The sequence below is a fragment of the Lissotriton helveticus genome, chromosome 1_1 (assembly GCF_964261635.1).
Source record: "Lissotriton helveticus chromosome 1_1, aLisHel1.1, whole genome shotgun sequence".
Lineage (NCBI taxonomy): Eukaryota > Metazoa > Chordata > Amphibia > Caudata > Salamandridae > Lissotriton > Lissotriton helveticus.
In genome coordinates, this window is record NC_136057.1 from 1,530,640,691 (window position 1) to 1,530,784,869 (window position 144,179).

The window sequence follows — 144,179 nt, forward strand, 5'->3', positions numbered from 1 at the left end:
TGGTGTCCATTTGGAGTGTTTGCACTTTCTTTCTGTATGCATGGACAAATGCTTTACACACTACCTCTGAGATGAGCCTGTCTGCTCCTGCAAAGCTACCAAAGGGGTGAGCAGGGGTTATTTTAGAAGTGAAACCACCTTACCCTGACTAGGAAGAAGGGTCCTTACTTGGACAATCGTGCAAATCTCTGTAAACTAGAGACCCCCATTTCTAACAGACCTTATAAGTGGCTTAACGCTGAGTTATAAATATGGAGAAGGACATATCGCCAACAGAACGTCGGTAATAGGGACATTCTGGTGGTGATCCCGTTGTAAATAGGCCCCGGGTTTCTCTTGCCACCGTGTGGGTGGCCCTATGTCCCTTGCAAAGTGATTGACAGTGCCAAGGTGTATAAAGCACTAAACCACCTTGTGGCTTGAGCTACATGGTGCAGGGCCGCCCTTAGGCATGTGCAAGCTGTGCACCTGCACAGGGCCACCAAACCCCAGGGGCCACCACGCCAATATATATCCTTAATATAATAATCCTCTGAGGATGGATACATATTTGCGTGGCGGCCCCTGGCAGGGATTTGGTGGCCTCCGGCTCTGTTCCACTTCCAAACACCCTGACCCTACCCCCTCTTCACTGGCCTCGGCGCTCCGCCCCGCCCGGACCCCCTCTTCCGGGGCCCCCACCTACGCTTCCTGCCCAGGGCCACCTTGAACCTAGAGCCAGCCCTGCATGTTGCTTGATTGTTTAATCACATTGTAAGTGTGATGCAGGGCCTGTAATTTGCTTTCAATCACTGGCATACAGAAAGCTGCAGGCTATGTTTTTAGGCCACAGATCACTAAGAGATTGCAAGTGTGTCAGCAATCTATACAACACAAAAAGTGCTTGTGTGATAGGCTGAGCATAGCCTGCCGATCATTCAAACAGGCAGTTTTTTTTTTCATGTCACTATGTGTGTCTGGTACTGTGGTGCTAAAGCAGTTCTGCACAACTTTGGACTATTATAGTAAAATTGGAGCAAGTCTAAATAATTCACTTCATGAACCCCTATGATGTGAGCCATCTCTGTTTCAGAGCTTGTGGCTGGAGTATCTCAACAAGGTCAGTATGGAAATATATGCTTTGTAAAGTGCACAACGACTCCCAGAGTGATCTCTTAATACTGATGGCAATGTGTGTTGGTAAGTAACTCAGGGGTCCTCACTTTATCATTTTGGGTAAAAGGTAGGCATGGGTAAAATTTAGTTTGCAGTGGCATAATCTCACAAATGTTCCTGCATTTCTATACACAAAATGCCATGATTATAGTATTGCACCATGTTGCATATTCAGTTTTCATTTATTCAAAAATGTGATTGTGGGAGCATGGTGACAATGTGAAATAATGGAACATCAGTGGCTGTTCATGTGACATGAATTATACACTTTTTTACTGTCAAATGGGCCCTAAAATGAATGTAAGGAAGCATTTCATGCTAAAATAACACAAAATGCCGGATCAGCATTTTGCATCATTTCTGAAAAGCAAATGGTTGGGACAGAAAAGTCCTCTACATGGTAATTGTCTTGTACCCCTACTCTGAGTGCCCAACTGTACTGTTGTCTGAATCCCATCTGCTGATTTTTGCTGTCATAGGAAAACACGGATCACACATGCATGCCATGACATAAGCCTGTCTCATGGATGGTGGTCTTATTGGACTTGGGGTTCCCACAGCGCTACCCTCATAGTGGTGGAAGGCTACCACCTTCACCAGGAGGTAAGTAACCCATACAATAGTGGCAGTATACTGTGTAGTGATCAGAAGTAGTGAACAGGTACCTTTTACCCTGTCACTGGAGTGAGGCCTACGGGTTCACTCACCTTTTTAAAACTCACCCTTACCCTATATCCGGTAGATGTGGAAGTGCTACGCAGCACAAGAGTTGTCACTCGGCTCTGGGTGTATGTGTGCCTGGGAAGGGTACAATACAGGGATTGGGCAGCTCTGAGAAATGCATGCATGGTGAGTGTATGTGCTGGGTGTGTGTGTACCTGCGAGGAGAACATGAAGATGGAGTGCTGTGCAGTGCATGCATGGTGAATGCATGTACTGAGTGTATGTGTGCCCACAAGAAATACAGTACATGAAAAAATAGTGTTTTGCAGTGTATACATTGTGAATGTGTGTTCTGGGTATATGCGTCCCTGTGGAGGCACGATACATATAGGTAACAGTGCTGGACAGTGAGTACAGGTTTGTCTGTAATTGAGGACCTTAGGTTCCCTTTTGGAATACCCGGGCATGTATGGTAAAGACATGAGGTGGTAGAGGAATCTTCCCAGACAGATTTGTGTATTGCTGCATTTATGTGAGCTGGGTGGGACACACTTATGAGAAGAGCGCTAGGCCCCACCTAAACACTTCAAAGGGTGCTCTTTGATTCAGTGAGACAGTGACTTTGTACAGGGGTACATTATTTAGGGTTTGGTAGAGGAGTAAAGAGAGAGTGATGAGATAGAAGAGGTGGTATGATGATCGAAAGAGAGACATAGGATAGAAAGTGTATTCATTAACTTAATGACCACAAATTACCTGGGAGCATGAGGGTTAGATGGGGTAGTTAGGCATGTGGTTTAAGATTCACTGAAGCGTGCATGCTCATCAGACAAACACAAATCTGTCCTTCTGGCTATCTTGATCACTTTACCAAGGGCCCTTTGGATGCTGGAGGTCTTGTGCAATCAGCCAATTTGCCCATGCCCTAAAATGACCCTGCAAAAAGCACCAGAAATACAAGAAAGATCAGACTGGTGCAATTTCTCACATAATGATATGGAAGAACATGAGTGCACTCAAGAGCAAGGGGCAAACACTATGTGTATCAGGGAAGCATAGTGTGGTGTGCAACAAAGCCTCAAAGATGCTATGCAGCAGGTTGTGGTCAACAATAGGAAATCCGGGGTATTTGCTCTCGGTTGTGGGACCCGCCAGGACTGTCCGCTTTCGCCCTTACTCTTCTCTCCCTTCCTAGAGCTGGTAGCGGCATGGATCCGTAGGGACCCAATGATTAGGGGACTCAGGTGGACGGAGGGATGGGAAGACCCCATCTCATTATACAATATTCTTATTTACCTCGCCTTCCCAGAACAATTGCTTCATATAGTGCTCCATATCTTCACAAACTTTGGGTAAAACTCATGGTACACAATTAACTGGAGCAAGTCCCTGCTGTATGTTCTTCATGTGGACCCTCCCTCTCCACCCAGGGATTGTCCTATTCAAATAACAAAAGTGGATTTCAAGAATCTGGGAGTCTTCATTACCTCAGATGCCAAACTTCGATACGAGCGCAATCTACTTCCCCCTTTGCAGAGACTGAAGCGAGATGTCGTGAACTGGAAGGCACTGACACTTTCATTGCTGGGAAGAGCAGCACTTTTTAAAATGATGTCGTTACCATGCTTCCTCTATGACTTGCAGAACTCCCCAGATCTGGTCCCAGCAAAATATTTCAAGGAAATAGAGAGCCTGCAGAGAGAACTGCTGTGGGACGGTAGACCCCCAATAGCTTAGCACAAACCTGTACTTGGCTGGTATGACGGGGGACTTGGGCTTCTGGACATTAAAAAGTACTATTGGGCCGCCCACCTGGCCGCCATCAATCATTGTACCTATCGCCTCGGGGACGACCCACAGAATGGATAAATGGCTCCTCCCTGGCGGAAACCACTACAGGGCGATTTATTCTAGACCCTGACGGTATCCCCTAACAGGACCAACAAAGCACTCAGTTCAGGTCTGGCATGAAGAGAACCAAAGCCTGGGGTGAGTCCAGGAACGCACGCTAACAACTCCCCTATGGGACTCAGAACAGCTGGGCACACTGGGGACTTCAAGGGGGTTTGACAAATGGAACCTCATTGGGATTTCGAAGTTTGGGGACCTATGGGAAAAGGGTGAGGTGGTGTCATTCGCATCACTCCGGCACGATCATGAGCTAGCCGACACCAAGTATTTTAGATAACTACAGGTCTGGCATGCCCTCCAGTCAACTTCAAGAGGTGACCTCCCCCCTGGAATCCTCTCCATTGGAGGACAGACTATTAGATGGCTACCTTCCAGAAAAAGCAATAGCCCTGACTTACAAAAAATTAATTAATACCACTGCTGATCCCCTAGGACTGATAGGAGAGCACTGGGAGGGATATGGGCTGGATCTGGATGACGAGGAGTGGCAGGAAGTGGTGGCCTCCCCACAGGAAGTTGCGATCTTGTCTAGGTTATGTCTGGTCCAACTCAAAATTTTACATTGAGTATATGTCTCTGGATCCAGACTAGTGCAAATAGGAAGGGTGACTGAGGGACAATGCAAATACAGTGTAGCCAAGTGGGTACCTTTATGCACATAATATGGGAATGTGGGGTGTTCAGAAATACTGGAAGAAGATACATGACTGTATGGGTGAGGTACGTAATTAGGCCCGAAGCAAAATGATGCCTCTTAAATGTGTTGGAACCCATGGACCTCAACAGGAAAGACAAATTATGGGTCACTCTGGGTCTAATGGTGGCCAACAGAAATATAGTGCAGTTGTGGGGGGCAGCAGTGTTGCCAAAACTTGAGCGCTTGGAAAGCGGATATGGGCTGGTGTATGGTCAGAGTAAAAACAGTGTATGTTGAATGTGATTGCCCCCAAATTATGGTCCATGTTAGATTTGGGGGTCTCTAGTTGGCAAAGGAAGGTACTTGTGACAAATAGGGACCCTTGCCTCTAGTCAGGGTAAGGAGGTATACTCCTAAAATAACCCCTGCTCATCCCCTTGGTAGCTTGGCACGAGCAGACAGGCTTATCCCAGAGGCAGTGTGTAAAGCATGTGTGACCACATACAGTAACCCAGTGACAACACTACAGATGGACACCACACAGATGTATAATAAAAATAAGTATCCTTTATATTGACTTAACACAAGACCACAAACGACACAAATCCACAATACTATACCTAAAATGGTAGTTTTAGCTTAGTTCAGTTCAGGTCATAGGATGCATCACTTTAAGTCAATGTACCTTTCGATGCGGGACGCTTCCACAACAAACAATGTTGCAGCGATGGAAATGCGGCAAAGTTCCGGTGCAAAGAAATAAAGAAGTGAAAATCTTCCAGATGCGGCACGCTTCTCCGATGATGCGAGAAGTCTCGGTTCGATGCGTCAACTGCAGCGGCGACACCCTTGTTCAGCGATGCTACGGCAACAACCTCAGCTGCGACACTCTTCTCCGACACTGCGAGAAGCTTCCGCACAATGGGACAACTACAGCGGCAACATCCAAGATGCAGCAGCAGCAGCTCCGACGGCGGCACGCTTCTCCGTGGATGCGAGGCTCTTTTATTGATGCGGTGCAACACGACAGCTACACCGGAGACATTCACGAAGCGGCAGCAACATCAGCGATGGCGACACGCTTCTTTGTCGTTGCGTGACACTTTTCTCGATGCGGTGCAATGCATCAGCTACAGCGGCGACACCCTCCTTTGGAGTTGCGACGGCAGCAGCTGTGATGGCGACACGCTTCCTCTTCATTGCAAGACTCTTCTCTCGATGCGGTGCAATGCGTCAGCTACAGCGGCGACACCCTTCTTCGGAGTTGCAACAGCAGCGGCTGTGACGCTGACACTCTTCTTCCTCTTGAGTCTTGCTTCCAGCTCCTTGCGACACACAGTCCCTCAGAAGGCCCAAAAACAGCAGCAGGCCCTTCCAAAGAACTTTGGGAGCTGGGGTTTGAAGTCTGTTGTCCCTGAGACATTAGCAGGAGGCAAGCTCGGTTCCAAGCCCTTGGAGATCCTTCACAAGTTGAAAATAAATCACACAAAGTTCTTTCTCCTTAATTTGGCAGTCCGGCAACCACTGCAGGCCAATCCCCCAAGCAGCACTTCAACTTAGTGATAGTCAATCCTCAGGTTCTTCTGGTTCCACTACTCAGCAAAGGTTTCTTCTTGTTGTCCAAAAGTGATCTCATTTCTTGGGATCAGGGACCCAATATTTATACCCCAAAATCCTTTGTCCTCTGAAGGCAGAGGGGTCTTTGCCTAGTTCAAACCAGTTCTGGAGCACTCTGTTTACATGACTCCTTCTTTCCTTTCACAGTGCACGGCAGAAACATCAGACGCAACACAGGGGTGGAGCAACCACTGTGGGGGGCAGGCACAGTCCTATTCAGGTCCCAGGTGCAACTCCTCCCTCCCATCTAGATGCAGATCTCTCTATTCACCACTGGGCTGACTCATCCTGTCTCTTGGAATCCCCCTGCCCTGTCACTCAAACTCCACACAGAAATACACAACCTAGCAGAGGCAGGCTTGGATAGTTAGGCAAGACAATACCTACTTTCTAAAAGTGGTATTTTCAAACACAGAATGTTAAAATCAACTTCACTAAAAGATGTATTTTATCTTTCTGAGTTCAGACATAATAAACTGGAATTTCTACCATGTTCCCTGAGTCAGGAAGGATTATAAAATGTAATAATATTACTGCCCATTCTGGCCTATAGAGAACAGGTAGCCTTGCAATAGTGAGAAACGAATATGGCTGTAAGTCACTACTAGGACATACTACACACACCAGGGCACGTCCTACCTTATACTTACAATGCACCCTGCCCTTGGGCCTACCATAGGGGTGTCTGATATGAAGAAAAGGGAAGGTTTAGGGACTGGCAAGTGTGTGCACTTGTCCAGTCGAATCACTGAGTAAATATCGACGGACACAATATAGACTACCCAAAATATCGAAGCCAAAATATCGAGGGACAAAATATCGAATTCCTATCTACAAACAGGTAAGTACCAAAATATCGACTCCAAAATATCGTTTATATATATATACATTGTATAAATATCGAATTTGTTAAAAATAATGTAAAATAAAAAAATTATTAAAAATAAATAGCTAAAATATACTTAAAATACTTAAATTACCTTAAAATTATTAAATAACTAATTTTACTTATACAAAAAAATACTATCATATCTGTTAAAACATATATATATATATATTAATATAATATTAATACAAAATACACAATATTATGACCGTAGGATAGCGGAGGTGTAAAAATTACTATTCCCACTCCTGGAAGTGCAACAGTAGGGAAAGCGTTGGATAGCGTAGGGGTAAAAATTACTATTCCCACTCCAAAGAGTGCAACAGTAGGGAAAGCGTTGGATAGCGTAAGGGTAAAAATTACTATTCCCACTCCAGAGAGTGCAACAGTAGGGAAAGCGTTGGATAGCGTAGGGGTAAAAAGTACTATTCCCACTCCAGAGAGTGCAACAGTAGGGAAAGCGTTGGATAGCGTAGGGGTAAAAATTACTATTCCCACTCCAGAGAGTGCAACAGTAGGGAAAGCGTTGAATAGCGTAGGGGTAAAAATACTATTCCCTCTCCAGAGAGTGCAACAGTAGGGAAAGCGTTGGATAGCGCAGGGGTAAAAATACTATTCCCACTCCAGAGAGTGCAACAGTAGGGAAAGCGTTGGATAGCGCTGGGGTAAAAATTCTATTCCCACTCCAGAGAGTGCAACAGTAGGGAAAGCGTTGGATAGCGTAGGGGTAAAAATTACTATTCCCACTCCAGAGAGTGCAACAGTAGGGAAAGCGTTGGATAGCGTAGGGGTTAAAATTACTATTCCCACTCCAGAGAGTGCAACAGTAGGGAAAGCGTTGGATAGCGTAGGGGTAAAAATTACTATTCCCACTCCAGAGAGTGCAACAGTAGGGAAAGCGTTGGATAGCGCAGGGGTAAAAATTACTATTCCCACTCCAGAGAGTGCAACAGTAGGGAAAGCGTTGGATAGCGCAGGAGTAAACATTACTATTCCCACTCCAGAGAGTGCAACAGTAGGGAAAGCGTTGGATAGCGCAGGGGTAAAAATTACTATTCCCACTCCAGAGAGTGCAACAGTAGGGAAAGCGTTGGATAGCGCAGGGGTAAAAATTACTATTCCCACTCCAGAGAGTGCAACAGTAGGGAAAGCGTTGGATAGCGTAGGGGTAAAAAATACTATTCCCACTCCAGAGAGTGCAACAGTAGGGAAAATGTTGGGTAGCGTAGGGGTAAAAATTACTATTCCCACTCCAGAGAGTGCAACAGTAGGGAAAGCGTTGGATAGCGTAGGGGTAAAAATTACTATTCCCACTCCAGAGAGTGCAACAGTAGGGAAAGCGTTGGATAGCGTAGGGGTAAAAATTACTATTCCCACTCCAGAGAGTGCAACAGAAGGGAAAGCATTGGATAGCGTAGGGGTAAAAATTTCTATTCCTACTCCAGAGAGTGCAACAGGAGGGAAAGCGTTGGATAGCATAGGGGTAAATTTTACTATTCTCACTCTAGTGAAAATAAATTAATATAATTCACATAATCGTCAATTAATCAATTACTACAAATTAATTATCAATTAAGAATTAATTAATTACCAATTAAAAATTATTTAACAATTTATTTAAAATTATTACCAATTAATTAATTAACATATTTAATTAATTATAATTAAATTACTTCCCACCCTATTCCCCTATAAACCCACAACCCGCTACAGTAAATAAATCAATTTAATTCACATAATTATAAATTAATCAATTAATAAAAAATAATTATCAATTAAGAAATAATTAATTACCAATTAAAATCAATTAACAATTTATTCTAAATAAATACCAATTAATTAATTAACATATTTAATTAATTATAATTAAATTACTTCCCACCCTATTCCCCTATAAACCCACAACCCGCTACAGAATTAAATTACACAATAATTAAATAACATAAAATTAATTACTTAAAATATATTAAAAATTCATTATTTTTAATAAATTATATTATGTACTTCGATATTTTGACTGTCTATATTTTTAAAATCGATATTACATTACTTACCTTCAAAACGATATTTTTGATGTCTATATTCTGTCCATTCGATATTTTGTCCATTCTACATTTTGGACTCGATATTTTGGTTTGTCTATATTTTGGATTCGATATTTTGACCGTTTACCGTCCAGTCAGCATGACAGTACCAGACTGCACACAGGTTCTGCAATGGCAGGCCTTAGACACACTTTTACAGGCTGCTTCTGTGGGTGGCACAACCAGTGCTGCAAGCCCACTAACAGTATTTGGTTCACAAGCCCTGGGCACACTCAGTGCACTGTACTAGGGTCTGATAAGTAAACCAAACCAGCCAATCATGGAATCACTAATCCATACACCAATGTTCAATAGGGAGAGCATATGCACTTCAGCACTGATCAGCAGTGGTAAAGTGCCCAGAGTCATAATTCCAATAAAAACAGGTCAGACAAAATACAGGAGGAAGGCAAAAAGTTCAGGGATGACCCTGCAAAAAGGGCCAAGTCCAACAGTCCGCCATATGGGGCAAATGGAATGCCTATCGGGGAAATATCTGTGTTGCACCTGCTCTCCCCCCCCCCCCATGATGAACCAACATCACCGTAAATACTGTAACTTGCCTTGTCTCTTTGAAAGGTGCTCTGTAACTAACTGTTGTCAGCTCTTTGTTGTCATACAACTCTCATATATGTAAAACTCAATGTCAAACTCATTAATGGTTAATAAAAATATATTTTTTTTTAAATGATAATATGCAGCAAAAGAGTAACCGGTATTCTGCAAGATGGAAGTGAAGGATAGCGCGCTTCATCCCAGGAAAGTGAAAGCCGATGTACATTGGGAGCAAGGAATGGTGTGCATTTAGGAGGACAGGGTGATTGACAGTAAGGGGCACAGACTGGTATACATTGCAGACATAGCATGATGTGGGGAAGTGAGCACAGGCTGATGTGCATATGATTAATGTCCATTGGTAGATGTGCACATGGTGTTATCAGAGCCTTCAGCAGAACAAAATAGTATATATGGGTGTTGGCCTGTGCACATGGAGCCTGTGTGTCTGCGTGCTTGTGAGCATGAGTGTCTATATATTTGTTGATCAGCAGCAAGCATAAATACCTTATCTCATTGACAGGAATGACTGCACCCCCATCCATGACATTTATTAGATTTTAACAAAGAAGAGATTGCAGCTCTAGGTGTTTGTAAGATCGAAATGTTTAGACGAACAGATGGATCTCTAACTTTAAACCAACACTCCCCTTTATCAGTAGTGTATTCTTTCAAAACAATGGCTTCATCCTTCAGAAACAATAACTATTGAAGGTTTTTAAATATCACTTCCAGTTCCACAAGAAATTGCTACCAGGGGCATTCTACATAGCCACATGCTCACACATTGATCAGACTGTTGGCAGATATGCATAGGACCTGAATCTGTTAGTCCGTCTGCATAGATGGTGTTTATGACTATATATACTGCATGTTGGTCTGTGTGATCGGATACCTTTATGTTTGTGGTTCTCTTCTCTCTACACAGGTGGCTTTATGTATATTGTATAGCTGTCCATATTTTTCTGTCTAAGTGTCTATATCTGATGTCTCTAGAGAAAGTTGTACTGAGGTTCTGTGCAAGATAGGTAAGTAAATTTAAAAGATGTCAAGCGTGGCTCTTGCTCAAGCTGGTATAACAAATTGAGCTGATGCTCAGACCCCCAACCCACCAGCCTGACTAGGATCCTACTGCTGTCAAAGTTGCGTGCCTAACTGTTTTATGGCAGAGATGGTTGAAGTATACTATTTATGTGAGATCAGCAGAGTGAGTGAGGGTTTCATAAGGCAAGTGTACATGTACACTGTTCTTCCACTGCAGTCTTGTAGTTTTGGCTCTTTGATGAGCCTGTCTACAGACTGAAACACAATGTGCACATGTCTTGCACCTTTCATGGATACATAGTGCACATAGGCAGCCCAACATCTTAACCCTTACAATGGCTTTACAACAGAGGGTCAGTGACAGTATTTTATTGTATCTGTTTTGTTTTAGATGTGCGGTTAAAAAAACACAGCTGTTACATAGAAAACTAATGCCATGGGACTGTCCCGACCACATATCAGGTGACCCCCTGTGTGGGCTCTGGGCAATTGCCCATTTTGACCATGCTTTAAAACATGATGACTCCTCTACCATCTTTGCTGGATGAATAACGGAGGCCGCCCAGAAGCAGTGTGTTCATGCTGCATGTCAACCTGCTGCATGCATTAAGTGCCCTCACTGATTGTAGTGAAGCTTCAGGAGAGGCATTTCTTATGATTCATACATCATATTAGTATCATTCATTGCACCAGGGTGTGCATGACAGCCTGTGCCCAGCCCCCTTCCCTCTGCCTGCCTCCTTACCTCACTCTTACTCTAGAGACAGGAAATGTTTTTTCAGTTTCAGTATTAGTAATGCAGGCAGAGTTGAGGCCGCAGATCATGTGCACTGTCACAAATATCAAGCGTAACCAAATTATTATCAAATAACAGATACAGAAAGGTGTGGGTTTTCAGTTGGGGGGCAGAGCACATCATGGTCTGGCCGGGCCCTGCTCGTAATCTCATCCATGGCTACGACTCTGAAGCTTCATTTTGGATCCTGCACATCCATGCAAAACTGACGCTGCCTGCGCTGAAGCCATGGACAATGCTCACTGAGTGCACAACGCAATGACCTTGACCTTGCCTTTCAACACAGCCCCGACTTTGCCGTAGCACCTCTGAAGAACTGCTTTTGCATGAGTCTCAGACACCACATCACCGACATCCGTGGTGCACCGTCCCGGCTCTGATGCATTACTGGCCCGGTGTGGCTGTCGACCAGAGTATGGCCCTCAGCCCAGTAGTTCGACTACAACACCACAAATTCAACTCCCTGCACTTTTAACATTGACACATCACTGGCACTGCACTGACGTTGCTAACCAAAGCCTCGAACCCGCAACTGTGGCATCACCTACTTTGCAGAGTGCATCACCCCGAGAGCCAACGCCTCAACAACCTTGCACTTCCTGCAAGACTGACAAATCACCTGCACCTGAAATACATCCTCTCCATTGAGCATTGCATTGTCCCAAGCATCGACGTATCCAAGGTACTGTCAGAGGGTCTGCATGACTCTGTCTCTAGGCCCGTTCTCGATCACGTTCTGACTGAACTTTTGGGTTTGCCCCAGTCAAGGACTACTAAATGGCCCAGTTGGAGTTATTTCCCCGGTTACTTACTGGTAATCTTTATTACTCTGCGTATAGTCTTCCTCACTACATGGGTTACACAGTGAGCTTCAGCACCACAACAGAACCCTTCTAGCAATTTTGCGTTCCAGTCCTCCCATCCCTCCCCAACATGGCCAATCACCTTCACCCTTGCCCCAGTACAAGAGGAGGCATGACCAACCCCACTTCCTGTACAACTACCAATGCACCAAGCAACCACATGAAACCGATGGTCAAACAGGGAGGGAGGGATGGGAACTCATGTGGTGAGGAAGACTATACTCAGAGTAATAAAGATTACTGGTAAGTAACTGGGGCATTACCTCCTTGTAAGTCTTCCTCGCTGCCTGAGTTACAAAGTGAGCATATCCCAAAGCCAAGCAGCTTCATGGTCACCAACAAGAAACCATATGCCAAAAGCTGAGGCAAACACCACGATTTAATCCAAACAGCAACACAGAGGAAAAGATACAAACAGACACCCAACAGAAAGAGCGGCAGTCAAGTGCAGGCAGAGCTAGCCTGTAGAACAGCCTCAGCAAAACCCCCAGAAGCAGGACCACCCAACACCACACAATAGTGGTACATGAACATGTGTGGGGAGGCCAACGTAGAGGTCCTACAGATATTCACAATCAATACCCCCTTGAAAGAGGCCCAGGAGACAGAAATACCCCAGGTAGACCAACCCTGGATCCAGGCCGGCACCTCCGACCACTGAGAACTACAGGCCAGAAGGATTGTCTGCTTAATCCATCTACTCAGGGTAGAAAGAGAAGGCTTATGACCCAATCTAACCGGGCCAAAAGTGACAGGCTATCACACTTGCAAAAAGTCAAAGTCAGCTCCAGATAAACCAACACTGCCGGCCGGACTTCCAGAAGATCAGCTTCCACCCCAGACTCAGGCACCGGGGAGAAAGTCAGCAGAATGACCTCCCTGGAATGGTTGGCAACTGAGGGAACCCTGGGCAAGAACTTAGGGTTGGGCAAAGCACAGCACAAAGCAAGACACGCAAGAAAGGAGAAGACGGCAAAACGACCCCAACTCGCTAATCTGAGCAGCTGACACAATGGCCATCAAAATCACCACCTTCATGGTCAAGAATTTAATGTCCACAGAACCCAAGGGCTTAAAATGAGCCACCTGAAGGGCCTGTAACACCAATGGGAGATCCCAGGCTGGGGCAGGACAAATCACTCTAGGACGTTGAAGAAAACAACTGCGTATCAACCAGGCCACCAATGGATCCAGCCAATCCAAATGAGGACTGCAGAACGCCTACAAAGCCGTCAACTGAGTCCGAAATATAGGAAGAGCCAGGCCCAATGTAAAGCCATCCAGCAGAAAATCCAGCACCCAGAACGGGTCCACTGAACCAGACTCTAGGCCTTTAGAAACACACCACCTAGAAAAGGACCCCCAATGTTGGGAATAAGACTGAAGAGTCGCCAGATGTCTGGAACCCTGAAGAAAATCAACCATTTCCTCATCTAGCCACGGAACAAGAGGCTCACCCTCTCAAGATCCAGGCCTGAAGATGGAGCCAACCCTGAACCCCCGCAGGAAGACACAAACCCCTCAGCGTATAAGGAAGATTAGGAATCACCCAACACTGGCCAGCTCCCTCAGAAGATTATACCATAAGCAGTGAGCTTAGCCCAGCATAATCAGGGGGAAAATGCCTTGCTCAGAACCTGGGCAATCAAATGCATCAGAGGAAATGCGTAAAGCAGGATGTCTGGCCACTTGAATGACATCGCATCCACCCGCCATGCCTTTGGAAAGGGAATAATCGTGCTGAAGCGGGGCAGCTGAGCATTGCCCTTGGCCGCAAGCAAGTCCACTGTCGGACACCCAAACTGCGTTTGCAATACACAGAACACCTCCCCAGACAGTGAAATCGAAGACATAGGGGGAAAACCCTGCTCAGGTGATCTGCCACACAATTCTCTCTCTCTGGGAGATACAATGCCAGCCGAGACAGCACTGTGCTTTCCGCCCAGGTTAGAATTTCCTGAACCAGGAGCCACAGGGACTGAACCCTGGTGATTGAGGTAACCCATCACAACCTGATTGTCCATTCGGACCAGAACATGATGCCCCTGAACAGCTGATGCAAACTCCAGACAAGCCATCTGAACTGCCTTCATCTCCTCCGTGAAGTTGGATGAGCAATCAGCCTGCAGGCGATCCCAGAGACCCTGCACGGACCAGAAATCTAATGACAACCCCCAGCCCAACTGTCTGGCATCGGTCATCACCACCTGGGAGGAGGACACCAGAAAAGGAAGACCCCTGGTCAGAGTGGATTCCACCATCCACCAACCCAGGGCGATCTGAATCTGAGGGGACACTACCACTGGCTGATCGTAAGCAGCGGAACAAGGTGACCAATGGGACAGGAGATGGTTTACCAACTGGTACAGATGCAAATGAGCCCACAGCAGTACACTTATTGCTGCTGACATCAAACCCTGCAACCTCAACCACTCATGCACCGGGGCAGAATACAAGGACAGCAGACAACCCAGGTCCCTCCTCGAGGTTGCCCTCCTCATGGGGCAAAAACACCAGCCCCTTGACCATGTCCAGGTGACCCCTAATAAACACTAACTCCTGGGTGGGAACCAGATGCAACTCTTTGTGGTTGATTAGAAAGCTGTGCCTTTCCATAATCTCAAAGACACTCTGGACTTGAAGAGTCCAAGTGGAAAAAGAAGAGGCAGAAATCAGCCATTCATCAAGGTACGGGAATACCCAAATTCCCTCCCAACCAAGGGAGACAGGATTTTAATGAAGACCATCAGGGCAGAAAACAAACTAAATGGCAGTGCCTGCAATTGAAAATGCTCTAGTCCCACACAAAACCTGAGGAACTGCTGGAATGCAGGGTGAAGGGGCACTTGGAGGTAGGCATCAAGCAGATCCAAGGAAGATACCATGTTGTGTATTGATTTAAATTCTGTATGAAATTCCCGATTCATGCCCTTATATAGGTACATTTCACATTGCCCTTAAATAGGCATAGAAATCCAGTCCTTATTTAGGCATAGTCCATGCTACCCAAATACAGGCATGGCTACCAACATCCGTTCATCTACGTCACAACGATTTCTTGATTTCTTGGCAAACCAGACTCTTAAGCTTTAGGGACTTCCCCTTGCCTGGATATTGATTTCTCCAAGAACTCATTTATTATGCATGAACATCTATTCCTTAGCAGTTCATTCATGATGTCCATAGGCCAGAATTTTACGTCAATACCAGCATTCCTAAACACCTTCAAGGTATAAATATACCTTCACTTGCTATGGCAAAGCACGGTGTAGTTCGGTGCAGTTCGACTATCTACTGGCATGACGCAGCTCGCCATAGCAAGTATCGAAGAAAGCCAACTCCCCAGCTGACGCACAGACTAGACGCTGTCATCCTCCTGCTGAGAATCCAGCTCCAGTGTTTCTGACTCCCCTTGCAGGGTGTTGGGAATTCGAGTTCCAGGAAAGAGATACCAACCTCTCTCATTCTATGGTATGGAGCTGATTAGAACCTAAAAAAACCTTTGGCAATTCTTGGCAAAACTAAATGTATGATAAACTACCACCTACTTCTTCCCCGTACTAGACCTTGGTTAGGTACACTGTTGTAGGCGTATTTTAGAAGCACCAGTTGAGTATTTTAGCCTGTGTTATTTATGTATGTATGTTTATATATGTCATAGCAACAGACAATGCTATTACAGTATTATTTTATATTACTGTTTACGCTGTACGCATTATACTTTGCACTTTGTCTAACGATTGTAGCAGTTCATATCTCTTGCATGAGAAATAAGACTGTTCAATAAACCTCTTATTGAAACGTACGTCTCTCTATTTCTATGCAACTCGAAGCATGCACGATTGACTTAGTGAAGTAGTTATCTATTGTTTCCACAACTCCGAAGATATTATTCCAGCTCTCAGGGAAACAAAGTTGTCATGTTTATGCGGTTGTCAGAGACTAATCTCTTCTTGTTCATTCGAGAAAGTATCTAGTGACCTCTGAGTTAGCTGGCACACACAACACACAATTAAGTTGAATGTACTCGATAGAGACACACTGACCTCAGTCCAATGTCAAATCTCTAGTGTATATTATTCCAGTACGCAGAGCCTATTCGGGATATAGGAACTACACTACAACCACATCCCCTGAACCAGTAAGGGAAGGATCTCCTCCATAGACAGCATCTTAAACTTAACATGAAGGACAAACAAGTTTACCCAGCACATGACGGAAGTCCCCGGAAACCTTCCTTACCAGAAAAATAATGGAGTAGGCCCCCTGACCCCTTTTACAGGCCGGAGCAGGATGAATAGCCCCTTTCTCAAGAAGATCTCCAACACCCACCAAAAGTGCCTCCCGCTTTGGCGGAGGTGATGGTGTGACATTGTGGACAAAGAATTCTGGGGGTGGAGAGTGCAAGACAATCGAGTAACCCTCCCTGACAATACACAGGATCCAGTGGTCGGAGACAGACCTTCCCAAGTCTCCACGAAAGTCAACAATTGCAGGCCCCCTCGGATAGTCTGGACTTTTCTGTGAAAAAAAGGGGCGGGTTTTGGGGCAGTGCCACAACCACCAGCTGCAATGCATTTCCCACACACCTCAGAATTAGCCCGCTGTAGCATGGCTTCCAATCCCCACGATGAGATTGCTCTGCCGAGCCTTCACCAAAAAGCCCAGTAGAATAAGGTAAAAAAAAGGGGGTATAACAAGAGCCCGCTTCACAGGGCCTCCATTCCGGGCGTTAGGGCCAGCTAAGGCATAACCTCACCCCAATTGCCAGAAAATCGTGCTCAGAAAGTCTGCAGGCCAGAACGAAAAAAACAGGAAGTGGGGTGAGTCGTTCTTCCTCTTGTACGTGGGTCAAGGGTGAACGTGGCCGGCCATGTTGGGGAGGGATGGGAGGACTGGTGCATAAAATTACTTTGAGGGTTCTGTTGCGGAGCTGAAGATCATTGTGTAACTCAGGTGGCGAGGAAAACTTACGAGGAGGTAATGGCTTCTAAGCACTGCATTTTGAGTTAATCTTGGAAAATTCATATCTTGACTTAGTCTTGTTTTACCCTGATAAATATTGGCTATTCGTCTAAACTGGTGTGGAGTACTTTTGTGACGTTTATGCTGTGTTACTGTATGTGTGCGCATGTAATTTACACATTGCCTCTTTAGTTTAGCCTAAGCTACCAGGGGGGGAGTATAGGTAAACTTTAAGTATGTACTACCCTTACCCTGACTGGGACTGTGGTTCCTGCTTGGACAGGGTGCAACCCTATATCTAACAGTGTGGAGGAAGCATATTGGCTTCAAGCTGTAATGAAGAACATATTTTAGCATAAGGTCATCACCCTGCTTCTTTAGTAGCAGAGTAGAATGTCTGTTTAAAATACTGAGTTACAATACTGTAGGAAATAGGGTTATTGTTTGAGTTGGATATAATGCTACTCATGCAACAACCAGAATCATTGTCAGCATGAACCACAAAAGTCACTGAATTGACCTGTGCTTAGCCATCTGGAAGCTTGGTGCAAAAGCTTTAAAACTTAGAGTCACTGTGTGAAGTGCAGCAAACAGTAATAAAGTGAAAACACAACACAAGAAAAATCCCAACCCAATTTTGAAAAACGAGATACATTTTAATAAATAAAATAACACCAAAACAAAATGAAATCCTATCGGGGTGTGGCTTGGCAAGCCAGCATGGCTGATGTGAGCTGAGTGCCTCTGTCCAGCCTCACATTGATCCTTACTATATCCTGCCTCTTCGGCTTTCAACTTGGTCCTTGGGCTGCCCACGTAACATCTCCCGCTGAGGACTACCCTCAGAGCTGATTTTTGGAGCCGCCGGAAGTTCGCAGGCGGAGGTGCAGTGATCGGCGGCGGCCTGCGTGCGACGCGGCCGTATCCTCAGCCGCTGCGTTGCTTTGATATCCTTGCCGCGTTGCCCTGGGTGTGCGAGGGTTGCGGTGCGGGGCTCTCCCTGCAACATTGGTGGTCCTTCAGTTCCCAGCCTGGGGAGTGGATTCTGTCGGCAGCCTGCTCCGGTCGCAGTGCTGAGTGGTGGAGACATTGGGAGTGTGGGATGTGCCTGGCCGGCTGCCATCTTGGTGCCTCAGCTCCAGCCTGGGCTGCTCCTGGTGGAGAGGGGGCCTCCTGGGACAGCCGGGGTTTCTACTAATCAGGCACCCAGCGCATGAGTACCACCTCACTGCCTGGGAGGGTGGCCCGGCAGCAGCGGGTGCCCCCTGCTCTTTCATCTCCCCCCTCCTCTCATTCCCTTCCTTTTGTGATCTCTTCGGGGGTAGCACTGCCAGGGGTTCGGCGGCTGTGACGGGCGGAAGGGTGGGTACCACATTCCGGGGGTGCCTCTGGGGTGTTCAGCAGGGCCGGCAAGATGAAAGGCCGTTTGGGGAGTGGCCTGCCTCCACCTAGACGACACCAGGAGTCGGACCCGACCTCCATCGGAATGGCTACATAGTCACCTCCTGGAGGTTTTCCGGGCGGGGTCGATGGCAGTGATTGGGCCACTATGACCAGAGACAAGCCCGGCGGTGGCTCAACTAAACAGAGTACCATGGATAAATTCACAGACCAGGGGTTCCGGCAGCGCTGCCCAGGGGTCTCAAAATGCTATACCAGATAATGCAGCCCTCATGGCCGCCATTATGCAATCCAGAGATGCCTTGGAAGCCAAGATCGGGGCGGTCGGCTCTGATGTAATGCTCCTACGCCAGAACCTGAGGACTGCAGGTAGCCCGCATTTCAGAGACAGAGACAAGTATCTCAGGTATGAAAGATGTGGTCGCCACTCTGCCGCAGAAAGTATCGTCACAAGAGACTACCCAACGGGGCCTAGCACTGAGAGTGAAAGACGTGGAGGGTAGGGCGCAACTCAACAACCTGCGCTTCGTTGGTTTTCCGCAGGACAGCGAAAAGGGGAATATGGAGTGGTTTCCAACGGACTGGCTCATGGGCTGGCTCCCTTTTGGGGAACCCTCGATTTGCTTTGTGGTGGAACGTGCACACAAGGCTCTGATGCAGAAGCCCCCCACCACGGGGCCCGCGGCCTGTCATCGCCAAGCTTCTCAATTACCACAACAGGTACACCATCCTGAAACAGGCCCTGGTTAAGGAGCTATTGCTGTTCAATAACTCACGTATCTTAATTTTTCCGGACTATTCTAAGTTGGTGCAGCAGCGGCAGCAGTCGTTCCTAGCAGCCAAGGCCCGTGTCCATGAATTCAAGCTCCCTTATGCTCTACTTTATCCGGCAAGGCTGTGTGTTGTATACCTGTCCCGCACCCACTTCTTTGACACACAGGAGGAGGTATTTCACTGGACAGATGAAACTGTGCAGCTGCATCCTCATTCTCCCCTGTGAAGAGAATCCGACTGCTCTTCAGTTGGGCCTGCCTGGAATCAGCACGGGGCGAGGGGAAGAAAGGTAGACGCTCCAAATCCAGGTGCCGCTCACAGTCTGCAGGTCTCACGGCCCGGGAGGGGTCTGTTTATAGGCCACGTGTCTCATCGGACTGATACCAGGATGACCATGCTACTTTCTGAATTTGAGTATTGTTTATAGGCCGAAGGGGCATGTAGGTTTGCCAGTCTCTCTGTGGGGCTCCACAGAAGGAGAGGATCCCATTAGACAATGGGCTGTGACTTGGGGATCAGTTGGTGGGTGAGGGGTAGGACCTCCTGTTGGGGTCAGCTGCTCTGCCTGCAGTGACAGGTACTTCATTATTATGGAGGTACAGGGTGGGGGGAGTTGTGGGGTGTGTTTTGGGGGGGGGGGTTTGTGGCATTGCTGCACTGTCTACTTGTGTTCTGGACTCTGTTACGTCTTGTGGAAAATTCTTGCTGCTGCCATGGTACTGTATAGGATCTACACGAAGTAGGAATGTCTGTTAGTATACAGGAGGCCCCTGGTCTTGTTCGGGTTCTTAGCTGAATGTTAGAGGGGCACTAGACAAGATCAATTGGGGGCTATTATTAAGTCAGCCAAGCGAGCCTGCGCAAATGTATTATTGTTGCAGGAGACCCACCTCATGGGGACCAAGTCAGCATGCTTTCAGCGCTTTGGATTTACACAGATCTTTCATCCCGGGTTTGTGAGGAGTTCCAGAGGGGTTTCTATTTTAATACACCGGGGGATTGCATACACATATGTGAAGACTTGGGGAGATCTGCAGGGCAGATACTTGTTTGTACAGGGCATGGTAGGGGGTGACATTTTAGTACTGAGTCTATGCCCCCACCTCTTTCCTGGGGGTTGGCGGTAAAGATTCTGACCCTGTGGACAGATATAACCGAGGGACGTGTGGTGGTGGGAGGGGATTGGAATGGTGTGATGGATGTGGCCAGAGATAGATGGAGGTCGATGTTTATCTGAGACCCGACATCCTACTAAATCATACTCCTTAGTGACGACTCTTGATTGGGTCAACCCCTGGTGCAGGATGCATGGTAATACACAGGGCTATACATACCTTTCTGCATTCCATGGTACCTTTTCCCGCCTAGATTATCTGTTCATCCCATGGGCCTTTGACAGCAGAGTGGTGGCGGCGGCGGACATTCTGCCGCGGGGATTTTCTGAACCCTCTCCAGAGGCACTTACTATATGAGCCGGGGGGAGCCTGTGGGTCATTCCAATGGTGCTTATCAGTCTGGAAACTTCAGAAGGAGGACTACAAGGAATGAATGGAAGATGCCCTTGATCAATATTTGGCCATTAACTTGGGCTCGGTCTCGGGGTCTGAGACTCTTTGGGAGGCCTTGAAGCCCACCTTTCGGGGGGTAGATATCTCATTTTGCGCCGCGGGCCAAAGACTGAATAAAGAGGAGCTGGTTCGAGCGGAAGCTCCTATTCTTCAGTTGGAGGCGAACGGCAGGGAGGAGGGTGGGCGGCTGACTCGACATCGGTTACTACTAGCGCAGCAGTAATATTCTTATATCCGCTCGACAGGCCTGGTTTACTACCCGTAGTAGGATCTACCAATGGGGTGACAAATCTAGTAAAATGCTGCACCGATTGTGTCAGGGTTCGATTTGCCCCCAGGCCCTTCCGGGTGTCGTGGGGTCGGATGGGCTACCTGTGTCAGGCACGTCGGCTATTGCATGCAGTTTTGCAGAGTATTATGCTCAGTTATATGCCCCTACGGAATGCCTCCAGCGGAAGTCATTGATCATTTCTTGGATGATCTCCCACCGAAGGCACTCTCAGATGCGGTGAGGGAAAAATTGGAATGCCCGCTTACTGAAAAAGAACTGGGGTGGACTTGGGTGATCTTAATTCTGGCAAAGCCCCAGGCCCTAAAGGCTTTCCCTGCGAATTAAAAAAAAAATGTGCAGCTGGGACCCCTCTACCGCAGCGTGGTGGAGGAGGCCAGGGACTGGGGGTGTCTGCCCAGCCACTGAACATATGCAGAGTTTTTCATAAACCTGGTAGACCGCTGGAGCACCATGCCTCGTATCGCCCTATTTCCCTCCTGAACGTGGAGGCCAAGATATTAGCTAAAGCTTTGGCAAAAGGCCTCTGCCTTCACATAGCCTTACTGGTACAACCAGACCAAGCTGGGTTTATGTCCCAGCGTGCAGCACGCCTTAATATTAGGAAGGCTCATGTGTCAGTCTTGACAATCCAGGGACTGGGGAAATGGGCTGCGCTTCTGTTGGCGGATATGGACCAGGCATTTAACTCCTTGAGTTGGGTCTATTTATTTGCGCTACTGCGGTGGCTGAATTTCGGACCGCGTTTTTTGTCCTACCTCACCCTCTTGTATACTGACTTAACGGCTCGGTGCGAGTGGCAGGATTCATTTCTTCTGCATTCCCTATTGGGAGGGGCACCAGGCAGGGGTGTCCATTAGCCCCACATATTTTTGCTTTAGCAATGGAACCCTTGGCTGCTTGGGTTCGGATGGACGTTCAGGTGTCCACGTTTGAATGGGCGCATGGACTGTCCGATCGAATTGCCTTTTATGCTGACAATGTTTTGTTATTTCTTATCTACCTGGAACGAACGGGCCCTCGGCCGTTGCGTATAATGCAGATCCTTGGGGAAACGTCTGGTTTATATATGAACTCTCGGAAGTCTACCCTGTAGGTGTTGGGAGGTTGGGTGAGCTTGGTTCTTGGGCGTCGTCTGTACAGGTGGTACAGGCGGGCATAAAATATTTGGGGGTGTATTTGTCCGATTCTCCCTCCACGGCCTGGGAACATAATCTTGCACCTGTATGAAAGTGGGTACGTGAGGACACTAAGACCAAGTCCCACATGCCCCTGTCCATCTACGGCTGGTCAGCCATCTTTAAGATGGTGTCACTCCCGCGATTAGTGTATCGATTACAAAATCATCCCTATCCGATTCCCCCATGGTGGTTCCGGCAGGTGAATTCAGTTCTGGGACAGTTCCCTTGGGAGTGTGGGGTGGTGAGGGTCGGGGTCCGGACGTGCTTCCTATCTAAATATAACGGGGGACTGGCAACCTCCGATAGTTGGTCCTATTATGTTGCATTGCATCTACTTGTCTTACACAAGTGGTGGTATGGAGACATGGCAGACCCAGAGTACGCTGTGGAGTGGCGCTGCATGGGGGACTGTTAGAATTTTGGGTCTCTGATTGGCACAAGTAAGTACTTGTGACAAGCAGGGGCCCTCTCCTCTAGTCAGGGCAAGGGACTTACTCTTTAAAATAACCCCTGCTCACCCTCTAGTTTGCGTGGCGCGAGCACACAAGGCTAAACTTCAGAGCATTATGGGTTAGCATTTATGACCATATACAGTAATTGAATGATACACCACAAATGGAGACCAGTCTAGGTTTATATCAAAAATAGGTTGTCTTTAGATAGGCTTAACACAAGATCCAAATAACGTTTCTAATGAGGCCATAATACTATTAAAAAGGCAAGGTTTTACTTCACAAATGCGTGTCCTAATGGTCTCTGCGTGTCACGCTGTCTGCGTGGTTGTCTCGTGTCTTAAGAGAGTAAAAAAATGTTGCAAACTCGCTGGTCCGATGCGCACACAGTCAGGGGCGACTCTTACAGTACCTTGAAGTTCATAGGGGTCAATGCGGATGATGCGGCAGGTGAAGGTGTCCCAGGAGCGTGTGTTGGCTTTCCTCCGGTGCGGGCCCGGCTCGGGTAGATGCCTCGGTTTGGGGCATCTGGGTGGGGCTGCAGGGTGAAGCAGACGGTCCGGGTCGTAGCGGCTTCACAATGCGTCACGGGATGCGCGTCGTGCCTTGGAGCGGGGATGCCAATCCGAACCCAGCGGCGCAGTACGGGGTGGCCGGTACGTCTCGAGCATACGAGCCGTACTTTTCAGTGCGCGGGTTCGGGTTCTGGAGTGCAGCGCCAGGGGAGCCGGTACGCTTTGGCGCACAGGGCGGATTCTCCTTGCGGGGCGCTCCGGTCTTTAACTGCCAGCGGCAGGGGCGGTGAGACGAGCAGTGCGGCTCATGGGGAGAGGGTGCAGCGGGGTGTAGTCGGCCCGGCAGTGGACAGTGCGGTTTACGGCTCGTACAGAGCGGAGCCACACGGTGTGGGCGGCCACAGACACAGCTGCAGAGCAAACAGTGTTTCGAGTCGCACTTCGATTGCGGCTCCAGCGGCAGGGCAAGTTTTTGGCAATGTCCAGCGGCTCTTGAGGCAGGAGGAGTCCAATATTCCTGGGACTCAGTTCAGGGGGCAAGCTCACCCCCAAGCCCTTGGATATTAGGTTCAAAGACAAATTCTGCAAAGCCTCTTTCAGTCTTTTCCTCTCCTTTCTCAGCAAGGCACCCACTGCAGGCCAATCCCCCAGGTCAGGGACAGTACTCCTCCTTCAGCTTTTCCAGGTCCTTCTAGTCGGGCAGTGGTTCTTCGTGGTTCAAGCAGGATCTGATTTCTTAGGAGCAGGGCTCCTATATTTATACTGCATTTCTTTTGTTCTTTCAGGCCAGGGGGATTTTGCCTTGTTCAGTTCAGCTCCTGAGCTCTTTGTTGACATGATGCAGGCTTCTGCTTTCAGGGTGCAGGGCAGAGACATCAGACGCTCCACAGGAGGTGGAGCCAGCATTGTGGTGGCAGAGCACAGCCCTATTCAGAGTCAAGGGGCGCTCCTCCCACCCATCCTGGTGTAATCTTTCTATTCACCACCTGGCTGCCCAGCCTGTCTCCTGGAAATCCCCAGCACTGTCACATACAGAAACCAGACAGCAGATACACATCCTAGCAGAGGCGGGCTGCAAAGGTTAGGCAAGCAAATACCAACTTTCTAAAAGTGGTATTTGCAAACACAGAACATTAAAATAAACTTTACTAAAATATGTATTTTATTATTCTGAGTTCAGGCATACTAAACTCGAATTTCTACCATGTTCCCTGAGTCTGTTAGGAATGTAGAATGTATTAATTCCAACAGCCCAGTCTGGCCTATGAGAACAGGTAGCTGACAATAGTGAAAAACGAAAATGGCTGTAATTCACTATTAGGACATGCCACACACACCAGGGCTTGTCCTACCTTATAGTTACAATTCACCTTGTCTTTGGGCCTATCATAGGGGTGACTAATATGAAGTTAAGGGAAGGTTTAGGGACTGGCAAGAAGGTGCACTTGCGCAGTCAGCATGACAGTACCAGACTGCACGCAGGTTCTGCAATGCAAACCTTAGACACATTTTACCAGGCCACTTCTGTGGGTGGCACAACCGGTGCTGCAAGCCCACCAGCAGAATTTGTATTTACAAGCCCTGGCACTCCTGGTGCACTTTACTGGGGTCTGACAGTAAACCAAATAAGCCAATCATGGAAACCAATCAATGTATACATTTTATACAGGGAGCACTTGCACTGTGGCACTGATTGGCAGTGGCACAGTGCTCTGAGCAGCTAACACCAGCAAAACACATTAGGCACAGTAACCAAAAGGTGGAAGGGAGACCCACGCCAAGGTGCCAACTCCTACCCCAAGCAAGACTTTAGCGGCTGAAGTGGAGTCTGGTTGTCTGCATTAGTTGTTTCAGGACTCTTTATGAGCCTTGTGTTGTGGCCTTTGGCTAAAGGAACCACATGTATTTAATTTTTGAATTGTGAATAATATCTGTCACTGAATGATTTAGGTTATCCCTTTATCCTACCCTATCCTTGACACTTTCCCTCACTTCACCCCTTCCCCGTTGTGTATGTGGGCACATAAAAAATCTTGCTACTTAGAGAAAAATTTGTTATGTTTTCTAACCAATGAAAGGTAACATGTGCAAATCTGAATTAAACTTTTTTGCATCTAATAACTTTGCTTCTTGAAACAATTGTCTTTTTTCAATTAAGTCATATTTTGAATTATCTGTTTTCTGTCTGGGACCCCTTCCTTTTGTACTGCACGCCAAGGTGCCAGGTCTAACACGGACCATTCCCTACACACTTGTCTTTACTCTGCTCAGTTGAGGCATCTCCTTCTGCCTGTCATGCAGATTGTTTTTCTGATGTGGAGGCAGGCATTGCGGAAGATGGGCTGGTGGAATAGATTAACTAGGGAGACCCCATATGGCACAACTGCCGTTTTCCGCAGTTGCTGAGTCTCTCCGGGTTTCGCGATTGGGATAACATCAGGATATCTACTCTGGGGGACCTTATGCATGGCATGGTATTGAAATCCTTTCAAGACATCCAAGACATCCAGACGGCTTTCAGTTCTTTAAATATTAAAAATGTCGGCATGCTTTTGCTCCCAGCTTGGTGGGTCGTGACTTGCTGCTGAAGTTTAGCCCGGCTAAGGTTTTTATGGGGGACCTCCTACACCATAAGATCTCCAAAGTCTATCAGTCCCTGGTTACACACAGTTCCCCCTCTTTGCAGCGCCTGTGGGAGGCCTGGGAGGGTGATATGGGCCAGATGGTAGAAGAGGACTGCTCAGAATCTTTAGCTTCCCCTGTGTGGGGCGGCTATTGCAGTGCGCCTACAGCTTTAGGAATTTAAATACCTCTACTGGGTTTATTTTTTCAGGGTTAGGCCCTGGAGGACGGGCTTGGTGGCTTCCCCGGTATGTCTCTGCTGCGGGCATGAAGAGGGGACCTTGATACATACTATATGTCACTGCACAGTGCAAGCACGCTTCTGGAGGGGGGTACTTGCCTGCCTCTCTGAAGTTCTGGGGTGGAGCTTCCTCACTCACCGAAGCTTGTTCTCCATCATTTGATGGAAGGGATCGGGGGCAACATCTAAAAGCAACATCTCATGCTCCTGGGCTTTACCTTAGTGAAGAGAGATATAGCTAGAGCCTGGAAGGCGGTTGTTGCCCCCTCAATCTCAATTTGGAAAAATGCTCTGGACTTTTGTGTGGGCCTCAAGCACCCCATTTCTTAAGCTATAGGGTGCCCTAGGAAGCACTATAAGATCTGGAGGCGCTGGGAAGATTATCAAGGCCTGGAGCTGGAGCTGCCACGGGGGGGCAGAGTCGAGATCTAGAGTAACCAGTTGGCCTCTCCCGTTCCTTGCACTCCCTTATGTGTGGTTTGTGATTCCTCAGTAGAAAATGGTATTGTGGATGTTGAGCTATTGTGTAGATTGATGGCAGCCTGGGTCAGTAATATGTCTTTCTGGAATATGGAGACTGTGCACTGGGGGGTGGGGAAGTAGGTTGTTTGCAGGAATTGATTGTATTTGTTTTTTAAAAAATATTTTTATTTTCATTGCAAGAGAAAGACAAAGAAAAAACAGAAAAAATCATTCAATCTAAACATAGAATTGATTGTATTTGTATTGCCTTTCATGTTTTCCTGTCCTAAAATATGCAAAAGGTCAAGTCAATTTTTTGTATTTTACATGTGGCAGCTGTCTCTGGGATTCAGAGGTCTGCATTACCTGTGCTATTTTAACAACTAAAATCTGTTTAAAATAAAAAAAATCCTATCAATACAACCAGATCCTTTTTAAGATTTCAATGAAATCTAGCACCCTAAAAGACCAACATGCCAACCACGCTTATCTTGTTGCGTGAGACCGGGACAAAGTCAAAAGTTAAAGTTGACCACAATGGAGCACATGTCAGATACTCAAGGTGGTTTAGGCCTGGTTTTGGCTGAACTTCAGACTGAGATTACATTTTGAAGAAAAAGTCCAGGTGAAGGTAGAGTTCCCCGGGGCAAGGCAGCAGGCTGCATCCAAAGAGGAGTTCTCAACACCAGGGAGCACTGGACAACGTCTTGGTAAAGCCATTGACAATGGGAGGAAAAAGATCTGAGCAGAAGAAGCAGGATGTTTGTCATTGTAGGAAAGTGCCCTCTTTTTGCATGGTTGCCCCCCTTTTTTTGCCAATTTTGATGTGCTTTGACCGAGTGTGCTCTGGGTTCCTACCACCAGATTATTATTATTATTATACTCATTTGTAGGGTGCAGTGAATCATCCCCAGGGGAATCTCTCTCGGCGCCAGAGAAGAGAACACCAATGAGCAGAATAATCTTAAAACAGCTAGGTCTTGAGCATTTTCTTAAATTGGAACAGGCCCGGATCTCCTCAGTGAGACTGTTCCAGTGGCTGGGGGCTAGATAAGAAAAACCTTGACCACCCATTCTAAACTCGTTTATTCTCCATGTGCAAAGCAGATAGCTATTACTGGATCTTAACTGATGCACGGGTCCATACAGGGCCAGTTTCTTTTTCAAATAGGCTGGGCCATTCTCCTGCAGAGACATGAAGACCATACATAGCAGCTTGAAAATGGCTAATTTCCAAATAGGAAGCCAATGTAGTTGGCGCATAAGAGGTAAAGAAGGGGTGTGCGCCAGTTTGTTGAGGGCGAGGCGGGCTGCTGTGTTTTGCACCACCTGTAGTTTTGATAATAAGCCTTCCCTTATTCCATCCAGCAGAGAGTTGTAATAATTCAATCGACTAACCAAGAGCGACTGAATGAGGGTTTTTCTTGCCGAAAGTGGGATCCAAGAGAAGATCTTTCTAAGCATCCGCATTGTTTCGAAACAGGTGCCTGACAACATCTTCACCTGTTCCTCCATTGATAACTTATACAGATACCCAGGACCTATGTTCTTTCCCTAAAATATAATGTCACCAAACCCAGTTGACAACTCTCTTGCCACATGTGGGTCTCTTGTAAAAGGCACTCAAGGTACCAAGGGCACTGTGATCAGGGAAAGCCTCTGAGGGCTGCAGCACTTATTGTGTCATCTTTAGAGGCCCTGTGCCTTTACACTCTGACACTGCCATTGCAGGCTGCATGTTTTGGTGCAGAGCAAAAGTGAAGAGTTGGCATTGCCCACATCCCTATGAGCCATGCCTACAAACCACGGCCCAGGCAAGCCACCCCTCTAGCTGGGTGCACTGTGCAAGTGGTAAGTGTACATGTTCATGAGCCTTGTACCCCTACAGTGTCCAAGTCCATTCTTGGGCAATGTAAGTGCAGTAATGCCATCAAGTGTATATGGTATGGGAGGTCGTCATTACAAACTCCACAGTGCCATAATGGCCTTACCGAAAATTGGGAAGTTGGGTATCAAACTTCTCAGCACATTAAACCCATACTGATGCCAGTGTAGGATTTAATGAGAAATGCACTCACAAGGCATCTTAGAGGTGGCCCCTAAAAACAACCTAACTCTAGTGTCCCAGCTGAGTGTCTGCTTGCCAGCTGCCACCACCAGACATGTTTCTGGACCCCTGGGTCAAAAGCCTGCGACTCTCTGGGTCCTGAAACAAAGCCATCCTAGGGCGAGGTGCCAAGCCTAATACCCCAAGGAATGGCTGGGTCCACGAAGGGGAATCGTCAAAGGCCTGCCACCTTTGGTGGGCTACCCCAGCCATTTGCTGCTTTCAGCAAATGGCCTCCATCAGTTCTGACCCCCACTCAGTGCGGGAGAGTTGGTGGGAAAACTAAGACAGGACAGAGGTGGGACACCTTTGCCAATGCCACCCCTCGGGGGGGGAGGCGAGATGAAGCACAACTTTCAGTCCCTGCCATCTTGCAGATGGGGGGGACCCCACCAACCAGAAAGAGGCCTGGGTCCCCTCCCACTGGAGGGTGGCACAATAGGGGTTATACCCACCCCAAGGAAGGGGCCCATTGGCCCTGACCTGTCCCTACCAGTAACACCCCAAAATGTAGTATTTAGGGGCAACCCCAAACTTTGCCTCCTCAGACCAGAGCCGAATAGGAGAAAAGAAGAAGAAGGACCGAAAAGCCTTGCGACGAGGAGGGCAACTGCTTACTTGGCCCCAGCCCTACCGGCCTTTTCCAACCTCAGACTCCTCCAAAAGAACTCCGGTGCATCCTGCAGTCGGCAGTCCTCAAAAACCCAGAGAAATCACCCTGCCTTCAAATCCTAAAAGGACTTTTGTCAGCTGTGAGCATCGAACTTGCTCAAGCCAAACCAACATTGACTCTGGCCGAGTCCGTGGGTCACCTCCACTCTGTACCTGACAACCCGAGCCTGAGCAGGAGTGAATCAAACTCTCAAGGAGGTCCTACCAGTGATCCAAGCCTGGATCATAGTGACGCCCGACAAGAAAGCTCCTAAAAACCAACATGCAGTCTTCAACTGAAGATCTCCCCTGAACCGCAACCGAAGGCAAACACACCAAATGACTCAGAGTCAAAGCAGTCCAGAGGAACCAACCACAACTGTCCAACTGATTCCGTCATCGACCGGAGCAGGCCCAAAAGCAGCAACTCCTAAAGATCCCATTCACCTACAGCCACTGACCGATTCAGAGGAATCCTTGACCGATGACTGCAACCACAGCCAGGATTGCATCCTACACCCAGCCACCTCTGTGCCACTGGTGGTGTACTTCTTGAGTGGGCCATTTTGCCTCTGTGTTGTCCCTAACCCCAGGAGTCCTTGTTTATCCAACTTGGTGGCCTGCTTGTCGCGGCCCACCACTCCCACAGCCATGCTAGCCCATTGGCTAACATATGGACCGGGCACCTGGTCGCCTCGGTGCCACTGGTGGTGCAAGTTGCTGCCACACTGTGAACCTACTCTTACCCATGGACCCGTAAACCCCAGTTCTGCTTTCATAGAACTAAATATTTGCTCATGAGTACATTATAAAAACTGAAACACATTTGCAGAAACATTGACCATGTTCTTCCTTCCCACAGGAAATGTGCCAGTCTGGTATCTTGCCATAACTGACTGAGCAGCAAAAGTAATTACAAAGTAATCCAACTGTATATTGATTCACTGCATTTGAACTGTCATTTGATTGCATATATTTCTACAAAGTATTGCTATACATTCCTGTACCAGGCCTGGCTTGGTTCTACAAAAATAAACTACAACTAAATAATATTTTTAAACAAGCAAATTGGTCTGAGTTCAGTCCTTGAGTGTGTGAAATAATTCCTTGCCTGAGTGTGTACAATAAATGCTTAGCACTACCCTCTGATAAGGCCTTACTACTCGACAACACAACTACAAATAGAGAGTAAGGTACTATCTACTTTTACATCTGCCTACCTCTGGGGATCAACTGGACTCTGTGCACACTATACCTCACTTTGGTATAATATTTATAGAGCCAGCTTCCTACAGTTGTCATCAATTGGAAGCTGGTCACCATCGAGCCCAGTGAAAATGTTTACCTTCAGACTTAGACAACATTTTGGAAGACCGAAACCTCCAGCGTGACAGAGCTACAATCTGTAGCAGAAGAGGGCTCCATGGATCTGTGGATCCACTGTCAGGTAGCCCCTAGTCTTCTGTCAGTTCTTCTAGTACTTTCAGTGAAACTTTTAGAAGTCCCACATTTAGGGCTAGGCAGGAGCAGGACCTATAATACGACTTCCAAGAGTGCAAGACCTGGAAGACACCTTTTGGTGGGGTGGGAATTAACACTCAGTCCAGCAGAGATGAGGTGTAGATTTCAAGGTCTCTGGAGCTTGGTATGCCCCTGTAGCTCACACGGAAGGCTAGCCAACTATCCCTTGCACTCACGTTTGGTGTTCCTGTGTTCATGGAGATTGTCCAGTTCTCCTTCAAGCATCAATGTAGGCCTCTAGCAGCAGGGAAGTCCTTTGGGAAGCATGGTCCTCAAGCAGCAGAGCAGTCCTCTAGTAGCAGCAGTGCAGACCTCCGGAACCAAGACAGGCCTAAAGCAACAGGGTGGTCAACTAGGTGTCCAGGAAGTCCTTCTGAAGTCCTCCACAAGGTCAGAAATGTCCTAAAGAGGTATTCTGGGAGTGCAATATTTATACTTAGTGCCAGCCTTTGAAGTGGGGAAATTTCCCAAGCGACCCCCACATCTGGCGCTGGAACGTTCTTCCCCTAACCTACCAAGGCTCCCAGAAGTCTGGGGTGAAAAAAGGCCAGTTCCAGGTTCCTTAGTGTGTGTGTGCTGGAGACGGCCCTTTGAACTGTAGGTGGGCAGGGGACAGCTCTGACCCCAGCCATCCTGGCAGGCTAGCCAAGTCTGCCAACACCTAATGCCCTTTTTTCTCACTGAGAGGAACACACAAAGACCAACAGCAAGTAAATCACAGTCATGTGACCAGCCCAGCCAAGTACCACGCATAAGGCAGTAGATTAAGGCATTTCAGTGTGGTGGTCCACATCTCCGCACTAAAATGCATTGTCATGCATTTATAGTGCCTCCTTATGTTTTGTTATGTTAAATGGGTCCTTATAACCGCACAGCTACTCAATAGAGTGTCACAGCTCTGAGGCGTGAGAATAAACAGTTTTCTATGCAGTTTGAGAACCATGGTTGTTGCTGGAATAGCCACGTTTTCAGTGATTTCCTAAACGCTAGGAGATCTTGTGTCAGACGTATTTCCACCGGTAGATTGTTCCACAGTTGCGCTGCCTGAAGCTGGAAGGAGCGCCCCCCCCCTATCCGCGGGGGATGTTATTGGGAAAGGTGTGGGGCCACGGCCAGGGCGACTGACGCTGGAATCCGGGGATCACGGTTCGATTCCCGGCGCCGGTGGCTGATTAGCCCAGCACCATGTGCCTCCGGGCAATAGCTTGCTTAATCTTCCCGACGGCCCCCAGCGCCTAGAGACCCTTACAGGTCATTGTTCGTGTTTTACAAATGTGGATTATTATTATTATGATTATTGGGAAGGTCTCCTGAATATTTGTAATCTTGTCATGGAAATAGGTGGCCAAACTGTCCGTCCATGCCTTAGTATGGATGAATGACTTGGCCACCGCTATAGGAGAAGAGAATTTACGGCCAATTCTGAAAATTTTGCTAGGTCTTATTTAGGAGAAAAACAGTTTTTCTCCTCAAGGACTTGTTTATAGTGGGTCTTCAGCACCGGAGCTGAGCGCTGCTAATTAAACCACACTGATAGAGTAAAGCCTATTAGCTGGCAGCAGCATGTCTGCACTGCTTTTGGCAGGCTTGTGGTCTGAGTCAACTCGCTCAGCTGCCTACAAAGTATAACATGATATTCACCTGACACTCCGGCGCAGCACCTCTGGTTAACTCAGGATATCATGAGTGCCATTGCCCAATCGCTACTGCTGAGAAAGCCTTGTAGGGTACACTTTGTGATACCCAGACCTGTAGGCCACAAGTGCAGCATAGTTTAGCTTTGGAAGCCTGCCAGCACAGTGTAACGGGGTCCCCCTGGCGCACCCCGCCATAGGGCGCGAACTGATCAAATGTGCCCCCCCCCTTTTCTTTCCACAGCCCACGCAGTATTCCGAGTGGAACAGCCCGGACACCTACAGCTGTGATGAGGAAGACGCCTGGCCCTTTAACCAGTCCGGAGGTGGAGAAGAGGCGGAGCCCAGCAGGTGGTTAAATACGGAGAACGCCCAGCACCAGGTGTGTCTATACACCGGAGGAGCGGTCAGAGCGGAGAGGTGCGGAGAGGCGGGAAGCAGCGAGGAAGAGCGGAGAGAAGAAGGACGGGAGAGCAGAGAAGAGGAGCGGAGGAGAGGAGGAAACCGAGAAAGCGAGGACAAGCTGAGCGGCGGTGTCAAGAGGAGCGGCGAGACACGTCTCACGGAAGGAGAACAGCCGGATTGGGAGCGGAGCTGGGAGCAGATCTCCGAGGGCTGCGGGGACCGCGCACTGACAGAGGGAGAAGACGCCGAGAGAGCGGAGAAGGAAAGGGGAACGCCTGGAGGCCAACAACACGCGCCGCCCAGCCGTACGCCAGGAGGGGTACGGCTCACTGAGGTGCGTGATCGCTTCCTGGGGTGGTTCAGCAATAAGGCCAGGAGATTAACTGAAAGGGGGGGGAGGAATCTGAGGGAAGACTCACGGGAGACTCGCACGAGCACACGCCCTCCTCCTTGAGGTAACATAACGGGATAGGCGCTTTGCACTGGGTGTTTCCCCTCACTACCCTTTCCTGGGGTTGCTAACTGCCGCCCTGTCATACCATTCTGACACGTGCCTCTCTTTTCTTTTCTTTCCCTGCGGCGTCGGCGTGGGTGGCCAGCACGGAGCCTCCAGAGCCCCCTAGACGGAGGAGCCTGATTCTGAGGAAAGAAGAGGGTGCTCGCAGAAAAACCCGCAAGGAGAGAAGCCGATCTCCACGGAGGACAGTAGTACGAAAAACCTGTACAGATACACTATATGACCAATTAAAAGCACGAGTAACAAAAACACGTCTCCTGCCCTTTTCTGGTCCCGCGGTTACAGTGGTGGAGAATGCGGGCACTGTAGCCATCTGCGACCAGAAGATGGAAGGTGTGGTACAAGCCCTGGTGCAAGGGCAGGAGAGACTGGAAAGGCTGGCAGAGCAACAGCTCAGGGCAGCAGAAGCCGACCGGGAGCTGATAAAAACCGCCGTGACGGCCAGGGCCCTGGACCCCCCTCTCGCATCCGGGCCTGTGTCTGTAAGCAACATACCCCATACCATTGGAGGGGTCTCTCTGCAAAAGTACCAACCAGGAGAGGATCCGGATGCCTTTTTGCTTAACTTTGAGCGGGCGGCCCGCGCCTGTGGCTGGCCTGGGGCCAAATGGCCTTTCTTTTTGGCCCCACTGTTGGTGGGGGAAGCACAAGCCGCTTACCAGGTGGCTAATCCAAGGGGTGACACCCCGTATACAGAAATCAAACGTATCATCCTGGACCATCTGGGTTTGGACAGGGAAGCCTACCGCCTGCGGTTTCGGCGGGAAAGAGGGCTTACCGGAGAAACGCCCAAGACTCTGTTTGTCAGACTAAAGATGGCCGCCGACAAGTGGCTCAGCCCAAACGAGAGTACGAAGGAGGAGATCATGGACAGGATCTACCTGGAACAGTTCGTAGAGGCGTTGCCTTTTGCCACACAGAGGTGGCTAAAACAACACCATGACCTGACGACCGCTCAGGCCGTAGAGATGGCAAACATGTACTCACGGGTACAACAGAGGCCCTTGCAGGCCCCGGAGTCCGACAAAGCAAAGACCCCCTTCCGACCAGAGAAAAAGATCCTGAGGGTTCCAGAAGCACCAAAACCCCGTCCCTGGAAGAGTGAACCCCTTCCGCACACAGGACCCCAGTGCTTTGAGTGCGGGACCTGGGGACATATAGCAAGACACTGCCCCAGGAGACGACCGGCAGACGAACCTATGGAGGTGGGATATATGCCCCGCACCGTCCTCTACTCGGCGGAGATGGGTCACGCATACCGCGTAAGTATGAGGATAAACGGCAACCCTGTACAGGCGCTCTTGGATTCAGGCTGTCGCCAGTCAGTGGTACAGGCCCACCATGTACTGCCCCACCAGCTCATCCCCCAGGAACAAGTATTCATCCGATGCGTCCACGGGGATGTAAAGCCCTATCCCGTCGCTGTTTTGCCCCTAGAACCCCGGGTTGGACCAGCCACAAGGGTTCGGGTAGGGGTGTTGTCTACGCTTCCTGAAGACCTGATAATCGGTACGGATAACCCGGCCTTTATGTCCATGTTCGAACAAAGCATGGCCCAAACGAAAAGGAAACGGGATCCAAGGGACCAAAAAGAGGAGGCAATGGCTTTTGCGTCCTCGGATCCCTGGACCTTGGACCGTAGTTTTCAATTCGCACAGTCCAATGATGCCACGTTGTTTAATGCCTGGGAGAATGCCCATCACACACAGGACGAAGAACCCTTGCATTATCCGAGGTTGTATATCAAAAACGGATTGTTGTATCGTCAGGGAAGAAAAGAGGACCCAGAGCAGTTGTTGGTTCCAGTGTCATTTCGAGAACAAGCCCTGTTCTTTTCACATTCCCATTTGGTGGCCGGTCACACGGGGGCAGAGAAAACCACACAGAACCTCCTAAAGTGTTTTTATTGGCCCGGGATCTACAAAGACGCCTTGACCTACTGTCAGGAGTGCGACATATGCCAAACCAGAAACATGACGAGGCCCCCTGCGGTGCCCTTACAACCCCTCCCCATCATCGGGGTTCCCTTTGAACGGATTGGGATGGACATCATTGGGCCGCTCCCAAAAACAAAGAAAGGATACTCGTACGTCCTAGTCATTGTTGACTATGCCACGCGGTTCCCGGAGGCTTTTCCCCTAACCTCTACCACCTCCAAAAATGTGGCGGACAAGATGCTTGAACTGTTCTCCCGGGTCGGTTTCCCTAAGGAGATACTGACCGACCAGGGGACCCCCTTTGTGTCCCGCCTCATGGGGGATGTGTGTAAAGCCCTTCACATACACCAGATCAGGACCGCAGTATACCATCCGCAAACCGACGGATTAGTAGAAAGGTATAACCGCACGCTGAAAACCACATTGCGAAAGATGCTGGAGGTCAACAGCAACAAATGGGACCAAGTCCTTCCCATTGCGTTATACGTCATCCGAGGACAGACCCAAAGCAGTTTAGGGGTCTCGGCTTTCGAGATGCTATACGGGCGAAAGCCCCGATCACTCCTGGACATGACCAAAGAGGCGTGGGAAAAAGAAACCCCGGAAGAAACCGCAAAAACCCTCGAATATGCTCGGAACCTCCGCTCCAAACTCGGAAAACTACGGGACTTGGCGTTCGCCAATCTAGAGAAACACCAAAACAAACAGAAGACCCTGTACGATAAAGGAAAGAAATGGAGGACTCTGGAAAAAGGAGAGTGGGCCCTGGTGTTGTTGCCCTCCTCCTCGCAAAAATTCAAAGCGGAGTGGAGCGGACCGTTTCAGGTTGTGGAGAGGATCGGGAAGACCAGTTACCGGCTACAGATGAACGCAAGGAAAAGACAGGTCTATCACATCAACATGCTAAAGAGGTGGTTGGGGAAACCACCTACCACCGTTCACCTAGTAGAACCGGAGAACACCTCTAGCCAATCCACGATACCCCTGCTAGTACTCAACGAAGACTTGAGACAGGAAGAAAAACAAGAGTTGCTGGACGTACTGTGGAAACAAGAACAAGTGTTTTCCGATCTCCCGGGGAAAACCACTCTGGCGGAACACCGGATCGACACCGACCCAGGGAAGACCATAAAGATACGCCCTTATCGGATCCCAGAGGCCCGGAGACAAGACATCCGACGAGAGGTGACAGATATGTTACAGCTCGGGGTCATACGCCCCTCGCATAGCAACTGGTCAAGCCCGATCGTCCTCATACCCAAACCGGACGGCTCACGCCGGTTTTGTATGGACTTCCGGGCCCTAAACGCGATCTCGAAGTTCGATGCATATCCCATCCCCCGCATAGACGAACTCATAGAGAAGTTAGGCGATGCGCAGTACATCAGTACGATCGACCTCACAAAAGGGTACTGGCAGGTGCCACTAAGAGAGGAAGACAGGCATAAAACAGCCTTCTCGACCGAGGATGGGCACTACGAGTTTACGGTGCTGCCGTTTGGCCTTCACGGGGCACCTGCCACCTTTCAGAGACTGATGAATAACGTGCTACGTGGTATGTCCTCCTTCACCTCTGCTTACCTGGACGACATTGTGGTGTTTAGCCCGGACTGGAAAACACACTTGAGACACCTGGCAAAAGTGCTGGAAACCCTGACCACAGCAGGACTGAAGATAAACGCGAAGAAGTCAAGGATGGCTTTTCACAAAGTCAAGTACTTGGGATACGTATTGGGACACGGCATGATCGAGCCACAAGCAGAGAAAGTCAGGGCCATTTCCGAGGCCCCATTTCCCACCACAAAAAAAGAGCTCCGTGCGTTTCTAGGGCTAATCGGGTACTACCGAAGGTTTATCCCGAACTTTGCTCAGGTGGCAGCCCCTCTCACGGATGCCCTGCAGACGTCAGTTAAACAGGCAACGCTCTCCAAACCCACGGTGGTCATGCTAGACGCGTTCCACGAGTTAAAGAGGAGGATCACATCCACCCCCATCCTTACCTCCCCGGATTACACACGCCCGTTCTCCTTGCACACTGATGCTTCTGAGTTCGGGATAGGAGCGGTGTTGTCCCAAGAAGGACGAGACGGGTTGGACCACCCGATCCTGTTTGTCAGCAGGAAGTTGTTCCCGCGGGAACTAAAGTATGCCACCGTGGAGAAGGAGTGCCTGGCTATCCGTTGGGCCGTGGAGAAGTTGGCCTACTACCTCGAGGGCCGGCCCTTCTCGCTCTATACGGACCATGCACCCCTTACCTGGATGGCCCGTAACAAGTCCAGTAACGCCAGGGTCATGAGATGGTTCCTGGCATTGCAGCCGTTCTCGTTCAGGGTGTGCCACAAGCGTGGCGTGGACAATGTTGGGGCTGACTTTCTGTCCAGACATCCGCTTCCCGAGCGGAAGCGTCCTGGGGGGGAGGTGTGTAACGGGGTCCCCCTGGCGCACCCCGCCATAGGGCGCGAACTGATCAAATGTGCCCCCCCCCTTTTCTTTCCACAGCCCACGCAGTATTCCGAGTGGAACAGCCCGGACACCTACAGCTGTGATGAGGAAGACGCCTGGCCCTTTAACCAGTCCGGAGGTGGAGAAGAGGCGGAGCCCAGCAGGTGGTTAAATACGGAGAACGCCCAGCACCAGGTGTGTCTATACACCGGAGGAGCGGTCAGAGCGGAGAGGTGCGGAGAGGCGGGAAGCAGCGAGGAAGAGCGGAGAGAAGAAGGACGGGAGAGCAGAGAAGAGGAGCGGAGGAGAGGAGGAAACCGAGAAAGCGAGGACAAGCTGAGCGGCGGTGTCAAGAGGAGCGGCGAGACACGTCTCACGGAAGGAGAACAGCCGGATTGGGAGCGGAGCTGGGAGCAGATCTCCGAGGGCTGCGGGGACCGCGCACTGACAGAGGGAGAAGACGCCGAGAGAGCGGAGAAGGAAAGGGGAACGCCTGGAGGCCAACAACACGCGCCGCCCAGCCGTACGCCAGGAGGGGTACGGCTCACTGAGGTGCGTGATCGCTTCCTGGGGTGGTTCAGCAATAAGGCCAGGAGATTAACTGAAAGGGGGGGGAGGAATCTGAGGGAAGACTCACGGGAGACTCGCACGAGCACACGCCCTCCTCCTTGAGGTAACATAACGGGATAGGCGCTTTGCACTGGGTGTTTCCCCTCACTACCCTTTCCTGGGGTTGCTAACTGCCGCCCTGTCATACCATTCTGACACGTGCCTCTCTTTTCTTTTCTTTCCCTGCGGCGTCGGCGTGGGTGGCCAGCACGGAGCCTCCAGAGCCCCCTAGACGGAGGAGCCCGATTCTGAGGAAAGAAGAGGGTGCTCGCAGAAAAACCCGCAAGGAGAGAAGCCGATCTCCACGGAGGACAGTAGTACGAAAAACCTGTACAGATACACTATATGACCAATTAAAAGCACGAGTAACAAAAACACGTCTCCTGCCCTTTTCTGGTCCCGCGGTTACACACAGCTAGGAGCCTGCTGCAAGGACTGCAACTCCTACCGCATTGTATCTCTTGGGCTGTAGGAGACCCATCAGCGTAATGATCTCCCGGATTGCCTCCCAACGAACTGGTGGCCGCTGCTGGATTGGTGGTCTGGTGCCTTATCACAGCAACCTCGCCCCCAGGTATGTAATTTTCACAGCTTCAGAGCCTAGCATCTTTCTGTAATGTCATTTCTTTTGTAATTCATATCTCTTCCTCTGATATCAAGGTACAAAGTCGTGTGTCTTTCATAAAGCTACCAATTCTTTTGGGCAATGCTCCCTGATGTAAGTTTGGTCACTGTGTTGATACTATACACTGTGGAGGCCTCGAGGTGAGCCCAGAAGAAGAAAAAAACAGTGGCAGGAGATCCTCGGGAGGGGGAGCAGTGCATTCAACCTCTGCTTCTGAATCCCCAGTGTAATGTAGCACCACCTCGTTCTGTTGGAGTAGATAATGTGGGTGCAGAGTGCATGATCCTGCAGCTTAGTCTGGTGCCATTGGATGGTCTAGAGGAACGCTTGCTCGCCTCTGAGGGGTGAGAACCGCCACTGTGGAGCAATCAATCCCCCGCGGCTGGCTCCACCTGGCCGAAGCTGTCAGCAGAACTCTAGGCCAGTCCGTACGCATGTGTACGCCCCCAACAACAGGATCCTTCTGCAACCCCCAGAAAGGTGAGAGATGTCACAGAAGTAGCACGGGTTGCAAGCAGTAGCACCTATATATAAGGGCAGTGACCTGTCTGTGATGTTATATGTGCAGGAAGGGAGAACGGCGTACTGTAATTAATAACAGGGAGACCTAGTGGAAGATAATTAGGGAATAAGGGGCCATGCACAGGCAATAAGAACATGCTGAGTTAATTATTTTTCAGAATAAAGGATATGCATGCTTTAAAGAACCAAAGATGTGTCCTCAATGCTGTGGTGTCAGCAACATGAACAAATGGGCTCTCTCATGAGTACACAATATGCGGAGCATCATGTTTCAATAACGGAATACATTCCATGTCTTCTTGTCTTTAAAACAACTTTTATTTATCATTGCGTAATCTGTTGTATCAAACATATTCAGGAAGGTCTGGCTTTTTAGTCAACAGTACAAAGAAAAGTTATAATACATGTCCCAGAATGCAATTTTATATTGGATAAGAAATGGCATAAATGGCTGAAAATGAAACACATTATAAGGCTCCTTTTGGAAAGCAGTTCACCTACCTTCAGCTCAGGTCTAACTCCCTGACCTTCACATGTGTGCACCCAGCCACCAAAGGTACCCAAAATCAGCAATTCAGCTTTTGTTTGTACTTTATGCTGCAGTTCATATTTGCATTTTCCAGAAATTATTCGATCCTACTGATCTGTTCACATCACCAATCCTGCAGTCTGTTAATATCATGATTACACATTTGTTTAACTACAATCAAGCTGCATGGTCACTAACAATCTTCCATTTCTGGTGCCTTCCAGCAGTTTACAGTTCTTTTTAGAGTTTCTTGTTGCTCAAATGGGTGTCATTTCTTTTTTTTATTTTCAAAACCTTTATTGACAAGTTCAATGCAGTCAAAATATAGTTTGCATCAGATAAGAACGACAAACACAGCACATTTTGAGTCGAATAATGAAAATGTAAAGACATTCCCAACATGCAAGAGACAAATTCCATGAGGCACTGCCATGGTACCAAAATTAACATGATAATTCCCACCCTAGAGGAGGCGTGGCACAGCCGCAGTGATGGTGATGAGTGCAGCGAACAGGGGACTACAGGGATAGAGGGAGGCAGTTACTGACCAGCACTGGCGGCCGACGCGGGCGGGGTGCCAGCGGGGAGCGCGGGAGAGGCATCACGGCTCAAAGGATTTCGGGAATTGAGGTATATCACTAAAGGTCCCCATAAGTCAATTGGGCGAGACCGCGCAGGGAGTAAGTCCCAGTATTCCGATAGCAAGGTCTGGCATCTCGAGGCGTCCTCAAGCCAGTGAGCGAACCTGGGCGTTGGTCTGCGACTCCAGCACATGGCAACCCTAAGCCTAGCCAAGAGAAGCAGCATTGCAATCGGGCGGTAAGAAGCATCCGGGCAGAATTTTACAAAGCCCAGCAGACACAACGGAGGGTCAGGCTGCACCGGCACGGAGGTAATCTCTGAGATAGTGGTGAATACCGCCTGCCAGAACTCCGACACCTTGGGGCACAGCCATGCTAGATGAGTAAAGTCCGCAGCTGGGGCAGCGCAGCGCATACAACTATCGCTGGGTATGAGTCCTAATTTGTGAAGCTGGGCAGAAGTGCGATATAGCCTTTGTAAATACTTGAAATGAACGAGACAAAGCCGGTAGTTGGCTGACAGTTTCTTTGTCTGATTGCAGCAGTAGAGCCAGTCAGCCTGGGCGATGTCCATGCCCAAGTCCTCGCCCCACGTCACGCGCGCCCGATCTGTGAAGATGGAAGTGGACAACTACGTGAAGGCGTATAATTTAGTGATTATTTTGTGAGGAGTCGGGGATGTGTATATGAAATCAAGGGCAGGCATCGTGGGTGGAGGCTGGGGGAATGTAGGATGTAACTCACGGCATATAGCGCACAAATGATAGACCAATAGAGTGTCCAGCAGACCAGTAGCGGCGGGAAGAGAATAGAAGGTGTCTCCGAGATATAGATCTGCCAAAGTCGACAGGCCCAAGCGTGATGCATGTTTAGACATGCCGGATGGCCGAAGAGGGGGAAAGGCAGGATGCCTCACGATCGGCATGGCATTAGCCGATAGTAACAGGAAGTTGGAGAGTCGGCGTAGTCCGGACCAGGCCCAACGCAATGTCGCAACCATGTCCACTTTCGCACGTGGGTACTCGCCGGGGCAAATAAGGCCGTGGCCAACAGCCTGGGGGACGCGATGTCAGTCTCCACAGACACGTGTGGTTGATAAGGAGAGGAATGGATCCAGAAATGCAGAAAACAGGCATGAGCGCATAGGGTGTATAACTTAAAATTAGGAGCACCCATACCCTCTACCGACATAGGAAGAGTGAGAATATCATACGCGACTCTCATTTGTTTACCGGCCCAGACGAGAGAGATGATCAAAGAACGTAGTTTGCCAAAGAAATGAGCAGTGAGGAGGATAGGGATATTAAAAAAAAGGTAAAGGAATGTCGGCAGAACGACCATCTTAGCAATGGCTATGCAAACGGCAAGAGACAATGGAAGCACACTCCAATGCAGAATTTTGGATTCCAACCAGTCTACCGCACGCCCAAAGTTAGACCTCCAAAGGTTGTCCAAGTCCCTACTCAGCCAGATACCCAGGTAGTGGGTGGGGCCGGAGGCCCAAATAAAGGGAAACTCTGGCGTAAATGGTCTGGTGGCATTCGTAAGGGAAACAGCACAGGCTTGCTCCAATTCACCTGTATGCCAGACAATCCACCAAAGGGTATTATCTCACGTACAAGAGGGCAGATTGTCTTGGTGGTGGCGAACATACAGATTTATGTTGTCCGCATACATAGAGACAAGGAGGGAGCGGGCCGAAAAACCTATGTCCCTCTGAGTGTGATGCTGCTGGAGTCTGGCCGCCCCAGGCTCCATCGCGATGGCGAAGAGATTAGGTGATGGAGGACACCCCTGTCGGGTGCACCGTTCAATGCAGATGGGATCCGATATCTGCCCATTAATTCGGAGACGAGCCGAGGGGGCGAGTATAAAGAAGAGATATCTTTCATATAAACATATTGCTACAACCGATGCAAGGTAGGAGAAAAAATGAAAAAGGGCCATTCAAGCGTGTCGAACGCCTTAGTGGCGTCTAGAAGGGCGGCAAATGTGGGGAGACTAGGGTTGATCTGGTGAAGCACCGAGAAAATGGTCCGGAGGTTGTGCGAGGTGGCCCAGCCAGGAATGAAACCAAACTGGTCAAGGAGAGCAATGAGAGGCATAAGTAGTAGAATTCGAGAGGCGATTCATTTAGCGAAAATGTTATTGTCATTATTAATAAAAGAGAGGGGGCGATAGGAGTCAAAACAGTCGGCTGGCTTGTCCGGCTTGAGTAACAGTGTTATCATGGCCTCACATAGGGACTGAGGAAAGAGTCCATTATCAAAAGAATCGTTGTACATAGATGCCAAATGTGGTTCTAAAAGTGATACATAAGTTTTATAAAAATGAAGCGGGAAGACCAACCCGACTGGGAGCCTTGTCTCCAGGCAAACTATTTATGGCAGCAGGTATCTCCTCCTTAGTGAAGGGCTCATCTAAGAATTTCCGATGATAATCCTCCAGCCATACCAGCGCGATAGTCTCAAAATATTGTTCGAAGGCCTCGCACGAGGGGGGGGGGGGGGCAGCAGTATAGAGCTGCGAGTAAAAATCCTTGAAACAGGCCTTCATTTCTTCAGGAGAGGTGGTTCTAGTGGGGCCCCCATCACTAAGAGCCGTAATATCCGACGCAGCCGGGAAGGGCATAAGAGGTTGGCTAAGGTCTTTCCAGGCCGATCACCCTCCCCGAAGCGATGGGCTCGGGCCTCTCTGCCCATGCTGGAAATCTCTCTATCAGCCTCTTCCGTAAATTCAGTGTGTTTTTGTCTGAGAAGTGCGAGGGCCTCAGGCCTGGGGTGTGCATCCAGAATCCTAATTTCAGTTTCCAACTTTTCCAGAGTGGTACGGATAGAACGGAGGACACCGGCCTGTTTAGAAATACACTCGCCCCGTATTACTGTTTTGAAGCCTTCCAAAAGTACGGAAGGAGAGTCTACCAAACCCACATTTAGATTGAAATAATTGGTGATGGTGTTTGGATCTCATAGCAGAAGACTGTGTCGCGGAGCTCATTTGGAGGGAGTCGCCCTGTGAATGCTCGCTGTGGGGAGTGAGGGGGACGAAGACCGATTTAAACTGGTTCATGATCCTTGAAGCCATATGAGTGGCAGAGTTAAGCCAGGTAAGGACATCCGGGGAGGCGAGCCACAAATCAATGCGTGACCAGCAGCCCCGAACCCCCGAGACGCAAGTTCCCTCGCGGGCATTAGGCCACATATGACGCCAGGCATCATAAAGCGAGTTGTCAGTAAGTATAGACTGAAGTAAAGTGGTAGCACTCGGATGGGATGAATGGGGACGAGAACGGTCCATTTCCACTGAAAGAGTAACATTATAATCCCACCCTAGAGTATAGCCACCGGACCAAAGGAAAGAGATAAGTTGCCAAATGTGAGTAAAGAAATCGGGATTGTCTGAGTTAGGGCTGTACACAGCAGCGATCGTCATGGGTTGAGTCAACAAGGAGCCATGCAGAATTACTTATCTACCATCAGGGTCCGTACTTGCCTGAGTATTTTGCCAGGGGAGACCCCTGCGTACCAAAATGGAGACCCCCCATGCGTAATAGTATTAAAACAAGGAATGTGATTCTCCCCAGTAACGCGACTGGAGTCTGGAGGTGCGTCTCCAGTAGAAAACATATGTCTACCCTGTGTCGCTGTAAGTGAGAGTGAATGAGCCTGGCTAGTCGGTGATCGTTCAGACCGCGGACGTTCCAGGTCCAAAAAATGGTGTCAGCCATGTCATACTATATCTGAATGAAAAGTGGCGCAGTGCAAATAGGACAGACATCGTACAGAATTAAATAGTGTGCAGCCGTGCAGGACCACCCACCGACAAGGGAGCAAGGCAAGCGCCCACAGCAAGAGGCAAGGCAAATCGGAAGCAGGTCACTTGGACAGGCCAGGAGTTGGAGGAAGCCCCCAATGTACCAAGACACGGAGGGAAAAATAAAAAGAGAGGGGAAAGGGAAAAGCAGTAACATTGGGACAAGGGGGAATATCGTGCACGACCTTGTTGCAGAAGGGAACAATAAACACAGTACAGTGAAGCAATCCGACCACACAGAACCAATAAAAATTAAATGAAAGGTAACGTACCAAAACCCGCCCACCCAGCTATCCCTCCCATGATAGCAACTCAAAAAACAATTCCAGATGCTTTTCAAATGTCTCAACCACCACCCAGCAATTCCACCCCAACAGATCAAACAGCAGCATCAAGAGGACCCCAAGCCCCACACCCACTTCTGCACCCAAATCAGACCCCAGAAGACCCACCGCCCCCACACCCACTCCAACCCCCAATCAGGCTGAGATACCACCCCTTCCCACCCCACAACTTGGAAGAGGGAAAACCATAAGGAGAAAGGAAATTATCCCGTAAGGGCATGACAGAGCTCGGCGTACACCCCTGCAGTTAAGCAGGGTGGCCAAGCTACCAGAGCATCAGACAACAGTCAGTGATTAGTAAACCTAGAAAGTACAACCAGTCAGTCATTGTCACTAAGGCGACCATCCCCAGCGGGCTGGGAGCTGGATGGAGAGGGGTGTGTTGATTTGTTGAGTTTCTTTGCAAAGGCAAGGGCATCTCTGGGATCCAAGAAAATAAGCGTTTTTGCGCCCTGCCGAACTCTCAACTTTGCTGGATATGCCAATGAGTAAGAGACCTCGTGTCTTTGCAAAATCTGCTTTGCAGGAAGGAATTCACATCTGGCAGCCTGAACAGTGAGAGTATAGTCTGGAATGAAGGAGAGCGTGTTGCCTTGATGATTTATTTTGCCCATGTCCCGCGCCGCACGGAGAATGGCATCATGGTTTCGGGAATTTCGTATTTTAGCGATGATAGGGCAAGGAGGTAGTCCGGGATGGGGGCGTGGACCAAGGGAGCGGTAAGCGCATTCAACAATAAAAACTGAGGACAGCACATCACTGAAGAGTTCCTTGACCAGTTGCTCCATGAAGTCCTCCATACGGGCTATGCTGGTGGACTCTGGAAAGCCAGTTATGCGGCGGTTACACCGACGGGAGCACGCCTCCAAGTCCTCGTTTTTCTCCCGGATAAGAGCAAGAATTTTGTCTATCTGTAGCAGCTTCTGATGATCCTGCGTGGCAGCATCCTCAGCGTCCGAGACCCTGGATTCGACGTGGAGGAGACGAATGTCGTGGGAGTCAACACGGGCCTTCACAGAGTCCAGCCGGGCAGAGAGCTGGTCCCGTTGAGTCGCTATTCCTGTGACCGTTGATTTGACAGCCAACATGATAGCTTTTAGGTCATCATCGCGGGAGGGGGCGAGTCCATAGTTGCCGTCCTGGCGGGTTGACCTTTGATTTTCAAATGCAATTTTGGGCTGTTTGGGGTCGGCCTTCCCCATGGCGGAGGAGTCTCACAGCAGGCGCCACCAAGAGATGAGGGAGCAGTTGAGCACCCAAGATAGCAGAGTTGGCACCAGGAAGAACCGCTAACCCACCTCGGAACACCCACAGTGACTGGAACAGAGGGCACCTGGACAGAGGAGAATGGCCTGCAGGGTGGACCTCAGGGTGACAGCCCAGCTGGGAAGGGCTCCACCGTCGCGACTCTCCAGCGAACAAAAGCCTGGGAGAAAGACAAATGGGCAGGCAGAGAGCAGATGGAAGATTTGAAGGATCCACAGGTCCCCAAGAAGGAAGCACAGTCACCCAGCTCGACAGGGGCCCAGAGATCAAGACGTGCGCCACACTGCACCCAGGCCCTATAGATAAAGCCTCTGCCGAGATGGGCCCAAGAGGAAAGAGGCCACCGCAATGCCAGGAGTTCAAGTGCGGCACCTCAGCAGGGGTGTGATTGACAAGTCTCAAGAGGCACTAGAAAGCAGCTTCGCAGCGGTACTGTGCCGATACAAGACCCAGCTAAAAGGCAAGACCCTAGCAGCTGCTTAGGCACGGGGCCAACGGTGGGAGCAGCACCAATCGCCCGAGGCCTAGGGGAGCGGGCACACCCGGCCTCCAATATCAGCAGCAGCAGACGTGGCGGAGCCCGGCCACAGGATACACCCGGCCCGCACAGATCAAGCGTGCAGCGTCAGGGCACAAGTTGGGCGAGGGAAGACAGAATAGGCCTCTGTGTGGCTAGGCCCCTGATGTCGTGTGTGGTGGGGCGGCAGCATCACGATCCATCGGGAGAGGCCGCAGAGGTGAGAGCAGGACCAGAGATCACCGCACAGCACCGCAGCAGTGAAGCGAGGAGCGCACACAACCTGGGGCAAACGTGAGGGGGAGGTACGGGGGCACACCGCTCGCGTTACCAGGCCCGGGCACTGAGAGCGAGCAGGGGTGGCGCCAAGCAGGAACGAGGGTGGAATATGGTGCGTGCGCCCCCAGCCCCGCCGCAGAGAGCCCCCGGCGGCGGCAACGCTCACCAGATAGCAGTAAAAAACCACCAACGACCCTCTGGATGCACGGAGCCCCAGGCAGCCTCGCTGGTGGCAGAAGCGAAGTGGTGGGCCCCCCGCAGGCCCGCGAGGCATAAGCCCAGCGCCTCAAATGGAGAGCAGCTCCCAGTCCGTGAACGATCCTAGGAGGCGAAAACAGCTCCAAGCGAGGCCGCAGGTGAGGATCTAACAGGGTGCACCAGTTACAACTATTGAGAAGGCTGTCGTCTGCAGGATTTTAACGGATCTTGAGCTTGGCCGGCAGAGCCCACTTAGAGTGCGGCCATCTTGCAGCCAGCCAAGCCACGCCCCCATCGGTGTCAATAATGATATTTATATATGTTTCCCTCATTTTCATTGCTTGATTTTGCTCATGAAAAAGTATCACTCATGGTCGTTGAATGTCCCGCATAATTACACTAAAATGATGAAAGTGTCACACATACGCAATCTGAAACTTTGGCGGCTATGCTTGAACCAGGACACAGGCAGCAGAAACCAAATGCTCTACCTTTCTGCTAGTCTCTGCTCTACCCTGACATTTACGGCCAGAGCTGTCGGCATTGGAACTGAGTAAACTGCTCATCGTTCTGGGATTCTAGGCAAATCACTTCACCTACCCACGCCAAAAGAAACGTGACCATGTTTAATGTAAATATTGCTGATATAAAGCGCTCCAGTAACTTAGGGGTTGAGTTTGCGTTATATAAAAATTGCAGAAAAATGTACACAGTGATCAAAACAAAGCCTTAACTTAATAAGGGGACAAAATATACCCATTTATTGACTGATTTTCACAAAGTGAAACCAGAAAGCCTGGATAAATCACGGCTTCCCTGCTTACATTTTGTGATCTTAGGCATAGCACTTTCAGAATACCAGCTGCACGAAAGCCTACTGTGATTGATTTAATAGACCATAATGCTGCTTGATAGTGCTCTGGGACACAGACAGGGTTCAAATAAAAACTACCCTGCCTTTTATTTTACTAATGGTACTGTCACCAGTTTAAGGGCGGAGAGAAATGGTTCTAAATCTATGTTGAAGGAACTATCCCTTTTAAGAAGTACCCCTCAGTGCAGTGCTGTCATGTGACCTATTAATGTCAAAGCGTACACATGTTAATTCAAATATTTTCAAGGTCCAGCTCATGCACAACAGGCCCTTCTTTCCATGTATTATCTTTAAGGCTTTGAGTATGTTTTTTTATTAAAAAGCCAAAATGTTTTTTTCTCCATTTTCCTGTCATGCATTCTCTCTGTTCTTTTCCAATCCAGAAAAGGGGGGGCCAATCGGCCCCCACGCACACATGGCTGGGCCCGGCCCCCCCCCTTGCTGCCCGACCCCTTGCTGGGTTTCGCGTCCCGCACCCGCCCCGGAAGTGGTTGTTACACTTCCGGGTCGGGGGGGGGGGCGGGACTTCGACCTTGGAAGGGGTTAAGAGCCTGGGGAGCGCGGGAAGCGGCCTCTTTGTGCCCGCGCTTCCCAGGCTCGCTCCTCGCCCCCACCGTGGGGCCGTCTAATTTTCTCTTTTATCTTCACAGGTTGGTCGGGCGTGAAGACTCGAGCAGCGTTGAAAGTAGCCCAGCACGAAGGACTTCGTTTGCGGAACGTCGAGGAGAGGCACGGAGCACTTGCGGGTGCGAGCGAGAGAAGGACGGTCCTTTTCAGCTTTGCGTGGTGACCAGGGGCTCAAGAATCGAATACTGGGGGCCGGGCAGCTGCAGAGGGCATTTCGTTTGACGTTTTCTGGCGGCCAGCTCGTGAGCCTTCAACAGGGTCAGGTACGGAGCACGGTGTGCTCACAAGTAACATATTGTGTAGAGTAGGGTGTGTACAGTATGTCGGCGAGACGAGGGTCAGGGAATCCGAGTGCGGGACGGATGTTTCAGACAATGATGCGTAGGATGTCAGCCATGGATAAGCGCTTGGGGAAGGTTGACAAGTTGGGTAAGACTGTGGCCGAATTGGGAGCAAGGGTGGATGCCCAGGCAGGCCCATCGGGAAGGCCTAAGCGGACGATAGTACCCCCCAAACCGAGGGGTGAGTTTGAATCACCGCCCAAGCGTGCCAGAACCAAGAAGGTGGTGGGTCGCCCCCCGAGGTCCGGGGAGGGTGGGGGGTCCCCGAGTTCAATTCCTAAGGTACTGCCAGTGATACCTAGCTCTCGGATGACTACCCCTCCGCCCCCTGCGGGCGTTCCGGCTCCTGCCCCAGTGGGTGTTCCAACGGCACCGGTCGTGCCACCCACCGCCCCGGTCCCCATGGCTATCCCGCTAACAATTGCGCCTGCGAGTACACCGGTACCAACTGTTGTTTCGCCGGTCTTGCCCTGCCCGGGGCCAGTGCCACCAGAATTGGCGGCACAGATAGCGGCAGTACTGCCCTGGTTGGGGATTGGGGGAGTGTTGCCGGCCACAGCAGATCCCACGGCAGAGGCACACAAGTTGGTGGCTCAAATATTGATGGCCAGCGGTCAGGGCAGCACGCCGGGTGCAATAATTTCTCCCCAAACAGGTGCAGCGAATACGGGGGGAGCAGCCAAGACAGTGGACTCTACACAACCCAATGAAAATGGTAAGGAGGTTGCCCTGCCAGTGATGGGCGAGGGCTCAATACCCTCCAGGGGGGAGTGTCTAGCGCAACATGTATCCCAGAGTGTGAAGGAGTTAATTTGGGCAGACAAGTATGTTAATATTTTTTCACTGCTATTCGATAACAGGGAATGGGAATACGCAAAATCACTGAAAGATATAATGTTGCCTAGCGAATGGAGATCACAACTGCACAAATTTAGGGTGGAGGAGACACTCATAAACTGGCTCAGGGCGTTTTCTGTTTATAGTGCAGTGATTGGAGAACGATTCCCAGGTATGCAATCGGTTATGGCCTGCTATCAGAGCAGGATTACAATGTATCATGAGAATCATGGGGGGGATGTATGGAAAGAATACGACATTGCTTTCAGGAAATCCAGAGAGTTCAACAGGTCTTTAGCATGGGACAAGGTAGATTCTATTTCCTGGCATTCCCAGTTTGAGAAGGGTCAATCCGCCAGCACTAGTGCGGCCTGGAATAAAGGTTATTCGCCCAAGCCCCAACAGCCCTTTCAGCAGCCCTTTCGACCAGCGCAGGGTGGGGAGATGGGTACAAAAAACAGAGGTAATACGGGCGGAAAAGGGGTGTGCTGGGATTTCAACAGGCGGACGTGCAGCAGAGCACCTGGCACTCGCAAATTCAGGCACGCGAGCAACTTATGCGGCCATCCTTCCCACCCAGAGACAACATGCAGGGCAAAGGGCAATGGGTCTGGCAACAGAGGGAGGAGGAAACCGGAATAACAAAATACACCCCATTATGGCACATTCTCCTATTTTGTTGACGACCATGATCCCCTGGCTCAATAGGTACCCTAATCACACTTCAGGGAGGTTGTTACAAGAGGGTTTCACACATGGTTTTCGAATTCCAGCTGGGAGTTATATCGGGACACCACAGTGCAGGAACCAGTTATCAGTTCTGACCAATCCCAAGGTGGTAGCGAACAAAATTGAGAAGGAACTGCGCTTAGGGAGGGTAGCGGGACCCTTTAATGGCATTCCTGCACAGAATTTTGTCTGTTCACCATTAGGCGTAGTGCCAAAAAAGGAAAAGGGCGAGTACAGGCTCATACACAATTTGTCAGCACCTAAGGGCCTATCTTTGAATGATGCAATAGATGAGTCAATTTGTAGTGTGAAATATGCTTCTTTTGATCAGGCAGCGGAAATGTTGAGGACCTTGGGCCCTGGGGCATTGATGGCCAAATCAGATATTGAATCAGCCTTTAGACTTCTCCTGGTGCACCCAGCGGACCAGCGCCTGTTGGGTTTCTCTTTTGAAGGAAAGTACTACATGGATAAGTGCATGCCCATGGGCTGCTCTATCTCATGTTCATATTTTGAACAATTCAGCTCTTTCCTCGAGTGGGTCTTCAGACAATCTTCAGGGCACCAGCATGTCATGCATTATCTAGACGATTTTCTTTTCCTGGGTCCGGTGGGATCACGGGAGCGCGCTTCAGCATTGCAGGAGTTTTGCGTGCTCATGCATACTTTTGGGGTCCCGCTGGCACAGGGGAAAACAGTAGGGCCATTGACGTGCTTAGAATTCTTGGGAATTGAATTGGATTCAGTGGAAGGCTGCTTTAGACTACCCATAGATAAGATTCAAAAATTCAAGGCAACTCTTGAGCTATGCTTGCAGGCAAAGAAAGTAACTTTACAATTGCTACAACAGGCAGTGGGTCAGCTGAACTTTGCACTGAGGGTGATTCCCATGGCACGCCCGTTTTCCCGCTCAATCGCACAAGCCATGAAGGGTCTGAGGCAGAAACACCATCGTACACGGCTATCTGCCGAGGTTCGCCAGGATATGCGGATATGGATTGCATTCCTGGAGGACTTCAATGGCAGAGTGCTATGGGGCGCCCCCATGCTGTCCTCAGAGGACTTAGGTTTAAGGACTGACTCTGCAGGCAGTGTGGGGTTTGGTGCAATCCTTGGCAAGAAGTGGGTGGCGCAAAAGTGGCCCGCCTGGTGGGAGGAGGCCGGCCTGACTATGAACATCGGCTTCCTGGAGCTCTTCCCAATTTGGGTGGCAGTAAAAGTGTGGCCGGAGGAATTGGCCAACCGCTCGGTGATTTTCTGGTCAGACAACATGACCGTGGTTGAATGCATCAACCAACAGGCGGCGAGGTGTCCATTCATACTGCGCCTGATGAAAGAGATTGTGCTGTGTTGCATGACATTGAACATACATTTCAGGGCCAAGCATGTCCCAGGGGTGTTAAATAACGCAGCTGATGCCCTTTCTCGCTTTAAGATGCAGGTATTCAGAGATCACATGCCGGAGGCAGAGGCATCCCCGGCCCATTTCCCAGCGATTCTCTGGCTCATTGGTGCCCCCAACTACACGACCTCGTGGCAGCCAGCCTAGCGCCAAAGACAAAGACAGCTTACGAAGGGGCGTTCAGGTCTTACTGTAATTTTTTGGGTCAGGGTTGGGAGAGCGAGTGGAACCTAGAGGTTAGTTTCAACAGGTACATGAGCGCATTACATAAAGAAGGGCGCACGGCGGCAACAGCTAGCAGACACAAGGCAGCAGTCTCCTTTTTCGCACTCGCCAAGGGGGTAAGGGACCCAACAAACAGCTTCCAAGTGCAGAAAGCATTGAAAGGATGGCGGCGCTTGCAGGCTCCGTCCGCCGATGCTAGGAAACCGATTGTCAGCGGTGCTCCTCGCTCTGCCGGACATATGTAGTTCTGCAGACGAGGTGGTCTTGTTTAGAGCTGCCTTCTCTCTGGCGTTTTATGGGGCTTTTAGGGTAGGCGAACTGGTGGCTGCCAACAAGCTGGATAGTGGGGGCGGCCTTCAACTGCATGATGTCAACGTGAGGGGCGACACAATGCGGGTTCACATTAGGAAATCCAAGACTGACCAGGAGGCTAGGGGGAAAGGCCTGGTGTTACACCGGGCGCGGAACAACCCGTGCTGCCCAGTGGCACATGTGGAAGCACTGATGGGGCAGCGAGCGGAGGAGTCTGGGGGAGCATTGCTAATGCATAAGGATGGTACCCCCTTGACCAGATTTCAATTTCAGAGGGTCCTAGCTATGAGCGTGAACAAGGCAGGCTTTAACCACAGGGAATTTGGGACACACTCTTTCCGGATAGGAGCGGCCACGGAAGCCACGGCTCGAGGCTTGAGTACAACTAGTGTGCAAAGGATTGGGAGATGGTCCTCGAATGCATATAAGCGTTATGTGAGGCTGCACATGCTGTAAGGGTCGGCCGCCACCTTTTCTTACGCCTGCTTTTTTGTCCGGTTTATTTAAAGTTTCTCGGGCCTGTGACGCAGGACGGAAACTGCACATGGATCAGCGCAACCATCCGTCAACATCAAGGAACCGGCAGGAGGACACAAAGAAGACTGTGGTAGTGTGGGTAGTTGGTCATTCATATGTGAAACGTGCTAACCCCCTTTTCCTTGCAGGAACGGGTAGACGGAGGGTGGAGAGCGAGGGTTGTATGGTCTCCTTTCACGGCAGGGGGGGCCTTCGCCTCAGTCAGCTTAGGGGTTATATGGCTGAACTACTCAAGAGACACAGCTCACCGCCCTCAGTGGTGATCTTACATCTGGGGGGGAATGACTTAGCGGATCTGGGGAGAAGGGTCCTCCTGGAAGAAATCATAGCAACAACAGAGTGGCTAGCAAAACTGTTACCAGGTTGCACTATTGTATGGTCCCAGTTGATACCAAGACTGCAGTGGAGGGGGGGGGACTCAGTCAGCGCGTTGAATAACTCGGTAAAGAGGGTCAACAATAAGCTGTACAAGCTATTCAGAACGCCGGTCCTTCAGACCATACCCAGTGCATCTGGGGAGAGCAGTTTTACGTGCGGGACGGGGTCCACTTAACTGAGTCAGGGAATGCCCTATTCATAAGGAACATCTTAGCATGGGTAGAGGGCTTTGCGAGGGGGATGTGACCTGGTTTGTTAGGGAGTGTAGTCTTTTGGGGGGGCCAGATAGTCGGTCAACTATGCTGGCCTGTGACGGTAAGGTCATAATCGGTGAGCAGCAATTGAAGGTCCTTAGGGGGGGCGGTCCCATTCACGAAAGGGGCCCCCAGGGGGAGGGGCCACTGGTCTTTCCCAGAACTTCAGGGGCAAGTATCCATCGGTTAGAAGGGTGCGGGGGAGGGAGTTTACGCTTTCCTCAGGCTGGTAGCCACCCCTCACATACACTATGACGTCATCAAGGGGCGCGAGTGTAAGGGCCCTCCTGTTATGGTTAAATGGAGTTCAGGGAGCGCACGAGGGTAAACGGGCCCGGGTTGCGCATGCGCATCTCGGACGTGAGAGCGTAGCTGGTAAAAAGGATCTGACACCGGTTAGCGACCTTGCCGTAGGACCAAAAATGATTAGAATGCAAAGTAAATTTTCAGGATGTTAGATTCGGTTAGGAACCACGCTGTATTAGCTACTTGTTAAGGTTAGCCCATCATATCATGTCCGAAATTGATGTAAATCTAATGTTCTGAAATTTGCATTTAATAATCGAGTAAAAGTTTTATTTTATTAAAATGTTTAATTTTGTTTCATATTTTAATAAATACGGCCAGGTGGTCTCAGATCACCTGACTTCCAAAGAACTAGGTGTTGACTTGTTCAATGGGTAATGTGATTTGTGTGTTAGGGCGGGGGGTGGCCGGCAGTCCCAGACCATGTGAAATTATTCCTTGTTCCCTGTTTAATGTTTTCATTATTTCCCTGCTTTTTCCATTACTATGAAACTGTCATCTCCCTTTTAATTATGTTTAACTCATATTGATTTCATTCCATTTCCTTAAAATAATGTTTTCGTTTCGTATTGCAATCCAGATATCCTGTTATTTTTGTCCTTTATTTTACAAGTAGTTAATATCTCGAGGGTGTCAGTTTAAAGAGTTAGGTTATATTTTGACACCCTTTTCGAGTGAAGCGTGTAAAGCAGATAGATGCATGGAATTACTGACAGCTCGGTGCGCTGCTGCTTCTGCCTTGCTAAAGACGAGGCTGCCTCTCCTGAGGTGGGCGGGACTGCTTGTGGGCTCGTCCGAGGTGATAGGCTAGGCAGGACGTCCGGAGTCGCCGAAGCAAGGGGGGGATACACGATCCTGAGGGGAAACCACATATTACACAACACCGGTCCAACTTCTCCAATGGCCACCCACCCTCCAACCTGGATCCTCCCAACATTCTGGCAACAGAGCGTGAGCGGCTGCGCTTTCACAACACAAATAACAACTCCACACCAAATGATACAACACTACAGTTTACTTTACCTAACTCCGCATATATGTACCTTGATAATATATATCTTCAAAATACGTAGATGTTAACTTAGATGCCATTACCGTCTCAATATTTTGGGCTCGTGATTAGCACAATGCTTCTTTTGTTAATATTTTGACAAACATTTGTCCACGCTTTGGATGAACTTTTCACAACTAATTCACGTCCCCCTTTAAATGATAAATAAAAAAAACATACAGGACGAAAAGTGACAGTGTCTAGGAAGAGGCTTAAACGCAGTTGACAATACCACTTATTTTTATAGCATCACGTGTCCGGGCTGCCTTTATTCCCCCAAGGTTCTATGTTGAAAACGTAAGAATGACCTAAAATATAAGAGAGCACAGGGCTCCCCGCTCAAAGCCAGATGTTTCCTTCTGCAGACAACCCTTATACTAATTTTGTTCACTGACAAATGAAGATGAAGCTGCTCATCAAATTTCATTTATAGTAATTCCCTCGAAAAAGCCTTATGGACTCTGTTGATGTACTTCAAGCTCACGGTTGAACGACCAGGAAATGACTTTCACCTGGTGCTCACAAAAATCTATTTACAGAGTATCAAAGTGCTTTCCAGCGTTTGCAGTATTTCGTAACTGCCCCTAGTAATGGGGCCATGCACCCAGACATTGTGAAACGGTATGAAGCGAAATATTAATTAAATTCAGCACATTATTATCCTGATAGTAAGCCATGCCATAGAGTGGAAAGCTGTGTATGTGACTTGAATAGGGTTTTTCCTCTACAGCGTATGTGACTTGAATAGGGTTTTTCCTCTACAACCCGTGCTATTCAAGAAAAAAGTCTACAGTCATATTGTTTTGAAATGAATGGTTTTGAAGCCTAATGTAAATATAAATCAGAAATTATGGTATTAATTACATATTAAAAAAAAATGGCATTGAATGATAAGTAGCCCTCTAAGGAGAATTCCAGTATCTTTGTCTTCCATGACAAAGAAAATAGAACGTGTGCCTTTCTTTATGCCTGGCTTTTGAGACTTCACATCCAAAGCTTTTGTTTTATTTAAATGTTGTTTGTAAGGTCCTCATGTATCATTTGATGGATGAGATACTGCATCATATATATATATATATATATATACACCAGTGGCAACTTTTTTACTGAAAGGGCATTTGAAAAAGGATAATTCCGAAACGCGTCATGCCTGATGTAAATAAATGAAATGGTGAAACCCCTTATAACCACGTGTGCCGCCTCTTAATCTGCTTCGCAAGATGGGGATTAATCGTGGAAATATATATATATATATATATATATATATATATATATATATATATATATATTACCTACTGGCGGTCGCCAGTAGGTATATATAGTTAGGATTTTTTCTCTATGGGATTTTTGAAAATTCTATGTCTAATAACTTTGGCGTTTGTGGACGGAATTGGCTGAAATTTTCAGGAAAATGGAACATTTTGTTTCTGAGCAGCCCCTGAAAATTTGGGGGGGTTCGTCAAGGGGGGGGCCGAGAAAAAAGGGGGGTCCCAAAACGTGTTTTTAACATTGAGTTTCCCATAGGGCGGTTGGCCTCACTTTTAGCTCGAACGGCTGAATGGATTTGCACGAAACTTGGCAAAATTGTAGGGACTGGTAGCCCGATGTGCCTTTTGTAGGTCTCAATATATGTGCTTCAGTGGATTTTGAGAAATTAACGTTCAAAATAAGATATATATCTGTAACAGCGGACCGGGCAGCGCTCCGCTACGCGTACTTTTCGCGCAACGGAGCTTTGTGAAGCGAAGCTGATTGGTTCTCCGGCGTCTGTCAACATTCCAAACAGTCCGTAGCGGCCGCCATCTTGTCTCTCGGTAGGATCGAGAGACAAGAGGAGGCCAAAGCGAAGGGGCAAATGACCATAAGGGGGCATAGTAGATCCTCGCTGACCCTCTAGGTTTGATGTGGAGGTTTTAAAAGGGTCCCGCGGGGCAAAAAAAAAAAAAAATAATAATAATCGAACGGCTGAATGGATTTGCACGAAACTTGGTAAAATATTAGGGACTGGTAGCCCGATGTGCCTTTGTTAGGTCTCAATATATGTGCTCCAGTGGATTTTGAGAAATTAACGTTGAAAAAAAGATATATATCTGTAACAGCGCTCCGCTTCGCGTAACGGAGGTTTGCGAAGCTGATTGGTTCTCCGGCGTCTGTAAACATTGCAAACAGTCCGTAGCGGCCGCCATCTTGTCTCTCGGTAGGATCGAGAGACAAGAGGAGGCCAAAGCGAAGGGGCAAATGACCATAAGGGGGCATAGTAGATCCTCCTTGACCTCTTAGGTTTGATGTGGAGGTTTTAAAAGGGCCCCGCGGGGCAAAAAAAAAATAATAATAATAATCGAACGGCTGAATGGATTTGCACGAAACTTGGCAAAATTGTAGGGACTGGTAGCTCGATGTGCCTTTGCTAGGTCTCAATATATGTGCTTCAGTGGATTTTGAGAAATTAACGTTCAAAAACAAGATATATATCTGTAACAGCGCTCCGCTTCGCGGAGATAAAATTATATCTGTATTACCTAGCTGTTGCTAACACCAGTTAGCGACGGCTAGTAGGAGATAGCGACCATCTTGGGCCCCACTTTGCATGTGAGTGATATTTATCACTAATGACATGCAAAGTGGGCGTGCCAAGATGTTAGCGACTGGAAACAGTCGCTAACATCGCTATCTCCTATTATCAACTTTTGGAAATATTCGAGATAAGCGCGAATATCTCCAAAAAGTAGCACCTGCCCTGAGCAGTTCTTAGCCATGTTATCCAATGGGAGGTGGATAACATGGCTAAGAGCATTAGCTCGGTAATGCATGAATATCGCTGAGTTTTCAGCGATATTAATGCATTGCGGTCGTTTATTATCGTATTTGCGATAAACCTTGATAATAGCAAGGTTTATCTGCGATAATTTCTGACGATGCTTAGCGGTAAAAAAATCGTTGCTAAGCATCGTTAGGGATAAATATCGCTTAACTTTGGTAATATGCCCCAACGTCTGTTAACGTTCGATTCGAAGGAAATCAGGAAGTGTTGAAAAACATTGTCTGCGCCATCTTGTCTTTTTTCAAATGCCACACTTTTGTCGTGCACGGCAGCCATTTTAGATGCCTTGACCAGACCCACTCTCTGCACGCTGTCGATCCTTAGCATGGCTCCCCACCCTCGCAAGCATCTCCCCCAGGCAGTGGTCACCCCCGCTTTCTGTCTTATGCATGGGTAATAAACCTCCCCCCATCTGCGCTGCTCTTCCCTGAGAATCACACCCTGTGCCCGCCCGACACCTCCCTTTCGCCCTATTCACTACCGCACCCTCTGACACTCCTCTTCCTCTGTGTCCGATTGTCCAGGCCGGTCCTAGGCTATCAGCTAGCCCTGCAGATGTAGTTTATGGCCCCAGCTGTAAAGAATCACCCCTCTTCAAAGGAGTTATAGTAGATCAAGGCCCACACTCGATGAGATTCGTCACAGCAGAAGCGTTCCTATTATCTGAAAACCATCCTGTATTGTGATTGGGGAGGGGACCGAGCCTGAAGCGGAAGATTCCAGGGATGACTCTTTGTACATCAAAGTTTTTACAATTATGTGTCACATTAAAAATATATAGCACTCCGACAAAGTAGTAAGATTATAAAACTTTAATAATTTATAAATATATACAAGAAAACAAAAATAGTAATAACATATAAACATTTTTAGGGAAAAACAACGAAGTAGCGGTCGGCTGTGCGAATAGTCCCAACGCAGCACAACGTCCAGATTTCCGGCGTGGGGCGTCGCGGGGGGTGGGTCATCAGTAGCAAACTGTTGTGCGAATAGTTCCAAGGCAGCAGAACGCGCTGAAATCTAGATGACACGAAAGTGATGTCTAGTAAGTTGCCACCCAGCAAATAACGGCGTGGGGCGTCGCGGGGGGTGGGTCATCAGTAGCAAACTGTTGTGCGAATAGTTCCAAGGCAGCAGAACGATGGCACCAAGATGATGTGCAGTAAGTTGCCGCACTGGTTTTGGTATCCTACAATGCTGCTCCGAATAACGGCATGGGGCGCCCCGGGGGAGGCGGCGTGAACGAGCTTCTCCAGGTGGAGTGTCATCTGTTGTAGTGGGGCGCCCCTTTACCGTTTCATTTGCCATTCCGTCCGTTTTTGGTCCACTGTGTCAAAAGCCGCAATTCAGCTGAGTTGTGCCCACTCTTGCGGTGCAGCGATAGGCGGCTGTCACAGGACTCTCAAAATGGCGGCAGGCTCTTTCCTTTTGGGGCCTGGTCCACTGAAATGGCCCTGGGACACCTTGGAAATCGGACGCTTGTCTGCTAGGTCTTGGACCCCATTCTCGAAAGCGTCCCCTCCGCCTTGAGGATTTATCAAAAGTTTTGGGGGCCCCCGACTCCTGTAGGCTTCTGGTGGGGAGCGGTTGCCATGATTGCTCGCGGAATGACCACGACGGAGCTACGAGATGGTGGTGCTCTCATGCTGACGCCAGCTTCAGTCTGAAACATCCAGAAACAAGGTGGGGCTTTCATCGTTTGGGAAAAAAAAAAGTTTTCATCCAATGAAAAGTGTTGTTTTCAGGTCATATGATCAAGCCTTCCATCATTAGGAAACCAAAAGTAAAATGAACCAATGAAAAGTTTTATAAACAAGTCACATGACCTGTTATGCGGCATAGGGTATAAAATGCGGAGAAAATACGTTGGCACGTGAGGCGGCGTCAGTAGCGGACCGATGTGCGAATAGGCCGAAGGCAATACAACGCGCCAAGATCCGGATGGCACCGAGGTGGTGTCCAGCAAGTTGCAGCACTGGTGTGGCCATCCTACAATGCTGAAAGTCGGTGTGGGGCGCCCCGTTGGCCTGTGAGTTTGCGTCAGTAGCGGACCGATGTGCGAATAGGCCGAAGGCAGCACAACGCGCCAAGATCCGGATGGCACCGAGGTGGTGTCTAGTAAGTTGCCGCACTGGTGTGGCCATCCTACAATGTTGAAAGTCGGCGTGGGGCGCCCCGTTGGCCTGTGAGATGGCGGCAGTAGCGGACCGATGTGCGAATGGGGCCAAAGGCAACGCAACAATATTTTCTGAATAGAAGACACCACAAGGCGCTGAGATGCCAAGATCCGGATGGCACCGAGGTGGTGTCTAGCAAGTTGTGGCACTGGTGTGGCCATCCTACAATGGTAAAAGTCGGCGTGGGGCGCCCTGTTGGCCTGTGAGATGGTGTCAGTAGCGGACTGATGTGCGAATGGGGCCAAAGGCAGCGCAACAATATTTTCTGACTGACACCACAAGGCGCTGAGATGCCAAGATCCGGATGGCACCGAGGTGATGTCTAAGTTGCGGACCGATGTGCGAATGGGGTCAAAGGCAGCGCAACAATATTTTCTGTATGGAAGATACCACTAGGCGTTGAGATGCCAAGATCCGGATGGCACCGAGGTGATGTCTAGCAAGTTGCTGTACTGGTGTGGCCATCCTACAATGGTAAAAGTCGGCGTGGGGCGCCCTGTTGGCTTGTGAGATGGTGTCAGTTGCAGACCGATGTGCGAATGGGGCCAAAGGCAGCGCAACAATATTTTCTGTATGGAAGATACCACTAGGCGTTGAGATGCCAAGATCCGGATGGCACCGAGGTGATGTCTAGCAAGTTGCTGTACTGGTGTGGTCATCCTACAATGCTGAAACTCGGCGTGGGGCGCCCTATTAGCCTGTGAGATGGCGTCAGTAGCGGACCGATGTGTGAATGGGGCAAAGGTAGCGCAAGAATATTTTCTGAATAGAAGACACCACAAGGCGCTGAGATGCCAAGATCCGGATGGCACCGAGGTGGTGTCTAGTAAGGTGCACTGGTGTGGTCATCCTACAATGCTGAAACTCGGCGTGGGGCGCCCCATTAGTCTGTGAGATGGCGTCAGTAGCGGACCGATGTGCGAATAGGCCGAAGGCAGCACAACGCGCCAAGATCCGGATGTCACCGTGGTGGTTTCATAGTTGAGAGGCACTTCATCTGCAGTGGGGTGCCGAGATCCGGATGGCACCGAGGTGATGTCTAGCAAGTTGCTGTACTGGTGTGGTCATCCTACAATGCTGAAACTCGGCGTGGGGCGCCCCATTAGCCTGTGAGATGGCGTCAGTAGCGGACCGATGTGCGAATAGGTCGAAGGCAGCACAACGCGCCAAGATCCGGATGTCACCGTGGTGGTTTCATAGTTGAGAGGCACTTCATCTGCAGTGGGGCGCCGAGATCCGGATGGCACCGAGGTGATGTCTAGCAAGTTGCTGTACTGGTGTGGTCATCCTACAATGCTGAAACTCGGCGTGGGGCGCCCCATTAGCCTGTGAGATGGCGTCAGTAGCGGACCGATGTGCGAATAGGCCGAAGGCAGCACAACGCGCCAAGATCCGGATGTCACCGTGGTGGTTTCATAGTTGAGAGGCACTTCATCTGCAGTGGGGCGCCGAGATCCGGATGGCACCGAGGTGATGTCTAGCAAGTTGCTGTACTGGTGTGGTCATCCTACAATGCTGAAACTCGGCGTGGGGCGCCCCATTAGCCTGTGAGATGGCGTCAGTAGCGGACCGATGTGCGAATGGGGCCAAAGGCAGTGCAACAATATTTTCTGAAGAGAAGACACCAAAAGGCGCTGAGATTCCAAGATTCGGATGGCACCGAGGTGGTGTCTAGCAAGCTATGCAGTTGAGTTGTGTGCGCACTTGCGGCGAATAGGTCGAAGGCAGCATAACAATGTTTTCTGAATAGAAGACACCACAAGGCGTTGAGATTCGGTTACCACCGAGGTGATGTCTAGCAAGTTGGTGTGGCCATCCTACAATACTGCTCCGAATAACGGCGTGGGGTGCCCGAAGGGGGGGGGGGGAGGCGGCGTGAACGGGCCTTCCTAGGTGGAGGCTCGTCTGCTGTAGTGGGGCGCCCCTTTACCGTTTCAGTTGCCATTCAGCTGAGTTTCGGCTGCTCTTGATGCTACAGCGACAGGCGGCTGCAACAGGACTATCAAAATGGCAGCCTGTTCTTTGGATTTGGGCCTGGTCCACTAAAATGGCCCTGGGACACCTTAGAACTCGGACGCTCGATTTTTTTTCCTTTCCTGTACATGCAAAAAAAGGTAAATGCCCGGTACGTTACACGCTTCATCTGCCACGATGAACTCTCCAGAGGAACCGAAAAAAAATATAGTTATGGTAACTATACCATGCATCGTCATATGGAGAGGTGGCACCAATTAATTATAGTGCTGCATAAAAGAGAGATTTGGAGGAGAACCCCTGACCTGCTAGTACATTCATCAAAGAAGTGGCACTGACAGCATCAGAGGCAAGGGAAACGGTCCCAAATATTTAGAAGAACTTTGGAAAGATTAAAATGACATGTTTAGATTGTGGCAAATTAATTTCATGTGGACAGATGAGTGTTACTCTAATAAATACAGCATATGAACATCATCATAGTCGATGGTTGGTAGAGACATTTTGACTATATCCTGGACCTGCCCGTCCTCGGCCAAAATGGCGCCGGAATAAATGGGACTCGTAACTCCTTGTTGTGTACTGGTTGCAGAACCTTGAAATCACGAGATACGTATGCAGTTTTGAAGCACATGGCGGGCGGGGACGAGAATTGATTGAGTATTTCGACATCCCTATTGATATTAAGTTCTGATGTGTTATTGATTACTGTACTATTGAAAGTTCGAATTAACGTCACCCATGGTACTTGCCCGCAAATGTATATCTAGATAATTTTATTGTAACTGGCCCTGTCGTATTTTAATTATAAAATGTACGTCCACTGATTCCGTAACTGTTAGACACCTTAGTTCTTGCAACCTAATGGCCCGCCCGTTACGTTCCTCTACAGTGTAAATGTCTACTCATCATATACGATTACAGTTTGCTCCGTGGCCGGCCCACGTGGTTATAGGCTCGTATTTGTATAATGAAATTTTCACAATAAAGGTTTTTAAAAGAAAACATGGTAGTAGTATATACATTGGTAAAGTTTTTAATAATAGTCACTGTTTTAGAATCATTAAAAGGCAAGTGAAATAAAGCAGACCAATTACATGAAGGGTAAAAGGTATAATACGAAGGAACGCAGTAAAGATAAATGGTCAAGGGCTGTTGTGTTTTCTATTCCTGCAACATAAAGTGATCGATAAGAATCTCATATTCAGGCGTATCGGCGACTAAGACAGCAGGTCGACCCTCTTTTGCTCAACGGCTCCGTCATGGGACGAAGAAACGCTCTTTTTCTCGAAAAAAGAATATATTTTACTTGCAGGACAGTTGTAAATTTCCTGGGAAAGTACATTAGCCTGGAACATTATAACATATATTTAAGAAAAAATAATGTTCGGAAGTAATAAAAAGCGTAATTTTTAGGTCATATGACCAAGCCTTTCATCATTAGAATAAGAAAAGTAAAATGAACCAATGAAAAGTTTTATTAACAAGTCACATGACTTGTTATGCTTACGTTACGCGCTGCGCGCCCCGGATGACTTCCGGATGCGCTAACGCGACGCGTCATATGACGCATTACGCGACAACGCAGGTCCAGAATATAGTCAAAATGTCTCCACCAACCAGCGGTCGGAACACAACCCCTTTCAGCAGGCTAAATAGTTCTGTTAAATGACAACAGAAGGGACAGGCAACAAGAAACATCAGTCAAAGAGGGGAGGGCTAGTTCTTCTCTACCGGGTTACATTGGGGCGCTACCGGAACTGATCGAATTGGTAGTCTACAGTGTTTCTGGATGTTTCAGACTGAAGCTGGGGTTAGCATGAGAGCAGTACCATTTCGTAGCTCCGTCGTGGCCATTCCGCAACCAATCATGGCAGCCGCTCTTTATCGTTATTTTGGGCGGGGTGGGTGGCGGAGCCGAGCTGTTTTGCAGCCATCATTGTGTGGAGTTCAGTTCATTTCACTAGTTTTGTATTTGTCATGAGGGGTTGTTCCTAATGTTTCTATTTTAGCGAGGTCAAAAAGAGATCCCGTTAGTGGCCTACTGATTTTGCTCGATTCCTTTTCTTTTTTTTTACACGATTTTTCGTTATCTGCAAAGACTAAACAGAGTATTGCGGCTCTGTGTTTGTTTGTAAATAGAGAATGAACCAAAGAGAACCAATTCTAAAACAGTAAATACTTGGATAACAATCAATCAAATGGAGAGAGAAGCAGGCACGACGTATTACAACGGGGGCAAAGGCCTGCGTTAACTACCCTTCACTATGTGCAAAGAGAGAGTACTCCTAATAGAAATTAGGGGGGGGGCACCATTCAAAGCAGATCAGTGTGCATAAACACGAAAATGTTTTCACTTACCACGTACTTGACATTCACAGCTTATGATATTTGCTATTAAAAAACCATTGAAATTCACTGAAAAAACCATAGGTTATATATCATATATAGTTAGGAATTAGCATTTACAAAACCTTGAAAATTCACTGAAAAAACCATAGGTTATAGACCATATATAGTTAGGAATTAGCATTTAAAAAACCTTATTTTACTCACACAAAACCATTGAAATTCCATATTTAGTTAGTTGCACTAACTATATATCGCGCACCTGCAATCCACTGCTGATGATGTCACATATTACATCATTCATGACATGGTCAGTGACATCACTGATGACATCACTGATGACATCTCAAATGACATCACTGATGACATCACTGATGACATCTCATTTGACATCAATGACCACATCACTGATGATATCATTCATGTGACAATACAATGCATCTCCTCACATTTTAATATAACCTCTGTTTCACCCAGTGTTAAATACAGAGTATAATTTTTGAAACCATTGACACACCAATACTAGTTACTACATATGTACTCACTGATTCCTACGTCTACACACACATTCACTCATTCACCCATACAATCATTCATACATACAATCACTCATCTTTACAACACTATCATATGCACTCATACACCTATACAGACACTCACACTCTGCCACTCATCCATGGAGTTACTCACACACCTAGTCAGTCCTGTAAAGAATCAATCACACTTCCATTTTCTTGTCTATACAGTTAAACATAGAGCACCTTACATTTTCAAACATATACTAACACATACTTACTTTCTTATACAATCATTGATACAAGTACACATTGATCTGCACAGAGTCACACACCTCCCAGCCAGCCACACACACACTCAGTCTCCCATACAAATACTTAGACAATCAATCAATAACCCATATAGTTAATCATATAGCTACTGATCAACACATGCAGCAGTTTACAGAACAACAGACATAATGATGCACAAATTAAGACAGTTTAGTCACTAACCCATGCACTCAGTGAGACACATTTAATCACTCACTCATACATTCAGTCATGCACCTACTAAATCCTTCGTCCAGACAGTTATACATCTACTCATTCTTCAATATGTAAAACATATTTAAACTTTACAGAAACACACAGTCACTGGATGATGTCATCAGTGATGTCATCAGTGATGTCATTTGAGATGTCATCAGTGATGTCATCAGTGATGTCACTGACCATGTCATGAATGATGTAATATGTGACATCATCAGCAGTGGATTGCAGGTGCGCGATATATAGTTAGTGCAACTAACTATATATGGAATTTCAATGGTTTTGTGTGAGTAAAATAAGGTTTTTTAAATGCTAATTCCTAACTATATATGGTCTATAACCTATGGTTTTTTCAGTGAATATATATATATATATATATAATATTTGTATATATGGACGATTGGGTACAAGGGACTCTTGTGACGGTACTCACTGACTATAGGAACCTACAATTCCTAAAAGCTGCTAAAGCCTTATCAATGAGACAGTTAAGCTGGATGCAATTGTGTTTGCGCTTTTGATCTCACCATTCGTTTTCAGGCTGGTAGAAAAAACAGGAAAACGGATGCAAAGTCCCATTTAGGTTACGAACCGGAAGAGCCTTTGAACGTCCCTCCACCTATCATATCTAGAGATTGAATTATAGGAGCGATTTGCTCTGAAGAAGAATTCATAACTGCTGTTGGCGAGACTCAGAACTCCACAGATTTAGAGAGATTAATGCAAACACATGCGGTGACCAAAATACAAGATCTACTGTACATCAGGCGTTGTGTAGTTTTACCTACATGGCCCCTACAACAACAGGCTATTGCATGGTGTCATTCTCACCACCACTGGGTTTAAGAAAACATAACAACTTCTTCAGTGCCACTTTTGGTGGCCCAACATGGCAGCAGAAACTAAGCAATACATTCAGAAGTGTTATGTGTGCGCCCAGGGAAAATCTTTATATCAGGCCCCTGCAGGACTAATGTATCCATTACCAATACCTCCTAGTCCATGGCACATAATCTCTATGGATTTCATTGTGGAGGTACCCAAAACACCCAGGGGAACACTACACTTCTTATAGTTCTAGAGCTATTAACCAAGATGGCTCAGTTTGTCCCTTTGAAAGCACTCCCCACGTCTAAACAATTTGCTTCCTTGTTTGTGCAACATATAGTATGGTTACATGGCCTTGCTTCTGTTATGGTATCAGACACAGGACCTCAGTTTGTTTCTAAATTCTGTAAGAGTTTGGGTACTTTATTGCATATTGATGTCAGATATTAATCGGGCCATCACCCTCAAACAGACAGCCCGACTGAAAGGGTGAATCAGTGATTAGAACAGTATTTAAAGGTGTCAGTTGTTACATTCTGTGGTAGATTGGGATACACTCATCTAGATAGCAGAATTTTCATACAACAGTAGTTGTCACTCTGCCACCAATTTCCCCCTTTTTTCTGCAATTATGGGTTATATTCCCATTTTTTACTACAACCTATTCCACCTTCTACCAGTGTTCCTGCCTTTGCTGGATTTGTCTCTACTATACACGACACAAAAAAACTGCTGCTAAGAATCTAGAAAAAGCCAAGGCAGTATGCAAGGAAAGGGCAGATCTTCATCGGCATTTGGAACCTGCATATGCCAGAGTAATTAAGGGATTTTGCAAATGTAAGCCCGGTTTTATTCGTCCTTACAAAATTAGTAAAGTGATCAACCCAGTTGTTATTAAACTTGATCTTCCACCTACCCTAGGAGTACATCTAGTTTTTCATGTCTCGCTCTTAAAACCTGTGATACCAGGTACAAAATTAGACAGAGTTCCTGCTCCTGTGATAGCAACGGAGGAACTCTGGTATGAAGTAGATGCTATTATTGACTCCCAAAGGGTAAGACAGAAGTTCCAATACCTCATACATTGGACAGGATATGGTGTGGAGGGTCGCTCTTGGGAATCTGAAAGTCATGCACTTGCCCCTCAGTTGTTACAGCTTTTCCATAGAGAGTATACCAGAAAACCCAGGCCTGTGGGAGTTCTTTTAGGGGGTGTACTGCCAGGCCTGCTGTGGTTCGCTACAAACAACAGCAGGAGAGTATAAATATCCTGTGACCTCACACTAGAATGCTTCACGTTCTGGTGTTTCCGTAGTTCCTGCTCCCCTTCCGGGTCACTCACCTGCTTCCTGTGATGGCGTCCTCCTTGGTACAGCTTCATGTTTCTAGTGGCGGCGTTCTCCTTGGTGCAGCTTCGGTGTTCCGGGTCTCTCTCTTTCTGGGGTTCGTTCAGTGACCAGGTCTCTGCTTTTTTGGTTGTCTCCACGTGCCCGGCCTTCCTTCCTGTCTTCTCAGTCGTCACGGTGTGGAGGTGGCGGATCCCCAGGGCCCAGGTTTGTCTCAGCTGATGGCTGTGCAGGTTGCCTTTTGCTTTTCCCTTTTCTCTGTGGTTGTGGGTCAGAGGATTTTCTTCTTGGCTACATGTGAGTTTGTCAGTCCTGTAAAAGAGGTTAACTCTCTTAACTTGGTGATGCTGTTGCCTATGCTTAGTGCTCCCTGGACAAGAAATCTGAGCAAGATCCCCCTCGAAAAACTAGAAGAAAGGTTAAGTACACTCCCCTCCTTTGCATGCGACAGGTCCACAACAGAACTCACCTCATAGTACAATGCATCTATGACCGCCATGTTGGACCAAATAGCTCCCTTGAAACAAAAACAAAATCAAGAACATTCCATCTAGATCGTGATTCAACATTGAACTAAACTCAGAAAGAAGAAAACTAAGAGCCGCAGAAAGACTTTGGTACAACATCCCTTCTACAACCCACCTTGATCAACTCAAAAAGGAACCGAGCAATTATAAAAAGCACATAAAAAATGAAAAATCAACCTTTTTCTGCGGTGCTCTAAATAATGCTAAAAATCGCCCCAAAGAACTCTTCAATATCATTAGGCAGCAAACATCCAAACCACATCCATCTGCAATTCTGGCTTCCAAAGACCTAATTGACAAATTTGCTAATTTCTTTGATGAAAAAATGTTAAAGATTGAGCTATCTCTAGAGGATTGCCTCCAACCCCCCAATGATAGTCCGCCCCTCGATAGAGAAGACATGAACCCACTCAGTCAATCCACAAACAACTGGAAAACCTTTGAACCCATCACTGAAGCTGAACCTATTGAAATAACCTTTGGTTCCAAACCCTCTCCACATTTTGAAGACACCCTCCCTGTCCAACTGGCTAAAGAACTCAAACTCTCCCTAGCCCCACTCTGGTTAAAGATTATAAATAGATCCCTGTAAACTGGAATCATGCTTGACTGCCTCAAATTCAAGCAAGTAACACCCTTACTGAAAAAAACAGGTGCAGACCCAAACGATATTAACAACTTCAGGCCTGTCTCCAACCTCCCATTCTTAGCCAAAATACTAGAAAAATGTGTTCTCCGTCAATTCACCCATCACATGGACAACAACAACCTCCTCGACCCTCACCAATTGGGCTTTAAAAAAGGATGCAGCACAGAGACAGCCATCCTGAATGTCATGGATGACGTCCACATATCACTTGACAAGGACTGCTGCTGCCTACTTACACTCCTGGACCTTTCGGCAGCCTTAGACACGGTTGACCATAAACTACTCATCGACGTACTCCGAGAAAGGGTAGGAGCAGAAGGGGTGGTCCTACAATGGTTCACCTACTTCCGGCAAAACCGCTCCCAAAGAATCAAAATCAGAAACTTCACGTCTAACCTACACCCATAAACAGAGGCGTTCCCCAAGGATCAGTTCTCTCTCCCGCACTGTTCAACATTTACATGGAGCCACTCACCACCATCCTCAATAAAGCCAACATACCCTTCCACCTTTATGCAGATAACACCCAGATCTACCTTGAAACCTCAACCACAGAAGACATACAAAGACTCAATGACACCCTAATAGAAGTCCAAAAATGTCTGCACCAAAACCATCTGAAACTCAACTAAGACAACACGGAAATCCTCCTCATAGCCAACAAAGAGCAGTCCCATCAAATCATGAAATGGATCAAATCTATTGATGCTCTTAACTGCATTCTCATCCCAGCAGGCTCTGTGAAATAACTAGGAATCACCCTAGACCCTAACCTTGACATGGTCAAACAAATCAAGAGTGACCACCGGCGGCAGGTCATTCTCCCACCTCGCCGCCAAGACATGGAAAACCCTCCCCATTCGCCTCCGACAAACTGAAGACCTTCTAACCTTCAGGAGACTCCTCAAGACCTGGCTCTTCGAACAGTAGCAGCTCCCCCCCCAGCGCCTTGAGACCCTCATGTGTATGTAGTGCGCTTTACAAATGCTATGATAAATTGATTGATTGATCAATAACACTGCAAGATGTGCTTTCTTCAACTTAAAACTACTGAACAAAATCAAACCCTTCATCCCTCCAAAAGACCTTAAGCAAGCCACGTAATTCTTCATGCTATCCAGATTACACTACGGGAATGCAACCCTCACAGGCACGGCAAACTCACACCTTGCTCCTCTCAAATCAACCCTAAATGCAGCCGCCAGAATGGTGACTGCAGTAAAGAAATTCAAACACATCTCACCCTCTCTCAAAGCTCTAAATTATCTCCCCATAGAAATGCGCGCTAACTTCAGAACTGCTTGTCTCACCCACAAAGCTCTGCAAAATGGCAAACCCTGCTATCTAGTCGCCAAACTCAAAAAAGCAGGGCAGACAAGAAATCTCAGGCTCACAAACACTTTTCTACTTAACCCCCCGAGAACCAGCAAACAAAAAACCTTATCTTGCTCTTTCTCTAGAAATGCACCCAAAATTTGGAATGCCATCCCAGTACACATCAGGACTAACCCTTCCTTTAAAAAATTCAAAAGCCAGCTCAAAGTGCTCCTCCTCAATTGAGCGTTCATGTAGGGACAACAGACCCACACAATGGAACTGCACCCGACTGAGGATCCAACTACTTTACAAGAACAGATTCCGTCAAGCCCATTCACCTTGAACTGCACCCTTCCCCCCTTCGACTATTACTACTAGTACTACTCTGCATTTAAATGCTACGTGACATTTTCCGATCAAGGACCCGTCACGAAGCACTGTGTTTACTGTTAGAATTCTGTGTATACTCAACAGTCACTTGACAAATGTTGTAAAGCATTTCGATACCTTCGGGTCTGGCCAGCGCTATATAAAACTCATAAATAAATTATAAATAAACATTATTGTTTCTTTTAATACTTACCTGGGCTTTTTCCTATGGCTTTTGGAGATTTGCCTAGTCCTGTTCATTTATGGAGTTCCTAGAAAATATAAAGAAGTTCTGTCAATTACAAAAATTCCTAAAGTGAGGAATACTCTAGGTATTTTATGTGCCTATGCTAGCAACTAGCAAACGTTTTCTCTTCAGTTATTCTTTCGTTTTTTGAGAGAGCTTTCACACTAATCAGGTGGGTGTAACTAATGTATGATGGCTTTGTCATATGAGGGTTGAAACAGAAAACAAGTTACTAACACACATTTGCCTTGATAGTGTCACAATATTCCACTCCAACAATGGGGTCGCCCTATGGAAGAGGGGAATTACCAAGGTATTTAAATAGCTGTTTTTTACACTGTTTATTGTATTCACTGAAGATCTGCTTTGCATATATCTTACCCTTGACCTTGCTGTTTTCTTCAGGAATACTCATGCCTATCTGAATCATCACCTTTTGACTAGGAAAACAGTGTTGGACCTGCTCTTTCTCTCATATTCCCTTTTCTCTTTTCCCCCAATCTACCATTGTTGCTTTAACAATGTTGGGCACAGTAGGTGGAGGGGGGAAGTTAAGAAGTTCTCTTCTTGCATGGTGTTTCCATGGAAAAACCCAGTATGAGCTTGAAAATAAATATGTGTGCCGGTCCCGCAGCCTGCTGGGCTTCACTTGACTACTTTTGCCTTGAATGACAGGTACTTGTAGTTTGGAGGTGTAGAGGCCATAGCCACCCAAATATTGGCAATTCTAAACACTAAAGGCCCTGACCCCATACAGAAGAGGGGGTAGAAGAGACCATTAGCTAAGCTCTGACCTTTTAGAGATGCTTCAACCACAGGGATAGACACCATCAAAAGGGGGTTTTAGGAGACATCTGTGCTTGTCCAGCTTTGGGTCTACATATGGACTAAACCATATTAGGGGCAGCATAGAGTAGGGACACACCTGTTGTGGAGATGACTGGACTAGGTTTAGCTGCAGTTTGTTGCATGGTGTGTCCCCCTCCTTTGTTCTAAGCTTAGGCTTTCCCTGGTGACAGTCCCCGGATTTGGCAACCATAGGGGCCAATGGCCTCAGTGAACACTGGACCTGACTGCTCATGCTGCCCCAGGAAGTCAGGGTGAGGATCAGGAGGGTCCTGGCCAGCGACAGGCGATTATGTCTGGGACCTCCAGGATAACATGACAAAAGACAAGGGACAACCTACAGATAAAACAAAGTACCCAGGATAAATACACCATTGTGGGATTTCCAGAGAGATGTGAGGGGACCTTGACAGAAAGATTCTTGGATCAATGGCTTTGTGAGTTGCTACCAGCAGGAGCCCTCTCCCCATGTTTTGTGGTCAAGCAGGCTCACAGGACAACAGTGTGGTGATCCGTATAGGAGCCAGACCCCACCCGGTAATTGCAAAACTTCTTAATTGCATGGACAGAGACACTAATATAAAACTCGTCCCATCCCAGGGAAAAATGATGTACCTATCACATGTTATATCAATATTTCTGGATACACAAGGCTAGAGCTGCAGTAGCATTAACCTTTCAGGACACAAAACATCATCTCTGAGAGCTAAATATCAGATGTATGCTTCAATTTCCAGGAAAACTCAAAGGAATGAATCAGTCGCAGATGCTCTTTTTTGACTTCCCAGGGGAAGTATTCCAGTTGACTGATGAACAGATCCATATCAAACCACATATATCACTGCACCAAGATTCTGACTCTTCCCAGAGCAATAGGCAGAAAAATAACTGAAAGACACAGGCCTCTAGTGGTCACCGATCTCGTTCGATATAGCAGAGTTCCAGGAAGACAGGAGATGAGTCAGCAGATATAGAAGGCTCTCTGTCTTCTCAGGTACCTGGGGCAAGATCCCCTAAGTGACAAAGGGGTGTACCCATATTAGACAGCATAATCCTTGATTCCAACAGTATATAATGCTATTGGTGGCCACACAATACAGTACTAGGGAACCCATGCCCTTCAATAGCTAGGATAATGTTGGATAAGGGGATTAATTTGGATGGTCTAGGGAGGACCCACTGTTGGGGTCTGCCGACTTCACATTTCACGAAAGACACTTTAGGGTTTCAGATTATGCAGTGGGGGAGTTACATATATGTAGTTTTTGTGTTTTTGGTCGATGTTGGGGAAGCAAAACCACGTTTTGGAACTGCATTTCTTCGGTTAAGGTAAGTTTATTTTAAACTACGTTTAGGATAATCTAAAGTAGGGCGGATGTAGTTAAGTTATGTATGCAGTGTGAAGTGTGCTATTTTTAAATTATTGTGTTGTTTAATGTGTTTTATCAAGTACATGGAGTTACGTTAAAGATTTGTTATTTTTAACAAAAAAGTAGTGTTGTAGCTTATTACTTATGTCTATGTTGTTATATCCCTCCTTATGATGTCGGTCGGACCTCAACTGACGACTTGTTGATTGCGCTCTGGTGCTGTGGTCAGACCGCCACATTAAGATGCGCTGCGGTTGAAGAGAGCATTTGGAGGGACCAACTGACGATTCCAATGGGATCAGGGAGCCAATCCAACTATCTGTTGGAAAGAAATCACCTACAATGGGGTGGTGCCTGCTCAGGCACCACCATAGGAATTACGATTTACCTTTCAGGAAGCCTTTCGGTGGCCGTCTGACCCCCATTGAAATGCTGTCAGAAACTGAAATTGGGGTCCCACAACAAAGACCCCATCCCCCTGCACCCTCTGCTATGAGGCCTGGGGGCACCTATGGTGCCCCTTCAAACATCCTTGCTCCTTGTGCCAGGCACCATATAGTGCCTGGCACAAGGTTAATGGATAATACAAACATCCATTTTTTCAATGCAGGTTGCACAGCATCCCTTTTACGGCCGCTTCACAAGCCACAGTGAAAAAATAAATGCTTCTGACTGCCTCATGGGCGGTCACATCCAAATTTGCCGGATGGAACTGCCGACTACTAGTTAGTCTATTTCCATCATGACACAATGCCGGTCAAATGCTCATCCGGCTGGCATTTTAATCATGGCCAATGTTACTTGTAGTTGTAGCTTTTGTTGAATTGTGTAGTTTAATATAAGGAAATGTAAATGTTTGTGCAGGAGGGAATTGTGTTTGTTTATTGTTACATGTGTTTTTGTTACTGATTTGGAATTGTAGAGAAAAGGAGTTTTACATTTTTTTTAAAAATAAGGAAATATGTATTAGTTTATTTTAAACTATTAGGGGCCAGATGTAGGAGGCCATTTACCGACCGGTAACGGCCGATTTCGGCCATTACCGACCGGTAAATGGGTATTTGGTATGTAGGGGCCATTTTTACAGATTCTGTAAATTTACTGAATCGGTAAATTTACCGATTCTGTAAAATACCGAATCGGTATTTTTACCGATTCGGTAACGGCCAGATGTAGGTGGGACTCTTCAGAGTCCCTAAAGCCTTACAAATTCGGCATTTTACCACCCAATCCAATTGGGTGGTAAAATACCGAATCCAGGTGTGCATGCACATGTGTGCATGCACACCTAGCCATGTGACAGACAGACATGCTCTTAGGTTGGCCCCAGACACCATCTTGGACCTCATCAGGGACCTCCAACCACTGCTGGAGCACACTACCCCAAGGGCACACGCTGTTCCACCCCACGTGCAGGTGCTGTGCAGCCTACACCTGCTTGCGTCTGGGAGCTACCAGAGTGTTGTTGCTGCGGTAGGTGGGATGACCCAGAGCAGCCTGTCACGCTTTTCCAAAAATTCCTTGACGCCATGTTACAGAGGATGGACCATTATATATCTTTTCCTGCAACCCATGCTGAACTGGTCCAAACAAAATCTGACTTTTACCAGTTGGCGCGTTTCCCCAATATCATTGGCTGCATTGATGGCACGCACATTCCCATTTGTCCCCCTGCTGCCACCGAATATATATACAGGAATAGGAAGTCCCCCCACACCATCAATGTGCAGGTGATCTGCAATGCCAAGTGCGCCATCACTGACCTAGTGGCAAAATTTCCTGGGAGTACCCACGACTCCTTTATATTTCAAAACAGCGGTATCTATGCACGGCTGACAGCAGGGGAATTTGGTGAAGGATACCTCCTAGGTAAGACACAGTGTGCGACCCCTTTAACACCTATAGCAGTAAGAAGTACATGTATGCATGTGAGTAATGTATTCCCATTTCCTTTTAGGAGACAGTGCATATGCCCTCCGCTCCTTCATACTCACCCCCTACCTCAACCCCTCAACACCCAGCCAAAGGAGATATAACAGGGCCCACAAGAGCACAAGAATTGTTGTGGAGCGTACCTTTGGTATATGGAAAAGCAGGTTCAGGTGCTTGCACAAGAGTGGAGGTGCCCGGCAGTATACCCCCATTACCTGCTGTAAGATCATTGCTGCCTGTGCTATGTTGCACAACCTTGCTGTGAAGAAGGGCACAGAGGTGGAGTTGTCAGACTTTGAGGATCATGATGACGAGGTTGCTGTGCCTGAAACAGGACGTGCTGGAGTGTCAACACCAAGTGATGGCAGATACAGACGTGAGGATATCACACGCAACTATTTCTGAGTAAGTAATGAGACAAAGACATATGTAGAATGCTAGAACACTAGTTTAATTTTGTAATGATGTCGGTATTTTAAATAACAAAAGTGCACCAGAAAGCATTTCATTGCAATGCTCACAGTGCGTTAACAGACACAGACAGGTGTTGTAAGCACCCACCGTAGTTTAATGTGGTCACTATGCAGGTATCCAAGGCACAAATGTGCAACACAAACTTTTAACTTTCAAAATTGTATGTCCAGGGTCACTAGCCCATACTAATAATTGTTCATTTGCGTCCACGCTTAGCACTGCCAGATGTATGTGGCTCACTGTGTTCGCTGGGCGTTTGGCCTGTAGCCTCACCTTGTCGCCTGCTGCTCCTCCTTGTCTCTACCATAAGGGGGCTTGCCATGCTGCTCCTACTTGTGGTCCCTTCACTCTCTGGCACATCAATAGCAGCAGTTTGTGCTGTTTGAGCTTTTATTAGGGCCTCAAGAGCACCGGTCATTCCGGCTATGCCCCTTGTCAGATGATTGCTGTTTTGCGTCAAGACCTCCTGACTGTTCATGCTTCGCCTGCATAGCAGGGATGTGGCTGTGGCCAGGCGGTGAATTGCTTTGTTATTTTGCTGTGCACGCTGCTTCTCCCTGCGCCTTGATGCTATTTCTGTGTCCAGTTTGGTGCACAGTAGCTGCACCGATTGTGTCATTTCATGTATCCCTGTAGCCATGTTCTTGTTTACTTCCACCAGTTCCCTGATGCCCTTTCCAATTTCTTCCATATTGATATTGAGATTGCGCGATTGTCGTTGACAGGACATGATGCCCTTTCCCTGCATCCTCTGAATCCTGACCATGGTTCCCTCCAGGCCTTGGAACACACTGGACCCCTCCCCACGTGCACCTACACTCCTTCCTTGGACTGTGCGGCGTCTTGTGCTACTACGGACAGGCTCTGCGCTGGACTGCAGTGTGGCAGAGATATCATCTCCAGGCAAGGTTTGTGGGTCTTCAACCACCATTTCACCGGCAGCTGTCTCCATTTCTATCAGTGGGGGAACGACATGCCTCCTGCTTGGTTGTGCTGCAGGTGTTTCAACAGCCAGTGATGCTGGCATATCTGGTGAAGACATTAACAGAGGGGACTGTGAACGTCGTGGGGATGTCTGCAAATCTTGAGTGATTTCAGGGTCTTGGGAAGGTGGCTGGCCACTCGGTACACCTGTGTCCTGTGATGCACTGGGACCTGGCTCCTGACTTTCACCCCTCTCGGGTGCCGTGCCTTCAGTCTCCTGTGACTGCCTTCTGGATGTGTGACCTGTGGACATATGAGCGTATATCAGCTAAGCGCAAATGTCTCACAGCCACTACAATTAAATCTTTTCAAATTGCACAATTTACATGTTGCATGCCCTTCATTATGTCTGCAATCATTTGCCTACCTTGGTGGTTGCTGTGCTGTATGACATGGTCTTTCATTAAATGAATGCATGTACCATGATGCATTGCTACTGTTTGGTGCTGGCACACTGGGACTGGGGTAACTTAGCTTAAAGGGGTGAGGGAAGGATGATGGTGTGAGGGGGATTGCTGTGCATGCATCTTACCTTTTCTACTTGCAGCTTTGGCAGAGCTGTCCACTTCTCCCAGTCCGCAGACGCTTTCAGGCTCTAAGGCTGTGGCCACCATCTCCTCTAGGTCAGTGAGGGGGGGTGCTGTGTTCTTTCCTCCACCAGTTTGCGATGCCTGCTTGTGGTGGTCTGCTAATTTTTTTTTGGTGAGGCTCCTCAGGTCATAGAACCTCTTTTTCAATTCCTCTGTAACTCTGGTGGTCACTCCCACAGCATTGACTTTGTCGAGTATATCTAGCCAAGTCTTTCTTTTAGCAGATTCAGCCACAGAGAGGGACTGCCTTCCAAAAAGTTTGTGGTGCACCTTTACCACCTTCTCCACAAGGACCTGTAGCTCCATGCTGCTGAATTTCAGCTTTCTCTTTCTCTCTGTCTGCTCTGTGTCTTTGCTGCTTGCCATGTTTCAGGTTTTAAACTGCACAAACTCTTTCTGCTGCTGCTCCCAGTCTCTCTGCTCCAACTGCCTCTCCAGAACCTTCTAATTAGTTGCAGCTGCCTGTGTAGCCACTTCCTGGTAGGGAGGGGGAGGGGGGTAGCACCTGATTGGCTGTTTTCTTAAGTTTCACTTTTGCTTGCTTTCCGATTCGGAATTTACTGATTCGGTATTTACCGAATCGGTATTTACCGAATCGGTATTTCCCATTCATTCCTATGGGCCTTTTGACCCATAGGAATGAATGGGAAATACCGATTCGGTACATACCGATTCAGTAAATACCGAATCTGTAAATTTCGAAAGTCCGATACCGAATTTTACCGATTCGATAATTAATACCGAATTTTTCCCTACATCTCATTTACCGAATCGGTAAAATTCGGTATTTAAGAATCGGTAAATGACATTTACCTCCATCTGGCCCCTATATTTGTTTTATGAAATGTGTTGTTTTATGTGTGATATATGGAGGCATTTTTACAGTTTGTTTTGTTAGATTCTGATTTTAGCTGTTTAGGTAATTTGTATTCCTTTTTTATTGAATACATTTTTTATGTAAATTATTATTTTTAAAAAATGTTTGTTTTTTTGACGTAAAAATATTTTAGCAATCATGAATAAATTAATAAAACTTACATTTGTATATTATTATTTAATGATTGGGAATATTGTTTATTGTTTACAGGTTTGGTTTACAGGATCGATGTTGCTATTGTTTCCAGGTATTCTAGTCCTTTAGTATTTGGGCATAGTCTATTTTAGTATTGTAAATGTTCACAGATTGTTTTAGTTTGTTTAGTTATTTTAGGGCTCAGTTGTGTTATGAATTGGTCTAGTCTAAGGTGCCGATTACGGGTATGGTGTTCTATGACCGCCATTCTCGTGGTGGGCCAGCGGTGGCGGTCCTGCATCCACCACATTACGTCCTTCAATGGCAGGGGCGCAGCGCACAGGCCTATGTCATATGCAAGGCTTGACTGCCGCGGTCCTCCGAGCAAATTATGAGTTTCTCCTCCACCAGTCTTTTCATGACGGGCTCACCACCATGAAAAGGCTGGCGGAGGAGAAACACTATGGCCTGCCGCCATGGGGATGCATTCACGGGGGCCCCCTTGTTTACATGCACCCCAATTTCCAACCGCAGCAGGGACAACAAATCCATGCCGTTGTGTAACTTCTTTTGCGTTCCCTTTGTGGTGTCCATTTTCAGGGCACCGCCATGGGATTGGTAAATGAAAAGATAGGAACACCCCACCAGACACAAGTTCTACTCGTAATCTGGCGGGTGGTCCCTACATGGCTTTGGTGGTGCTGAGTTGGCGCAGAAAAATACACATGATGATGGATGGGATGTTGCACAATGACAAAACATTCACCCCCAGTCACAGATCTGGGTTTAATTCATCGTTATTTTGCTCATCAAGCCACCCCCGTTCAGACATGGCCATATGCAAATCAGTCTTGACACTGTGCCTCATGGGAACAGTCCAGACCGAACTGCCAAGTCATATCTTCCCTGGACCGGAATCAAGCATCCTAGGACCGGTTTCTGGCTATCAGCCATCTTCAGCCAGGATAGCTTCCCTCCAGTGGCGTAGTGAGCACGGGACCCACGTCTGGGTATACCCTTCCCACATAGGGTGAACAGCAAAACACACAAGATGATGGACGGAATGTTGCACAATGGCAAACATTCACCCCCAGTCACAGATCTGGGTTTAATCCATCGTTATTTTGCTCACCAAGCCACCTCAGTTCAGACATGGCCATATAGAAATCAGTCTTGACCCTGTGCCTCATGGGAACAGTCCAGACCGAATTGCCAAGTCATATCTTCCCTGGACCGGAATCAAGCATCCTAGGACCGGTTTCTGGCTATCAGCCGTCTTCAGCCAGGATAGCTTGACTCCAGTGGCGTAGTGAGCATGGGACCCACATCTGGGCATACCCTTCCCACATAGGGTGAACAGCAAAACACACAAGATGATGGACGGAATGAGGCACAATGGCAAAACATTCTCTCCCAGTTACAGATCTGGGTTTAATCCATTGTTATTTTACTCACCAAGCCACCCTCGTTCAGACATGGCCATATGCAAATCAGTTTTGACCCTGTGCCTCATGGGAACAGTCCAGACCGAACTGCCAAGCCATATCTTCCCTTGACAAGAATCAAGCATCCTAGACCGGTTTCTGGCTATCAGCCGTCTTCAGCCAGGATAGGTTGACTCCAGTGGCGTAGTGAGCACGGGACCCACATCTGGGCATACCCTTCCCACATAGGGTGAACAGCAAAATACACAAGTTGATGGACGGAATGTTGCACAATGGCAAAACATTCACCCCCAGTCACAGATCCAGGTTTAATCCATCGGTATTTTGCTCACCAAGCCACCCCAGTTCAGACATGGCCATATGCAAATCAGTCTTGACCCTGTGCCTCATGGGAACAGTCCAGACTGAACCGCCAAGCCATATCTTCCCTGGACCGGAATCAAGCATCCTAGGACCAGTTTCTGGCTATCAGCCGTCTTCAGCCAGGATAGCTTGACTCCAGTGGCGTAGTGAGCACGGGATCCACATGTGGGCATGAACCTTCCCACATAGGGTGAACAGCAAAACACACAAGATGATGGACGGAATGTTGCACAATGGCAAAACATTCAACCCAGTCACAGATCCGGGTTTAATCCATCGTTATTTTGCTCACCAAGCCACCCCAGTTCAGACATGGCCATGTGCAAATCAGTCTTGACCCTGTGCCTCAAGGGAACAGTCCAGACCAAACTGCCAAGCCATCTCTTCCCTGGACCGAAATCAAGCATCCTAGGACCGGTTTCTGGCTATCAGCCGTCTTCAGCCAGGATAGCTTGACGATGGTGTTAGGCCCAGATCTCTGTACTGGGGTGAATGTATGACATTGTTCTGCATTCTGTCCATCAACTGTTGTTTTTGCATTGGTCACCCCGAGAGGGACGGGTATGCTCAGACGTGAGTCCCGTGCTCTCCATGACACTGGAATCAAGCTATGCTGGCTGATGAGGGCTGAAAGGCCGAAATCGGTCCTAGGATGCTTGTTTCCAGTCCAGGTAGGACCTGGCTTCGCATTTCGGGCTGGACTGTTCCCATGGGGCACAGGGTCAAGATTAATTTGCATATGGCTGGGTTCAAACTGGAATGGCATGGTGAGCAAAAAAACGATGGAGTTATGTCCAGATCTCTGTACTGGGGTGAATGTATGACATTGTTCTGCATTCTGTCCATCAACTGTTGTTTTTGCATTTGTCACCCAGAGTAGGGAGGGTATGCTCAGACGTGAGTCCCGCGCTCTCCATGCCACTGGAAGCAAGCTATCCTGGCTGATGAAGGCTGAAAGCTCGAAACCGGTCCTAGTATGCTAGTTTCCAGTCCAGGTAGGACCTGGCTTGGCAGTTCGGGCTGGACTGTTCCCATGGGGCACAGGGTCAAGACTGATTTGCATATGCCTGGGTTCAAACTGGAATGGCATGGTGAGCAAAAAAATGATGGATTTAGGCCCAGATCTCTGTACTGGGGTGAATGTATGACATTGTTCTGCATTCTGTCCATCAACTGTTGTTTTTGAGTTGGCGCAGAGCCAGTGCAGCATTGCCAAAATCATAATCTGTCCCGAAATCCCTGGTAACGCTGGGCCTTATTCCAAGTTTGGAAGACAGAGAACCTCCATGTCGGAGCTGGTGGTTCTACGGTGGTCCTACATCTGCCATATTACGAGTTGCATTATGAGCATACATGTGCACCAGCGCAGTTTCGTTTACACCACCAGTGTCGTATCTGCGTTGGCTCTGTGCAACACACCAATGAGGGCCAGGGAAGCAAACTCCACTGCTGAAGCCCGCTGAGCTAATTACAAGTTACCTTTCAGCCCGGGAAGAAGTGTCGCAGTCAATCCGCCGCTGCACAGGAGGCGGAAAGGGAGGGATATAAAGCAGAAACTCACCTTAACTCATCAATACACAACACTTGCATTTATGGAGGCAATCATACCTGCAGTCACTATGATTTACTTGCTGAACTATCTCCAAAGCAGACACCGACGTGGGCGCTCTCTCAGTAAGTCACACCACAACACAAACACCACACTTCACCAACAATATACTCCGTCGCAGAGGAAAACACATGGGAGGTGTGTTGTACAAGACTATCAATCTCACAAAGGCCTGTGTGTTGCGACATGGGGGTGGGTATGTTACCCATTGACCGACACCAGACACCCACAAAGAGCAGAAAACGGGCACTTGTTCATTAGTCGTATAAAGTGAAGGCCCACGGTTGGACGCAGCACAGTGGCAAGGCACACAGACCTAAACACAAAAGATCCATATACCCAACCTCAAAAAATGAACAATCAAGCCCCATGTAAACAATCTTTGCCTCGCGATAACACATCAAATGAACTCATATATGCACTTCACTCTTACTACTGTCCAATATTCCATCCTCAGGAACCCTATAAATATTTGTAGTATGACACAAGCCACATCCCAGTACTATAGTAGAAGAACGTCACAAGACCACGTTCTGATACACATGAGCAATACATGTTGTAGTACTACAATTACAATGCCCAATAGAATTTGAAGTGTACCCTCACAGCCCCTCAAATACCCGGGTCACCTAACAATGAAAGTTGTCAGTGATGTCTACAGGAAGAGGAGATAAACAACACGTGAGATCACTAGCCAAATTGCAGACCCATGAACATGCATCCCAAACACCATACAACCTGGTACACACAGAACGTCACTAGTCCTGCTCCTCAACATCACCGCAAGCATCCACATGTCTGCATGAATCAAACACTCCTATCCGAGGCATTTTCCACACAAACACAAAAAATAACACCCAGTCACCATCCCCTTCACCATATACACCACAGTCTAGGCGCTGTCCTCAAACCAGATTCATGCAATATTTCTTGCAAATTCTGATAATTAAAAAAAATGCATAGCCACAGCATGGTCACAGACACATTTTACTGCAAAACACATGGTCACCTAAAGGCACAACGTCTAAACGATGACAAATATATCCAACAACATAGTGGAAACACTTGAGGCAGAATAGCAATCAAAATGTCTATCAAACAAAGACACTACTGAGAACAGGGAGAAACAACACAAGTTTACAATTGTACTACATATGCATTCACACTTGCCAAATTAAGCATCTCAGGGACACACACTAAATATAAACTGCCCCACATGTGTACAAAATGTGTGCTGGCACCTTATGTCATCAGTCACATATTCAAAAACTACAGGTAGTAGCTCATTCATACTCACAATCTAACAGACACAAAAATAACCCTAAAAATAAGTATGTCAAGCACACACATTCCATGTGGACAAAGTCTGATTTCTCATTAAAAAAACACAGCAAACATATCCTAACAACGTCACTGGGAGAAGGCCAGCCACATTTAGCTGCAAAGCTACAGTCACAATCACCATTGAGTAAGGACCAACTATTCCAGATCCAGAGTACAACAATGTAGTAGTATCAATAGAATATTAGCATCACTTCATTTACCTTCATGAGTAATGAATCCAAAAAGGTGGTATCCAATGGAAAAACGTTATTAACAAACATAGGAAACATCACATGAATGACGAAGGCCACACCAATGGTGATGTGTGAGCCAACACTGTGCTGCACCACACAACTTGCCAAAACCCACTGCCAAGAAAACCTCCCGAGGTAGGGCAATCAGGTGGCCATTCCAGGTACCTTGGTCAATTTCAAATCAGGCTAAACTTTAAGTCAGGAGTGGTAACAGCAGGTTCAAATATGTTTGAGGCAGAAGGAAACGCACTGGGACCCTCAGATAATCCAACTTCACTTTGGGGACGGGCAATATAAGGGGTATGCTTTGGGCGCATAGGTAGCCTTTGGCTGAGATATGGGTGTGCCTGTTGCTGGTGTCTGTGAGTCTAAAGCTGCTGGTGATTGGACTGTGTCTGATGGTGGGTGGTTTGTTGGTATGTACGTAGTGAGAATGCTAAGGGAGGTCTGTGTCTGCTCGGTAGATGCATGCATGCCAATTTTCTTTTCTTTTGGAGACAAAGTTATGCTTGCAAATGTTGATGTCTGAGTGTGGTCATGTCTGCATTTATTTGGGACAGGAATGGGTATTGGGACCTCGGATGTGGAAGAGTCTGGTTGGGAGGTAGAATGATGGGTTTGGGGAAAGGCTGCCGTCAGTGAGGAGGCCATAGTCTGAAAATATCTCTGTAGAGCCGACATGCTATTGTGAATGCACTCCAGCGTCTGTGTCATAGCGTAGGATTGCCCCATGGAGTGCTTTCAGCAGTGCAGTTTGTCCAATATAGATCTGTCTCAACAGTGATACAGCCTCCTCACTCAAGGCAGCTGTGGACACCTGGGCTAGGGAAGACGTGCCTGGGGCAAAGGAGATGTCATGGCCCTTAAGGGAGTGAATGCAGACAACTTTGTGGGGAACACCTGGGAGGGTAGATATAGAATGAGTGGGGGTGGCCAACGGTGTTTTGACACAGTTTCTGTGGGGTCCACAATCACTACAAGGCTGCCACTGGAGCCTGACTCTGCCAAGGATGGCGATGACAACTCTGTTTTCTCCAGGGCACTCCCAGCTCTCTCCGATCTGTGACTCCACTGCTGTCAGTCCCCTGACCAGATCCACTCTGTCCAGCTGCCTCCACAGCGTCATCCACACGTTGTCCCCTGCCTGGCTCTGTAGATGCTGAAAAAACATTTGAAACTGGTGTGAGACTGTAGTTTTCTCGTATTACAATGTATCTCTTGTGTTAACTTGCTCCTAGCTGCTCAACCTGTATAAATGTTCTGTGTGGACCTGTGTGAATGTTATGTGTGGAATGTTGGTGTGAGCCATGGGTGGAATGCTTGAGTGACTGGGTCTGAGTGATGACAGTTGGTGAATGGGGCTGAGCAGCTAGCAGGCTGCTCCCGAAGGGACTGCTGACAGAGATCTACACTTGTTGATATAATGGACTTATATACTTGTTGATGAAGTTTTATACTTGTTTATTTACCACTGGAATAAACCTACAATGTCTTCATCACTACAGTGTGGTCACGGAGTACTACATTTATGTTTGGCAATGAGTTGGAGACGTACGTCCCCATGCTCAACAGTGGGTACAAGTGGCCTGAGAAACCTTATCATGCCTTCTACAATAAGCTTCGAAAAAATACTACAAGTAACGGACGACAAAGCAACAGGAACAAGATGCTACAGAAAAGACTCACTAGAAGCCTCACTGGTATTTCTCTCTAAAGTTATTCATCTTCAAATGAAGCACAGGAAATTAGTACAAAGTTAGCGCGCTGTGCGGTCCCACCGGTGTCCATCACACCAGACAACCCCCACTCAAGCATGCTGTACACCGTCTACAGAGGCCACTACTTCAAGACACCTCATGGATGCTGTGTAGAGACACTTTTGATATACAGTAAGACTCTTCTTTTATCTCGTGGATGTTGCGCAGTGTTACAAACTCAACATGTGGGTGCCTGATTTCTGCCTGCATTGAAGTAGTGTTCCTTACACACTGTAACCTACTCAGAGTCACCCATGAAGGCGCACAATCAGATGTATATGGACATTGGCATCTAAATGAACAGTTCCAGAGTGTCTTTATGTTAGGTGTGGCTGGCATATCAAGAGCATGTGAAAGGGCGTGTCTGCGGCCACACAGCAGCTACGCCTTGAGTGCCCCTGGGGGCAAGGAGAGGTGAAACATCAATGGCACACGTTTTTGTTTGGAGATGTGTTCTCGCATTTGCCCTAGTCTTGACTCAGTATTTATGGCATTGAGAGTGGGGCATTTTTCAACAATTATTGTTAATCTCTCTTTATAGACATTGGCAGTTAACCGCTCCTTTGGCATTTGAAGATTCAAGAGCGAGCATTTTCAAGAGCGTGGACGTACCTGTGTTTTGCTGTCTTACAAGGAGTCCCTATGACGTTTTGTCTTCCTCGAGGGATCCTCAGATACTGTTTAATGTTGGGGATCACCTGCACGCCGGGAGCCACCTGGCGCAACATGATCAACGTGCTGTGCCGCCATCTTAAGGTTGCCGATTCTGCAGTACTTTTGCAGGTGCTTTAATCCCGCTTTGCCAACCATGTCTTTGTCAGTTGCAGTATTTTAAATAAAGTCAATTGAAGCCTTACTCTGATGAGAATGCCGTTGTGGGAGCATGGGTTTCACATTCTCTTTATTTGTTTGCTTGCAGTATGTGTTCTCAAGGAAGAAAGGACTTGCATGCACTTTAGACTCACAGCCTACTATCACAGGTACTTTGGGACTCTTAGGTACTTTACATTTTCATTTCGAAAAGCCAACTCAATTTGACTTTGGCATTTCGTGTGAGACATCGCTCACAGGAGTTGACTTACAAGCATTACATGGGGCTTTTGTTTTTACTTACCGTTACAGTTCATTCATTACGAGGCATAACTGATCTGTATTTTTCACAGCATTGAGATGCTAGAAATTTTTTCACAGCTTTCCATTTTACAGTGATTTCTCGCACTATCTTTAAAATTGTATATTTGTTTGTATTTTTACGGTGTTCTTAATATTCTTCATGTGAGGGTTGGCCCTACATGGGGTATGTTCATAGGACTTTCTCCCATATCTACATGGGTAACTTCAGTGACCTCATTTGGGGGTTGACGTTAGGGGGTTGTTTTTTGTGTACCCTTACATGAGGGTGATTTTTACCCAGGTTACGTTTTATTTGGTTGCAAGGCTGTGTGTGCCTTGTGTGCGTAAGACAGGGAGTGCCGCACGTTCTTTTTGGTTGCAAGGCTGAGACTTGCGTGCGTAAGACACCCTCTGTGCTGCACGTTCCTTTTGGTTGCAAGGCTGAGTGTGCCTTGCGTTCGTAAGACACCCTGTGTGCCACATGTTCTTTTTGGTCGCAAGGCTGTGTGTGCCTTGCGTGCGTAAGACACCATGTGCAGCACGTATTATATTGTGTTGTCCACTGTTTTGTTTTAGGGGAAGGAATTTGGGTCCTAGTCCCTTTTTCTAAACTATTACGTGGAGTTTTCCCTACACTGGAATGTACACATTTTGTTATCAATTAATTGTCTTTATTAAAGGATGGAGATGGGTATTTCTTATTTCATATCTAATCTACCTTTTCTCTTCCCCTTTGATGTTGCATGGTCACTCCCCCTCTCGTGATGTTGTATTGCCGTCATCCCTGGGTTACTGACTATTTTATTATCTTTTGCTTTTATGCTTACAGTCTTAAGATGTTTGAATATTTATTTATCTTATACCTTTATGCTGGTTGTTTTAAGTTGGTTGGACTATTTATCCATCCAGTGCTTTTATGCCTACTTAAGATGTTTAGTTTCATTTTCGGTTTATAAGGAAAGAGATATGTAGTATTCTCGTATTACTACTTATCTCTTGTGTTAACTTGCTCCTAGCTGCTCAGCCTGTGTGAATGTTCTGTGTGGACCTGTATGGATGTTCTGTGTGGAATGTTAGTGTGAGCCATGCGTGGAATGTTTGAGTGACTGGGTCTGAGTGGTGACAGTTAGTGAATGGGTCTGATCAGCTAGCAGGCTCCTCCCAGTGGGACTGTTGACAGAGATCTACACTTGTTGATATAATGGACTTATATACTTGTTGATGAAGTTTTATAGTTGTTTATTTACCACTGAAATAAACCTATGGTGTCTTCATCTTTCCAGTGTGGCCCCTGATTACTACAGAGACATATGTAAGTCTGGGCTGAGCTGGCAACGCGTAACTCCATAGAGTTTGAAAAAAATTCAGTGGGGCTGCACTTCGCTCCGCTCCTCTCCCTCCACACTACCTCCCCCCTCCCAAATTCATTAAAAATTATAAAAAAGGCACTTACCTGAGTTTCTGCCACCTCCCTTGCCTGGCCGCTCTCCTTCCTGCTCCTCGCATCCTTCTTCATTTAAAAAAACACTACATTGTACATCTTGCATGTGCGCATGCATACTTGCAAGACCTACAATGTAGTGTTTTTTTTTTTTAAATGAAGAAGGACGTAAGAGGAGCAGGAAGGAAAGGGGACAGGCATGGAGGCAGCAGAAACACAGGTAAGTGCCTTCTTTTATAATTTTTAAATATTTTGGAGTGGGGAGGGAGCGCTAACTCAGTTACACCATGGAGTTGAAGTTTTGCCTTCCTCCACGTTTGCAACAGAGCGCGGAGTGGGCAAATCTCTGCAAACTCCATTGCCGGAGTAAAGTTACATGTCCAGGGTTAAACATATGCTCATACTCAACTCCAAACATTTACACAACCATGAAATTAAAGTGGCATACAGTACTGCATCAACAACAACGACTAATACCTTGAGGGCCACCACTGGTTTAATGTCACCCTACCTGTTTACACACAGCTTCCCAAGCAAGACACCACTACCAAAGCCCTGGACATGATCATATCACATCGGTTGCGTATGCAACATCTTCACCACATTGCAGCTCTAATACACTGTAGTGATATCCAATCACTAGAATGTGCCATTACCTGAGAAAGTGGCACTCCTGTTGCCAACAAGTAAGGGAAACAACTTACGTATATAATGTGCCAAAATACCAATTAGTCCTCCCCATTGTGTGGACACATACTAATACATTACCAGACGCCATCAGTCCTTAATACGTCAGTTACCCTTATGTCATGTGTGTCCTACGTCAACAGTGGAATACATGAAGCGTTCGCTCCCCATGGCCCCTGGCCCTCGCTGCTATCTCTGTGCTGCTCGCATTGCTCAACACATTACGTCTGCTCCATTGCCTGCATTGGTATCGTTGTGCTGCTCGCTTGGAATTAATTGTTTATTTCTGTTGCCTATATCGATATCGCTGTGCTGCTCGCTCTGCATTAATTGTTTATTTCTGTTGCCTATATCGATATCGCTGTGCTGCTCGCTCTGCATTATTTGTTTATTTCTGCTGCCTGGCATTAATTGTTTAATTCTGTTGCCTGGTGCCTGCATTGGCCGCATTGCCTCATTGAGTATTCTTGCCTTTGCATATATTACACGCTTCGCCTCGAGTAGCGCTCGCATTACCAGCTAGATTAAAATTATATTTAATTGTGCCTATTTGTGATAGTGCCTCTGCCCACAACGTTGTAACTGTTTGCTGCCCCAACCGGTTCCGGTTTCGATTCCACTGCCATTTTGTTTTTGTTGTGTCTCGGAGCCCGTCCTCTCCACCCCGCCCACGCCTCCCAGCTGCTCCTCCCTCCCACTGACTCTCTAGGCTCGCCCGTCCTGTGCTAGCGCTGTGACCGTCCTGACTCCGTCAGAAGCGGTCGCTCCCCACGGCCCCTGGCCCTCGCTGCTATCTCTGTGCTGCTCGCATTGCTCAACACATTACGTCTGCTCCATTGCCTGCATTGGTATCGTTGTGCTGCTCGCTCGGAATTAATTGTTTATTTCTGTTGCCTATATCGATATCGCTGTGCTGCTCGCTCTGCATTAATTGTTTATTTCTGTTGCCTATATCGATATCGCTGTGCTGCTCGCTCTGCATTATTTGTTTATTTCTGCTGCCTGGCATTAATTGTTTAATTCTGTTGCCTGGCGCCTGCATTGGCCGCATTGCCTCATTGAGTATTCTTGCCTTTGCATATATTACACGCTTCGCCTCGCGTAGCGCTCGCATTACCAGCTAGATTAAAATTATATTTAATTGTGCCTATTCGTGATAGTGCCTCTGCCCACAACGTTGTAACTGTTTGCTGCCCCAACCGGTTCCGGTTTCGATTCCGCTGCCATTTTGTTGTTGTTGTGTCTCGGAGCCCGTCCTCTCCACCCCGCCCACGCCTCCCAGCTGCTCCTCCCTCGCCCCTCCCCTTCCACTATACACGTATGTCAGATGCATTTGCGCGCAGCGTTCACGCGCAGCGTGCGCGCCCCATGCGCGCCAAAGGTAAGCCCGTCTACGCCCGTCCGCGCCTGGACCGCGCCCAGCGCCAGACACCCTGGTCCTCGCACTACTCACTCCACTCGCTTAATGTATGACGCCGCTACTCTCCTTACCCTTAATCCCAGACGCACCCCACAATGCTGCGTAGCTACCCCAGGACACACCCATGGACCATTCGCCTGCCACTCCTGCAAGTTTGCCTGCATCAGGACCCACACCAAATCCTCCTCCCCCAAACACAGATCCGTCTCTAACCACCTGAAGTGCATCCTGCTGAACACCCGCTCGGTCCACAAACACGCCACTGAACTCTGGGACCTACTCGACACTACATCACCGGACGTCGCCTTCCTTACAGAAACTTGGATGAACGCCTCATCAGCGCCCGACATCGCCATAGCCATCCCGGAAGCTTACAAGATCATCCGAAAAGACCGCACCAACCAAACAGGAGGAGGCGTCGCCATCGTCCATAAGAACACCATCCGAATCACGACCAGCTCCGACGATAACCTCACATCTGCCGAACACCTTCACTTCCAGATCCACATCGACCACAGGAACACACTTAGAGGCACCCTCATATACAGACCACCAGGAACCCGCACACAATTCAACAAAGACATCATTGACTTCATCAGCCCACATGCCCTCACATCCGAGAACTACATCCTACTGGGAGACCTCAACTTCCACCTGGAAAAGAATAACGACAGCAACACCACCACCCTTCTGGACAACCTGGCCAATCTCGGACTCAAACAACTTGTTGACACCCCCACCCACTTTGCCGGACACACGCTCGACCCTATCTTCACCTCCAGCAAACACATCTCCTTCGATCACACCACAGCTCTCCATTGGACGGACCACAGCTGCGTTCACTTCAGCTACAAAAAGACCACGACCCACAACCACCCACAACCAATTCCCCGCAGAAACTGGAACAAAATCACCACCGACCAACTCTTCACATCGCTTAACCAAACCCCCCCCACCATATCATCGGACCCAAAACAAGCTGCCACCAAACTCACACAATGGATCACCCACAGGGCGGACGAATTAGCACCCTTGAAAAACCACCAGATCAAACAAGGTAGCAAAAAGGCCCCCTGGTTCAACGATGACCTTAAGAAATCCAAGAAGTTATGTCGTATCCTCGAGAAATCCTGGAGAAAAAACCCAACCACTAACAACCTGACCACCTTCAAGGACGCCACCCGCAAACACCACCAATTGATCCGATCCACCAAGAAATCAGCATTCAAGGATCGACTCGACAACAACGCCCACAACAACAAGGAATTATTCAACATCGTCAAAGAATTTACCAACCCCATCGCCGGCACCAACGACATCACCCCCTCCCAAGACCTCTGCGACTCTCTATCCTCCTTCTTCCACAACAAAATCGCCAACATTCATAACAGCTTTGAAAACCTGCCCGAAGAACAACCCACTCCACCCACCTCCGAACTAATACAGCACTCTCACAACCTTTGCGCCTGGAACCCAATCACTACTGAAGACACCATCCGTCTGATGAACTCCATCCACTCAGGTTCACCAACTGACCCATGCTCCCACCACATCTTCAACAAAGCAGACTCCATCATCGCACCCCATCTCCGCAATGTCATCAACTGCTCCTTCAACTCCGCTACCTTCCCAGAAAGCTGGAAACATGCCGAACTCAGTGCCCTTTTGAAGAAACCCACAGCGGACCCCTCTGAACTTAAGAACTACCGCCCCATCTCACTCCTCCCCTTCCCGGCCAAAGTCATCGAGAAAGCCGTCAATAGTCAGCTCGCTGCCTTCCTTGAAACCAACAATTCACTCGACCCCTCACAGTCCGGCTTCCCAGCCAAACACAGCACCGAAACCGCCCTCATCGCTGCTACTGACGACATCCGAACGCTACTGGACAACGGAGAAACAGCTGCCCTCATCCTACTTGACCTCTCCGCCGCCTTCGACACAGTCTGTCATAACACCCTCATTCAACGCCTCAGCAACGTCGGAATACAAGGAAAAGCATTGGACTGGATCATCTCGTTCCTCGCCGGAAGAACCCAGAGAGTCCACCTCCCCCCATTCAAATCAGAAGCCACCGAAGTCATCTGCGGCGTACCACAAGGATCATCACTCAGTCCCACCCTCTTCAACGTATACATGAGTCCCCTCGCATCCATCGCGCGACAACACAACCTCAACATCATCTCCTACGCTGACGACACCCAGCTAATCCTCTCCCTCACCAAAGACCCTAACACCGCCAAAACCAATCTACACAAAGGAATGAAAGAAGTAGCCGAATGGATGAAGAACAGCCGCCTAAAACTAAACTCAGACAAAACGGAAGTCCTCATCTTAGGACCATCCCCCTCTGCATGGGACGACTCATGGTGGCCACCAGCTCAGGGAACAGCACCCATACCTACAGATCACGCAAGTAACCTGGGCTTCATCCTATACTGCTCCCTCTCAATGACCAGACAAGTCAACGCCGTCTCATCATCATGCTTCAACATCCTACGCATGCTCAAAAAAATCTTCCGCTGGATCCCCACCGAAACAAGAAAGACAGTCACCCACGCACTAGTCACTAGCCGACTAGACTATGGAAACACCCTTTACGCCGGAACCACAGCCAAACTACAGAAAAAACTCCAACGCATCCAAAACGCCTCAGCCAGACTCATACTGGACATCCCCCGTCAAGCTCACATTTCCGGTCACCTGAAAGATCTCCACTGGCTTCCCGTCAACAAGAGAATAACGTTCCGTCCCCTCACCCACGCACACAAGGCCCTCTACGACCTAGGACCTGAATGCCTCAACAAACGACTGTCCTTCTACACACCCTCCCGCCAACTACGTTCATCCAATCAAGCCCTCGCCTCAATCCCGCGCATCAATAGATCCACAATGGGAGGAAGATCTTTCTCCTACTTAGCGGCCAAAACCTGGAATTCTCTCCCCACTCACCTCCGCCTTACACAGAACCACCTCTCCTTCAGAAAGCAGCTAAAAACCTGGCTATTCGATAAGTAATGCACCCACCCTCCCTCAAGCGCCTTGAGACCCTCTGGGTGAGTAGAGCGCTATACAAATTACTGAACTTGAACTTGAACTTACTCTACCTAGCCATAGCAGGTTGCATACCACACATAGATGATCAGAATGTGGAGCTCAATTATGACTACCCAGTCCGATACAGACATAGGTAACACAGTAGACCATGAACAAATAGTCAACATACTGTTACAATGTTGGAATGATCAACTTACACATGACACACAGTATGTCTGCAGACTATGGGAGACAAATCACAGTGGTAACACAATGTACTTCATATACATGTCCAAACAGGACCAGGTTATACAGTCTACTTGCTAACATATGGACAGGCCAATTCATATTGAACCGTCCCTGGTCAATTGTGGATCAACGTCGACTCAAACTCACACAGAACAACAAGTGTTAAACAATGCTTGTGACAAAAGCAAATATACAGACTACACCATACAGAAGTAGAGCAGGGCCAAAGCTGGACCAGAAGGGACTAAACTACCCATTTTCATGTACTAAACTTGTGATCATTTCACACGACATGCCACACATATATGTTGTAGAAAATACAGGAACAGTTACTTGAGAACTGTCATGAGTGGGTTGTCTGACAATCCCATCATCACATATTTTTCCATTATGGACCATCACAAACTCATGTGAATCCTTACTTGGATGTATGTCAATGTCCTCTTAGAATGGATACATGCATCAGATATGAGTGACCCAGTATAATATATTGATTTTTCTCCATCCAGTCATGTCATAACACACCAGCCTCAAGGTTGGAGTATACCATCTCCCCCTCCTGCATGAATTACTTTATGTAAAGGGAGTAACATGTAAGTGAAAATTGTGTAGACTCAGTGCAACACTCACTCCTCCTTGCTTCTGTTGGGCCCTCAACTGCCCATGAAGGCCAGGATAGGACACCGCCAGAGCACGGGCCATCAGGGGATTCAAGGGATGTCAAACTGGGAGGGAGCACACCGGTAGGGGGAGGACCTTCTCAGTTGGTACTCTGCAATATTGCGGCATCTACATCTGCAGTCCTCCCACCTCTTCTGGCAGTGGACTCTGTCCCGCTTATAAACTCCCAGGACCTGCACTCTACGGGCGATGGCTTTCCATAATCCCTGCTTCTGATTAACCCTGGGCAAAGCACTACGCTACGCTCGCGGAGTTTGCGAAGTTTTTGCAACTTCGCACTACGCGAGCTGCACGTAGCACAGTGCGAACATGCGTAGTGCAGCGTAGCGTAGTGCAGCGGTCATTTTTTGCTTATTCGTGGTCCTGAACGTCATGTTCGCGACCGCGAGCAAGCAAAATGACATCCCGGCGAGATTCTCAATGCGAGGAGGTCAGGTTTCTCATTGTGAGTGGTTGCGCATGCTCGCGACCGCTCTCAATGAGAAACTACCTGTTCGCGTTGAGAAAGCTGCCGCTCGAGTAATAATCTACTCGAGCAGCAGAAAACTACAGCTCGCACTGTGCAAGATGCCGTTTTCAATGCTTGCACAGTGCCGGATGCTTGTCCGCACTGTGCAATCATTGAAAACGCATCTTGCACAGTGCGAACATGCTACTACGCAGCTCGCGTAGTGCTACGTGAAGTTCGCGAAGTGCGAAGTGCACTTCGCGTAGCTTCGCGTAGCGCTACTTCGCGAACTACGCCCTCCCTTACTTCTGATGCATGTTGACCTGTATATAAGTATAATAATAACCTATTCATTGGCAGTCTGGAAGTTGACATGAACAAAGCAACTCGCATAATGAATTATTGATGGAACATAGCACCAATATCAGGTGTTAGGCCTCACATCTGTTTGACCACCTTTTAAGGTATACCTACACTGGTATTGTCCTACTGACCCGGAGAAACATACCAGAACACAACGTTCTGGTACAAATACCTTAAAAAACATACATGTTCATGGGCATCGCTGTCTGCTGTGTGTTACAGAGGCACATATAACCACATCACCAATACATGATGGAGCCGACCTTTTAGCAATGTCAGGACACACCCTGTGTTAATATGACACAACATCACACAGTTAATGTCATATGCTGCATGACTGTCAACATGATTCACAACAACCAAAAATATTCAACGCCAGCTGGAAGTCTGCTTGTGTCACACTGGCATCTGACAAAGTTGTGAGCAATGGACATTTTGCAATAGATAGAGATTTTCACACATGTGTGTCGTGATGTAAGGACTAGGGATAGCAAACACATGCACATACCACATGCCATCATGTCACATTGAAGACCCATAAAATACCCTATATGCATGACAAACACAAATCGACAAGTGTGTTTGGCACAAATGGCCCAGTTGAAGGTATTTCAGTGTGGTACTACATGTAAAAGTGCATGGTTAGTGCCAGACACTTGTCTACATACCTATTACAAGACATGAACACTAAAAATGGAGAGATTACTATGGTGACGGAGTTCGCTTAAGGTCAGTCAGACGATTAGCGTAACACAAGGTCCTTATAAAAGAGTCACATGGCTGACAGTAAGCATCAAGTGATCATGCCTAGGGTCATTTTGAAGATCTGGCTGCACTTTCAGCATCCCTTTTCACTAGCAAAGAGTCTACCATTCACATCACATAGTTAAACATTTAGCAGTATCTGTGCAGGCTGATAACATGGACAAACACCCACTAAATGAGTGTATTTCTCAGTGACTTCCACTGATGCAAGCAATGAAATGTATGTGTACATGCTCATGTAGTAATGATCACTCCTCTCAAAAGCAACAACATAACTTAAGAACCTATTCCGAAATGCAAAATTCTAACTAAATCACATGATATATCCATGACATGCACAAAGACCTCCTATAGTAAGTGTGCAGGTACCGGTTCAGCCACGGTAACACTTAACATCTGTCAACCATTATAAACATAATGGCAATTAACCATCCAAAACTGTGTAGACCTCAAATTTGTTACATGTTACGTTGGACTCCATCAATGAAATATGTTGCTATCCTCCACGTACAGGAAATGTAGAAAGAGAGAAAATACTGTCACATGCTCACTTGAAGTACTTCACATGGAGCACACATGCACAACTGCTCATTACGAGACCCTGAAAGTCATGCATCTTGGCAAAGGAATATGCTAGAGTGGTCATACACACCTGCACCTCTGCTGAGCCTTACAGTTGTCCATTCATGAGGAGAACCACTTTGAATAGCTTTTCAAATTCTTCAGGATGGAAGGCAGGGGCTCTCAAACCTTTGGGATGTGCCATTAGGGCCAGCAGAGAACCCAAACAGCAGCTAATGTTGAGAAGGGCGGTCTCGCACCAGCATCAGTTGGCAAGTAATGAGCTCAAATCACTGCATAAACACCCCATACCCAAAGTGCGTCATACATGCACACCAGCTTTGGCGTGCAATTTTCGAAAACATCCAATCACGCCTCCTACCATGTGTTGAGCATCCGCTTGCAACATTTAAAAGAAGAAAATAATGATGTGTGAGCCAACACATGCGCCCTCTCAACGGTCGTTACCAGAGTGTTTTTCAAACTAACCATACCAATTGACTGGCCACAGGCATTGTACAAAATAACATTTATGCTCAAGAATATTCCATTTAAAAATAAAATGTTTAGCCACAGACTGACCTCCCCTCTATTGCCTCCTATGTCCACATCAGTTCCACAACAATCAGTATCACCTTGTTTACGGCATTTATTACCTTGATAAGTTACTTATATATTGAAGGTATACCCTTCTAAGTATCTGCAGCTCAACAACATAGAACATGCTGAGGTGCTCTTAGGAGGAGTTCAAATAAGCAATACATCCACTGGAATAGTGACATTCTTCACCACATTCATTGTACTTGAGCATCTTGAGTCTGCTGGTCTGTTACTGTACTAAATGGACAGATTGTTTGTGTGCCAATGATTTCTCTACATGGTCTTGCAGCCATCAGAGGACGTATGAAATTATTGCCTTGTAAATGCACACATTAGTGTCTGAACAGTAGTAGACCTCTCCAGCTTCATAGTCTGATTGTATTGTTATGTATACATGGATTGAAACATACCATGACACTTATGGTTTAGCAAACTAGTTAGTTATGTAAGTCACTGAAGCATATGTACTCTCAAAGGCTGTGAGTGAATATTCCACCGTTTCCACACAATATTGACTCCATGCACTAAGTGCTCATGCAGTGTCGTCATACGGTACACAGACGGGACACATCTGCAATGCTTCTTCTGACATGCAAACAAACATAAGCGCTGAACTGCTCACATGTTTAGCAAACATATGAGGAACAAACTACATACCTATGGATTTTAGGTCTAGAAAAGTTACATCATATATGTATGTAGAACATCACACATATAGCCTGTGACCGTCAGGCCTCAAAACATTTTAAAAATGCTACGTAATGCATGTTCATGGCACTTCACATCTCCAGCAATGCCATCACAGACATACATGTTATTTGTACAGTATGTAGTTGTCAGAATATTTCATGTACCATACCTAGCAAACTTTATATGCCCCTGTTGCTTTTCCTATATCTGTTGATCACAAACCCAACAAGTTTGGCTCAGATTAGTCTACAAGGATCAATATGTGAGGTCATGACATGTGCAAAGATCAATAGCCATTAATTTCATCACTTAAACTAATTAGATATTAAGGAATGGCAGGACTCAAGAATACATATTATAAATTAGCTTTAATAAACTGAACATAGAACTGTACAATGAACAAGGCATGAGGTCATATCAACTTGGCTTAACACATGTGTGTTTGGCATCTGTGCCTACACCATTGCTAACTGTAGAATGCCACCAAATTCTCCACTTCAGGAGGGGCAAGATATGTGCAAACCAGGCACCTCAGAGAGTACACATGGAAGGGGCAGACTTTAGAAGACGGGGGCTGAGGTGTTGAGAGGTTGGACTTTGCCCTTGAATGTTGTTTTCTTTCCCGAAAGTAGACCTTCCTCCTCCTCCTCCTCCTCTTTTTGGGGGCAACTTTGCTATGGTTGGGTTTGGGAATGGTGGCACACCGAATTGGGATGGTAAAAGCAGACTTGGGTGGCAGAATGGATGGGATGTTTCCTACAGGGCAACGTCCAAAACACATGAGGAACTGAGCTTGGGCAGAGGGTGCAGATAAAACAAAGTTGGGATCAGGTTAGTAGGTAGAGGGAGGGGAATGAATTGTAGTGTTGTCCTGTGCTGTGTGTGGAGGTGTGGTGGTTTGGGTGTCTGTGGGTGGGGATGGCTGGCTGTGTGGAGCAGTGATGGTTTGGGTGACAATGGGTGGAAATTACTGGCTGCGTGTCGGTGTGGTAGGTTGGGTGACTGTGGGTGGGGACGGCTGGCTGTCCAGAGTTATGGTGGGTTGGGTGATTGTGGGTGGAGATGGCTGGCTGTGTGGAGGTGAGATTGTTTGGGTATCTATGGGTAGGGATGGCTGCTGTGTGTAGGTGTGGTAGATTGAGTGACTGTGGGATGGGGATGGCTGGCTCTGTGTAGGTATTGTGGGTTGATGACTAGGGGTGGGGATGGCTGCTGTGTGCTACATATGTCTGTCTAGGTCCATGCATGGATGTATTCAATTTGGGTCTGGACAGGTACAGAAATGGGCATGTGAACTAGGGATGGGGAAAATGAATGATGTGGGTGGGAACGCTGGAGTGGGGTCAATGCTGCCATTGTTGAGGTAGCCAGAGACTGAAACGATCACTGTTGGGCACACATGCCACTATGAATGCCACCCTGGTAGGCAGTAATTTGAGCATATTGGCTACCCAGACCCTGGATGGCATTCCTGAGGGCAGTCGGCTTGACAGAGATCTGTTTCAGGAGGTCAATGGCCTTCACACCAAGGGCAGGTGGAGGCACAGGGGCAGAGGTTCCTGCAGGTGTGGAGTTGGCTCCCCTCTTAAAGGAGGGGGCCTGGGAAACTGGTTGGGGTGCAGCAGGGAGAGCAGAGATGGAATAAGGTGGCAGACAAAGCAGGATCTGCCTCAGGATGCGTAGTAGCTGCCACCACCAGGGAGTGGCTACTGGAATCTAACTCAACAAATGTTGAAGTGTCTGTGCCCTCAATGGCACTCCCATCACCCTCCTGGCCACTTGGTCCATTGGTGTTGGAATCCAGATTTTACCAACTTGTGCAAGCTGCATCACCAGGACCCAGGACCCTGTCTCCTCCACTTGCCTAGATGGTTGTTGAAATGACAAGTTAACTAGGTTTTATGTACAATAATGACACACTTGTGGTTCACAATTTTAGACACTGCACAAGACTGCAAGCATGTTAAAATGCCATGAAGCCTTACATGTTCATGGTTTTTTCAAGTCCTAAGAGTACAACATATGTGAATAATATGCATATTTACATTCCAACATAACAAAGGTAGCTTTGAATCCTTTTTTCATGGATGAATAAACTTGGGAACATACCTTGCTATTCAATGCTAGATGGTGACATCTAGTCATGCCATCACGTCTTATTGGTGAATATGTACTCACTTTATCTTTTTAAGGTGAACTTAATCATTCAAAGTGAAAATTACATTTAATGTGTTAGTTCACTCACATTTCTACCATACCTGTTTACTCTGCTCTGAATTTCAACTAAAGCATTCCACAAGCCATACGTTTACAATAAAGATGTATTAAGCCACAATACCTGCAAATGATGCTACACATGAGGTACATGTATACAGTACACCATGTGTAATGTTGAAGACATTAAAGACGTATTTGTAACGTTGACTTTTTGGCTATGCTGAGAATTGTGTAGACATACACAATATGGTGCTAAGGAACACCTCATGACACGGTTCAACTGACACCGCAGTATCATGCTTGTGTATGCCTTGACATGTGAACACATAATTGATGTAACGTGAACACAACGTTCATCAGAGGATTTGAGGTGGTGTATCAACGCTGTTCACATGTATTGTCATTTTTATCTCACAAATACATAAGTTATAGCAGATGATCAACATGGTAAATCACATTTGAGACTATACTGTCATATCTCTGACCGTGTGTGCATCCTGTTCAGCATGATCATTATTTGAATTTCATTTGATATAGTGTCTTTCCTTTGCGTTTGTAAGAATTTATTGTAGAGTAAACCTTGACATTGGATGTGGCCTACCATGTTAACCCACATTATACACCCTTGTGCTTTACACAATGCCTTCCAGTTCAATGAATCAGATTAAGAAAATGAGCTTATGATACAAACATGAAAAGGATCAGAGACACTTGTGACAATGCTGACAGACATATATCTAGTTGTCTCATTACCCAAGCAGACAAACCCTTGTTAAGTATCCACACTTGTGCTGCTTGTGAATGACACCACCTAAGACGTAGCAAAGTTGTCATGTTCTATGTTATCTTTGAAGTACATTACTCACCCCCTCCTTGCTGCTGTTGAGCTCTCAACATTCCATGTAGCTCCGGATAGGCCACAGCCAGGATACAGTCCATCATGGTATTCATGGTCCAAGCTAGTACTGGGTATTGTTGTAAAAACTCCGTCATACGTCCTCATATCCTTTTCTGCAAAGGATGATGCGACGGGGATGGATTCCTAAGGACTTCACTTTCCAGGCGATGTCTTTCCAATGATGTCACTTGGAATGGGTGTTGAGCTGCATTGATATAACAGAGTAAGGTAATGAGTGGTCTGCCCCGACTTCTTATGACATTGTCTCATACATGTGTAGGCAGTTTTCTGACCTGTCCCAAGAAAATGTGGTAAATAATGATATCAAATTACATTGGTTATATCTATTCACAGGAATTGACTACTCTTTTGACATTAACACAACAAAATGTGGATTAACTGACAATTGGCCACTAGTTTGCCTCATGTGTGACAACTTTTTTCACTTTGACAAATGAATCCTGAAGACCATGCATGGTCCTGAGTAGGAAGTTGTTGGACGTCAGACACATTTTAGTTTGAAGTGATTAGGAGCAGCACATTCAATCATCATCCATCACATTCATTACCTTGCCAGAAATGGCAAGATATGACATGGGTATATGTTGATCATAGAACACTACAAGAATTTTAATATCACAAGACATGTATACTCTAGGACATCATTGAACATCAAACATCTAGCAAATCTCACCTGCTCCTCGGAAGAGCCATAATGTTTGGCATACAGGCATACAGGGGAAGCACCTCTTCCACCACGATTCCTAGTTTCTTTGTAGTGAAGGCAGGGGCCCTCACACCTGTCTGGTCTGGCATTGCTGCTCACAGCAGGGATACACAGCATCTGATGGCAATGAGTTGGGTATAGCTGCAGTCTCTGCAGGCAATAGTGCATGTTTTCACTTGTAAGTGTAAATGTACACAGCATACACGGTTATGCACATATACGCGCATAGTGATTGGCTTGCTGTTGTCACATTCTACAATGTTAGCCTATGGGAGAGACCACCGCGGGAGACTGGGCCACATTTGCGGAGTTTGACTACTGACATTAGGGGCCTCACTGAGACAATATCGCTATGTAGGGCATGCGCCATACTTGCGGTTGTGTCATTCTCAAACCATTCATTGTCATTTTTAAATCTGGGTCTTCTTTAGGCAAATTGACTACCTAGACCACTGCTATGTCTTGTGACCATGTATCTAAGAACCGGTTAATCATTGCACATGAATTCTGCCCATCGCTAGCTGGATGCTGTGTCCAGTAGTGATGTCCACCTCTGTCAAACATTGTCTGCTATTCCTTAAAAACATGTTGCATGAACTTAAGTCATTTAAGTGAATCTTTCATCCTGTAGACATTTTGAGTGATATGGTGACTGGTATTGACTTGCTTCTGTGGAACATATGTGAAGTATCCAAGTGATGTATGTAGAAATTTGGGTTAATGATATGAAACATATGTTGTTTTTATTTGAGTTAGCTGTAAGTTCAGCCTTCATGTGACACATGTGTTCATCATTTTCTTGCCTCAGTTGCACATGTTGCTTCTGTCTCTCACCTAGCCATCCTAGGAGGAAATGCGTGTATCCGGTTTATAGATCTTTCCCTGATCTTTTTACCATGTAAGTTTGACGTGATCCAGAAGTACGGTTTAGATAGAAAAATGATTTTGGATCTTACAGAGCACCTGAAGCAAAACATTTCACCAGAACTGGATATTCCTCACAATATCATGCCACTTCTGAAGGTGTTGGCTGTGTTACATTTTCTTGCCACAGGGACATTCAAATTCACCATTGCCGCATCAGGTGGGATGGCACAACAAAAGTTAAGTATGGTGCTCACAGAAGTCCTTCAAGCTGTATTGCAGCACTTTGGAACATGTATACAGTTTCCACAACATGAATATTTGGCACGTGTGAAGGGAGAATTATTTGTACTTGGTCACATCCCCAAAACAATCAGATCCATAGATGGCATACATATTGGCTTGGTTCCACCAGACAACCGTGACCAGATGTATAGGAACAGGAAACACTATCATTCCATCAATATGCACATGGTTTGCCTTGAGGATTTATACATCACCCATGTCTGTACCAAGTTCCCAGGATCTGTACATGATGCCTTTATACTACGGAACATCAGCATTCCACAGATGATGTCATGATTCAGACCAGGGAGGGCCTGGCTTGTGGGTAGTTGTAATGCATTTTTCCTCTTCCTTGTGACATCTCTTGTACTGTGTTCAATATTTATGTTGCCACATTGTGCACTATTATCATTGTTACCTGTAGGTTATTCAGCCTATCCAAACATGCCATGGCTATTGACGTTGCTGAGGAATCTCACAACACCAGGAGAAGTCCGCTACCAAGAGGCACATGGCAAGACACGTCAGCCAGTGAAGCAGGCATTTGGGCTCGTGAAAGCCAGTTTCCGATGCCTGGATAAGAGTGTTGGGGCCCTCCTATATTCACTTGGGAAGGTATGTCAGATCTGCATGGCCTGCTGTATCCAACAGAACATTGCCCTAAGATGTGAAGTACCTCTCATTGATGGTGATGATGGACCAGGCCATGGAAATCTGCTGGGTGAGGCACTTGAAATGCCTAGTGAAGTAGATGACAGTGATAAAGATGAAGGAGAAGGTGTTAGACAGCACCTTATAAAAACTATTTCTTACAATAGCAGGTATGTGTTAACAAGTGTGGATGCAGGTATTGTAGCAGTGATGTGCAACCATGTATGTTAACATCAAGTGTGCAATGATTGCAACACAGTATGGTCTGGGACAGGTGAGGGGCCGAATAAGATGATTGGTTGAGTCAGATGTGTTTGATAGTCCTGTAGTGACCAATTTTCAACCGTTAAATATTAGTTGGTGTTTTGTAAAAAATGTGTATGTAGGTTATCAGAATCTGTGTTGTTGTGTGACAGGTGTCTACACAACATCTTCTTCACTAGATCATTCTTGAGTCGTGACTTCAGTTTGTATGTGATGAAGTTCTGAGGTACGAAGTGTACCTTGAAGATTCCTGTAGGAAATGAGAATTGAGGGTGGCCTGTACAAACCTACAACAAAGGCACTTTGCGCAACCGATGGATGTTTTGTTCCTGACTTCTAAGGTACATTTGTTTATGATGCGTTGATTGCACAAGCCAATGTGTATGATATGTGGCATCACCATTGTGGGGATTGTGACCAAAGCAAGGTATTCTACTGCTCTGAAGTGTGCCGCTGCAGGTTTGGTGGCTGTATGTAGTAACAGCTGTGTTGAGATATGGAGTTTGGGATGAATGTGTGATGCCACCGAACTGGCTTTGGCACACTACACCTAATGTTGGACAGTTTAGATTGATTTGGACCTGTGACGAGAAGGATGTAGGAGATGTGGTGATTTCCAAAATGTGTTTACTAGTGAAAGCAAGCTATGTTTCTGCAACACTGCCTGAATGAGTAGAGGTAACGTTTTCTTTCTACTTCTCACACCATCTCTGAGTCTGAATTCCCTGCTGCCCTTACATTTGTACTAGGCCTGGGTGTAATTCACTTAGCCTTGCTATGTGGGACTCCGGGAAGTGGTAAAAAAAACTCTGCCACACTACGCAGAGTTTCACGAGCAGGCACAGTTGCTTGCCCCGCCTCTCACTTAACGTTTCCGCTGTATGTCAATGCGGATTGTGTGTTCGGGCAGAAATGTTTCGCGAACTGCAGCACGTGGTTGTGCATGGGGTGGCCATCTTGTTTACTCTGTTTATGATTCTGGGGCCTACTTTTTCATCCTTCCTTAGTCTCTGTAATCCATTGGTTTTAAAACTTTTTTCCCATCTTTTTTATTATCTTACCCTCTGTCTTCCTAAGTGTGTGTTTTTCTATGTTTTGTGTGTTTTTGCATTAGTTTTTTACTTTTTATTTTTTTACTTTACTACTTCAGTATTACCCTCCTTCCTTCTATTTCCTATTTCTTTTTTTCTTACTTTCCCCCAGCGCCACAGCAGATAAGGGCGCACCAAGGCATATAAGTAGCTGCCACCATCCTTGTAGAAGGTGGCACCAGGCAGGGATGTAGTCTGGTGCCCTGTTTTCCGAGGTAGATGTGGCAGGGCGGTTTTTTATACCCAGCACTATCTCCCCTCCACCTTAGCAGCAGGGGGAGGCATAGGCCCTGATACTAGATGAGGGAGTGCCAGCAGCACTGGGCGGGGGTTCGCTGGCCAGTTTACCGCTGCTCTGGGGTATGTCCCACCCATCATCAGTTGACACACCACTGGTCTAACATCCTGGACTGAGGGCAGAACCTGCTGGACCTGCTAGGGGTTGAGGTTGTAGGGCTAGGTGAGTAGCTAAGTAATTATTAAAATATTCATTTTCATTATTACTTGTGTGTTCTATGTTATATCAATTTTTTTCTCAAATAGCAAGGATGCTGCTCGTATGCAGGTAAGTTAAGTTTTCAAATATTATGTGATAGATATTTTTGACAGGTGCTTACTCTGCGCTACCTAACCTAGTAATCATACTTGTGCTGCAGGCCTTTTCTGCCTGCCACACAATCTTCCATTGACAAATGGAGGTTTGCGAATGCCAAATGAGCTATGGGTGATCGCTTCATAATAGTACGGTCGTGACCGCCGACCTAAGGTCAGGTAGTTCCAGAACAACAATGGTGTCCGCCAGACATTGTCGTAATAATCAATAACGCCCTTAGTGAATTGGCCCATCAAAAGGGGTTGAGGGATTGCAAATGGGTTTGAGAAGATGCAAACATATTTTGTTGCAATTTATTATTAGTAATTCCAAAATATAGTTTACTAAATTTGGAATAGGGCTAGGTAGGTTTTGGAAATTTGGAATAGGATAGGACGATCTGCAATATACTAGTCGATCTGATTTAGAAAAGTTAAATGTTATTGCGATTGCCTTTTCCAGACAAAAATATTTTGGGGAAATTATTTATTTACCACCAAACTTTATTTGTCTTTATGTCCTACATCAGCATCAAGAGAAAGATGAGGGCTGAGGTGGGTGAGGGTCCGGGAGCTAAAGGTGCCTGCCAGATTTCCTCTGCCGATGGCTCTGCTGGCCCCAGTGAGTCCTCCTGGTGTTAACATTAATATATTTATTCCCCTTACTTTTCCTGCTTATTTTTGAATTATGTCTGCTCGTTTTATTTTATTTTTTCAAAATCCTCTTCAATATATCTGTTTCTAAATTCTTGTTATCCCTGCATTATCCTATTTACTTATTTTCTACATTTCAAGTTCCTGTACTTTACTTCAAACGTTCTCCAGTCTGCAGTTACTAGTCTATTTGTAGCTTCCTTTATTCTGCTTTGACAGTCAGCTTTCCTCTCCCCTTATGTCATGGACTGCCTAGTGGTGGTACATAATACTACCACTATGCCGTGTAGATTGCATGCCCATTGCCTAATTAAGGTATTCTACTCATGTTTGTTGAGATGAGAAGGCTCAATCACATTAAACAAAAGAGTGTCCATGGTCACTTTGGACACCCCAATGTTGTGACTTCTTAGCTAGGCCTAATATTATTAGCAGTAGTTGGTGAACTGAGGACTGTGCACCATGGCTAGGAGGAAGTACGAGAAGGATGCCCCCATTGTATTTGGGAACCAAGGCCATATGCAATTTTTCTCAAAACATCAGAATCTTCAATAGTTCCAGCCACTCCTTAACAGTTTGTCTTGAGGCTTTTTTAAAAACAAAATTCCCAACCTTCTATTTTGGATAGAAGATACTGTCTGAAGTGTATTCACATTGTATTGAGTGATGTGTGCGGTATAGTATATTTTGTTATAAAAACATTTATAGTGGGAATCGTATCTAGCATCTAAGGAATGTGTAAACTTTTTTTCTAGCCACACCAACCACCAGCAGTGACAACACCACCCACTCTGCTGATGTGGCAGCGGAAGGGGGTGAGTCAGCGGCAGTGACAGGCGATAGTAAGTCATATTGCTTGCTTATTGACAATTCATTAAATACTGACTGTAAACGTGTAGTGTTGTCTTGTGAAAAACAGGTGAGCACAGTATGAGTTGACTTGAGTAACTAATGTCTGCTCCTATTTTCAACTCAGCAGAGAACGTTTCATGAATAAGACCTTTAACTATGAATTGATTAAAAAGGGAAAGAAGGATGGAGGGAGAATGGGTAGGTGGAATGTAATATATGTGACTTAAAGAGATGGATGCGTGGGTGAAAGCGAGGGATGCATATACTATAGGTGGCTTTTAGCTAAGATGCATGGGAGGGTGAAGGATGGATGAAAGAAATATGGGTGGGAAGCTTGCCTGGGTGTGTGAAAGTGTATGTGTGAAAGGAAGCGTGCCTGGGTGGGTGATTGAAATGCTGTGGTGGTTTCTTTTGATTGAAAGAAACTTAAGGACACATGGGTGGGTAAATGACAAATGTATGTTGCTGAAAGGTTTGTTAAGAGAAAGACAGAGAGCCTTGTTTGGATGGATGGCTCTATGGAAGGATGGTTTCAATCGTGAAGACTAGATTGGGAGCAGGTGAAACCTAAATGGTGCTGAGTAGCAAAGCCTAGGGTGAAGAATAGAAAATAAAATAGTAGAAGAACAATGCAATGATGAATGTAAAAATCTTTGGTGTAGAAGAATAAACAAGGGACTAGGGTGCTCCTCTGTAGTGGTGTTCATTTTTACCTTTCTTTTCCTAGAATTGGTTTTTCCAGTTTCTTTTTTTCAAGCACAACATATTATGTATCCTTCCTACCCAACCATCATCAATTACTACCCTCCCTCCCTACCCATGGCAAAAACCTTTATGTGTTTAGCTAAGAGCATTGTTTACAATTTGTCTTTTTTCTTTCTTGAGATGTAGGTACTCATGCTGAGCCAAAACCACCTAGCAGGCAGGAGATTGCAGCCCAGACCTGGGAGCGGAAACTAGAGGCCATCAGGGCCGAGTACTGGTGGCTGGTGGCCTTAAAGAATGAGGAGGCAGAAGCTGCTGCAGATGACTTGGGCCCCAGAGAGGCCATAGCACCACACCGTTGCTGGGATCCAATCAGCGCCTGCAACCATTCCACCATCACTGGCTCCCTCTTATTTCTGCGGATTTGAGTGCTGCATCCTGCTGAGGCTGGCAGATTTTGAATCCAGGCAGGAACAGATAGACAGGCACCTGAAGAAGCTCCTAGTCTTCTGTTAGTGCTGTCTTTAGACCCTTTAAAAAAAAGGTTTTGGGTGGGTGAGTGGGATTTGGGGCATTGTTGGGATTTTCTTTATTGATGCACAATTTTTTTTTAACTCTGAATCTTGGACACTACTTTGACATTGGTTGGGGTTAGGGAGAGAGGTGGGCCAGTTGTGAGTTTGGTAGATTAGATGTGTTCAGGGAATAACGTTTTTATGTTTTTATATTATGAATGATTTATAAAAATTAATTGTGGGGTTATTGTTTTACTTTAAACTTCTGCCTTTCTTGCAGCCAGTTTGAAAAATCTGCTGACTGTGTAAACAACAAAATGATTATGCTGTACCCTCCCTTGTCATACTACTCTCTCCTCCTAGTCTCTGCAGTCTACTCTGCTACTATAACTACATATTATTATTAACCCCTAAGGACTCGGAGGGGTGGGGGGTGAATTTCCATTGGATAGAATAATTGCCATTCAACAATGAATCAATCAACCACAGATCACTTCTCTTACATTGTTAAATGAAGTGAGTGCTGCATGGTTTCTCATGGTGCCATGGTAGTAGTAGTAGTAGCAGCATGTATTTCTAGTGTTTAACATTGAAGTCAAAGTCATCAGAACTGAAGTGAGGTTCCACTCCCTCCAAGTCAACGTGAACTCGAACTGTAGAATAGGGAGACTATTCAGTGCTGGAAAGTTAACATATTGAAAACAAAACTAGGTTAAGGCTGTTATTATATGCAAGATAAAAAAAAAATGACAGTCACCAGAGACTAGACTACTAGAACAGACTCAGACACAAGAGGAAAAACAACATAACTATGATAAGCAATGAACAATTGAAATAATCAGAACAATGTTGATCTAGTAAAGGTTACAAAATGAAGTTGACTCGAGCTACTATGAACTGTACAAAGTAGACAAGTTTAACCGTAGACGCAAATTAATACAGTGCCTGAATGATGATGCTGGCAGTGAGATGTTCCTCTGGAAAAAAAAATCATACCCTGTGTGGGAGTGGCAAATATAATATATTGAAGTGGTAACAGTTCCTCTGGAGTAGAAGGAAGGAGCAACCTAATTTGGTTACAAAAGATAAAGAAGTTCTAGAAATAGAAACAGTGCTCGTGAGTCGCTCTCTTGGTTGGTTGGTGTCAGGTGCAGAGAGGAAAATCCTCCTTTTATCTAAAGTGCCCTCAGACACCCTTGCGAGTGTCATGTATCATCATGGGGCGTTGCTCCTCATGTGGGCAGCGCTAGGACTAGAGCCTGTGAACCTGTCATACCTTATTCCTCAAGGTGACGAGCGGGACTCTCCAGGACATACACTCTTTTAATTGACCATTTGGACCCTTGATTAAAAACAGGTTCTGGGCACCGTTTGGTCATTTTAAACTCACTCAACTTCCCTAGGCCTTCACACCCACAATCACAACTGCGGCACCTCCGAAAAAATATTCCCGCTAAAGAGCCCCCCCTTCAGAGGAACTGTTACCACTTCAGTGTAGACACATATATCTGAGGGAGCATTGGTACTGAACCTCGTTCTTCTAATTATGCTCCCTGTCCCCCTTCTTTTATGTGTTAGAAATATAATATATTGCCATTATGGGCTATATGAGCTGAAGAATAAAATCCTCCTCACTCTGCACTGAGTTGGTGTTGCTTTCACCACATCTTCCCCACCAAGTGTGTGATCAATTCATTGTATAAATTGTTCAGTCACACCTCAATAAATCACACAGCCCCGACAAAGAGGGTTAGGGCATTGATGAATAGATTGGAAGGGGGATGTGGGCAAAGGTTAGACAAAGACAAACACTGCACAAGGACATTAATCTTGGCAATGATGAGCAGCGGACCATCATGAATCTGTTATTGGAGGAAAATGAAACAAAGGAACAAATAGGTACAGGTACGCCAAACCAAATTGTCCATCTGCCCCCAGAAAGATCAAGTTACATTTTTATTATGTGTCTTACCAAGCTTTGAAAGACATAGAACATATTACAAATTAAACGTTCTGTAGGATTCAAGTAAACAACACAAACACACGCAGCTCAAATGAATATTAAAATAAAAAAATGATATTGTTTTGCCAAATTGGAACTCGGAAGTGCATCTGCATTGATTCCTCTCGTATGGGATGTCCATCCTGGGTGCCTGGCAGATGTGGTCCAGTAAGGTAAGCGTTGTTTTTTCAGTTTGGCGCCGGATAAGAGGGCCTGAAGATTGGAAAACAAATATGATATTGAAGAATCAAGGACTAGGAGAAAGAAAGAAGTTAAACTAAGGGCTAGGGGTACACCATGAAGACTCCAAGGAAGCGCAAGAGGAGAAGAGAATAGTCCTTTAGTTTTTGTATTAATTCATTTTATGCCTGGTGGGTGAACAAATCGGTGAGGTAAATTTTATAACAACCAGCAAAAATCCCCCCAAAAATGGCTGCATGTAATGTAGCTATCTGTATCGGGTTGATCAAACTGTCATGACCATCATTTCATCGTTGCATAAAATATAAAGAAATACGTAGCCTAACAGCAGCACATGCATATTGTGATTTTTTTGTATTCATGACTGTCAGAAATGGGGTTTCTGGTTGGCTACGTAATGCACCTAAGCCAGGCAGACCCCACCACTCTAGTAAGTGCAAGGGAGTTACACACTAACGATAACCCCTGCTCACCCCCTTGGTAGCATGGCAGAGCAGTCAGACTTATCAAAGAGGCAATGTGTAAAGCATTTGTGCAACACACTCACACAACAGTGGTATACTAGGCACACCACAGAAGAGACTCCACAAAAGGTTATATAAAAATATCCTTTGTATTATCAATAAAAACACATTAGATCACAATCACATATATTAATGTGCCACTAAGCACTTGTCATGACTTCACAGGGATTATATAAATCACTTGGCCAATTGGGCCAGGGTCATAAACATCACAGTTAGCACCACCCAGTAACTACTGGTAGGATTACCTTTAGTATAAAACATTATGCATACACATCATCAGCAGTTCACTATAGTACACACTTGTAGCATGCACCTATTAGAAAAAGAACATCTCCTCGCTGTACAGGGGTTGCACAATCCTGGCAAAGTAACATCCAACACATCAACAATAAGAGAGGTAGGGAGAAGGAAACACTCTTATTCCCCACTAGTCATCATAAACAACAAAGGAAGAGTGTCCATAGTTTGTCTCTTTTTGTTTGTTTGTTTTTGTTTTTCTTTGTTTCTCTTGTCTACTCTATTCTTTGTTTCTCTTGACAAACTATGGACACTCTTCCTTTGTTGTTTAAAGTAACATCCAAAACATAATCACATCAGGGCATAGAAGGCAGGTTAGATCATACATCAATCATGGCCGCAATTGGATATACCATAACCCACACAGGAGTCATCAATGCCGTGCCAACCGAGGCATACCACCACAAACAGCCTAAAGGGTGGCAGCTGCACTGATATCATATAGTGTCTGGTGCACTTGTTCCTTCCACGTAGGTTCCTGGTTGGTCTGCCTACCAATAACAGGGAATACAGCAATTTTACACCGACACTCTAGTGGCAGTAAAGGGCGGCCCCTCTGGACTGAGAAAAGCAGGAAGGCCGCGTGGATCCACACAGTATGTCATCCCTGATCCCTCAGGATGTGAAAGATAGTTGCTGCTCCTCAGTTCCCGGTTATGTCATACGGGTAGGGGTCACGGGGGAGACCTCCCTGGGTCCCCCGCTGAAGAATTCTGCCTTTACAGCTTCCCGTGTGAGTCAACTGCTGGTCACGTCTTGCCACAGATGCAATGTGGTACACCCATACTGTGACCCAAGCGGGAAGACCTGCCTTGGTCTCCCGCTTGTCACTTCACTGCTGGGTCTGCCAGATACTAAAGGCACCGCCCCGCCCTGCTGGAATCGTCTGCCCTCCTCTGAGACATGAAGCGTGCAGGTGACCACCGACAGAAACCCGGTCAGGCCCCCAAAACTAGGCTGGCAAGGAGCTTGGCTCCTTTCACTCTGGTTTCGACCCCGGATGGGCCACGCCTCCTTTCTGACATCAACGTTGCCCTGGCTTTTCAGAGGAATTCCCAGCTGAAATTCCTTGCTACTGGTGTGCTGTGTTGTAGCCCTGGGCCACGTAGAATAGCCCTGGCTGCCTGTAAGTCCCCCACACGAGATGGAAGGAGCAAGAGAGGGAGAGTATGGCTTCTGTGGAAACTCTCCTCTCTCATTGCTGTAACCACCTGAGGAGAGTGCAGCACTACCCAAAGGCACAGCAATGGAGGCACTTCTGTCCAGTATTCGGGCTGAGTGAGCCCACCTCCTTGAGCTCTGGCCACAAAAGTAAAAAGCGCTAACCATGTGCTATTTGCAGAGCACTGGGGCACTCCAGCAAGATGCAGGCGGGCAGGGCAGCATGAAGGGTTCTCCATGCAAAGTAGCAATCCCCCGGTGGTTCCTGCTGGCTGTTCAGTGGCCTTCCATGTACAAGTCCACGCAGTGTCTTCTCTCTTCACATGGGGTCACTGCCTCTTTACTTATAGTCCTAGTGTCTCTGTTCTGGGGGGCACTTCATCCACCTCAACCACTACTGAAGTGCACAAAACCCCCATTCACATATCCAGCCCAGGCCTAGACACACTACATGGGGGTGGAGCCAGCATTGGGGAAGGCAGGCACAGCCCTATTCAGGTACAGGAAGCACTCCTTCTACCATTCCAAATGCAGACATGCCTATTCAGGTGCAAAGGAAAACTACTCCTGCTACTCTAAATTCAGACAAGGACTATTCAGCCTAGCACTGACTCACCCAGGAAAGACAGGGCACAACTCCCCCCGAGGGAATGGCTAGAGTGAATGCACATCCCCTCTCCCCTGTCAGTGAGAGCCAGGTGGTCAATACACATCCATGAAGAGCAAAAAGACACATAGCCTGCAGAAATGCCTAATTCTAAAAGTAGCATTTCTAAAATAGTAATAATAAATCTGCTTTCACTAATAATCAGGATTTATCAGTACTATTCCAAACACACCAAACAAGGTTACACTACCCTTCTCGGATCAGAAATTACCACTGGTTAGACCTGGCACCATTGGCATGGGTTTCCCTTCCTTTTTTGCTGTAGCCGCCTCTGTTTTTGCTATGTTTTTGCTGGTCTAGATGCTTTGAGCACTTTGCTACTGCTATTCACTGCCAACGTGCAAGTGCTTCCTATTGTAAATTGTTGTAATAAATTAGTGACTCCATGATTGGCTTCTTTGATTTACTTGTCAGACCCTAGTACAGTGCACCATGTGTGCCCAGGGCCTGTAAATCAAATGCTGCTTCTGGGCTTGCAGCACTGTTTCTGCCACCCACAGAAGTAGCTTGTAAAATGTGGCTCAGGCCTGCCATTGCTGAGCCTGTGTGTAGCCTGGGGCTGCCATGTCGACTTGGCAATTGCACCCACTTGCCAGTCCCTAAAACCTCCCTTTTCTACATGTTAGTCACCCCTAAGGTAGGCCCAAGGTACCCCCATGGGCACGGTGCATTGTACGTAAAAGGTAGGACATGCCCTGATGTGTGTGGTATGTCCTGATGGTAAATTACAGCCAATTTTGTTTTTCACTATTGCAAAGCTACCTGTTCCCATTGACCCGCATGGGCAGTTGGATTCTAACTTCTTATAATCCTATCTGACCCAGGGAACTAGGTAGAAATTTGAGTTTAGTGTGCCTGAATGTTAAAAGGGAGGGTGATTTTTACAATCTGGGTTTAAAAATACCACGTTTAGAACCATCCAGCATGCCTCTGCTAGGTTTGTGCATTCTATATCTGGTTTGTGAGTGACGGGGGGCTGGAGAGGGCTTTGTCTCCAGCAGTCTGAGGTGTCAGCGCAGGACTGAATAGGACCTGCATTGAATAGAGAGTGGGGGCGGAGTGTTCCTTTCACTGACCTGAGCACTCATAGAGAGTAGGGGGAGGATATTTCCTTTCAGCTACCTGGGCCAGGTCTGCTTTCAACAATGCTGTCTCCACCTCCTGCCAGTAAGCTGCACAGGTACCCTCTGCCTTCAGAGGACAAAGGATTTACTGGTATAAATATTGGGGCTCAGACCCCAGAACTTTAGATCACTTCTGGAAATCAAGATGAACCTTTGCCAAGGACAAGAACCAAGGAAGCTGCAGGAGGAGACAACCCCTGAGCTGTTTGCAATTTCTGGGGTTGGCCTGCAGTGGTTACTTTATTTGCTGAAGAGAACTTTTGTTAACTTTTCATCATCTTGAAGAAGAATCTCTAGGGGCTTGAAGTGTGCTTGCCTCCTGACTGAAGTCTCAGAGATACAAGACTTCACCACCAGCTCTCCTGAATTCCCTTGCTGGGAATTATACCTGCAGAGAAGTGCCTACTGTTGTTTGGGCCCTCTGAGAAGACTGTGTGTCACTGGTAGCTGGGAGCACAACGCAACGAGGAGAAGCATGTCGCCGCCGCAGCAGTTGCCATTGCATCGCTGAAGAAGCATGCTTCCTTCGCAGCTGTTCACCGTCGCATCACCGACGAAGCGTGTTGCATCACCGGAGAAGCGTGTCGCCGCTGCAGAGGTCGCCGTCGCATCACCAGAGAAGCGTGTTGCAGGGCCTGTAGCGGGCCTGATGTTATTGAGCTCGCCGCACAGCCGTCGGGCGTGCATGCATCACATCGAACATTGTTGCATCGCATCAAGGACGCCATTTTGTCTCATTGCACTGGATCATCGCATCGGATCGCATCGAGGAGCCATCTTGTTGCATCTTCACCAGGGCGCAATAAGAAAAGACGCATCAACTCCCCACACAGTAGGGAAGCAACGCCTCGCCTCCCCTGCGCAGCAGTGAGGAACCGATGCATCCACTCTCTGAGTGCAAGGAACAGCGCATCAACTTCCCTGCGACCCTTTTGTTTGCATTACATGGCACTTCTAAGGTACTTTGTGAGTAAAGCGTTTACCATCTACATTGAACTAAGCTATTTTCAACCCTTTAAAAATCTTATTTTTGATTACAGTATTGTGGATTTTTGTCTTTTGGTCTTGTGTTAAGTCTAGTAAAGATTACTTATTTTTCTAAACTGGCGTGGTGTCCATATGTAGAGTTTTCACTGTATTACTATATGTGTTCACAAATGCTTTACTCACTGCCTCTGAGATAAGCCTGTCTGCTCGTGCCAAGATACCAAGGGGGTGAGCAAGGGTCCCTATTTGGACAAAGGTACCTACCTCTGCCAACTAGAGACTGCCAATTCTAACACCACTTAAGCACAAATTAGAGAATCTCCAATGCATCCATATGAGAGGGCAACCTCACAGCACTGAGACACCAAATAGGCTGTTAGTCACTACCAGGACATGCCACACAGTAAAGGCACATCTCCTAGCTTTTACCTACAGAGGACCCTGCCCATAGAGCTAGCTAGGGCCTACATTAGGTATGACTTATATGTAGTAAAAGGTGAGTTTCAGATATGGCAACCACTTTATATGCCATCTCATGGCAGCAGTAAACTGCACGTGCTTTCCCTGCTGTGGCAGAGGCCTGAGTCAGGATTGAAAGTCTACTTCGGTGTGTGGCACAAGCAGCGCTACTAACCCACCAGTAGCATTTAATTTACAGGCCCTGGGTATATGGGATATCACTGTGGAAGGGACTTACAGGTAAATTAAATGTGCCAAACAGGTGTAGACCAATCTTATCAAGTTTACAAGGGAGAGCACATGCACTTTAGCAGTGATCTGCATTGGTAAAGTGCCCAGAGTCATAAAACCACCAACAAACGGTCAGAAAAAATACAGGAGGAAGGCAAAAAGTTCTGGGTTGACCCTGCAAAAATGGCCAAGTCCAACAATGACTAAATGTCTGTCTCCAGTTACCTTCAACAACAGGCGCTCACCCGACCACCACTTTGCTTCATATTTGTACCAGACAGCACTGAGCAACATAGCATTGTCCCAATCAAGTAAACAATCTATGCACCACTGTCAGTCACACCACTCACCACCATCACTACACAGACTTTTGTAGGTATAGTGTGTTGTTTTACTTAAGGCCACTTCAAAGCCATCAACAATCACCGAAATCAGTTTGTTTCAGTGATGTTGAAAACATCTTCTGGTGGAGGCCTCAAAGTAGTCACGCTCTCACAAATGCCCTGAGTCACTCCATCATCTGTGATCCTCCTGAGTCTGACTCCAAGTATGGCGCCCAACTCAGTACCAACAGTGTCCCGATTCCAGAGTCGAAAATGCAATAGATTGGCCTGTAGTAGTACAATTTTGTTATTGAACAACAAGAAGGGAAAGATTGTGCCACTTTTTGTGGACTGGATTCATGTTTTCACACAATGCATTATCTAAGGGGCTGGTTGGGTCTGAGTATTTCAGGAGAAGTGAGCATAAAAAAATAAAAAACAGTTGGACTGTGTGGAGTGGACCTGGTGAAGGAATATCGCTATTGTGTCTCTCAAAGGGGAAGGAAAAAAAATAACCTTCAGGGGCAAATTATTCATAAGCCATCGGTACTTGAGCCACCAACATTATAAATCTCAAATCTGAATCATCACTAACACATTAAGCATACCAAAAATACACCCAGACTCAAAGTGCCTGCCACCACATGAATCCTCTCTTCTATGTCTCAACATACATGAAGATGACATATCATCACAACAATTTCACATCGCAACAAACAACAATCACTCAGCGTGCAATGCATGCCAGCATATACCTGTTCTTCCAGGGTGCTCACCGTGATTGGTTGGTGGTACATTACAGAATGTCAAATATGGGGCAGTCCCTCTAGGATAGGAAAGAAATGAATAGATAATCACGGTTAGGGCCCAGAGTTGGAGGCAGGCACACGATTGTTTATTTTGCGCCCAATGTCTTGCTTGAGGGAAATGTATTTGGAGGGCAAGTCGGGACATCTTCACTGCACAAAGTAATGAGTCTGACTACAATCAGGCAATAAAATATGTCTAAGAGTAAGACGGTGGGGATAAATTGGTCAGCCACACACACACAAATAATAAAGTGAATAATGTTCCATAGCTATATTTTTTTTTTGGGGTGTCAAAGAAAGAAAGTCTAGAAGTCAGTGAAGTAGAGATTGTCCTCAAACTGTGATAGTTCACCCAGAAGTGGGTCATCTAACACTCTACTTCAATGAGCTGAGTCTCTGTCGTCTTCCTCGTGTGGTACTTCAGGTATGGTGTAATCTGATGTTTTGAAGTGCTGAATTATTTTAATCATGGTTAGTCTCTCCACATTTTGGGGCAAGAGACTGGTTCTTTTCACTGTAACAATGGCACCAGCAGCACTGAAAACATGCTCAGTGGAGACACTGGCTACAAGGAAAGGCAGATAGTTTATTGCCAGACTGTTGAGCACTGGCCATTGGTGCCTCTTCCCATATCAAGACACCAATGGGTTTTGATCAAGCTAGACCTCTGTTGTGTCAACCAGATAGAACTGGACCATTTTCTCAATGTTCATTGCTGGCGCTCCATTTTGCTCAACCTCTTTTGCCTTCGCCTCAGCACTGAACTTAAGCCCTGCTAATAGAAACCACTCAGTTCAGATTTGGGAACTGATGCTGCTGGTCTTGGTGTTGTTGATAGTGTTCTTGTCATTTGTTTTGTCTGCTGTGAGCCATTTGGACTGTCCTTAGGCTCTGAACTTGAAGGCTGCCACACAGTTATTGTACCCTGGACCAGTGGGCCTCTAATTCCCTGCTGCTCCTTTTCTAGCTCACTGCCTTGCTCAGCTATCCATGTTTTGTATTTTCTAACATCACCATCTGAAAAAGGAATGAATGAGGAGAGTAATGGATTGTACCATGGATCAAGAATTGTGGCACAGATGTAATGTTTAGAGGACACCGTGTTTCTTTACACCCTTTCAGTAGCAGACAAGTGAAGGATTAAGCTCTCCACCAAGTCCTACGCATCTTTTTTCTTCCACACATGCATACATTCCAGACACATCCTTTAACTGTTCCTGTAGCATTAGCATGTGCAACGATGGGATAGCTTGGCCAATGGTACTGTCCTCTTTGCTGACTTCCTGTATGAACACCTCAAAAGGACCCAGCACCTCCGTCAGGAATTTAACTGTGCCCCATGGATCCATCTCAACGATCATGCCTTTTACAGAGCATCTCCTCTCCGCATGACATATTCATTGATAGGTCTGTAAGGCTCCAACAGGCGTTCAAGCATGTAATAAGTGGAGTAACAGCATGTTTTCACCTCCTATATGAGTGCTATAACAGGCATTTTATTATGTTGAATGCCCCTCAGCTGTTTCCGGGCTTTAAATGAATGGTTGAAATGAGTGCTGATTTTTCTGCAGGTGAACAGTAAGTTGCTTATTATTTTTTTATTTTTTAGAAAGTCCTAAACAATGATGTTGATGCAGTGTGCCAAACACAGGACCCTGAAATATCAACCATTGGCTATGGCCTTAACTGTATTACTGCCATTGTCAATGGCAATACATCCAAACCTAATCCTTCTTGGTACAAGACCTTGTTGTTAAAGCCTTCCAAAATGTTTGCAGATGTACGGGATTTCTCCATTGTGAACATAACTACTGTTGCATGCTTCGGAGCAGCATTAGAAATCTCGACAGTGTCAACAACTGCAGATCTTTTTTCAATAGCCCCCATAAAATAGAATCAGTGTGCAGTGATGCATATGTAATCAGTTGCTTGGCAACTGGTCCACAAGTCTGTTGTCAGGTAGATACCGTGGACACCACTCTGCTGCAAAGCCTGTCCAAGCAATTCAAGCTCATTATGATGTAGCACTGTGATGGAGCAAGATTCAGAAATATATTTTGTTTCGACTCGCAAAGTTAAACTTCCATAATATAATCGTATTAATCAGCATGGAGTGATATGTACTAAATCAACTTAGATTAAAACGCATACATGACATAAGGGATTAACATATGTGCTCTATGTTGCATCTACATGTTCGTGAAAAATAATAAACTAACTTTGTCTATTGTCTTTGTCAGTATTAAATGCGGCTGTTTAATTAATTACATGTGATTATTTGTGTGTGCTTATGTTATGTCTTTTTGTCTTTGTGTGGCACAAGTTTGAGAAAGAATTCTGTTTGTTACTAAAATGCTTTGGCTAGGTAACATTTATTAATGGGTTAATAATTAGCAAAGGAGGGTGGGTAACAGAACAAATTCTAATTCTTTCATTAATTGATGTATTAGGTTTGCGAATGGGCCTAAGAAAATGGCTGGCAGTGCTGCAGAATATGAAACTTGACCAGAGTGAAGCCTTCACTCATGCGCAGTCGAAAGAGCATTTTGCTGAACTGACAACGTTTAATGCAGAAGCAATCATGGTCGAGTCGAATGTGTTCTTGGTGACATTTCCAAGGACAGGATGCAGTATGGCCTGCCAAGATTAGGAAGTGAAAAGTTTTGTGCACGGAGAATGTATCTTTTTGAGGAAGCAAACAGGATGGAGAAACTAAGAACAATAAGGGCTATGATTTGGCCCCGGACTTGGTCAGGAGAAAATGACCTAATGGTGGACTGACATGGCTCAGCCAATTAGAAGCTCGGATTTTCAGAAAGAATGTGTGATAAAGATACTTTAGCTGGTCAGAAAAGGTATAAAAACTGACCCCTTTGGAGGGAGGGCGTCTCTCGCTTTCCGAATCCTGTAAGGCGTGCCATGCTGAAGGACTTTTTTGGAGCACGTAAGGATCAATAGGAGTATTGACTATTTCCTTAGGCTAAGTGAGTTTTAGATAGGGAACTTAGGTAATGGAAACTGTTTATTTACTTAATTCATGCTAATTGATTTACTTTGAACTGTCATTATAATGTGCTATTCCTCAATAAAAGCTGCTAAAATTGCTAATAAAGAGCTCAATGAAATGCGGTAACTTGATTAAAGCTAATAAAATAAAAATCTGAAACAACAAGCTGGTCTTGTTATTCATGGTCTTTTTACCATTAGTTGATCCATTTACCTTAGTGACTTAATTAATATGTTTTATGCGCAAACCATGATGATCTATATAAATGTGTAAATAGTTTGTGAATAGGTTCTGATTAATTAGGTCACATGATTCAGTTGCCCAAAATCTGTCTCGTTGGTTAATGAGCCTTGTGAGTGATTTATGATTAATGGTGAGTATCTGGTGTTGGGTAGCATTGCTGAGACAGAATTTCTATAGGGGCGCTGGATCAATTCTCTGGTAGCAGAGTTCGGTTACTATGGTAACTGACATGTTACATGGTAGTTACATAGGATCAATGACTAAAACATGTTAAGTTTGTCAAGTTGTTAAATGTTGTCGAAAGGTTTTTTCCAGCAGTGTGAAAATTCCTAGTTGTACCGGCATATGAGTAGTGTAACAAGTAAAGTTGCACAGTGCATTTGTTCTGTTTCAAAATAGTGGTATTGTTATATATCACTGGTGTTGTGGACGTACAACACGAGTTTAGGGAAACTTTAGGTATGCTAGTTAGAATGGATAGTGAGGGTTGTCTATGAAATTGTAGCTTTTGAGTATAGGGACTTGGAGCTTGTTCTAAAACTCACTGCAAAAAGAGTAATAGAATTTATTCGAGCTTGTGTGAATGGTAAGGAAGCGTCATCTATTCTTACTGGCAAATGTGGATTTCTATGGTTGGTTAAAGTCCTACCAGGATTTCATGTATGTATGATTAGGGAAACTTTCCGTTTGAAAGTGCGTAAATGATTTTGTAATTCTGTTCAAGTCAAACTTTGAATTGTTACTTAATGTGCATTCAGAGGGAAACGAGTTCGTTATTACCTGTTAGAAGGGTAGAGTAGCGATACTTTATCAACGATTGAATATTCTGTGAGAATAGCGTTGTCTATTTCATGCAAAAGAATACTTGAATGATTGTATAAGCTATCACTTTATTTTAGCGAAACAGACAAATGGTTTGTTTTTCTGTTGTTATTAATTAAAATTAATTGAAAAAGTTTTCTTAAAATGGCGCTGTGAAAATATTTTGTGAAGGAGGGGTGAGCTCTTGGAGTGAGAGACGCGGAGTTGCAGCGGCAGTGTACGTCACAGGGTTCGCACTGTGATTGGCTAACATACGTCACAGCTAGCGCGCTGATTGGCTCACGTGACTCAGACGAGCTGTTAGCTGATTGGCTCATTCTGAATACGGCAATTCTATTGGATGAGCAAGGTGGTGACGTAGCTTAACCTGATTGGCTTGTTGGTGAGTTTCGCGCACGGATTGGTTGGTTTTGCGGAACAACCAGGAAACGTTTACGATCATTTAGAATTAAGTGGATTTGATTAAAACATGGGTTATTTCTACAAGAAAGAGGAAAAGAAGCTTACATGGCTTCAGAGATTGAAAATTTTTATTAAACCTGACAGGAAAATAGAAACGCGAGTTGGAAAGTTACTTCATAAGTACAAAACACCTGCAGCCTATATGGAAGGTGAATATGGTTATCATACTTGCCTTTGGTTTGATAATTGGATGGATTATACCAAAAATTATGGTGTTTTAACATGGCCAGAAGACGGGTCATTTAATATGAAGGTTTTGAAAAATTTGAGAGAAAAAATGATGGCTCTTGTGCCGAAGCCTAGACCTACACAATTCGAAGCTTTAGTTGAATGGGAGGATGAGATGTTTGAACTTGCACGAGAAAACAGTGGTATAATCAGAGGTCCAAAATTAGACATTAAGAGGGAAATTCATGAAGATAGAATGCGTCGTTGGAGACAGGCAGACATGTGTAATGGTATGTACCCAGTGAGAGTAATGGTTACTGAAATACCAGGTCATAAGAATACCCAAAAGAAAAATAATATTGAAGAAAGTGAATTAGAAGATCCAATTTTAGAAGAAATCTTTAGTACAAATCGGAAACAGACTCCTTTTAAACCAGCTTGTACATGGTCTACCCCGATTGTTTCTACAGGAACCACTCCAAGTGCACCACCACTTAATGAAGAATCACCCAGATTTTACCCGAATAATACGCAAACTCCTGAAAGAGTAGAAACGAGAACTAATTCTAGTACATATGGTGAAAGTAGAAATTTTCCTGAGACTCCAGTTTCGAGAAATGAGACTTCAAGAAGTCAAATGGGAACTGGAAGAGATGAAGGAACTCCAAGTGCTTCAGAATATTTACGATCAAACGAAGAATTAATTTGACAGTTAACTAAAGGCATGGAAGCAGTAACAGTTCCATTAACAATTGGTCCTGTTCAACCTGTATTTGATCAGGGAGAAATTAGACATCCAGGTTTAACTATTCCATTAAATGCAGAAATTCAGAAAGTGGCTGAAAAATTTTACTCAGATTTAACAGAAATACATCGAGAGAAAACAATGATGCCTGATTTAACTTTTAATCAAGGTTCATCATGCAGAACACCAATTGGTGTAGAATCTGATACTGAAACCCCAGAAAAGAGTGTTGAAAAATCAAATGTAACTTCCCCAAAACTTGATGTTGCTAGATTAAAAGCAGATTTGGAGGAATTAATTATTGGCACAATTGGACCTGACAATTTAAAGCATTATCAAGATGATGAATTATTGTTTATTTGTAAAAGTGTACAATGGAAAACAAAGAATAAATATGAGCAGTTAGAAGAATTAGCTACTGAATAAGAAATTGACTTGAGCAAACAGAAGAATTTGGGAAAACACTACAGATTAGATTTTACTGAAAGAGACATTGAGAATTTCAATACAATGGGAAGAATATTGCATATACAAGATTTGATTGTGTATATAAAAAGATTGGGAGATTCAAGCAAATGGAGAGTGAAATGGACAAAGAAATGAGAGGAAGAAAGGAGAGAAAGAGGCATGGTGGCAAATCAGTATCCAATGAGGGAAATAGCAGGAGGTGGATATGTGCATGTTCCTTGGTCAAGACAGGACATCTTATTGTTTACAAATGATTTTCCTCGGCTCATAGAAAAAGCCTGTGGAATGATATCGACAGGTGGATAGATTCATTAAAGTCTTAAAAGTTTTGTGGATTGATCTTGACGGATTCTTTGACATAGTTGTCCCATCAGATCTTTGGACAGAATGTAAAGTTTCTGTAAGTTGGCCAAAGGTAGAACCTGCTCGAAATACGTTAACAGGTGCTCCATCATCAGAAGTCATGGGTCTGTATGATAAGGTAATTTACTGGTTGAAAAACAAGATTCCTCCAAAAGAAGTTGATTGGGTCAAAATAGACAGAACAAATCAAGAGCCAAAAGAGTCAGTACATTCATTCTATGAAAGATTACTGTTGGTGTTTAAACAATACAGTGGCTATGAAAAATTAAGTGAAAAGGACATGAGCCACTTCATATACAGGTTTGTTTATGGCTTAAGACCAGAAATTGGAGAGATGATTAGAAATGGGATTGTCGGCTGGCAATCACTCTCGGTTGATGACATTTTGAGAAAGGCTAAATACTTCAGTGATGAGATAGATGCCAAACAGAAAAAGCTAAAAGAAAAGGCAATGTGGGCACAGGTGAAGGTAGCTGAACAGCAAATTGAAAATTTAGAGAATAAAAATGTCAATATTAGTCAGAATCAGAATCAAGGAAAATTTAAAGGTAATAAGCCAAAATTCAATGTTAATATCAAAGAGTTGAAACAAAAGCTACCTTGTTTTCATTGCGGCGAAATTGGACACTGGAAGCGTGAATGTAAAAATCTGCCCAGAAATTTTAAAAATGCATCATTGAATCCACAGATGCAGAATGATGTAAATCTGCAGCAACAGCTACAGCGACAGTTAACTGAGTTTTCATCTGCAGCAACAGCTACAGTGACAGGTAGTGAATCAGCAGAGTCAGATTCCACAACCGCCACTTCCAAATTGTGTGAATGGTCAAAGGTACATTTCAGAAATGGGATTCTGCGGAGGTGATCAGGTAATCAGATCGCAAAGGGTGAATGTGCCAAATGTTTCTCAACAATTTTTGATGACAGAAAATGGAGGAAGTGATTCTGAGGATTACTTATGACGGTGCCTGAGAGAGGGGGAAGAGTGTGTGCTTGGAGCCACTCTTGAGGTAGATCAGTCAGGTCCATATATAAATGGTAAAGTGAACGATGAAGAAATCACTTTTCTTGTGGACACTGGTGCTACCCGTTCTACTGTTAGATCAGTGGAAATAGAAAACCTGCCTCTCTCTGGGGATAGTATCCAAGTAGTTGGCGTAGCTAATCAACAAATTAAAACAGATTTAACAGAGCCTGTTAAGATCGAAATTGGTAAATTCAAAGACAAGCACAGATTTGTAGTTTGTAACAGCAGTCCTGTAAACTTGTTAGGAAGGGACATCTTGTGTAAGATGAACTGCAAAATATATTGCTCACCGGTGGGTATTGAGCTTCAAACACTAGAAGAGGATGGGATTTACAGATTAACAATGTTAATGGTTGAAGCAGAGGAAAGCAAACTATTTCCTGCATTTGATATGGATAATCTTCCTGAAGAATTAAAAAAGACAGTTAAAAGTGAAATTTGAGATTTGACAGGAAGTGAGATGGGTTTGATGAAAAATGTTGACCCAGTTAAAATTACAGTGAAACAGGGAATAGATTTTCCAAACATTCCTCAATATAAAATGAAAGCAGAAACAATTGAAGGTGTCATTCCTGTAATTGACAAATTCATAAAACAAGGTGTGTTGAAAGAAATTGAAAGCAGTCCTTGTAATTCACCGATTATGGGGATTAAAAAGCCAAATGGAACTTACAGGATAGTTCAGGACCTGAGAAAGGTTAAACAGATAGTTGTTCCATGTTGCCCAGTTGTTCCAAACCCAGCAGTGATTCTTTACCAGATTCCGCATGATGCAGAATGGTATACAGTCATTGACCTTTGTAATGCATTCTTTACTGTTCCATTGCATCCGGATAGCCAGCAAATTTTTGCGTTTAGGTTCCAGGATCGCATCCTAGCATGGTGTCGTATCCCTCAAGGGTATACAGAGAGTCCATCTATCTTTAATCAGTTGCTAAAGAAATCTTTGGAAAATGTGAATTTACCTGGAAAATCGACATTAGTTCAATACATAGATGACCTCCTTGTAGCAGCAAAAACACGAGATAACTGTGTTACAGATACTATTACTCTTTTGAATCATCTGGCAGATGAGGGACATAAAGTGTCTCCTGCAAAATTACAGTTTTGCAAACAAGAAGTAAAATATCTTGGTCACAGAATTGCAAAAGGAATCATACAGGTGACAATTGAGAGTATTAAAATGATTCAGGGAATGCAACCTCCAAAAACACAGAGACAGGTTAGAATGTTTCTAGGAATGGTTGGCTATTGTCGTCAATGGATTAGTGGATTTGCAGTAATTGCAAAACCATTGCAGAGACTAACAAAAGCTGACGTAAAAGACCCAATTGTTCTGACAGAAATCGAGATGGAAGCTTTTGAAAAATTAAAAAGAAGCTTGTGTGAAGCTCCAGCTTTAGGCATGCCAGATTACGAAAAAGATTTTGAGCTATACTGCAGTGAAAGAGAAGGATGTGCATTATCAGTCCTTATTCAGAGACATGGAAAACTGAGAAATCCAATAGCATACTTCTCAGTAGTTCTTGATCCTGTTGCAAAAGCATTACCAGGCTGCTTAAAAGCAGTAGCTGCAACAAGTGTGAGCCTTTAGCAAAGTGAGGGAATCATTATGGGATTTCCTGTAAAAGTCTATGTACCCCATTCAGTTGAAATTCTGCTTACCAGAAGTAAAACACAGCATTTGACAAGTAACAGGCTTACCAAATATGAGAAAGTTATTCTGGGATCAGATAACGTGTCAATACCAAGGTGTGTGAATTTAAATCCTTCTACATTATTGTCTGATGGTACTGTAACTGAAATTAGAAATGAGAATGATGTTGATCACAAGTGCTTGGACGTTTTAGAATATTGCACCAAGCCTCGGCAGGACATTAAAGATGTTCCTTTGCCTGAGTCAGATTTTGTTTACTTTGTTGATGGTTCTTGTCTAAGAACGGATGAGGGTTTTCTGAGAGCAGCATATTCAGTCTGCACAGTTGCAAGTGTGGTTGAAGCATCATGTCTCGAAGGAATTCGGTCAGCTCAAGTAGCAGAATTGATTGCTTTGATTCGTGCTTGTGAAAGAGCAAAAGAATTAAAAATCACCATAGTGACTGACAGCCAGTATGGATAAGGTGTTGTCCATGACTATGGTCAGCTTTGGTCTCAAGGAGGTTATTTAACCTCTGCAGGAACACCAATAAGAAATGCAAAATTAATCAAGAGATTGATCGACGGCAGTCAATTACCAGAGAAAATTGTTGTCGTGAAATGTGCAGCTCACAAAAAAGGTGAAGATTTTATCACAAAAGGAAATGCCTATACAGATGAAATCACGAAATATTATGCGAAAAACAATTTTTCAATCAATCGGGAAAAAGACAATGAACATGTTCTGAGTTCACTTATGCTAACATCTGTAGTTGAGACATGGCAAGGAGTAAAAGATTTACAAGATGAGGCAAGTGATGAGGAGAAAGACTCATGGTTAAAAGCAGATTGCTGACAGAGAGAAGAAGATGCGATTTGGGTTTACAAAGATGACAGACCAGTTTTACCAAATAGCATGATTGCTGACATGGCCAGAATGTATCATGGTCAAGGACATATTGGAAGAGATTCCATGATTAGGCTTTTCAGACAGACTTGGTTTAACCCAAAGTTCAGGATAATTGCAGAATCTTTATGTCAGAGATGCTTAATTTGTCAACAAATGAACCCAAACAGAAAAACAGTTGTGAGCATGGGAACCATAGGACGGGAGGGTGGTCCTTTCACTAGGTTGCAAATGGATTTCATTGACATGCCACCCCACAACAAGTTACGTTATGTCCTTGTGATAATCTGTTTGTTTTCAAGGTGGGTTGAAGCGTTCCCAACACGTCACAATGATTCAGTTACTGTTGCAAAATTGCTTTTAAGGGAGATCATACCAAGGTACGGTTTTCCGGTGACTGTGGAAAGTGATCGTGGAACACGTTTTGAAAACAGACTGTTACAAATGGTTTGTGAAGCATTGAAAATAAAACAAAATTTGCACTGTGCCTACAGACCAGAAGCATCAGGTGTTGTTGAGCAAGTAAATGGCACAATTAAGAATAGGATTGGAAAAATGTGTCTAGCTACAGGAATGAAGTGGACAGATGCACTTCCACTTGTTTTGATGTCTCTGAGAAGTACTCCTGATAAAAAGACAGGTTTAAGTCCACACGATATAGTTATGGGCAGAGTTATGAGACAAGCTTTTGTACCTGTAGGGAAATTGATGTGTATAAATGATAGCAACATTTTGGAGTACTGCAGGAACCTTTCTGACGTCGTGACTTCTGTGTCCAATCAGGTGGGAACTGAAGTGATAACAAGAGACAAAGAGCAAGCACATGATCTGTTACCAGGAGACTGGGTAAGAACAAAAGTTCACCGAAGAAGAAACTGTCTAGTACCCAGGTGGCAAAAGGCAAGACAGGTGATTCTTGTCACAACAAATGCAGTAAAGTGCAAGGGTTTGAAAAGGTGGATTCACGCAAGTCACACAATTCGTGTACCACCACCTGAAAATCCTGACGAAGGTGACACTACAGCAGATTCAGATTCTGAAGAAGAACCTGAGAAAAATCCAGATCCTGAAGATCGACAGGAAAGTCGACATCTTGAAAGTTCAAAAGCCAATAAGGCATTGAATGAAAAAGATTTGGAAATTGTGGTAGTAGACTCTGATAATGATGAAGATCTGCTAGAAAAAGAAGCGGAAAAAGAGTCTGAACAAGAAGCAATCCATAATCAGGAGAGTATTGAAAAGCAGAATAGAAGCTCTGAAAGCAGGAACGGAAGTTCTGAAACTGGGAAGTTAGAAGTAATTCATGAAGAAGACGAGTTACCAAGTACCAGAAGATCCTAAAAGCAGAATTGAAATTTCAGATACAGAGTCTGAAGAGAGTGATGAAGATATCGAAATAAGAAATTTCAGGAAAAGAGCTTGGAGAGCAGAATGTAATGTGACAGAACCAAAGAAGAAATTACCAAGAAAAGGTGATAACTGGCCTAGTGAAAGAGAAGGTCTGAATTTAAATTGGTGAACAAATCAAAAGAAAAAGTAAATGAGGTGTCAAGTCAAAAAGGTGACTCTGAAAAGAAAGGTGAAGCAGGAAAGAAAATAGAAGTCATTAGTAGTAGAGCAAAAAGAGTTGTAAAACCTAACCAGAAGTACAAGTCCCCTGAGTGGACCTATATATTCATCCCACCTGTGGTGGAGGTGAACAGTAGTAGTCAGGAAGAAATAGATGACAATAGTGACAATGATTGAAATTTTTCTGTAAAATTTGAGGTTTTGTTTTTGGCATAAGGCTGAAGAAATTGTGTTAGGTGACACAAGGTCGAAGAAATTGTGTTAGCTGGATAAACACATTGATGTAAGACGCAAGGTCGAAGAAAAGCTGTTAGAAAATAAGGTTTAGTTAAAAAAAATATATATATATCAAAAATAGGGGGGTGATAGAAAAATGTGAATAATTTAGAAATTTTGAAATTTTTGATTTTTGTTTTCTTTGAAAGGCAAACCAGAGATTCACCAAGATAGATCTGTTGGTGATTTTTCTAGTAATACTTTTTCAAGGCTTCTAGCTGAGTATGTTAAAGTGATGGAAGTCAAAGACTATTATATATGTGTAATATTATATATGTACTTATGGCATAACGTGCAGTGTGATAGCTAGCTTATTTTATCAGACTGGTCGTTTAGAATATTACTATTCGAATCATGATGAAATCTTTGCAAACTTGAAAATAGACAAAAGCTTAAATAAGCATAAACAAGCCAAACAGATGAGGGAATTCTTTATTGTTACTAATGAGCTTACCTATGAGTATGCTTTTTAAAACAATTTAACTTGTAAGTTGAGAACTGAAGAAAAGTCTTTCTTGAATTTAGTTGAAGAGAGAAGAGCAATTTATAAGAGAAATGAAATGCTTAAGCAAACTAAATCAAAATTTTGGCAAATAGAGGATGAAAAGCTAAATGGTAAATCTTTTGAAAATGTTTCTATTCACATAGATAAACCTGTAAGTGGTAAATTTTGCATCAGAAGAGATTGACAATTACTTTGTGGGTGCTAGTCAATGTGAAGACACTTATCAAATCATGGGGGGTTGGGGATTCAAAGGTGGCAAGGATCCAATTTTTCCTGGAATTTATTTTGTATGTGGGGACAAAGCGTATTACAATCTCCCAGACCACTGGTATGGGACTTGTTTTATTAGATTAGTTTTTCCAACATTTTTTCATGTTGACAGAAATGCAGAGGGTTCATTTGAAATTAACAGTCATCTGAGCAGATGTAAAAGAGAAAGTTTCTCAGAAATTTTGGGAGACATCTTTGAAGCAGTAATACCTTTAGTGGGTATAACCCTGAACGCAGTTAAAATCAGAAAACTGTCCACAATTGTTGACAGGTTGTCAACTGATACAGCTAGTGGCTTTCAATTAGTAGATACTGAGCTCATTGCTATAAGGTCCATGGTAATGCAGAATCGTCTTGCGCTTGACATTCTGCTAGCAAAAGAGGGAGGAGTTTGTGGCATTTTACATGTCCAACACTGCTGTACCTATATCCCTGATAAGAGTCAGAGTATCGAGATGTACATCAAAAACATTTCAGAGATTCATTCAGAAATTGTACCCTTAGAAGAGGAAGATTTTTCAGAACGTTTGAGCAAAAGAATTTCAGCAATAAAAACCTGGTTTCAAGAGATAGGTAGTTCAATCTTAGGCAAAATATTGACACCTTTATTAGTTATAGTCTTTGTGATACTTTTGTTGAAGATCAGTTGCATGTTACACAAGAGAAAGAAGTACTTAAGGGAAAAGAAGAGGATCTATAAGCTTAAAAAAGGAACAGGAGAGAGAGATTGAACTGGAAGAGTTTCGTAGAACTCAATATGAAAGTTGCAGGCAAACAGCTGAGACAAGACTTTAGAAATACTAATACAGTGTAAATCAAAACATGTTCACGAAATAAAATTTTGCTAAATTTTTGGGTGTAGTTTGGTGATTTTGAAATCACCAGATGAGGGAGTTGATGGAGCGAGGTTCAGAAACATATTTTGTTTCGACTCGCAAAGTTAAACTTCCATAATATAATCGTATTAATCAGCATGGAGTGATATATACTAAATCAACTTAGATTAAAACGCATACATGACATAAGGGATTAACATATATGCTCTATGTTGCATCTACATGTTCGTGAAAAATAATAAACTAACTTTGTCTATTGTCTTTGTCAGTATTAAATGCGGCTGTTTAATTAATGGCATGTGCTTATTTGTGTGTGCTTATGTTATGTCTTTTTGTCTTTGTGTGGCACAAGTTTGAGAAAGAATTCTGTTTGTTACTAAAAATGCTTTGGCTAGGTAACATTTATTAATGGTTTAATAATTAGCAAAGGAGGGTGGGTAACAGAACGAATTCTAATTCTTTCATTAATTGATGTCTTGTGTTTGTTTATACATTAGTTTTGCGAATGGGCCTAAGAAAATGGCTGGCATTGCTGCAGAATATGAAACTTGACCAGAGTGAAGCCTTCACTCATGCGCAGTCAAAAGAGCATTTTGCTGAACTGACAACGTTTAATGCAGAAGCAATCATGGTCGAGTCGAATGTGTTCTTGGTGACATTTCCAAGGACAGGATGCAGTATGGCCTGCCAAGATTAGGAGGTGAAAAGTTTTGTGCACTGAGAATGTATCTTTTTGAGGAAGTAAAAAGGATGGAGAAACTAAGAACAATAAGGGCCATGATGAGGCCCCGGACTTGGTCAGGAGAATATGACCTAATGGTGGACTGACATGGCTCAGCCAATTAGAAGCTCGGATTTTCAGAAAGAATGTGTGATAAAGATACTTTAGCTAGTCAGAAAAGGTATAAAAAATGACCCGTTTGGAGGGAGGGCGTCTCTCGCTTTCCGAATCCTGTAAGGCGTGCCATGCTAAAGGACTTTTTTGGAGCACGTAAGGATCAATAGGGTTACTATTTCCTTAGGTTCAGTGAGTTTTAGATAGGGAACTTAGGTGATGGAAACTGTTTATTTACTTAATTCATGCTAATTGATTTACTTTGAATTGTCATTATAATGTGCTATTTCTCAATAAAAGCTGCTAAAATTGCTAATAAAGAGCTCAATGAAATGTGCTAACTTGATTAAAGCTAATAAAATAAGATTCTGAAACAACAAGCTGGTCTTGTTATTCATGGTCTTTTTACCATTAGTTGATCCATTTACCTTATTATTATTATTAAATTACACTTGTATAGCGCTATCTACCCGGAGGCCTCGTAGCCTCGAAGCGCCTCGTAGGCCCGCGTACCTTAGTGACTTAATTAATATGTTTTATGCGCAAACCATGATGATGTATATAAATGTGTAAATAGTTTGTGAATAGGTTCTGATTAATTAGGTCACATGATTCAGTTGCCCAAAATCTGTCTCGTTGGTTAATGGGCCTTGTGAGTGATTTATGATTAATGGTGAGTATCTGGTATTGGGTAGCATTGCTGAGACAGAATTTCTATAGGGGCACTGGATCCACTGGAACAGTAACTCTGACAAAATTGGACCAGTTGAGAGTCTACCCTTTTGGGCAGATGGCAGCCACAAATTCAAGAAAACCCACCGTTTCAACAAAAGAAAATGGAAGGAGGGCCAGCACTAACATAATACCCAGCTTCACATTGTACAACAATGCATTCATACTGCCCCTCTGGCCTAAACATGTCAGGAATAGTAGTCTGAGCTTTTTTTCTTTCCTGATGCAGGTGACTTCTTGAAAGCAGTGAGTGTTAGGCTCAATGTGCTTTCCAGGGGGGCAGTCACTGTCCTCTGTTGCCTTGGTGTCTTGATCTGAGTCTTTTGCCATTGTTATGTTGCTGATGTGGGCACTACAAATGCACGGCAGGGGAGAGGGCTGCTTTGTATAATGAAGATGTTTTCCTCTTCTTCACCTTTCACTGTGATTGGATCGGATTCGTATTTCCTTCTCAGCTGGCTTTCAACCCCTTCACCAACAACACTTTCATTTTTTTGGCACCGAAGGTGTTCCTCACAACAGATCGTTTGGTGCTTTCTCATGTGGGTTGCTTGCCCCGGTACCATAGTTTGTACCAAGCTTACCCTGACAAACACTTGCTCCACAAAGGGAGCATGTAACAATGTTTGCCTCGTACTGGCTGATCAAAAAGAAATCCCAAACTGGGGAGCTCAACTTTCTGATGCTGGTACCACTGCCAATGTCGGATGAACTGGTGGTAGGTGGGCATTTTGCGGTCTGACTCTGCTGTACCTACTACTACTGAGGTGGTTCTAAATTCATGTTACTGCCGGTACTTTGCAAATATGGAAGCTAGCGGTGGTTGGCTCTGTGGGCCACTGCCACATCCCCTCAGGAAGCTCAGATGGGTAACGTCAGTCTCCACTGGGGCTCGGGCTAACATCCATGATGGCTGGCTCATCATCATCCTCCTCCTCTTCTCCATCTGCCTCCAAAACTCTAAGGCTTTCTAGAACCTTCCTTTTCCCAAGCCTCATCTAAGTCGTCTTGTGGCATGTCTCAATCTCGGACTGAGGCGGGATCCAAGTGGTTTCTAGATCATCAGATGGGGCGCTTGAAGAAGATGATGATGTACCACTAACCATCCTTTTTCTAGGTAAAGATCTGGAAGATAATGGATCTTCTGGAACAGATTGCTCTACTTCCTCAGCATGAAGCTCAATCTCTTGAACAGCTCCTACCTCGGGAGGAACTACTATTGGTGGTTGTGGATGTTGTTCTTGTCCACATCTCTGAGTTTCCTGTAGTGATTGATGATGATGAATTTTTGATAGAGATAAGTCAATGTCAACATCACTGCTCATCCGCGTTGCCCTGATTAGACTGGCTGCCTCTGTGACAGACATTGGCTTGGGCCTAGCTTGGGGTTGGTCCACTCCCCAAAGGCCGGTACGGCAGGCACAGTTTATTGTTTTCCAAAAAACATCTGGAGTGACATACCAGTGGTGGTGGTGGTAACCTTCTCATTGACTACTTTCTTGGTTGCAGATTTAGCACCTTTCTTTGGGGCCATTTGAAGCTGTCAGTTAGCAGTGGCATTTAGCTTCACAAGTTGAAGAGATGTGTAATGTGTGGGTCACTCATGCGTCACACCGTGAATTGGCCTTCTTTCTGGCAGTACTGTGGGTGATGAGTTGTTGTCTTGTCTCTTGTTGTTGTCTTCTTGTTGTGCACCTAAAAGAAAAGAAGCAAGAAGGACATCAGTAAAATGTGGCATTGGTGCTGTTCAATTAGTAGCACAAACAAATAAACATCATTTAGTGCAGTCACTACTGTTACTCCCGTAATTAACAATACAGTGTAAATACAAATTATATCTACTCATTCGTAAAATGGAAAACTACACCAATAGATACTTTCATGGTGACCACTCAGGAACAATAAAAGAGAGCAAAACAAAAACAACATACAGATGAATTTGTTTGCTTTAGGTGTGGCATGTGACATCACGTCACTCACGCTGAGGGAGGTGCACCTGACAAATGACAATGGAAGAAATAATCCCTAGACAATTAGTGCTGTTGTGCACAGATAGCAGACATGGGAGGTGATTTGATTGATGAAAGATGTAATGGGAAATGGCATAAACTAAAAAAATATTAAAAAATTGAAAAAATAATTTACCAATTACTTAAAACAACAGTAAAATGTAAATAATAAACATAAGTGAATTTATCCTTAAATAGATATTTCATTGCTCAACCATCCATGCAGCCTATGGCAAAAAGGGCTGAATTTGGTTGGACTAACAAAATGCCTGCCAACTAGTGCCACATTGTCATCAACAACAACACGGAACAAGAAGGCATTCATTGGGGGCAAGGAGGAGACAAGCAGGCCTATAGGGAAAGCAAACTGGCTGGATCCACAAAATGGCTGCCACCTACATGGTCTCAACAAGAAGATGGCGGCCTAGAACAAAGAATGCATTCAGGCCTATAGCAAAATCACACTGGCTGCCTACACAAAATGACCACCAGCCACATGGTCACAACAAGAAGCTGGAGGCCTAGAAGAAAAAATTCATGCAGGCCTATGGCAAAATCACACTGGCTGCCTAGTGGCTTCACAAACATGGCCACCAGCCACATGGTCATAACGAGAAGCTGGAGGCCTAGAAGAAAGAATGCATGCAGGCCTATGGCAAAAGCACACAGGCTGCCTACACAAAATGTCCACCAGCCACATGGTCACAACAAGAAGCAGGAGGCCTATGGAAAAAGCACCCTGGCTGCCTAGTGCCTACACAAAATGACCATCAACCACGTGGTCACAACAAGAACCTCGAGGCCTAAGACAAAGAACACACGTAGGCCTATGGAAAAAGCACACTGGCTGCATACACAAAATGGCCACGAGCCACATGGCAACAAAAGGGAGCCAGAGGCCTAGAACAAATAACGAATGCAGGCCTATGGCCAAAGCACACTGGCTGAATAGACAAAATTACCGCCAGTCACATGGTCATTTACAAGCTACAACAACAAGGGGCAGGAAGCCTGTAAAACAGAAAGCACATGCAGGCCTAGGGACAGTCCACTGACCATACAAAATGGCCACAAGGCATCTGGAACAAAGGCACATGTTGGTCTATAACAATCAAACAAACACACACACTGGGCAGACAAAGTAGGCATGGTAAAACAGAGAAAACATAGTTAACTCAGCAATGCCAAAAACAAAAATTATTGGGCTAAAACAGAACTCACATCCTTCAAAAGCATTACCCCGCCTAGTCCTATTCAATGTTTGCATGAAAAAAAAACAGAAAATACAACAGAAAAGCTCCTTTTGTATTTCACTCCAAATCCATCCATGGCCAATTTGCTGTAAACACCACAGAAACTGTTGTTTCAAGCACTCATCACTAGCACAAGGCCAGCTGGCTGGAGGACCCATTGGCAGACGAGGCCACATAGTAAATTCAATTAATATTTAAAATTTATTAAAAACATGTAGAACATGTAGTAAATGGTGAAACATGTTTCCTTTACAAAAGTAGAAAAGTGCAATGCAAAGAAATGACTATGCCCCTACTGAAACAACAGGCCACCCACCACAATAAATGTTAAAAATCCATTAACATTATAAATAATTCCAGGTGCATGACCCCAATCAAACAAACAACACCAGTTCTTCAACTTACTTGTAAAATCTCAAATTCAAAGTCCTTAAATCCAATGAGATATGCAGCAGGCACAGAGTGATCCTTCCAGCTCCAAATCCAAATGAAAAGTGACCAGAGATTGACAAAGCACTCAGAGGAACCTGCTGGACAGGAACAGGGAGCTGGAGACTCTGGGGCACTTCCTTGTAGATGTAAAAAAAAGTAAAAACACAAATAAATGACTTTTCTCACATAAAACTCCACCAAATGTCAATTTGAGGATATTTTTATCTCCAAATCATCAATTCAGGAAAAGTTTGATGCTGCTTGAGGAGAGAATCTTCCCAGATTGCAGGCGCGGTACATCCTCTGCATTTAGGATCGCGCTTATCAGAAAACATCTGCCGGAAGTCGCTGGCATGGCCTGAATGACATGTTGGTGACTGCAAAATCCTGCGGGAGCATGCAGTCACCTAGCAAATCTTGTGGTGCCCGAGAACTGCCCTAAAAGTTGGGTGGGTGATTGCGAGCACCCAGCGAGCCACTCCTGCGCATGCGAAATTAAGTTTCGAGTGGCAGACCAAAAAAATCTCTGCTCCATAGCGGAGTGCGTAATTTAATGATAACTCCAAGTTCTCTGCAGAACACAGAGTTGTCGAATTCCTCAAACTCTGCCAACAGAGAGGAGTTTTACGCCCAGGCTTAATTTGTACAAAGCCAGTCGCCTTAATGTATATCATAACTTAACTAAGGTTGGTATGCACCATGCAACCCTTTATCTAGATTACATTGTCAACAAAGTGGAGGTATTCTAAGCACACAGACAGACATCATGGTCAAGTTGGACCACTGGCAGGCTTAGAGGCTTTGGAAATCTTTCCTCCTCAGTGTTTGGGTGGACATCCCCTCTTCCTGACTTGGCTGGGATCCAGAGCTGCTGAATCTTGTGTGTCTGCAGAACTGTCCTTCTCAGATGGGCCATCCAATCTTCTGGCTACTGCTGAGGTTGGTATTGATGTCCCACAGGACACTGACCAGAGAGGCCACCCAGTGCACAACCCAGATATATCTTGCTGTATGGCCTCCAGCCTCTATTAGCTGGACTGATGCATCTCAATAATTTCTCTCAGGACATACAGTACCTAACCCATCTTACCATGGCAGTCCAGGTAAAAAGACATGACGTGTGCGATTATAGCCTTGACATTCAGATCCTCACTGGCCTCAGCTATTTGCACCACATGTCTCCTTCCACCACACCTGGCAACACTGGCCATTGCCCTAGCACAAGACTGCCTATTTCCACTTGGTCCAGCCTCCTCTGTGTCTGTGGTGGTGTTTGCCACTTGAGGATGCGGAACAGTTCAGCCAGGTATTGGCCCACCGGTTCTAGGGGCACTGGTTGAGGTGTGTGATGCAACTACTGAGGTGATTGGAGGTGTGGGCCCAGTGACACCAACTGAGTACATCCACTCCACAGGCTGGGTGTCAATCTCCCTAGTGGCCTCAAATGGGTAAGGCAGACTACTCCTTACATGACGTCTGGCTACAATGGCTGTTGCCCTCGCACAGGACTGGCTTCTGCCACTCGGTCCATCCTCCTCAGTATCTGTGTTGATTTTACCTACCTGAGGAGGCGCAACTGGGAAGCTAAGTATGGGTTTGCCTGTTCTAGGGGCACTGGTTGTGGATGTTGTTGTATCAGCTGTGGTGGTTGGAGGTGTGTGCTCAATGAGGCCAACTGAGTCTGTTTGACTGACCTGCCCAGAAGTGCCAGGAGTGTTGTCATCGTCCATGTCTATGAGGTCAGGCTCGTCACTGAGGACTTCTTGGGAATCTTCTGGTTCTGTGATTTGCCTCTGCTCTCTTGCGTGACTCTGACATGCAGCAGGGGTAGGATCATCTGTGAAAGATAACACAATTGTTAGGTCTAAATGTAATTGGTATCTGAGGGTGGATATACTACCTTACATCTTTGATGTCTGAAGTTACAAGACCTTACTGACAGAGATGATTTCACAAATATTTTTGGGACTTTTACAACATAGTGTCAGTCCTCATTACATTGACTTTAGTGAGTTATGTCAAAATCTATCTTAACTATGAAAGGGCAGGTCACTCCCTGAATGATGGAACCTACTTAATGATTTTGCCTCATCTCAAACTTGACTCAATGGTTCTAACAAACAGCAATATTTTTTAAAGTAAGTACTTTTTTCATGTGATTTATTTTGTAAAAACTGGTCTCTCATTTATTTGACAACCAACAAATGTCCTGAACTATGTAATTATTTTTTCTTCTGAGTTTTATATAGTGCAAACTTGAACCAAGCGTATCAGGTATCAGATAGCCTTACATGAGCACCGTTAACGTTGCACAACTACACATTCATTTTTTTATAGGCACGGGGAGATTAAGTGATTTGCCCAGAATCAAAGGATGTTGAGCATCATTGCCAAGACTCAAACCCAGTTCCCCAGATTTGAGATCAACCACCCTAGGCCATTAGGCCACATCCTCTCCCCAATTTTCCTGGGACAGTAATTTTTGCAGTGATGCAATAGTGGTAACTTAGAACCAGATATCATTGTAGTAATTTCTGATGTGATGATCTTCATCAGGCACTCTATAGGACACATGTGTTTCCAGGGACATATCATGGAGTGACAAATTGAGAGACTCAACAGGTGTGATTATTAGTTGGTTTACTTGTCCGATTACTGTTCATTGAGTTTGTTGACCTCTTGTACGTCCTTGTCGAGGTACCATAAAAGGTTGTTGGCACAGGAGCAATTTGGGACTAAGTAATGGTTTGATACTATGGACATATGTGTCCAGATTCTTGTCCTGTTGGCATGTCGCTGATATCGCTTTTAAAGATTTAAAAGTTAACATGTTCATGGCTCCAGGAAACACATTGGTCACACATTTGCATGTAGGCATTCCTCTCTATTCATTAGCTCAGGTACAAACATTGATGATTCAGTATCCTCTTGGCATAGTGATGTTTGTCATTAGCAATTGTTGTCCAATGCTAACATGACATGATCATGCGTAGTAACAGGTAATTTAGTTTATATACAAGGTCACTCTATGGTGTATGAAACATGTGATGTACTGCACAACATCTTGGATAGTAGATGATGGACATCATACACATTGAAGAGTGAGAATGTGGTACACATGCTTACACACAATCCCTTGTTGTGAAAGAGTTGACTTTTGATAGGTCCAACCGCAGACAGATATTTTTCGGTATTACCATTGTTAGGATGCACAATGTAAAATTAAATGTGGTTGCTTGCCTGGCATCTGTTTTCACACATATCAGGCCAATAGAGTTTGTCATATGTTGTAGAAGCCTTTCAAATGTTGTTTGTATCCTATTGACGATCAATGATTTTCATTGCAACATGTCTGAATATGTGCTAACTAAATTTTGGTTAGCTAACCCTGCTGAGAAGTAGCAGACTTAATGTCATACATCTTTGGGTCAGACTGAAATCTACAGTAGTGTTTTTTGTAATGACATACATTATCCCATTCTTTAGCATGTAACATAAACATTTCCCATGCTCCGCATTTTGACACATGGGACACTTTGAAGTGCATGAAGCAGACAATCAGTTTGCTGTGTAGTTGCCACACAGTGTCTTTTGTAAGACATATTCTGGTTAATTTTTTTTCTAGTATGCATGCCACATGGATCAGTGTGTCTGTATCCTTGTGTTCATCCTAGGTTGTATAACACAGTATTTCACCTTCGCCCCTGTTACATAAGTGATGAACTAAGGATTTTTTTTACACTATTGTATTTATAGATTAATTGTGCAACTGTCATCTGTTTGTTGATATGCCTGGAGTTACAAGGCTAGCAATTATTGCTGACCTTGTTTCTCGTTCACTGATCAAATGTTGCAGCACTACGCTACTTAACATCTGTTTAATTCTCTTCCAATGGCTGAGGTTGGACTGCTTTGTATTCCACTAATATATTTGATATGCAATTTTGAATGGCCTCGGTCTTGAAGCTAACCTGGTTTTATGATGTTCAAACAGTATCTTATTGCCTCCTCCACATGGGAGGATAGGGAGTTTGTCGGGATCTTCCATTCCTGCTTGGAAAATACATTTCAGTTCAGCTAAAAAGCCTGAGGGCATGATTTTTTTTAACATGTTGTAGCTCTCAGATTTGTCACTTGGCCTTGGGCAGGTGTTAGGAGTGAGTAGTGAAAGACAGTCATTGTTGTACACAGTCGTCGATTATGAAGTCTGTAGATATTGAACATTAGTGGTCAGACTTCTTAGACCAAATGAATCAGCTTATTTTAAGTATGTTATCAATGATACTTATGTGCTGTGTTTGTGTTGGTTCAGGCTTCCATTCATTTGAGAGTTGACCTTGTGTTTGGTCTCTCCACCTTGTGGCTGTTCCTAAGTAAGGGTACCCTGTTCATATTTTGTCTGTTCAACAATGAGTGCACCTTGAAGAACAGGTACTTCGATTGTGTCATGACAGAAGGCCACAGACATTCAGCATCATGGTTTTCAGAGAACTGGAGCAACAATGGTCTTTGACATTTAAACCGGTCTGGTTTGGATGAATGCAGCCATTGTTCCACTGTCCATTGCAGAACTATTATTTAATTTGTCAATCTGGCTTGCAATTGCTCCATCATGGAAGGTTGGAGCCATTTGTGTTACCTGAAGAACATGCATCGACACACAGCAGCCTGATTAAATGTTCGACTGTTATGGTTGATGGTCAGTGTCACCTATCCCAGGATTGGGTGGAGAGCAGGATAATGTTTGTAATTTGGAGTTCATACAATGTGCAGTGAAATTACTTATTTCAACAAAATCTGATTCAGGATTGCAGTCTCTAGCACTTCTAGTTGCTAATTTATCATCAGATTTTTAATGAAGTCTGGGATTACGTCATATATTTGGCATACATTTACTTTCAAAGTCAAAATGGTTGCAGAAGCATGTTGGAAATCATTTGGTGCAAGTCCATTGACTGACATTTTGGCAAACAATTCTGATTAAATAGACAATTTGTCAAAGGGGGAGGTTCCTCAGCTAAATTGACGTTCCTTAATCATTGTCCCATTAACTGATTTGTATACCTGTCTGTCTGCTTTGTTGTGTTGTGCACTTTGAGCTACATTATTTTGTGATGCTTATTGACTATCATGTCAATGGACTTTGTAGTTGATAAGTTGTTTCAGGCTTCACAAGGCAGTTGGTGTGCACATGTTCTGAGATGTCACACAACATTGTTCCATGCTCTACTGATTGCTGAGGCACTACTACCTTTGATTGTGTCTATGATTCCCTAGTGTTTTGGCCATCCACAGATATTATATGCTCCAGTTGCCTATATTGTACGTAGCGCTCATTCCTTGGTGAAAAATTGTAGATGACAGACGCTCTTACACATGAGTGATGTTTGAATTGTGTCTATTCATGCAGGGTTACAGAGTCTATTAGGGACTCTAGATATATGTGCCGCTCTATTCCCATGCATACTTTGCTTCTGTAAGGGTGGTTTGGTAGAAGGATCATCTGCATGATCCACTGACAGACCTGATTTTTAATCTAACTTATAGAAATATAGACGTCTCATCATTTATCCTTTTTTATGTTTCAATGGCACAAACACTGTGTTTGAATATCATCAATTTAGACACAGTTACACAAGTTTCTGTATTTTTTTATGAGGCTTTTGTTGGGAATATACCAAAGTGAGTTATAGTGTGCTCAGAGTCCAGTGGAACCCAAAAGGTAGTCAGAGGTAAAGTAGATAGCACCTCACTCTCTATTTGTGGTAGTGTGGTCGAGCAGTAAGGATTTATCAGAGGACAGTCTTAAGCATTTTTTGTACACACTCAGTCTGTAAATGATATCACACACTCGAAAATTGAACTTCAGTCCATTGGTTTTGTATACAAACACTCTTCTAGTTATTTTATTTTCTAGAACCAAGCAAGCCTGGCACATGTAAGCAATACATACTTGACAGTAGTAATGCAGTTGTAACACAGAATATGCACCTTGTTTTGATTACTGTACTGTTACAGAAAATGCAATCCTTTGGAAATACAGTACATATACATTTGAATAGGCTTTTTAGTAAAATGACCAGCAGATTACTTTGCAGATTACTTTTCTTACACAGGGCAGTATACACTGGGACATTTTCCTGTAAACAGGTGAGTAAAATATGTTTTTCTTCTTATTTGCAATTTTTAAAGGTTTTCATAGATTTTCCAACTCCACGCAGAAACTTTTCATGGAAAAACAGTCAATGTTATCCTACAGAGGAAAATAGTGTTATTGGTTAACAGATAAGTACTTTGATGTGGGAGTTGGTATTCTAGGGTTAGACTCAGGGGTCCCCCAGGGTCAAGGATGCACTCTTGTTACACTCTCAGCGGCACTAGGGCGGCCGGGTACAGAGTGCTGAGACCCCTTGTTATCCAATGGGGATAGGGGGCCTCGGGTCAGTGGCTGCTGATGAGCAGGACACGGGCTTGTGGGACCAAAGCTCCTGAAGTTAAGCTCATGGCAAATGGGTGTTTGAGCCAGCACAAATGTTGCACCCTCAGCGGCACTGGGGTGCAGGCTGAAGAGTGCTGTTTTGGCATCGGCAGCCCTGTAGCTTTCAATGGGGAGTCTCCGGTTTGCAAACACACTGCAGGCTCGGGGACGAAGGTCTTCTGGGTGTGACTACCACTTGTAGAGGTAATTTGGGATGTTGGGGGTTGGTTAGGCATTGACGGTTGGGCCACCCAAGGCTGTGGGGCGTCCGGTGCAGGGGTGCTTTTTAGGGTGGAATCTTCTTACCAGCTCCTGGTCAGGGTTGGGGGGACCTTCTGGTTTGAGGCTGCAGGTGTCAGCTGGACACCTGAGACAGGTCAGGGGTCACTGTATCTCGGGTTAGGATCACCGGGGGACCTCCTCTTCGCGTTGGGCCAAACAAACTTGGGCCGTGGACAGAATGATGCCGACTTGCGGATCCTTACAGAACTGCAGTCCGTTGTTTAATACCTCCGGTGTTCACTGGAGTATTTCGGATGGAAGGCAGGCAAGTCTCCCAGGTTGCGTGAGATTGCTGGCTGCAGGTCACACACGGATTACGCTGGAGCAGTTCTAGGTGGAGAGAGGCCGTTAGGGCTAGGGCAAAGTCAGTGGGCGTCCTCCTCTTGTTAGCTTCAGCACAGCTGTTCAGTCCTTCTTCTTATTTTCTTCTTCTGTTTTTTTGTCCGAGGAAGTAAGGTTCAGGGATGCCCCTAAATACTAGATTTAGGGGTGTCACAGGTTGGTAAAAGGTTGGGACCAATAGGTCCTTTCCCTGGGGTTGGCACACCCCCTACTATGCTACCCTCCAGTAGGAGGGGGGCATATGCCTCGCCCTGGTTGGCGGGGGCCCCCATCTGCAAGATGACAGGGACTGAGAGTTGTGCTTCACCTTGCCTCCCCCACCTAAGGGGTGGAGTTGGCAAAGGTGGGCACACCTTTCTTCCTCACTTGTTTTTCCTGCCGATTCTCCCATCCAAAATGGGGGTCAGTGTAGGAAAGTAGCATCTGCTTCTTATGCTTACCTCCACTTTTTTCCTGATGTTATACTGTTTTGACTAGACTGACTGGGATCATACTGATCAGGACCCCAGTCTATCTGTTTCTCCTTAAATGTTATGCCATGTACTTTGGTACACTCCAGATTGGATACTAGGGTAACCTTATAAGTCCCTAGGATATGGTACTCATGTACTCAGGGCATAGGTACCCCAGAGGCTTCCCATGGGTTGAAGCATGTATTATGCCACCCATGAGAGGCCATGCAAAATAGAACTACAGGTCTGCTACTGCAGCCTGTGTAAGCTGGTGCTTTCACCACTTACTTCAGATATAGGTTCACTATATCTATAGGTCACTACACTTAAAATATATGTCACCCCTATAGCAGGCCTTATCAATCCTGAAGGAGGTTGCTGGGTTTCACGTGAGAAGGTGCCCCTGCATGAGCAGAGCCCCTCTGCAGCCTTCGGAGACCATTCTCCCGGGTTGTCTGTTTCGCAGCCAGACATATAGGTAGAGGTGCATAATATCCTTGCGGTAAATGCTATCTCGAAAATGGCTGAAACAAAACATGTCGTGTTTGGTATCAAATACCTTGGAATCATACCTCCACACTGGTAACCGGTGTGGGAGGTATGACTACACCCTTCTGAAGTGAGCTTTGTTGAGTCACTGGTCTTTCCGGTGCCACCTTCTTGACCCGGTAAGCACAAAATGGATTCTGCCGACCATAGATGCATTTCTGCCCTCCTGCTGCTGAGCCAAGCATGAGCAGAGGAAGTCAGCACAATAGGCATCCTGTCACAGGTAGGTGTGACTACCTCCCAGACAGAATTTAATGTATTGGCGCTGGGTGGGTGCACTTCTACAGTCCCTGAAAGTCTTAATCTGCGGCACATTTGGCATCCCAGTGCATAGTCCAGCTCAAACCAGTTCTGGGAGCCATGGTCTCCTGCTCTGGTGCAAAACTGGACAAAAGACATGAGAGTAACCAGCCCTCTGCCCTAACCCTCCCCTAGGAGGGTCCCCTGAATCTTTCCAACCCTCTCCCAAGGGTACATAAGGGCCTACCTGGCTGTAAGACTTTAGATTTCACGTGGACAAGATTCTACAACAAGAAACCACTGACCTCTGACCGTCTGGACACTCTGGACTTTGTTGGACTTCGAATGGGCCCAACTTCATCACCCTCTCCATCCAAAGCTTTGTCTGTGCCCTTGCCACATACAGGCTACGTGCAGGACCTGTGGTGCACTAAGGACAACTGAAGAATCTCCCTTGGGGTGAAGGAGTCACTCCCTTGCATTTGCAGGCACCGTAACGCAACTGACCGGTCTGCTGATCCTGAGCTCCTGCAGACTCTGAAGGCTCCAGCAAAACAGGCGGTGGGTTTTGAAGTTCCTTGAGTTTGAGCTGCCCTTGCACCGAGTTTGAGGCCAATATCCCTCGTGGGGACCGCATATCCCGAACCCCTGTACATTTGCAAGTGCATATGCTTGTTGGCGATTCCTGAGCTTGTGCATTAGACTCCGTGTAGTCCTGAACCTGAGCAGTATTTCCACCAAAGAACTCTGGCCTCCTCACACCGAGTGCTCCATGGGCTGGTACTTTGTGATCTTGCTCGAGGTCCCCTTGTGACTCATGATCATTCGGCCTGTGGTCCTCCTGAGGGTCATCTTGAATTCTGTTGGGCTTTCCTGGTTTCTCCAGATGTGCCCTGGCTCCCCATTGCTTGGTGAGTCCCCTGGACCTTACTTGTCCGCACCGTAACCTGCTTGACCTTCCTCCATGGGTTGCTGTTGCAAAGACTTGTAAGTGCTCCAGCTGGACACTGATGCCTCAGCACTCAACATCGTTTGTGGGACAGCTCACATCTGGTTTCTGGTTATCGTCAACGTCTCCTGGTCCTTGTGGCTGCAGAGTGCGGCATCCCTTCTTCGCATCTGAAGCACCCGATATCAGTAGGCATTCATTCACTGAGCCCCTGGTCACCCTGAAGTGACCCAGACACTGTCCCTTCTGATTTCAGGTTCCTCTCATCACAAACCTATGCTTGGATTCCAACGGACACTTTATTCCTTCCCCGCAGCAGCTCTTCTTTGCAACCCAACATAGAAACCGACAGTGGTTTCCGACACCACTCCAGACCTATGCACCCGGCTCCTTTGGGATAGGTAACTCAGGTACTACTGTATCCACTGGTGGGGTGGCTCTCCAACCTCCTAAGTTCCAAAGGGTTTCCTCGAAGTCCACCGATAAGGGTCCTTAAACTGTAAATTGGTA